The sequence below is a fragment of the Nothobranchius furzeri genome, chromosome 7 (assembly GCF_043380555.1).
Source record: "Nothobranchius furzeri strain GRZ-AD chromosome 7, NfurGRZ-RIMD1, whole genome shotgun sequence".
Classification (NCBI taxonomy): Eukaryota; Metazoa; Chordata; class Actinopteri; order Cyprinodontiformes; family Nothobranchiidae; genus Nothobranchius; species Nothobranchius furzeri.
The window spans coordinates 54,073,665-54,217,843 of NC_091747.1; the positions used below are offsets into that span (position 1 = coordinate 54,073,665).

The window sequence follows — 144,179 nt, forward strand, 5'->3', positions numbered from 1 at the left end:
CAACATGCAGCCACCCAGAGCAGCGCAGTTCCGGAAAAGCCGCCGTTTGAAGCTCAGCTCTGATGTGGCTCACTTCTAGTTCCTGAAAATGGTGCGCCGGTGTTTTCTTTCCCCAGAGTATGACACACGAGATGTTTATTCCTACTAGAGACTACTGCAAATGTATTGATTAAATGAGGAAAGGGAAGAGGAGAATGGGGAACTGCACTTGTAAAGTTACAATAATTAGTACACTTCCTGTAAATTCTTCTCAGAAGTACCAGGATGTGAACGTTTCCTGCATCATGTAGATCGAACTCAGTCCTTCAGTCTATGGCTTTTAAGATTAAGGATATTTCCGTCCTCTGGAAGACAAAAACTGTTACTACAGTCAATGTTAATAAAGCTAAACAAGACCATACTCATTATTACTTCCTGTATGTTCTTTCAAAATAAAACATAGCATAGTTTAGTCCAGATAATGAGAAAGCCAGAACATCTTCTCTTATTCAAACTACTTAACTACTAAAACTCAATAAATATATCTAATGTATCTGTGTTTAACCAGATGGAATCAATGAGCTAAAGCAGGAAATATTAGCAGCTAGCTGAACATTTCAGATCTCTGCTCCATCTAACTTCTACTTACTGAAACAGAAGAGCAAATGTTTTACTTTTTTCTTCACAGAAAACGACTCACAAGGATTTACACAAGAGCCACCATAACAAATGGGGGGAAATGTTCCTGGTATTGCAAGCTTGTTGTTTCGTTTTTGTCCGGTAGGTGGAGGTAGTCCAAGCTGATTTGTTTACTCCTAATAAAGACAACAAAGAAGAAGCTACGCCATATTGGTGCGACCTAAACCAGCTTTGTTTGTGTGACATTAGCCGATTAATGTTCTATAATTAAACGTCACGGTGACATAATTATACACTATAGTAGGCCAGCCGCTGTAGTTTGTACTGCCGTTCACCTCAATGTGGGTTTATTGACAATAATGGCGTATCTTCACCCTTTAAAAGCCTTGTTACACCGAAGTCTGCAACACACAGCGGCAGCGCAAACATGTCAGTTGCGACTGTTAGCTCACGCGCGCAGGACTTTGTCCACAACACCAGGACTGGTCCTTCTCGGGACAGATAGTCCTCTGTCTGCGCTGAGTTGTCTCCGTGTGGCTGTGAGACCGCTCCACTGTTCAGCCAGAAACAGGAGCAGGCCAGAGGACGAGAACAAAGCGGCGGTGTCCAGGTATCAGCGCGCAAGCCCCAAAGCTTCAGCTTCCCAGAAGAGTAAGCTAATGCTAACGCTATGTTGCTATGCAGCACGGTACAAAATGCTGTAGGTTAGGGTTAGTTTATGCCAATTACTGCATGCTGTTGTTTACTAAAGTCTCATTGTGGGTGTCTTCCAGTAAAAGAAGCTGGTAAAGACTTCACCTACCTGATAGTTGTGATCATCGGACTGGGAGTGACAGGTGAGAGTAGCCAGACTGCAGAAACAAACGTGTGATTAGCAGCATATTTAATTTGATCTTACCCGCTGCTGTCAAAATAAATAAAAATGTGTGCGTTTGTGTTTAGGTGGACTGCTGTATGTGGTTTTCCAGGAGCTGTTTTCGTCCAAAAGCCCAAATAAAGTCTACGCAAAAGCTTTTGATAAAGTCAGGTCACACCCAGAGGTGAGAATGACAAATGATTTACTCTTTTGGCTCTTTTCAGTATAAAGTTACATGCACGGTGCTGTTTTTGATTTGAAAGTGCAGGTAATCGGGGCATTTGGCGAGCCAATCAAGTGCTACGGTGAGACCACCCGCAGAGGAAGGAGGCAGCATCTCAGGTACAAACTAAACTAGGCATAAAACTGTGTTTATTTGGGATTATGCTGTTTTTTAATCTGTTTTTGTTTTCGCCTCAGTCATCTGGAGTATCTGAAGGATGGACTGAAGCACTTGAGACTGAAGTTTTACATTGAAGGCTCCGAGCCAGGCCTGAAAGGAACTGTTCATTCAGAGTCGAAGGAGGTGTGTAGGTTTCTGATCTGCTCACACAATATCCATTTTATAATAGCTGGTATCAAATACTAAGAGCTGAGAGGAAAACTGCATCCATTGTCTTTTGATTTGTTGTCTTTGGTTTCTTACTTCAGAACCCAGAAACGGGGAAATATGAATTTCGTTATATATTCGTGGATCTAGATACCTACCCCAAACGGAGCATCATCATAGAGGACAACAGATGAGAACCCCTGCTGTTCACAATCTGCATTATTTAAATAAACAAGGCACTGGTCACTGGATTACAATCTTGTCCTTTTTAATTTGAAACTAATGTGTTAAATGACTCAACAAAGTCCAGTTTGTGTCCCTGCTTTAGACCTTTTGACCCCTCTTTATTGCTGATCTGTCCTAAAGTGTCCTTCAGGGGGGCTTTCTTTTTAAATAAACGCGGACTCTTCTGCTTGACTAAATTAAAAATTTTGGGCATTTCTTTTTGCAACATTTATCTACTTTCAAAAAATAGATCCATCCATCCATTTTCATCCGCTTATCCGGAGTCGGGTCGCGGGGGCAGTAGCCTAAGGCGAGAGGCCCAGACTTCCCTCTCCCCAACCACTTTGGCCAGCTCCTCCGGGGGAATCCCAAGGCGTTCCCTGGCCAGGTGAGAGACATAGTCACTCCACCGTGTCCTGGGTCTACCTTTAGGTCTCCTCCCGGTTGTACGTGCCCGGAAAACCTCACCAGGGAGGCGTCCAGGAGGCATCCTGACCAGATACCCGAGCCACCTCAACTGGCTCCTCTCGATGTGGAGGAGCAGCGGGTCTACTTCGAGCCCCTCCCGAATGACCAAGCTTTGGCAGAGCTGCCTCAGCCAACACAGCCCCACAACATCCAGAGCCTTAAGGAACTCCGGGCGGATCTCATCCACCCCTGGAGCCTTGCCACAGAGGAGCTTTTTAACCACCTCAGTGACCTCAGCACCAGAGTTGAGAGGCCAACCCAAAGTCCCCAGACTCTGCATTCTCACTGGAAGACGTATCGGTGGGATTGAGGAGGTCTTTGAAGTATTCTGCCCACCAATCCACAACGTCCTGAGTATGTTTGAAAGTTTTTTTGATGGGCTGAATGTTTCACTAGTGACCACTAGATGGAGACAGTCTTACAAAATATTGATTATAGTGGATAAACTCATATAATCCCTGGCATTAACCTAAATACATGTTTTTGAATTTTGACTTCTTAGGAAATGTCCACTAAAACTGGGACTGAGCTGGTCTTATTGGACTCAGGTGTCTCCAGTTCTTTTTGCTGTGTTCTTGTCACCGAGGTTCTCTCTGCTTCTGGATATCCTAAAGTTATAGAGCTTTATTTCTGCATGCCGGCTGGGTGATATAACAACAAAGTGGGAGACATGGACTGAGGTCTACAAGTTCACCCTAGAACCCTGGTGCCTGGAGGACTTCAGGGAGATGTGTCAGTACCACCAGACTTCTTGTTCCATTTTCTTCTGCAAGTTCCTCTGCATGATCCTCAAACCAGATGGGAGGGTTACTGACATCGGCCACAGGCTGATCCACCTCCAGGTTTCCATCAGAAGCAACTAGAGGTTTGGTGGAAACCACAACCAGGGACCTTCAGGAGATTCCTGCAGTTTTCAAGGATTTGTTTGGGAATATACTTCCATCACTTCTAAAACCAAAGGATGAGTCCATCACCCCTCCACCAGTCACATACTGACCCTACTTCTTCCATTACAATGGGAATCATCTAGAACTTTAATGTTTGAAATGTTTTTACTTCCTGATTTTAACAATTTCCATACAGAACAGAATACAACAGAAAAGAGAAACGGTCACTTTGATTTAATAAATTATACATATGGTTTAAAGATGTACAATGGTCAGTTATTCACAACTGTCCAATTTCGTAAGACAAAGTCTGTGTTCAGAGTATTTACACATGTACAATTAATCAGGCAGCACTTAAAGCAAGGCATGAGCGACAATACGGACGATGGATTAAGATCAAACCTTTACTTTATCTGCCTACACCGTTTGGTTGAAATAGAACTGGGCCGTCCCGCCATCAGGACTGTATGAGTTTCCCATCCCGTCTTCAGTGGGTGTGAAAGAGACTGAACACAATCCATCAAATCTACTATGATCCACAGAAGATTTAGTAGGATTACTCTATGAGGACTGAGCTGAAATCTAAGGATTGAGCAGAGAAGATGCAAACATGTGGCACACGCTGGAGGTGAGAATTCACTCTGCGATGGGGTCGGAGGGCGGGACTGAGCTCGCTCGGCCGGATTTACGTTCGTAGTTGACGAGCCTCTGACCAACCAAATACCTGCGTGAACAGATGACGGAACATTAAGATGATTCAATAGCGTTTGATTTCTGGGAGGAAAAGAGGCAGAACAGATGCGTACTTGTCATTCTTGATGTGTTCATAAAGGCGTTTAAACTGTCTGATCTGAAAAGACAGAATCCCAACGAGTGACACGATCATCAGGAGGAATGGGTAGATCCTCCTCTGCATTAAAATCTCCATCTCAGCCGTAACTCCTGCACACAACAACCATATCATGTAATACAGTCATTAAAGCCAGTGTCTCACTGGGATGTTAGCTAGAGACGACGCTGCAGCAGCAGCTAAATGCTCCGCTGGATTCACACTGACCCACGGCGGGCACCACTCCGGCAGCGATCACGTACGGCACACACAGAGACAACAGCAGGACCGTGATGACAGGAGCTGCCAGCCTTCGGATAATAAACTGGAGATCAATGTTACGAATTCCATTTGCATAAACCTGAGGGGCAAAAATAAATAACTCAGTTCATTTGTGCGGCGCTAACTAGTCTATGTAATGTAATAATCTTAAATGCACCTGCTCAATAACGGCCTTCAGCCACCACTGAGGGCCCATGAGAGTGATGGCTGCAATTATTTTGGCATGAAGGACCCCGAGAGCCCAGTCCTGCAGAAGAAACGGAAGAATGAACATCTAGAAAGGGAAATGTGACCGAGTGACATCACGTGTGCACCCGATCCTACCTGCCAGGGATAAAACAGAGGCGTCTGGTCCAGTGGCACTCTGAGTGGAGCCACGATGACCAGTTCAAAGAGCAGGCCCAGTAGCAGGGGAATGACTCCAGCAACCAGCAAAGCCACAACAAGAGTCTTCAGGATCTACAATCACCAGGGAGAACAGAATGGGTTTAAAGCAGCGGTTTTACCAGTTTGAGCTTTTGCTTTTAAACTGGTTTCAGTTGTTCTTGAGCAACTTCACACTGAACAACACTCTGTAGCCCACTGCTAGCCAGAAACTGCACTTTACTGGTAATGGTAGGAACATTATAGAGGAAGGCCTCTACCCCCGTTACGGCTTTACCGGTTTACTGCACTGGTAGCTTATATAAAGGCTAGTAGTTGGTTTTAGCACGGCGCCCGTCGCTAAAAAGCAAAAAAAAACACATAATTTTGCTTTGTTGGCATCATGGCGGTGACTGGAAGTAAAAGTGAGAGAGTAATGTCCTTGAAAGTGAAGCAAAGCGCTAACACCAGAGTGAACATCAGCGCGGCCTACGAGCTAAAGGAGGATTGATGCTGACCTGGCTTTGTTGCTACTTCTTAGTTACATTTTTTGGTCCAGTAGTTTGGATCAATTTACGTTGTAGTTTATTCAGCATCAGCTAGGTTGTGTTAGCGCTAGCTACAGCAGGCTGCTCTAGGGTTGTTTTAACCAGTAGGAAGGAAAAGCAAATTAATATAAATGCCCTTTATCACCAGTCTAGTTTCTAAATACAGCATTAGCTGCAGTTACAAACACTGCTCACTCATTCGTACCATGAGTGTCCACTCCTGGACTTTGCGCATGATTACGATGCGTCCCTGTGGCATCCAGGCCAGCAGAACGGTGATGCCGCGCACAGAGAGCCAGCAGACGTACAGGCCGCATGCTGCTGTGTACAACTCGTGGATTTTAGAGCTTCCCGTCCAGAAGGACATCAGCCAGCGGCCTGTGAACACTGAAACACACACACACACACACACACACTTAAATCAGCGCCAACGCTGTAATTTTGGAGGGATATTACTCTTTAGTTGAAATAGTTTGGGTATCAGTCAGCTGTAAGCTGCAGCTACTTCCTTACCTGGAAGAGTTAAACAAACCAAACTGGCCAACAGCAGGGTGATGCACATGAATATGATCAATAGAACAATCTGTAGAAAATAGAACACACAGTCTAAGTGTTTTTGCAGCATTGTCAAGAAAAAAAACACTTTTCTTTAAATTTTGCTAGAAAAAAAAAGTCTTTATTTACAGAAACAAACAGAAAAACAGAGTTTTAAAGCAGTTTTAACACATTGGAGGAGTCCATGGATGCATTTTAAAGAACTGCCTCACCCTAAACGGGAAGCGGAGGGGACGGTGGTATGGCTGGAAACCCACAGGCCCCCCCTGCTGGAGGATGGCCTGGTGCGCTGCATGTAGCCCCTCCCCAACAGCTGGGGCCGGGTTGTTGTTGTTTTGATGAGCATTGGGGGGGTTGTTGTTGTTGTTCGCTGCTTGGTTGGCTTCGTTGTCTTCCTGCTCTCCGAGCAGGTAGGAATGAAGGTCTCTGCAAACAAAAACAAACAGGAAGGGGATTAAAAGAGAAAATGAGGGAAATAAAGAGCTAAAAGGTTTGACTCACAATAAGTAGCCAGCGCTGACGGTCCAGGCTCTGACCAGACCCTTCAGCCACTGACGGGTGTGTCCTTGTTCCAGGAGAGCAGGAAGCACAACCTGGAGCAGCAACAGCTCCAAAGACAACTCACTAACAGGTGCGTCGCTGAAGAGAAGGTAAAACCATGTTAAAGGACACGAAACATCCTCTTTAGACCCAAGCATTGTGCTCCAGAAGCCTGCAGCTGGTTGGTAAGTGCACCTGTAGAGCATCACGTTGTAGGGCAGGAACGTGGGCAGCATGACTTTAATCAGCCTGATGGGCAGCCACAACATGAGCAGCACGATGGAGCCGAAGACCACCACGGACAGGATGAACCGCCGCAGGTGTCTGTAGATGGGCAGGTGGATCATCTCCTGCACCGGGTTAAAATCCGGGTCGTTCAGGTTTCTCAAAAACCACAGCACTCCAGGTCGCAGCACCTGATGGAAAAATGAGGCGTTACAGCGAAACGCCCGCCCGAGGGGCGTCAGAGCGGTTCGTGTTCTCTGGTAATCATCAACTCTTACCTCTCTTAGGAGAAGAATGAACGATGCAAAGTAGAAGACATAAACCATTCCCACCAGCCAGTGCAGGAACATGGTGGTACCAGGAGCCGATTTAAAACTCAGCTCTCTGTCTTTCAGCGAGGCGTCAAACATTTCCTGTCAGACGGTCATGATTAAGAAAAGAACGTTAGCCCGGTCTAAGATGACGTTTGGCGCTTATTTACGACAGGCTGCATCCATTTATAGTCGATCCTTTCATTCCAGCACGATCAAATGATTCCTGGATGCTGGAATGAACTTTGACCTCTAGATTTTAACAAGAATAAATCAAAGAAAGAATCTCTAAGGCTGTCAAGCTGTTAGCAAAACAGATCTTTACACAACGCCACCACTCTACACGGCACCGGCAGCTACAGAGCCACAGGAAACGGGTTATCTTCCAACAAACGTGTGGAAAAACTGCAAAAGATCTAATTTAACGCAACAGTAATGATGATTATTTCAGTAACAGAAGCAGAAGAAGAGACTTACCAATGAGCAGATGTCAAGCCACCAGCCACAGATCAAAGGAAAAACACCAATCTCCACGACAACTAGCAAGGACACCTGGAGGAGGAGAGATGGTTTTAAGGAAAAACGTACTTATATTTATCCATATTTAAAGTCCCATTAGTCATCACACGCATCTGACCCATCCCTGTGGGGAGTGGTGAGCTGCAGCTGTGGCTGCGCTCAGGAACTATTTGGTGGTTTAACCCCCCCCCCCAATCCAACCCCTTAAAGCTGAGTATGAAGCAGGGAGGCATTGGGTCCTATTGTTAAAGTCTTTGGTACGACTCGACCGCTTTTGAACCCCGACCTCACGGCCCCAGGGCGGACGCTCTATCTCTAGGTCACTGAGAAGGTAGATAGATTTAGAGATAAACAGATAAACATAGATTGGCCAAATTCCAATACCAGCACACTTGCACCCTTCAATTACGCGATCCCAGCCAGGGCTACGAGTGCGTAGGCGTCCCCCGTCTCAGGTGTGGAAGTTGATCCCGCCCCTTTTGCACCCTTGATCTGCACTTCACCCAAATCTGCATCGATGCAGACTTGGGTGAAGGCTATTACCCACAATCCACTGCTGTGGGAGAAAAGGCGCAAGTGCCTTATCTGAAAATACGTATTTTCCAATGAAAGTAGTTCATTTTAGGACAATTAGTTAATGCTCTGAATGTTTTAGACAAAGCAGCAATGAATGTACATTTATTTCTGGCCACGCTCCTGGACAGACATTCCCCATCACGCGCTCTGCGCTCCTCTGACCAAGGCCTGCTCGTTGTTCCTCATTCTAGGTGTCATACTCGTGGGGACCGGGCTTTCTCGGTACTAGCACCGTCACTTTGGAACCAGTTGACACCCTCAGTTAGGCTGTCCCCATCTTTGCCAGTCTTCAAGAGCCGCCTAAAAACACACCTCCTCCGCTTGGCGTTCCCTGAACGTATTTGATTTAGGCCGTCATTTATGTTGATTTTATCTCACAGTCTTCATTGGTTCAATTTTTCCCTTGTTTTACACATTTGTATTCTACTAGAATGTTTCACTTTTTTGTAATGTGTAATCTGTAATTTGAATTGCTTTTATTTTCTGATTTATTCACTTTATTTGACTTTGTACTGTACCATGTCCAGCGCCTTGGGCTTCCTGACAGGGTTGCGGAAGGCGCTTTATAAATAAAGCTTTGATTGATTATTTCAAATAATTGTTTGTTTGAAAGTTGTTAATAAAGTTTTGTTTTTTTTTGTGAAAAAGAGCGACCAGCATCCTGGCAGTTGATGACGCCATGCTGCTGGTCCCAATTCAGGAATTATTTGCACACTTGTGTACCACACACTCGAAGCCTTACTGCACTTCCACCAAGTGCACTTCACAGAAGACCGTAGGGCGCAGCGTGAGTCATGGGATTGAGCCTTATATACACACAGACAACCAGATGTTAAATGCCTCCATCTGAATCCAGGTAAGAATTTTATTCATATGGAAACTAATGAGCTTTGAAAGAAAAGCGTCTGGACTTCTTTGAGTTGCTTGAAGACGTTTCACCAGACGCTTTTCTTTCAAAGCTCATTAGACTACAATGACCTGGATGACTGAGAACCTCCACAGACATTCATATGGAAACAAACATCTTTTATTCCTTCTCTATGTATAAAACCAGTTTTATATTTAGGCAGCAAAAAACACATCTCTGTCCTTCCATCAAGGTCGCAGTCGATACGAGCAACAGTCGGGCACAGACGCATTTATATGCGTTACCTTGACAACGATGTAGCAGACTCCGAGGAGACGTCTGGAGCGCTGGAACCTGACCAGAGCGGCGAGGCCCTGAAGGCAGCAGTTAAGGATCGATACGGTTAGAGCGAAGCGTGTCACTGCTGACAGTTTCACACTTTAAAGCCGAGTGGTGCTTAAGGATACGTGGCACAGGATGAGAGTCATGGCCAGCAGCACGTAGCCAACAATTGTTGTGATCAGACCTTCAAAGTGAGATGCTTGAACCTGAATAACAGAGTTGTAATCATTCTGCTTAATGTGAATAAACCAGGGATGGTGCATGATGGAGTGAGTTGATGTCGTCTTACGTATTCCTGAAAGCCGAGACCAACAACTGAGAAGTGCCCGATGTGGTAGGGACAAAAGGCTGCCAGGATGAAAAAAAAACATGTTTTCATTTCATTCCATGATTACTAAAAAGGACAGCGCGTTAAGCTCTAACTAGTGCCAGTCTACTCACCAAACACCAGTATGAAGAGCGTGTTCAGGGACACGACCCAAAACACATGCTCCTGCAAAACAAAGACCGCCATTTTTACTCCACTTAAGCATTTCTAAAGCGATTTTATGTCTCAGGATAAGTAGAGCACTTAGTAAGACATACCAAAAACACCAGAGACCCGTCCAGGCCGAGCATCTGAGAAGGAAGGAGGACACAATTCATGCACACATGTATCACATCTGATCGTTAGGCTGACAGATCCACAGTAACATCAGTTACCCTCTCCCAGGTGAGCTCCTCTGCTGCTCTGTCCCACTCCAAGGCATTCCAGTTCATGTCATCTGCAGCGACACACCACATCAGTCAGCTGTTTACGACATCATTAACCCACGAATCGGTTAAACGAAGACTAATCCTTTGCTAACCTTGTGCTCCGTTGTTGGGATCTGCATCTTCAGCGGCAGGTCCCTCCTCCTCCAATTCAGGATCATCAGCCTGGTCTGGGGGGGCATCAGGGGGTTCAGGTTCAGCGTCGTTCTGAGCTGGCGGATTGGCGGGGGCCGGCTGGGCTACGGGGGGCTCATCAGCGGCTCCCTGACCTGCAGCTTGGGCCTAGAGTTGAGAGGAGATGTTAATGGAACATTTAAGGATGTGTAGAAATGTTCTCGTCGGTGAGAACAATACGAAACATCTGTACCTCATTAGCTTGTCCAGCCACGTTTGGCGGCGGCTGCTGCTGCTGTTCCAGCCACTGAGGGGCGCCCCCGTGCACGATCTGTTCTCTGAGCCACACCAGGCTGATGAACGCACACAAGGTGCAGGTGACAACAAAGCAACCCTGTAGACAGTCTGCTAGGAGGTTGTCTCTGCAGGAACCCAATGCAAACGTGTAAACAAACGTCGGCACTGAAACAGGAACCGTCCAGCTGGAGGAGGCGGCTTTTACTTACGTAGAGAGCATGTCCAACGGCAGCGTCAGGAGAGAGCTCACAGAGCCTGTAAAGAGACACTTGTAGATGCGACCTGCAACAGAGAGACCACACAAATAAACAAATGGTTGTTAACGCCACACAACTCCTGCCAAACACGAGAGTACTAATATTAAACTAAAAAGACAAGAGGGATTAGCAAGAAACTGGAAACAACAATTATCACAACACCGGGAACCGATACGATATGATGTGATGCTAAAAGCAGTTAGCATCACTGAACTTAATTGGAAAACTCAGGCCAAACGCCACCAAGACACATCCGGTGTTGTCAGGAGATCGTGTCGTTGCACCAGAACGAGGGCGCTAAGAACGGCTGCCACCTAGCAGTCGGTATGAACTGCACCACACAACAGAAATACAGTAAATGTTTGTATGTAAATTCCCAATAAATAATCGATACACTGCTTGTAATTTTACACATAATATTGCGACATTTCAGTGTATCGATTTTCCTACATTCCTACTCCAAACTAAACTGAGAAGGGTTAGACTAGGGCTGCACAATAAATCGAAAAATTATCGTCATCGCGATAACAGGACGTGCGATAGGCCCATCGCAAAGCACGTCAAAAACAGCGATAAATGTTTGGTTCAAACATTTCCATCCGTGTCATACATCAGCTTTTTGTAAACCAGCTCTGTTTTTTTACGCCGAAGCATTATTTGACCAATCAAATGTAGTCCTTCTGATATGCGGCCAATCAGATGGTCCCATTCACGTAATACGCCCGCCCCCTACATAAACCCTTTTGGAAAGCAACACCCGAACAGAGTTTGCGGCGCCGTTCCCTTGTTCGTCATGCTGGCTCAGAGCAACGGACGCACTTTGTGCTGAGGTTTCTGGAATCAGCGCTGCTTTCAAACGTGAACGTGAGTCCGCTCGGTGTCGTTAATCATTTTTATCGGGCTGACTCCGACACGTGCCGGTGAACCAACCCACCTTCATGTCGCTAGTGTTAGCCCCAGGCTTCGGTTAGCTTCCAGCTAAAAGGCTACAGCACTCTCCTCCCAGTCCCACCCTGCTAAAGAGGGCCTGGAAAAGTTCCCCCACACATCAAACTGATTTTTCATTTATGAGCTTTTATAACCTTGTTTGTCAGGATAGTTGATTTGCTGCTGCTCATAAACTGTCAGTCAGAAGCTCTGCTAGCCGGTTATCTTAGTTCAATTTTTTAGCTTGTTATCAGAATCATAGTTGCAGTTTCATCATCTGAGCTGCTTTTTAAGATCTAGGTAAACTTGTTCAATTTGGGGTTAAAAACAAACGTTTTCACATATTTTCCATGTAGTTTTTTTGCCAGTTCCTCTTCTGAAAGGTAGACAATTGTTTTTCTCTTTCCTTCAAAAAATCTTAATATTCTCCTAGTTTGGCCCAGCACAGATCACTTCCCAATTGCAGCAACAGCCTTATATCATAACCACATAAGTGGAGAAAATGTTCAGTAGCAATGAGAGAATTTGCTCTTTGATGTTAACTATTATTTAACATTTAAACTTACTTTCAGATTTTTTTTATTCATTCAAAAACCCTGGTAAGGGATGTTTTTCTGTATTTGGAGCAAAAGAAAAAGTTTTATGGTGGTGGTGGTGATGTTTTAAAGTCACTGAGAAACTGCATGCATGCAGTTTGTTGTTTTGCTGCTAATACAGAAGCAGGTGCAGCTGCATATTTTTTCAATAAAAATGTTATGTTGTAATGGAATTCATGCATTAGTTTTTGTTTGCTTTGAACCCAGAGCAGACGTCACACGCCAGACAACATCAACACTGCATACTTTAGTATTTGTTCATTTATCACGAGTAATATCGATATCGCAATATTAAGCACTGTTATCGAATATCGCAGGTTTTACTAATATCGTGCAGCCCTAGGTTAGACCATTTTGAAAATTAAATATGTCGCACAAATTTCTGAACATGTTTAAAATTCAAGCAACACGAGATCGAAGCGTTGACTAACAAGAGTAGAGAAGCCTCTTAGACCGGTTCACACGGCAAGGTAATCGTGCAAATTGTTGACCTAATCCTCCCCTCCCGACAATCTTAAGAAAGATCGCGACTACCATAGTGTCTCTTAAAATAATCTTATCAGATAATCCTGCTGTGTGTGGTCTGATCACAGTGCTCTAGGCTGCTTGGAAGGATGTCATGACTGCTCTGATCATAAAACGAGAACATTCAACATGTTGAATTTTCTAGGTCTCCTTTTCCAAGGTGTGTTACCTTTTAAATGTGGCAGGTAAGCCAATCAGAAAGCAAGGTCATGTCAGTTTACTGCAAAGTCCTATTTGATCAAGAGGTTTTGCGAGAGTTCCCATCTAATCTGGGAATGTCCTTGAGTGAAATTGGTTTGCGCATCGTTTTTTGTCACGTGGTGACAAACCACACACAGTTGGACCAAAACCTGTTACATCTGTGATTATTTTAATTTCCTCTCCCGTTTACTGAGCTTTAGCTGTTTCAAGGTTCAATGTGATCCTGGCTTTAGCTCCACCAGTGGTTCCAGTCATTTTCCACCTTGTCCCCTCTTATGGAGCATGCATCTTTTCTTATACTCACATGCAGTGAGGGGAACCACCCCGAGCCATGCGAAGGCAACCAGCGTGTAGTGAAACCAGTAGCGGATCGCTGTGCCCACACTGGTCAGCAGGCCAGCACAGATGTCCTGAATGGGCAGACGTGAGGGCATATCTGGGGAGTAAACTGAAGCGGACACACACAAGGTAGATTTGGATCCTTACTTACTGACAAACTGGGAAAAATGAGGCTGAATAACATTTTAGGTGATGGACTTACTTGGTGTGAAAGCAAATCGGTGCTTGCATAATTCACAGTACTCCTTCCTGCTGTGCTTCAGCCACTGGACCAAACTGTGAGGACATATTTAAAGAAAGAAGTGTTTTAAAAACAGGATGTGTCAGATATTTCTGTTTTCCATATTCCTGTTGGAACATAATCGTCAAGAGAAAAGATGTCCCACTCACGTAAAATAAGGGTTTATGATCTCAGAGAAAGAACAGGATTCAAACATCTCTACTCTACAGACTGCAGCTTGTTACTCATCTAAAGGTCAGTCTTCTTACGCACATCAAATATTTACACGTGAGAGAAAGAGTTGTGTTTTACAACAGTGCTAGAAACTGAAACACTTTAACCAGTAAGGGAGCAGAAACTCACCACTCCTGGTGGATAAACTTGATACTGCCAGTGCAGACACACGGGTGGTACAGGGGTTTGTCTGGGGTGCCCTCAGAGCGACACACGCGGCAAATATCAGCTGATCACACAAACAAACAAGCAACACGTGACTGATCAAAACAGACCATAGAAATTAACCTTTAAAATAGGAGTCATTCAACATCTAGATCTTCTGATAAAAATCATTCAATTTGTCACCCTGTGATATTTTTTACACTAATGAACGTCCAACAAATCTAGTATTTAGATAATTCCAATGGGTTTGAGTTACCTTTTTACTAATAAAAACCCGTTACCAACCCGTTACTAAAACAGTCATGGTGCCATAACTAAAGTCTTATTTCTAAATGTAAATCATTTGAATTATTAGCTCAGATCGTGTGGAAAAACGCGTGTGAAGGGCCTGGAGGTGCACTTTGATACAGAGACAGGGTGTGTGGTTACTTTACAACATAAAACAACAGGAAAAATAACAGATCAGTGACGACTTCACCCGTAACTTCTGGTCGTTTCCACGCACTCAGCTTCACTGCTGTTTGGTTTAAATGTGTACAAAGAAGACCAAACGTTTCAACGTCGATTCGTGTTTTCCTGTTATCTCACTACGATGGCTGGCGTTGCTGACGTTTAGGTCTTAGCGACATATATATATGTATATATCACCGACGCTAAAGACAACAAAAGGCTTACCTTCCTCGGCTGTGTCCATGGTGCTGGCTAAAGACCCGCTAGTTTGTTTTTCAAGAGAAACTTGTGCGGTGAACCCATCCGCGACACAGGTTAAATCGTCTGGCTAGCTATGCTAAGCTAGCGACACGACGGTGTATCCTTATGCATTATAAAACGGTCTCCCGACAGATTAAACACGCCAACTTCGTTGTGTACTTTCACACGCAGCTCTTCTTCGCCAATATTCAAATGACTTCTGCTTGATGATGTATTTTAAATGTATTTGATTACTTCAAAGGATTGTGCTGCTAAAAGGAGAGCTTAAACCATAGCGATAAATGGAAAGAAGCTAACCAAGTGACGCATGCGCAAATGTTACTGTCAGCTCTTATGACGGTTTGGCTTTACCACAGCGGATCGACTTTACGGCAGGAAAACTTCCACTGGAACAATCACGTGATTTCAGAAAGGCGAATGAAATTTACTATCAAATATTTTCCAGACTTCGTGTTAAGTATATTTTCGTCAGATATTTCGAGATAATAATTCTTTCAACCAAAGGTTTAAAACTACGGAGGGCAGAGTAACTTTAATGCAACAGACAACCGGCAATCATTTGTTTTTTGTGATAAAATTTCCTGTACTAGTATTGTGCTATGTACTGTACTATGTTTGTTTAATCGTCTGTTTGAGAACCGTTACAGTGTGATGTCATGTATAAAATATTTTCATCATAAACACATTTTATATCTGATTCATTGATTTCTTGTATTATTCGGGGCGGTGTTTCAGCGGCGCCGTGGCTTAGTTGGTTAAAGCGCCTGTCTAGTAAACAGGAGATCCTGGGTTCGAATCCCAGCGGTGCCTTTTGTACCTAGTGCAGTGGGTGGAGTTACTGGCCAAAGAAATTTTACTTTTATTATTGTACATTTGTAAAGTGAAAACAGTTGTTTGAAAATATTTACAGCTTTTGGAGGACATTCTGCCAAGCTGAAAGGTGTTGGAAATCAATTAGGTTCATTTTAGGTTGCATTTTGAGTAGTTTATAACATATTTGAATGAGATGGTGAAAAACTCCAGGCTCGGCTGCTTTCATCAAACAAAAATAACTAAAGTTTTGTTTGACACAATAAACCAGATTGTTTCACCTCACATGCCTGTATTCTCAAGGTCTGACAACTTTCTTGCATTCTTTGAGAACTCATAAAATCAGAAATATCAGGACAAGTTTTTCAGCACCATCCACTCCCCACCTTGTGATTTTATGACTTTATGATTTGTTTTCTTGATCTGTGTGAAGCACTTTGTGATTTTCTTTTGTGATAAGTGCTCTATAAATAAACTCTACATACTGCTTTCTGCAGAGCGGAAGTTGTTTCTGATGAACATTAAAGTGTCATAGTTCAGCAACGATCAATCAATCAATCATAGTCCCTTTTACCAGCTTAATGGAGACCCAAGGTACTGCACAGTACATAAAAACAAAGAAAGACATCACATTAGTAAAAAAGAGATAAAAATAGCATAAAAGCAATAAATAGAAAAACACTGATACAAACAATAATTATAATAGACTGGCAAAATATGAAAGTGATGTTGGGGGAATGCTAACAAGAAAAAAAACATAGTTTTTTTTCGAGCGAAGGGCCCTAGAGAGGACATGTGCAACAGTGCAGCTAGATATGGTGGAGCAGTGCCCTGAATACATAGAGGATCTTGAATCTTGCCCGATAGTACACCGGGAGCCAGTGCAGGGAATCTACCACTGGAGAAATGTGATTTCCTCCCTCTAATCTCAGTAAGAAATCTTGCAACAGAGTTTTGAACAAGTTGGAGCTGAGCAGTTGCAGTCTGACTCAGTCCAACATACAATGCATTACAGTCAAGGCAGGACATGATAAAAGCGCGTACCACTGTTTCCATATGGACTAGAGAGGCTTTATCTTAGAGAGGCATCTCAAATTAAGCATAACTGAACAACCATGTTTATTTGCGCATCAAATTTAAGGGCTGCATCGATTTTCACCCCTAAATTAGTGACCACATTTGTTTCATACCATGCCAAGGAAGCAAGATCCATCAACTCCTGCTCCAGCTCTTTCACTGGGGCTGAGTGCTATGACCTCAGATTTTGACTCATTTAAAAAGAGGAAGTTAGATGCCATCCACGCCTTAACTTCCCTTAAACAGTCCATCGATGCAGACACAGAGCCTCCTGCACCCGAGAGAGGAGCAAGTAAATCTGACAGTCATCTGCATAGAAATGGAAGTTAACACCATGTTGCTGCTGGAGGACTCCTAGGGGCAAGAGGTAGAGTGTAAACAGAAGGTGATCAAACACTAAGCCCTGAGGGACCCCTCCATCTGAATCTTTCCTAAGCTGAAGAAGCTTCACCCATCCACACAAAGAACTCCTGTCTTCAAGATAGGATCTCAGCCATTGGAGAGCCTGTAACTCCCACCCAAATCTGTAAACGATGCAGGATGATGTCATGGTCCACCGTATCAAATGCAGCAGTCCAATCCACTAACAAAAGGACAACAGCATCACTGTTATCACCAGCTAAAAAGATATGATTAAGAACCATTAAAAAGAGCTGTCTCTGTGCCATGTCCTGTTGTAAAACCAGACTGGAATGTCTCCAAAATGTTGTGGGAATTCAAGAAGTACACCAGTTGTAAATAAACAACCTTCTCCAAAAGCTGAAAGAGAAAGGGGAGTTTTGAAATTGGTCTATGATTAACCAACACTGGCATTATCCTGTTACACAATAACATCAATGCAATACTCTGTATGTGTCCAATACTGGATGTACATTAATATGTATGTGTCCCTTATGCTGCATAGTTTGTGAAATGCAAGTCTCCCTTTTTTGTTGTTGTTTTTGGTGGTTGAGGCTAGCCTAGTGAACTAGACTAAATTCTTATATTTATTTAGTCTGGCTTGCTAGGCTAGGTTAATAATAGCTTACTGCTGTTGTGTATTTAACTGTAATCTTGTTATTCTCTTCTTCCTTTTCTTCAAGTGTGTGTGCTGCTGCAGCAAGTGAATTTCCCTAGTGTAAGATTAATAAATAAAGTCTATTCCATTCTATTGAGCGTTTTTTTTTTAAGATTTTATTCTAAGATGAATGATTTTTGGATGGAATAATTAAGCAGTTTCAGTTTTTTTATTTTTATTTTTTTGCAGATAAACATTTGATAAAGTTTAATTTGATTTTGCGAAGATGCTTTTATTTTGAAAGTCTCCGCTGAAACGTTACAGAGCTTGTCGTCAGTCACGTGATCCACTATTTAGTTTGTCTTTCCATTTGTTCTGCTGGTCTGCTCCAGAGTGTTCCAGCCTTCCTCCTGACTTTCGCAGAGTCCCAGTGAAGAAACACACGGTCTGTATGTGATGTATGCTTTAATCTTATCTGCATTCTGAAGCATAAAGGCTATTATTCTCTACTGTTTGGATTGTTTGTTTGTTTTTTTAGATTTTTGTTGCAGAAACATGTTCTGCCAAAGTTTTGGAGCTACTTTTGCAAAAATGCTGAGTCATTCTATTATGTAACTCACTCACTTCACCCCACTGATTAAATGGGACTTTCCCCACAGATATATCCTGTTCTTCAGCCTAGGGCAACGTTTTAGAGGGAAAAGGGAAAACAAATAGCAGCAAATGTGTCATGCTTTTACCACTTTTTACTGGTTTAAATGTGCATTACCCCTATATGTTTGTGATGACGATCAGGGGCGTTTCCAATCATACAAGTCTACTGGGGCACAACTCTCTAATTGCATCCCTTTAAGTGGATGAAAAACTCAATAGAAAATAAACATTAAATTGTCTTCCTTGTTGAGAAAAAAATACATCAACTGATTTAACTCTCTTGCTGTCCATTCCAGTGACCCCTCCAGGACAGGGGTGGTTAATGGTTTATCCCTTGGGGTCGACGTGGCCGGGGTCAGGTGGTGCTCACTCCTCAAAACATGTTACGGGTGCATTATATAGAAACGAAGTAAAAATGACATCCTGTGAACAATTTTGGTTACTTCAACCACGTTAAACAACGCTGGAGCTTTTTGGCGTCAAATTACAATTGTCGGCCCTGCAGCATTAGCTCGCAGGAGACATGGCAACCCCACACTCACTGGTGATAAACAGTAGTTATGTCCCTCCTTCCTTTTGTTTTGAAAGGAGAAAAACTGAAATCCCTGTAGCCAGCGGGATATGAAATATGTTTCAGTAAAAACTTCCTTCCAAAATGACTGAAACATTAGACTCTTTTAGGGATTTTCTCACTGTTAAAACATTCACTATATTCTTACATACTGCACCTTTAAAAACACCTATTGGACCCCATTAGGAATGTCTATGAACTGATGCTATAAAAAAAGGGTCAGTGTTACTTTTGCAAAATGCTTTGTCATTCAGTTGCACAAGACGTCATTAACTTCCCCCCAATACAGCAGATAAACTGGTTGAGTTATCATTCTTAAAATAAACCAAAAAGTAGCTATTTAGAAACATAAAGGACACATTTATCCAAGTGTATGATTGAGTTAAGATGCCACAGATAAATGAAGAAGAAGAAGAAAGTATATTTTCTATAGCGCCTCTCAAGATAAAAATCACGAGGCGCTTCACAAAAACAAAAAATGTAAAAATATAAAAAAGCATTTAGAAAATGTTTAAAACTATATTTAAAATGAGCAAAAATAGACAATTGTGATTAAAATTTTTTAAAGAAAGACAGAGTGAATAGGAAAGAGGGAAATCAGTGGATCCTGAGGAAGGTGGAATAGGTGGGGAGAGCAGAATAAAGAGAGAGTGGTGAAGAAGGTTACACCAAAGCCAGCATGAACAAGTGAGTTTTCAGCTGCTTTTTAAAGGAGACCACTGAGTCCACTGATCTCAGGCTCAGGGGGAGAGAGTTCCAGAGTCTGGGGGCCACAGCAGCAAATGATCTGTCACCTTTGGTCTTTAGCCTGGTGCGCTGCACAACCAGTAGGCTTTGATCACTGGACCTCAGGGACCTGTTGGGGGTGTAGGGACTAAGAAGATCACCAATGTAAGATGGTGCTTGTCCATGTAAGGCCCTATAGACCAGAACCAGGATCTTGAAATGAACCCTGAAGTTGACTGGCAGCCAGTGAAGCTGGAGGAGAAGCGGGGTGATGTGGGTGTGTTTGGAGGACTTGGTCAGAAGCCGAACACAGGCATTCTGAACCACCTGTAGACGGTTCAGGGAGGTTCTGCTCAGACACGTGAAAAGAGAGTTACAGTAGTCTAAGCGTGAGGAGATGAAGGTGTGGATAACTGTCTCAAGTTCAGAGTGGGACAGAATGGGACTCAGCTTAGCAACGTTCCGAGATGGAAGAAGGAAGAGCGAACAAGTGAACTGACATGAGAATCCAGGGTGAGAGCTGGGTCAAAGGTCACGCCAAGATTCCTGACAGAAGGTTTGGTGACAAAATCTTCACAGTAGCAACAATTGACATTAGGGATGTTGGTGAAATTCTGCGATATGACATGTATCACGATACAGGGGAGACGATACGATATATCACAATATATTGCCATATCGAGATTTTCTTCCATCCCTAATTGAAATGATGTTCCCATTCATAATTTATGGGATTAGGCAATAGCATCATGTGATTCAGGAAGTTTTTCCATTTTTCCTTATTAGATGGCAAACGAGGCCAACCCTTGCCCGTGCGATATTGGTGATCGATCCGACTATGGGGGGCTCGGCCAGGAGGTCCAAATAGATCACATCAAGGCATACGTGGTAAAACCCTCTGCTCCATCAGATAAGGCCGTTATCGTCATCCATGACATCTTTGGTTGGGAGCTTCCCAACACTAGATACATGGCTGACATGCTGGCTGCCAATGGATACATGTATGTAGAGCTCAATTCCTTGTAAAAACACAACAATAAAGTGGATTTTACCATTTATATTAATGTTCTGCTGTTGCGTGTGCTCTGAGCAGAGCTGTCTGCCCAGACTTCTTTGTTGGGAAGGAAGCATGGAGCCCAACTAAAGACTGGGCCGAGTTCCAGGAGTGGCTGGAAGACAAAAAACCAACAAATATAAACAAGTAATCAAATTCACACGATGTTTCTTGTGTTGACGCAAGTTTGCCTTTGGCTTAAACATCTGACGTCCATCCCAGAGAGGTTGACGCAGTGCTGAAGTTCCTGAAGGAGCAGTGTGGGTCCAAACGCATTGGGACAGTGGGTTTTTGCTGGGGAGGAGTTGCCACACATTACTTGGCTCTGTTGTATCCAGAAATCAAGGCCGGAGTGTCTGTTTATGGTATTTCATCCCAGTCAACAACAATAATAAGTATTAGTTATTAGAGTGGTTTATTAGTTTTATTTCTCTGTGTGCAGGAATGGTACGAGAACGGGAGGACAAGTATGAGCTGAAGAGCCCAACACTTTTCATCTTTGCTGAAAACGATCAAGTAATCCCTCTAGATCAGGTTAGTACACGTCTGTAAACCGTGCCGAAGTTTGGTACCTAAAGAAAACGTAATAACCTTCATATTTCTATGTGTGAATTAGGTTAGTGCCCTGGAAGCAAATCTGAAGGAGAAATGCACCGTGGCCTTCCAGCTTAAAATATTTCCAGGACAGACTCACGGCTTCGTCCATCGGAAGAGGGAGGACATCGACCCTGCCGACAAGCCGCAAATCCTGGAGGCCAGAACAGACATGCTCAGTTGGCTCAACAAGCACATGTAACACGGAGCGGAAAGGAACGACTAACTGATGTGTGCTTTGAGCCGCTAATCCAGTCTCGGATCAATAATCGTGTCTGTGAAATAACTAGTGTAGTGATAATAGAGGGTAAATTGGGTTAAGTAAATTGCTTGAAAAGCTATTTATATTATTACCACTACTTGGGACCAATAGCTATGACTCTATATAAATATAGATTATCCCCTGCTTGGTCTTACGATGATTAATTAGAAGATCCTAGGATCATTTTAATTATTAAGGGATCATACACACTTCGCTTTGATTCAAGAAACAGTCAGGTTTATAAACAAAGCAAGAATTTATTTACAAACACTTTAAGACTTGACAAATTGTTTAAACTATTATTTACTGTGAGTGGATGCGAACTAAAGGATAGTCTGGAACCTATGTGTGAATAGAATGTATTCGGAATCTCCGTTGTCCGAGCTGAGTTCTGAATATAAAAGAATTTGGTTAGCGTTAAGCTACAAGTTGCTATTATCAAAACTACATGCAGACGCTATCTCGCTGTGCTCTACCTCACCCGTTTGGATCCGGGATGTCCAGGAGGCGACGACCCCACTGCACCTGGCTCGTAGAGAAACCTCGATGCGACCAAATCAGTCCTCAGATGTCTCCGGGTCACAACGATAGATGAATGAAACCAAGTGTCTTAAAAATAACTCTGAAGGAGTTTTGAGTCAGCTTTGTTCTGCAGGAAAACTATCTTGTTCTCAGCTTCGCAGGTTCAACAAAGGTTTAAGGTTTTGACAACGTGTCAAAATCCTTCTGGTTAAAGAGGTCTGCTAAAGATGGCCGGTCTAAAGCTTGCTCTCGAACTGGAGAGGAACCAGAGTGGACTGGTTTTACATATTGATGTTATCATTGAATAGCCGACCACAGGTTGACAAGTAGAGGATATTACCAAGCATCTCAGAACACACCCTGTGATGGAGAGACTCTGAATCTAGGCAAAAGGAAATTTATGTGTCATGCATTTACTTTACTTTACTTGTGAGTGCAAATCTCGTCAAGTAAACATACTAATCATGTCATTAAACACAAATCAATGAAACATTTCATTATTCATAATTAGCAATAACAAAAGTTCATTCAATGATTACTTTTAATTATAAAATCTTTTCTTCTTCATCTGGGAATAAAGGAGTTTATTTCTCTGTGATAGACCCTGGAGGAGAAAATTGTTATTATTTCTTTATTATCTCTGCAGTCCAGCTGGTGTGAGGAAGTAGCTCTGATTAAAGGGCCTACGTGTAGACTCCCAGACTCCTGTCAGGGGAAAATATACGTGGGATGTTTGATAGCCAGGGTAAGTTGACCTGGCTGTGCATTTGACCTGTGGATCTCAAAATCAGGCCATTTCGTGACGTTACACTAGAAATGTATAAAAGTGCTATTTGGTAGGTGAGGGTGGTTCGTGGTTATACGAATGAATTTCTCAGATTTTGCAAATGTTTTACTTTATAAAGACTAATAGAACTTTCTTCTTGATGGGGAGTTTTAGGCCACATTCAGATGTAGCTGGGTTTTTGTAAAATCGGATATCCTCCAATTAGGGACAAAACTCAGTAAAATCCAGTTCATTAAGCACATTCATAGGCATGGCAGTAGTTCCCCAAATCATCGACTTCTTTGCCAAAAGACATTGCAGACAGCCTTAATGTCGTCCTTCACCTGTGATCTACGTTGAGTAGTAATGCTTTTTAAAATGGAGTGTGTGCAGGTCGTACATGTGGCGTCTAAATATTTTTGTCGTGCTGAAAGTGAGAACCCCGGTTATTTACATCTACAAGCAAATTTCCATTTTGGTTGGCGTTTTTGAGAAAAATTAAAATTTTGGTGGCATTTGTGTGGAATTTTGCCAAACTGTAAAAAAATATCTTCGTTTCGTGTATATCCAGCTTGGTGTACGTGGCATTAATTATTGAATGTTTAACCAAGTAGATGCATGTTTGTTCAGATAAATGTTGATTCATACGTAATAATTACTGTGAAATAATTAAGTCCCAACACACATGATGTGGAATAAAAAGCATGTTCATCACAATTTAAATGAGATTTTGAAGTTTCAACAGACCAACCTTTTATTGGTGACTTTAGAACTAACACAGCTTGGGACATTTCTGTATCAAACGATAAATAGCAGTAAGCAGTGCGGCACTGGGCTTGAGGAGGTGCTAAAGACCTCTAGAGCAGCTCAGATTTTTACATTAAAGAGCAGATTTGGGTCTTCCTTCTTCAGGCGGGTCTTTAGTCCTCACTCTCCCCCGGGTTTCGGATGTCATCTATCTTTAGGATCATTTTGACCACCTGAGTGGCCAGCAGGATCTGCTGCTTCTTGCCGATCAGGGTCTCGATCACATGCTGCTGCTTCATGTCTGTACAGAAACCAACAAAGCCACTTCAGTTCTTTCTTTGACACCGCGTTGAAACTTAAGGATCTGATGGAATGAGGTTGACATTTAAGACTGAACCATCTCCAAGTTTCTTACCATTGGTGTTGTGATGCAAACAGTCAATTCCAAGGAAGGGGTTGCTCTCTTTGACGTGCCGGGCTCTGACCTCAGTCATGGTCTGGATGGGGTTCAGCCCGCTGTTTTCAGCCAGAGCCATTGGGATGACCTCGAGGGCATCAGCAAATGACCTCATGGCATACTGCTCCAATGATGGGCACTGACAAGAAAATAGAGCAGAGTTAATAAGCGAGCAATAAACAGATCAGTTCTTTATCAAAGAAAATGGTTTTCATTTGTCACCTTATCTGCAGCCTGGTTGACAGCCAGGGCACAGGCTATCTCTGAAGCTCCGCCCCCATACACAATACGGTTATCTTTCACCAAATTGCGGATTACACACAGAGCATCGTGGAGAGCACGCTTGGCTTCCTCAATGATCTAATGAAAAGGTTTTGACCATTAGACATGAATGTGATGAAAAAGGACAAAAACGATACAGCCTTGTGAGAGCGTACCATTTTGTTGCCGCCTCGGATGAAAATGGTTACAGCCCTGGTGTTTTTGCACTCCTGGATGACGAGCATGTGATCCTTGGTTGTGCCAAAGGAGATCTCCTTCACCAAGCCAGCGGTTCCGAGCTTCTCTGGTGTCAGCTCGCAGAACCTCGGCACAATACGGCCTCCGGTAGCTATAGCAATCAACTAACAAAACACCAAAGGGTGAGCTCGTAGCAAGGGTAGCTCATTCTGACCTTTCACATGCAAGACTTCTACCTCACCTCAATCTCAGGCCCTCCAACCCAGCGCACAGCAGGCAGCTCGCTTTGCAGCAGAAGATGGTTGGCCTCATCATCAAAGCCCCACTGGCAGATGGCCAAGTTAGCACCAGTGCTTTTGACCTAGAATTAAGGTGTTTTTATTCTTCCTTGATTTGCATGAACCACAAAAAGTCATTTTTGTAGCATCGGGATTTGTGAGAATTACTAACCTGCTGGATCATCTCCTCAAACTTCTCTTTTTCATAATTCTGGAGGGCTTTGTAGTCCTCAACGGAGGTCACATCCAACTTGTGTTTGGTCTTGGGTTTAGGAGGCTCAAACGGGCAGGTTAGAATAGCGATTTTAACATCTTTGAGAAGCTAATTGAAAAGAGAATTTGTTAGCTCAGGCACGTTAAAGCATCACAAAAATGCAGCAATATTTACAACAAACATTTATATTTTAAATCATACCTTGGGCATCTGAGGGTGGCTGAACTCCTTATCCACTATGACTCCCTTAATGAGCTGTGTGTCCTCCAGCTTTCCTCCCACCTTGCCCTCCACCTTGATGAGCTCAAAGTCTACATCCTTCCTTTCCATGTCGGCCACAGTGAGGATGGCATTCACTGCAATTTCCGCCATCTGTCTGTGGCACCGGTTGATGCTAGATAACAACAATAGGATTAAAAGGTGATTTGTCAAATCTCAATAACTCACTTAAAAAGCAGCCAGGTCACAGGGGCACAGGAAAATGGCATCAACAACTACTAAAATAATAATTTAATTTACACTTTTGACCCCAGCGTTGTCATGGCAGTCTGAATGAGTGGTTCGGTGTTGTTGGGATCGAAGGGGAAAGTTTCTGCTATTTTGTCCAGCTGCTCTATGGCTATGCGTGCAGCTTGGTCGTAACCATCGGAGATCCTGATGGGGTGGATTCCTCGGTCCAGCAGCTGCTCGGCCTGCTCAAGCAGCGATCCAGCCAGCACTGAGGATGCAGGAAAATAGGTAAACAGAGTCAGAAATGCATTAGAAGAGCAGTAGGTAGTGGAGGTAGACCGTTATGGGGTTTTCTTTCCCCAATACCAACAAGTATGAGTCATTGCCGATACGAGTTGTCACTTTTTGGCCGATATCTAGACATTTTCTGATTCATTTGCATGCTAAAATGCCCCAATAGTAGCAGCACACAAATCACTTTTAGGAACTCATAATTTACCTGCCAAAACCTAATTTTATGCACTTTACCGAATTAAAACTATTTAACTAAAATAAAAATATCAATACTAACCAAGAATTCTATATAAAATTAATTAACACAGAACATATATCACATGTTCATCTACAAAAAGCATTCACACAATGTTCCTTCTGCACACGTTTACACACCAACAACTCCAGTGGTTCCATCACCAATCTCATCATCTTGGGATTTGGACAGTTCCACCATCAGCTTGGCAATCTGGTGGTCCACATCCATCATGCTGAGAATGGTGGCGCCATCATTAGTGACAGTTACTTCTCCATCCTTGTCAACCATCATCTTGTCAAGACCTAAACGGTGACATGACATGGTAAACCTGCTGTGTTTGTAACTAGATTAAATTAATAATCTAATGGTCACACAGACTCTCGACATCTCAGCAGTTATTCAAGTGAAATGACATCACTGCACTGGATCGTACCGTTTGGACCCAAAGATGTCTTAAGCGTTGATGCCACTGCCTTGGCTGCCATTATGTGAGACTGTAAAACAAAACAAGTGCATATCAAAACACATTTTACCTCTAAAAGTCACCCTCAAAAGGCATGTAAACAGCGTGTCGGCTGTATGGGTGATGTACATGACCATGCAGGGTACAGCCCTATGTAGCACCTCCTACTAGATGAACGCACAGGGAGCACATGGGCCTCTTCTTAGCATAGCTAACGAATTCATTTCATTTCCTAATCTAATTCAGCTTATTTTGCACAAACATCAGAATGTGTTGGACAAATTCACTCATGCAACACAAAGCCGTATGTATAAATTCGTGTTGTAACCAAATTAAATATCTAATAGCAGGTTTGCTTGTTAGGCCATCACGCTACATGTATGCTAGCTAGCTCATTGTACCTTCAGTGCATCAATGCCCGATAAGCGTGTCTTCTTGTCTTGGTCTTTAATGATGATGAAGGGCCTTCCATATTCATCAAAGGCTAATGTGCCCAAAGTGGACATGCTGATTTGGAGTTTAGAACACACAATCGGCGTTTATCTGACAGAATAACGCGTTTAATGATGTGATCCTGGAGTGTGGCTGAACTGCAAGCCGCACGGATCTGCCGGGGACTTCTGGAAGGCTCCACGGGTGGGGAGGGCGGAACCAAATTCAGTTCAGCGTGTTTTCTTCCATTCCTGTCACCTTTTTTATAAACGACAAAAGGCTTGAACAACTATATCATAAATTAGTCACAATCATACAAATTAATATCATTGCAACTGACAACAAATTTTAAACAAGGGGAACGTCTTTGTCGTAACTTGGTTTGTTCCGATCACGCGCAATCTCAGTTTGAGCTCAGATCTCGCGTGAATTCAGTAACAAGACTAATTACCGGTATGTTGGCAAGGAGTTGACGAGGTGAATTTTCATACAATTTAAAAAGGTAGAAATACTTTATTAACTTTAAACTGCTTGTATTTCCTGTGTATTTATTACGGACTAATGCCAGAAAACACGATTCTCTAAAGAAAGTGAGTCGAGTTTCTCGGAATTCCGAATTAGTTTACGGACCAAATATGAAATGTTATGTTCATAAAGTGTTCTTGAGTGAAAAACGTCCACGTGCGCTGTTTTGGTAACTAGTCAAAGTTTGACGCAACATCCTGGTACTGACGGTAATGGTGGCGTAGCGGTGTGTTAAACGTGTTTCTGTGGCAGCCTGCCTTTTATTTGTCCAAGTATGTTGGTAAGCTGAGATGTTTGTTAAAATGCAGCTGATAATTGATTAGTTAGTCTCACTATTTTACCTGTGGCGTTTTAGAATTGCCTAAATATTTATCTGTTTATCTGTTTCCCCCCAGCATGCCTTGTGAGGTGAAGCATCGATTTGTGGTGCTGTTTGGGTCCCAGAAGGGCCAAGCTCAGGCTATAGCTGAGGGGATAGCCGAGGAGGCTGAGGAGCACGGTCTGACTGCTGATCTCAGCTGCTTGGACCAAAATGAGAAGGTAGATGTTAATAAATTTACGTGAAACAGACTCAGTAGCCGCAGGAATTTGCCAGGGGCCTCGTGTATTAGGACGAGTCTAGCAGGTCAGACTACTCATGTATTAACACTAAATCATCGTAGCATGCACCCTTTTCCCACACCTATTTCACGGCTGGCTTATGTGCTTTTCTACCTTTACCTGCGTGTTTGGTGACACTTAATAGTGGGCTTGCAGGGAAACAGTGAAAATAAATATTGTTAACACCAGATGCACAAAAAATAAATAATAACTTCACGTGTTGCAATTACATTGTTGGATAATAAAGCATGCATATTATGTGTCCAGTGTTCACTTATGCTCAATATCACCTTTGATGGATCATATGAAGGAATTGTGCGTAAATCCGTACATACATCTGGATTAACTTTTGCATACAGTTTATTCAAGCCTAAGTCATCTTCTTGTAAGAAATCCACAGAGATCTTTCAACATGAGGTCCCTGAGGTAGCGGGTTTTAACTGAATGCATTTTCACTTGGATTACATAAACCCAAGTAACTAATCATGTAACTGATTCCAGTACAATTTGGAGACGGAGCATGCCCCAGTGATCTTTGTTACGTCCACCACTGGAGACGGAGAACCACCAGACAATGCCCTCAAATTTGTAAGGCGGATCAAGAAGAACACTCTTTCCTCTGACCACTATAAACACCTTTGCTTTGCACTTTTAGGTAAATCTCAAAAGCAGGTCAAAGGTCATTTTTTTGTGGTGTACAAATAGGGGCTAACATTTGCAAAAGAGGTTTTAGTAAATTATTACAACACTCTTCTGCACGCTGGTGAACATTCTGAACGTTTGCTGGTGAATAATCTGTTTTTCCTCTCTGCCTCAGCTTTAGGAGACACCAATTATGCAAATTTCTGCAACTGCGGGAAGACAATTGAGCGTCGGCTGCAGGACCTTGGAGCCAAGCAGTTTTATCCGACAGGATATGCGGATGATGGTGTAGGGTAGGTCCTACAGGGAGATGAAATGTAGCAATCTAACGCTGGCTCTGGTTTCCACGTCTCTCATAGAGTCTTCTCGCTGACTTTGTTTCATCCAGGTTGGAGGTGGTTATTGACCCTTGGATCAGAGGACTGTGGGATGCCATCAAAGAGGCTTTATCAAAAATGGCTTCTGGTAGGACTGCTCTCTTGAAAGAGAACGATGATTCCGCAAAAGAGATTCCAGACATCCAGCTCAACATTTTAAGCATTGCTGATGAGAAGCGCTGTGAGCCAGTCGGTTCCTCTCTGAGCATGGACAAACATGCATCTTCTCCCGCCGTTACTGATCTCAAGCCAGCTGCTTCTGCAGGTAGCTCTGGGCTTCCATCTTTGTCCTCCAGTATCTCCACACCAACCACCTGTAATGACACGGTTCCTAGCGTAAAATTGGCTCCATCGCTGACATGCTCCCTACCGCCGCTGTCTACGTCCTCGCTTAATGTTCCTGCTCTGCCTCCCCCCTACTTGGATGTTACATTTCAGAAGGTGGACACTATGGAACAGGTGATGAACGTTGGAGTTTTTAAAAAGCCACATTTCTGCCTTACTTTACTCCTCTGCTCATAAAGGTTTCCTTTCAGATGGCTGGACCGTTGAACAAGGAGACTCTTCATGAGGTGCCTATATCCAAAGCAGTTCAGCTGAGCAGAGACGATTCAGTCAAGACGGCTCTGCTGCTGGAGCTGGACATCTCTGTGAGCGTCACAAAAATAAACAAACAAAAAGCCAACGTTTAAATCAAATGTTGATGTTTTTGTTTATTTTTATCTTCCTCCAGGCTTATCCTACAATGATTTATCAGCCTGGAGATTCGTTTGACGTGTTCTGCCCCAACACAGAGGAAGAGGTGGACAAAATGCTCTGCAGGCTGAACCTTCAGGACCAAAAAACCCATCGTGTTCATGTTACTCTGCAACAGGAGACGAAGAAAAAAGGCAAGACTTATCTGTGGCGAATGGAAAAAAATGTTTTATTTTGAAAAACATCACACAGTCTTAAGAAAATAAAAGCCAGCCTACACAAATTTCTTTCTTCTCCTTCTTTAAAGGTGCCCAGCTGCCACCCCACGTCCCCCAGAATGTTTCTCTGCTGTTCCTGTTCACGTGGTGCCTAGAGATCAGAAGTGTTCCTAAAAAGGTACAGCATGTCCAAATGTAGACCTGATCTGCGACAACACAATCCTTTATTAGCATAAAACATGCCCCGTTCCCGCTAGCTGAAGCACACAGCTTTTATTTGCTTTGTCAGAGTTTGAGGAAGCTGTGTTATTATTCGTGTGGAGGAGTAATTAAAGGTAGCTGTTTCAACATTGATTTTCTTACTGAACAAGCCCGCCAGAGCTTCAACATTCTGTATTAACATCCTGGAAGGTTTGCCGGAGGTTGAAGGTTTGGTTTGATAAGTGGAGGAAGTCTGGGGCTTAGGCTGAGATAGTCATTAAACTTTCCTGCTTCCCTCTGGCAGTGTTAGTCATGTTTGATGTGCGAAAATGTCAGAATGGTGGCAGTCCAGCCGTATGTTTTTAATGTCTGAGCTTGCCTTTTAAACTGACGTATAGTTTTAACACAACAAATTCATTGTTTTTATTATTTACTATTTGGTAAAATCATTGAAAATGTTGTGTTTAGTGCAGCATCAGCAGTTTGTTATGAATTACACATTCAACCATGAACAGAGAGAGATCGATTGTTTTCGTCTTCCTGCAGCTTACGTGTTATTTACTTTTATTTTTTATTTCACCAGTCACGGTTAAGCCAAGTTCACAATGTGAGTCTTTCAACTGTAGCAATTCAGCCAAACTGCATAAAAGACACGCCAGCGTCACGAGCATAGGTGGCCAAAAAGCATTCGCCACTAAAAGCCGACAGATATCGAAGACTCCAAACTGAACTCCAGAAAAAGAGTGGTCCACATGTTCTTGCATGTAGTCTCCATTGTTGCTAATGTTCAAGTTCAAGTTCATTTTATTTGTAAAGCCCCTTCCTACCCCCAATCAAGAGGGCCCAAGATGCTGAACGTAGTGCAAAGAAGCAGCACAATAAAACAGCTCTATAATAAAATTCAGAGATAAAAACATTTAAAAGCAATAAAAGAGCTACAAACAATATAAGAGTAGTGATCAAAAACATTGAAATGGGAATAGAAACAACTAAGAAACAGATCTAAAATACAGCTTAAGCCTTGCTTTAAAAGTAGGCAGCGATGTGGACTGTTTGATTTCTTATGTTTATGTATTTAGCAGACGCTTTTGTCCAAAGCGACTTACAAGTGGTAATCGGCATGTTGCCCTTGAGGCTAACAACAACAATAACAACAACTTGACATCAATCATGGAGAGGAGGGAACAAAGGAGTGGACGGTAGAGATGGGGACGGGTGCAGGGAGGGTGCTAGTTTAGAAGATGCTCTTTGAAGAGCAGGATCTTCAGGAGTTTCTTGAAAACTGAAAAGGAAGCTCCTGTTCTGGTAGTGCTTGGAAGGTCATTCCACATTTGTGGAACGATGCATGAGAAGAGTCTGGATTGTCCTGAGCGTGGTGTAGGCACTGCTAGGCGACGATCCTGTGATGACTGGAGCGGCCGGGCCGAGACGTAAGGCTCTGCAAGAGGATTCAGGTAGATGGGAGCCGTACCATCTCGGACTTTGTATGCTAGTGTTAGCAATTTGAATTTGATGCGTGCAGCTAGCGGTAGCCAGTGGAGCTCAGTGAAAAGAGGGGTGACGTGTGCTCTTTTTGGCTGATTGAAGACCAAACGCGCTGCTGCGTTCTGGACCATTTGAAGAGGTCTCACAGTACAGCCTGGAAGACCAGTTCTTGTGGGAGTTTGTTCCTAAGCTGAGGACCCAGAACTGCAAAGGCACGATCACCCCTAGACTTAGGCTTTGATCGCGGTGCCACCAAAAGTTCACTCTGACCTGAACTTAGCGATCTTGCAGGGCCGTAACGGGTCAGCAGGGGGGCTAAATATGGTGGCGCTGATCCAGACAGGGATTGAAAAACAAGGACCAGGATTTTGAACAAGATTAAACTCTTCACCGGTAGCCAGTCCAAAGCTGTCAGGACGGGAGTGACATGCTCCCACTTACGTGCTCCACACAGAAATCTGGCAACAGCGTTTTGGACCAGCTGGAGCCGAGTCATTAGGGACTGGCTCAAGCCAGCGTAGAGGGAGTTGCAGTACTCTAGCCTAGAGATGGTAAAAGCATTGGCTACAGTTTTCAACTCCTGTTTTGTTAAGATCGACTTAATATTAGATAAGCGCTTAACTGATAGAAACATGAACGAACAACAGAGTCGTTCTGATGCTACACTCACGTCTTGCATCACTCCCTGGGTGTATTTTCATTGGTCGATTACAGAATGGTTTCATAGTTTTTCTGACACTGCTTGTAGATTATTGGAGGCTAGATTTAGTTGTGGGGGTGCTCAATAAGTTGTCAGTGGACCGATCGAGCTGCACAGCTACAAGTCTGCAAATGACGCTCATGTTCACCATTTTTCTTCACGACTCCTTTCACAACGAAAGATTTTCCACGACGACCGAAAATCAGTCTGTACGTGGCTTTAAAGCAGGCCAGAGCGCTGCTGGTAGTTGCCATCACAGTCTCCAGTTTAAAACACTGGATTAAAGTCCTCATCTGAACAATGTCGACCCTAAACCACCAGCTGGTGTTTTGGACAACGTTATGATGATGCGTGTAGGGCTGCAGCTATCAAATACTTTAGTATTCGAGTATTCTATCCAATCTTCCATCGATTAATCGAGGATTCTATTTGATGACGTTTCAAGTGAAACGAGATCATGGTCTGCTGCTAAAAATATGAAAATAAAAAGCAAAATGATAAAAAGCTCAATAATATATATTAAATTGGTGTTGTCTAGTTCCTTCTTTCCCAGCTGATATTTATAGCTAATATAGATTTTATGGAACAATATTTAACTTACAGTTCAGTCACAATTTAGTTTTGTATTGACCTCATCCTAGTCAAAATAACATATCTCAAAATATTCACATATAATGAGTAGTATTTAAGTATTTCATTAACATGTTCAGTGGTAAGCTACTAGAAATGCTAACATTTAATTTCTACTTGTAACAATGTACTTGTGGTATACTTATTTTATTATGTACGGGTTGGCAACATAATCTAGTCTAAATAGTATTGAAATATAAAAGTGTTAGTAAATTATATGCTACAACGGCTTGCCACAGTTCAGCGGCGGACGGATAGCAACAACCAGACGGTAGCAGCAGCGGCTCTGCCCCACGCTGCTACAGAGATCCACAAATAAACGGGATGGTGGGGATTTTTCTTCAGCTTGTGGAGTTTAGTCGTTCACAACCATCACGTTTTTTTTAACCACACTTGCTCGTGAGAATGCTACCCGCTAGCTTAGCATTAGCAATTCTGCTCTTAGTTTAACTCTTGATCCCAAACTTTGGACCGTTTCTGCCTTTTACAGTGATTTCTGTCTTTTGCGGGTTTCTCTATTTTCCTCCACAGCGCCTAGATCGCCGCGTAGTGCGCCGGTAAAATGTGTTCAGACTGCGGAGCGCACATTTAACAAAGCTTCGAATCGGTAAAAAAATGAATCGAACCATTCAAATCATCCGATGATTCGTTTCAGCTCTAGATGCGTGTAACGACTAATCTAGAATAAACTGGTGACATTTAAACTTCTGTTTGCAGGTGAGAAAAAAACTAAATCCTGTGATTTGTGTTGACCAACTTTCTCCCTGCACTGTGATCCTCCACCTTGCTAACAGGATTAGCGTTTTCCTCAAAAACCTATTTCATCTCATGTCTTGTGCCACCCGGTGGAGAATTAAAATACTACACATGCTTTAGTTTTTAAAGTTCAGATTGTTTTTGTTAAAGTTCAAGATTTGATTGAAATGCCGGTGATGTAGCTGATCTCGGATCGTTCTTCTGGTAGAAGGTTGTCTCTAGTTTCTACAGAACACGCTCACGCACCATCTGAGTCAAATGATTTTTAAGTAACTAAAGAGGAATATTTTATCCATCATCTCAATAATTGTCTGATTATGAACACAAGCAGTCATTTATTCAATGCTAAACTTAACAGATTTTGTTGTTTCATTAATGGGTGGCGATAAATTAAAGCGTTTCTGTCTCTCCTCTCATCCTGACACGTATTTTTGTACTTAATGGCAGTTTTTATGGTAGCAGAAGCTGCGTTGGGCATAATAAAACAGAGGGATTGTATAACCAGGCGTTAGTCAAGGTCTTCTTCTGTAGGTTTTGTTGAGTGAAAAGCCTTTTATTTAAAAAAGAAAAGAAAAACTTGTGTTTTTTTTTTAAGTTTGTCTTCATCTGCTGCTCTGATGGAAATCGAGAACACCTTCCAGAGGTTTCACCAGATGTTCTCATGTCTGTGCAGGCTTTGCTTCGAGCGCTGGTGGAACACACCGCAGACGGCGCTCACAGGAGGAGACTGCAGGAGCTCTGCAGTAAACAAGGCGCTGCAGACTACAACCTGTACGTACGAGATCCAAGCCTCAGCGTTCTGGAGCTCCTCACAGCCTTCCCATCCTGCTCACCTCCTCTCAGCCTCCTCATAGGTCAGACCTCCTGCTGTTCACCCTTCCCTCACTCAGAATAGCAACACTGCTTTCTTTTTCTCACGTTTTTACCTGAAAGTTTACAAAACACCAGATTAAAAATCACATTTCTGTTCAGATTATGATGAACAAAAGCATTTAGATGTTTTTTATTTAGTTTTTATTTATATTAGAATACAATAAGGCCTGGTAAAAATGGGAAGATTCAGCGACTGACAGCAGCTTTACAAAAGATTTAAATTTATTTCTTAAACTCTAGTTATATAACTTAAAAAAGAAAAAAGTTTCAGCTTAAATCTTAAGTTTTTCAAAATAATTTGGGAACGTTTGCCAGTCTTTGTAGTGTTCAGTCACAAGGGGTCACTGTAGCCTCACAAAGGGAGCTTTATGAAGCAGTGCTGTGGACTTTGTCACATTTATTAAAACACAGAAGAGTCCCAAAACAACACACACAGATTATATCCACACAGCTTCTTTATTACTTTTGTGTCATGATTTCTGATTTTTCCAAACATTTCTGCTCCAAGTCCACACAAATGTTTCTAGTTTTATTGTTTTTTGTCCTCCTAGCAGATTATTTAATCACTTTTCTTATTTTTATGGCATCAGCTGTTGGTAGAGAGCTAACGTTTTCACACTGCTCATTAAGGCAGTTGGCTGGTCATTCAGTATAGATCCTAACAGGCTTTGACCGAAACTTACCCGACAGTGAAATTAGTTGGCTTCAGCTTCACGTACAAGTTGAGTTGTCCTCTAAAAACAGCTGTGTCACAGCTCGTGGCCTTCCCCAATGTCAGTTATTTTAGGCCTACTTGCCAACTACAGCAACTTTTTTTTTTTTTTTAACCCAGTGGTGAACTGATGCAGAAATTCGGTAGAGGTGCAGTTGTGCCCTCGTGAAAAATGTGGCCCCGCAGGGTAACAGCTGTTAGCCGTTTTAGCGGTTAGCCTTGGAGCTGTGCAAGGACACAACCTGGTGCTCAGAGGTTAATGGTCAAATCTGACTCAGTGTGTCACTGTTAAAGTGCACCGCTGCATTTTTTTGGTGCAGTTCTTACTGACGGGGAGGTGTTTGCAGATTGGCGCTACGCTAACTGTAAATAACAAGGAGAGATGTGTGTGTGTAGCTTTCTGCAGGCTGAGTTTATGACTTAATGTCTGGTGTAAACTGAGAAAGATGTCCACTTCGTTCTGCTTCCTGGAGTCATTGCTCTTGTTATATGGTCAATTGTTTCATAAGGTGTCATATAGAAACTTTGGGGTCACGGCCGCTCAGAAATGAATGTTCTCCATGAGCTTCCTGGTGCAGTTGGCTGCAGGGTTCAGATAAAACTGAGCAGTTTCATTCTTGTTTATAATATATTTAACTTGTTTGTGACTTGTGACACAAAGTAAGTTATGGTAACATGCTGGTGAAGGTTCTCAGTCATCCAAAATAGGAAAGTCGTGCTTATAAACCGTAGCTGTCTGTTGTTGCTTAAAGTGACAATGTGTAGTTTTTACCGTTAATCTCTGGGAATATCCATTGAAACTATGTTGTAAATGAAATAAAAGATATCCAGTTGTTGAAAAATACTGGCGGTTTCATAACATATATCCATAAATATCAGGTCTAAAATACATGGGAGTGGGCCAAAGTCTCTAAGCGACGCCATATTGGATGCCATGTTTCCTTCTACGGAAGCCCGTGAGGACAGAATGCATTTACTGATTTGTAACAAATGGTTACAAAACTTTCAGATGAATAAACGTTGTTCTTTTACACATTTACCTCTTCACTCATTGCATTTGATGAAAAGGAATCTGATGTTCTTGTTATTTTGCTGGAGGTTGCACTCCCAAGGACCCTAATGGCCTCCAGTGGTAAGGTCTTACTTGAACACAAAATTAATGCTTGCTCGCAATGATTTAGGTATCTACTGCCCCCTATCTCCAGGGAAAATACACACCGTCACATTAACGAGCTGAAACTACATATGAATACCCCATCCTCCCTACCCCCCAATAAGTCATTGGTCCTATTGTGTTGGAATGGTTTTTCTGATTTCAACACATAAGGACATAATGACATAAACTACTCCTCGAGGGGGAGGCATTCATAGGTAGTTTCTGCTCGTTAAGCATCAGCAGACAGCTACAGTTTATTGACTTGACTCTCCCATATTCCAGTAAGAAATGACAAAGCTCCTTGGATGAGAAGCGAAATATCTTCAAGAAACCAAAGAAGTCCAGTTGCCTTCATTTGAACCTTTGGATGAGTCGTGGTAAAGTAACGCGAGCGTGTCTTTATCCCGTGAGAACAGCACGTCTTGGAGAAAAGTGTGAACTTATCTTCCCAGTAAGAGGAAAAAGCCCAGAAAATGTATTAATTCCTAATGCAATAAAATTCCTCTGGTCTTGTGCAGCCAAAGAAACGACCCATGAATCCTAAAATGTTTTTAACGCTCATTCACGTCTCCTTTTTTCATCCAGTAGAAATAGTGCCAGTGTGTGTTAATTGTAGCACAGACCCAGTTTTGATCTGAAACTGATATTTTTTGTAAATAATCATCCCTGAATACATAACAAGGATCCTGCGATTAAATCTGAGACTTTATTTTCAAATGCATCATTTGAACCAAATACCAACAAAATAAAACTTTTGTGCACAGAAAGTTGTAAAAGAAAAGCCTCCCTTGATCTGGCTGCAGTATCAGGTCGTCACGGCGATGGGACATGATGGATTGACTTAGCTTTGCATCAGACACGTGCTGTCACTCTGTGATAGAAAGGCAGAAACCGGAGCGGTGCGCAGGTGCACGGGATCGTGTTAACGTTCACCATACGCCTTCTGATGGAGAGGTGTACGCTCTCACAGATGGATGAGCTTGGCAGAAACACGGTAGGGACGGTGGAGAGACTTTAGACTATTCGTTAAGAAAATGTTTTCAGTTTGATCCGTTCTGGTTTTGGACTAATTATTTCTGAAGATCTAATAGAAAAATTATTTGCTTTGAGTTGGATCTTCAGCACAAACATCGATTACTTGGAAAGCCAATAATCTCAGCTCTCCACGTGAGTCACTGATACGTTTCAAAGTCCAAACAATCGATCTTTTTCAGAACAAAAGCAGCCTTCGCTGAAGTGTTTATTTCCATATTCCATTCATCTGGCCTGTCAAAGACACTTTTTATCAATAACTTGGCTTTTAAATACACCAAAAATCTCAAACCATCTATATTTCATTGAGACGCTACAATTCAGGGAATTTCTGTTTCACCTGTTAAATATTTAGAAGTTTCAATAGAAAGTAGTAAAATCTCAAATATCTCCTCTTCTCACAAGTAACAGTTTTATGTTATCAGCCCAGGCTATATTTTATCGTTGTCACATTTTCTTTGGCTTTTAAGTTTGACTTCCTTACGTTTAATGTTTTTGCCTGTGTGTGTGTGTTTTCATTTATCTGTATTTTTAGTGAAATATCTGTTGGAGCACTAGACAGATTTTAATAAAACTCAGAGAAAGTAGTTATTAGATGGATGTCTATGACTCATAAACATTTGGAGCTGATCTCAAGTAAGCCGCTACAGCTGATTAACATCAGCCAACACACACACATGCTGTAACTTCAAGTGACAGCATTAATAGATCTAGTGATAAATCCATCATTAATATAAGATGCTTAAAACTATGGTCTGAAAGGTGTTGGGCTAAGTGCAAGCCATCCTATAAATGTAAATATATGGTTTGGCTCAGAGCTGTAGAAAGACAGAGTTGCGACACGCTTTGAACTCGCCGACTCGCGGTCACGTGGTTCATGGAGCTCTCAATAGTTCCAAACGTCCCAACGTCGTAAGTCAGTTTGAACGGCGTATGGTGGGACAAATCACAAAAATTGAATATAATCACATTTCCCCTTGGCGATTTTTGGTAATTATTGAATAATATTATATATTATATTATATATTATGTCCTAATTCCTTCTCAAAGTAGCCTATTTATTTATTTTCCGAGCATTTGTAGGAAGACAAACACCCGTGACTGTTCTACGTTACAGGAATACGACAGTCCTAACACACTGTAGAACACATTTAGACCACATACATTACTATAATATATTATAGCAGTAAATGTGATGTAGTAATGCAACACACTGCTCTAACATAAGCATTTAATAACTTTAAGTCCTACAAGAAGCCCTAAACTCGAGTTGTAATATCCATTTTACAGTGTTTATTGAAAGCTAGAATTCTGCTCCAGCTTATCTTGAAGAAAATATGTAGCTGTTTATGCTTTGAATGATGACCTATTATGTTCAGTAGAATACATTTTACAATCATTACTTTATATTTTTTGTGAAGACAGTCCTTGCATCTATAAACCAGTTTATCTGGCCTCTATAGCCTGACTAATAGCAACTAATTAAAAAGAAAATGTCAATAAAACTGTATGGTCAAACACAGTAGATAAAAAAGTGTTATTTGTGAAAAAATGAATACAAACTTGTACAACATGTATAATAGCATTTTTAATAAAGCATTTTACCAACATTATGTTTAGTCATTACATATGTGCAACTAAGCTGAATCATTAATTATGAGCAATGTACTCAAGACCAAATGACAATTTTTTTGAATAACTTTATTTTGATTTTTATTAAAATAAAATGTGTTATTGGGTTAAAATTTGAAATTACAAATTTTAGGGTTGGATAAAAGTTTAAAATATAATTTTACATCTCTATATTTTTGGTTTAGTTCAATATTTCTATATGTACAAAAATAGTATTTTAATAATCCCTTTATAGGTTCATTATCTTACCTTGGTTGGCTGCGCTGCATATGGATGTAGCAATCGGTCTGAGGAAGGAATCAGAATTATGGCTTCCCCAAAAACGCAGAGAGAAGAAAATGGTTGGCTCAAGTCAGCAGGAGCAACCTCACCATGACCAGAGATCACAATAACAAAAAGCTGTGTGCAGTGAGTTTAATGTGCACTCTCCAATGTTTTCTATCAAGGCTCTATATGTTTTGCTCTCAACTGCACAAGGTTGCAATAAAACTGTTAAATGTGGCAGGAAATAAACTAATACACGACTCTACAGGCACATTTTGAGGAGGAACAGTTTACTAAGCTTAGGCAAGGCAAGGTGAGACTCGGGGCTGATGCTGCACCAACCCTGTTTGTTCATCGCCCTGAACCAAGGAGGAGGAAGGATCCTGCAGTGAGACGTACAGCAGATCCACTGCTTATTGATCCACTGACCAGTGACCACACATATTGTACTCAAGTAAACTGTGGTGCGAATTTTTAGAAATATTAGACATTTGTATTTATTTTATTTAAAAGTTATCCTTTATTCTAACAGTGCCATTATAATTTCAGAGAATGAGGAAAGCAGCAGCAGCAGTGAGGCAAATGAGGGAAAGTGAGGGGGGACATGAGATGGTATCAGGAGAGAGGGACATCCCAGGAAGCCATGAGGAGCCGGCGTCAGGGCCAGGAGGAGAAAGGAACAGGCTATGCAACCAGGGAACCCAGCTGGACAACCTAAGGGAGGAAAAACACAAGAGGCATTAAATGGAGTAAACAGACAATCAAAAAGGCCGTACAACTCGGTTTTTCAGTGGGTTCAACAGGCTACAGGTTTCTTCAGGACACGAGTATCCCTCTGCCGGATGTTAGAACCCTGCACAGACAAATGCAGCCCATTAAGCTGGAACCAGGTGTGTTAGGAGAGGTGTGTGACATGCTCAGTTTGAAGGTTAAAAATCTGACATAGATGGAAAGAGAGTGTGTGTTTACTGTGGATGAGATGGCAGTCACTCCAGGCGTGCATCACTCCATCACAGACCCAACCGGGGTTTGCCACCACTGTTGTTTCTGGTCAGCTCTCTGCTCAGCCACTATGAAACCATGAAGATGAACACACAACACAGTTTAACCTTTAATGGTTACTTAAGATTTTTGTTGTAGTTACTCTTTGACATTTATTTATTGATAGTTATATTATTGTCTAGGTTAGCTTCTGCCGTGTGAAGACACACGGCAGAAGCTTCTCCAGGCTTGTTATTTGTACAGATAAAACATCCACATCCCCGAGCAAACAGTCAGTGGAAGTCGCATTGCTTTTATTTTATCAGAGGCTCGATGTCTAAATATCAGGAAGTAAGGCTTCAAATCCTCTCGTTTGAAGCACAGCTCTGATGTTGTAGACTGGTCCTGCTGGGCCAGGGGTTTGTGGGCTTTTTAGAGCCCTGAGTTCTGCCTGCAAGGCATTCATTCCTACTAGAATCCATTGCTAATGTATTGATCCACACCTTTAAAGAAAAGCCACATTTGACATTATGTGAATTTTTGTGCATTTTCAATTAAAAACATTGTCCTACTCTTCTAAATGAAAAATCATTTGATCTCCTGTCATATTTTTTGTAAATTTTAGTTGTTCTCATTTGAAAAAGACGTCTTGAAGAGATAAATTGGATTTCAGATTGCAGAAGTTTCTGTCTGACAGCCTGAGCTGCTCAGATTTCAGAGAAATCTTGAGAGTGCATTTAGTCCAGCTGTGTCTTTCTGAGCAATTTAGCAGCAGAATGTGTTGTTGTAGCACCTCCGCAGGTACATATGGCACAACTTTACTCACTTAAGCTTCATTAATCATGAAAACAGAAATAAGTCTGAAGAAATGCACATCAAGCCCGGTGCATGAGTCTCTACCTTCTCTCAGGTCTAATGAGCAGCGCAGGTCACTGAGTAGAAAATGTCCTGTTGCCACAGGGTGAGAAGTTATCTCACACTTTTCCTGATTCCTCTGACACCTCCTCACACGTATTACCTTAAAGAGGGCACCTTCATGCCTGGCATTGGAATAAGCTCTGCATAAGCAATCTTGTTTCCTACTGGCTCCACATCTGGACACATGGGATTCGATAACCCTGAGTTTGTAATTTCATAAATATAGAAGTGTGTCCCAGAAACAAGACTGTAACCTGGGTGGGGGTTACAGAGGAGATAGATTGGTAGAGAGGCTGTCTCAGCAGACCACGATGACTTTCACACGTTTTTTTTTCTTTTCTTTTATAGATATATTTTCGTCTTCTCCGCTCTGTCAAAGGTGTAACCAGATCTTAGCGAGACAACAAGATGATTGACATTTGTGCTTGCCTTTTCAGAGCATTTGCCGAAACTGCAGCCCCGGCCTTATTCAGCAGCCAGGTAAGGTGACAGAATTATACTTCACTTTCTGCTCTGTTTGTGTGCAGCAGTGTCCTCTGACAACAGTACTAATCTGGAATATCTGTCATTAAATCTTATTGTATTACAGATAATTGTTAAAGGAGTAATATGTACGAATTCTACAGTGAAATGATCACAAAACAGTCTGATGGCTGCATCTTGTTGGAAGGAGGTTTACATTGAAACATATTTCATTCTCAGCGCCTGGGGGTTCATCAGTTTTTCTCCTTAAAAACAAAACAAAGGGGGACATAGTTACTGTTTACAATCAGCTTAGTTTGCACAGAGCTAACACTGCAGATTCGGCGTTTGTAATTGGACACCAGCAGGCAAAAAGCTCCAGAGTTTTTTAAAGAACCATAGCCAGGAAACAGGATTCAATTTAATTCAATTCAAGTTTATTTATATAGCGCCAAATCACGACAAGAGTCGTCTGAAGGCACTTCACACAGTAAACACTAATACAGTTCAGTTCATTAAGCCAATCAGTAAAAAGTTTCCTATATAAGGAACCCAGCAGATTGCGTCAAACGACCCAGAAGTTATTTCTTGTGCCCCTAAGAAGCCACAACATATTTTTGTTTTGCCTCTAAGATCGATTGAAGCTGGCAAGAGGCTAACGTTGTGCTAACCATGCTAATGGTGAATGAGAAGCAAATAGTCAGCCACAAAAACATCTCAAGCTACTTTTTGAATTGCCAACAATTCGATATTACAGTGAAATGTGTGTGATGTGAATAGAGTCAATTGTAGCTTTTTACTTACCTTAATGAGTCGTTCAGAGCTATAACAGCAAGCTAACACTAGGACAGCAAGCAACCACACTTCCTCTAATGCCATGGACATACTACCGTAATAAGTGTAGTAAGTGCTCCCTACCCCAAAACACCCACGAGTGCTAACACCAGATATAAAAATGTATTTATCTACTTATCAACTTACTGTATATGACTTGGCTTTGCTTGTTATCTAGAATTTTCCGGCACTGATCCGTAACTGGCAACAGCCATAAAACTAATGGAATGGCAGTTAGAAAGTCTATGTATTTATTTATTTATTTAGAAAAGTAGATTGAAGTAACCAAATTTGACCACAGGATGTCATTGTCACTTCATTCTTACATGTTGCACCTTTAAAATTACTCTTTTTATTTGTTTATTTTCTCTGAAGAAATTTTTAGTTTCAAAATAATTGAGACCTTTTTAAAGCATCTGTAACAATTTATAGAGTGAAATCAAATGACCCGACACTTTAGTCATTTTGAAAGTTGTGAATGCTTTATTAGTCCATGTCCAGCTGGATATTTAGAAGTAAAAACAACATAAATGTAATTTAAATAATGTTTTCTGAATGAGAGAGGCTTGTTATGTGTTTAAATCTGTTAGACTAAATTAGCTCTGTATGTTGGAGTCCATGTGTTATCTGTGCTTTGGCTTTCTCCTCCCCACTGAAGACATGATGATGGAAGGAAACAACACAAATGAGTAGACTGTAAATATTGTATAGCCTTTAGACAATTGTGCTTAGCTTAAATAGTCCAAGCGTTCCTTCCTTTAGCCTCACTTAGCTAGTCATTGATTTGCTTGTCCTTTTAAGCTAGTCCCTATTGGATTTGCTTTAAAGCTCGTGTGCAACAGCAGCATCTAACGCAATGTCAGAACTTCTCAGCTGCTCTCATTAGTCCCTCACTTAGCTGCTTATTTGTGTGTGCACACGAGTGTGTGTGCAGAGAGGTGGGGAACGGACAGAAGGGAGGCTGGATGTAGTTTATCAGATGCTGCAGAGACATTAGAGACCTGCATTATTGATGCTGTGGTCAATAGAGGTCTCCAGTGGCCCACAGGAAGTGGAAAGTGAAGGATGAGAGAGCATGAGAGTGCTTTAGCCAGCCGTGAAGATGGGACCAGTGAGGAGGGAGACGAACAGAAACTTTTATCTATATGAACACATCTGTAGGTGCCAGAGCGTCATTTAGTGGGAGAAAATAGTGTTTTTCAAGTCAGTTAGGAGTAAGTCCTTTTATATTTATGTTCGTTGTGTCAAAGTGTGATTGTGTGTATTTTAAATGTGGGGGGAGGGGTCACATAGAAGGTATGTTTGAGGATCAACAGATTACCTTAAACACCAAAAAATGGGAAAAATAAAAAATAATAAACTTTTCCAAATCCAAGGTCCCTGCTCCTCATTCACTGTGAACATTAGGTTTAAGGTTAAAAAAAAAACCTTTAAATTAGTAATACAAACCCAGATGTACTTGATTTAATCCACAAAAGAAAAAAAATTCACTCATTTAGGAAAGTTCTCACATTGCTTTGGTTGTTCCTTCAGCTCAGAGCGACCTGGTGGACTGATATTTATTTACCTTTTTTTTTATTTATGGTTCTACGCTGAAACGAGTATCCAGCACAAATATTCAGATAGGAAGGCTCAAGTCTCTCTCTCAGAAATGAGGTTTAAAGTTTACACAGAAGAATGATCAGTTAACAGCAAAAAAAAAAAAATTAAATAAAGATTTTTTAACAGTTTCAGCTGGGTTTTTATTTAGCTTTATACAGTTTTTAAAAATATATTTTTTTCTGTCAGATTTTTTTATTTTTACTCTGAAATTGTATTTACTTTTATTTAAATGTATATTTATGTTCCTGAAAAAGATCTGCTCAATAAATGCTACAAAACAGTATTTTCTACTGACGTTTCTTTTTATTTACCAGTTTTGTACCTTTTTTACTTGTTCAGTTTATTCATTTATTTGATTAACTTTGGTAGAATATTTGATTTTAATACTGAACGGTGCACAAACTGAAGATTCAAGAGTTGGGTAAAGTCTGGGCCCAAAGACTGATTCAGGGTCAGAAACGGCGTTCACTGTTGTTATTACGATAATTTTAACTTGCAAATAAGGCGTAATATCGACATATCAGTCATCAACTGGTGGTGGTGATGTTGAACATTCTGCTCAGTTTTATGGCTTTTTGTCAGACTCTGAACCAGGAAATGGTTTCAGAACACTCTGGAACAACCAGTGACTCCCCCCTAGCCAATCAGCAGCCAACAGTCGTGATGCTGGGCTGAGTTGGTGCGCTAGGAAGCACAGTGAAGCAGGAAATGTAAAGTAGAGGGAGAGAAGTGGGATAATACTGAACCGGGCTGTTGGAAAAGGCGGCCAGACCGAACCGCACCCACCTGAGTCACGCTAAGTAATGCCTTTGGAAAAGGAACGAGTCACCATGACTCAACGTAAAGTTTGGAGCAAAAAAGTTAGTAATAAAAACGTAAAATTATGTCTCCACCGTGCTTCCCCTAGAGATTTTTCCAGCCATGGTGCTAGTCGTGCAGCATTTGAGGGTGGTGGAATTTCAGCCGTGTAAAGCCTACGGAAGGGAAACAATGCTCCAGAATCAAAGACGTTATATTCTAAAACCAATCCTTGCTGTAGCATTCTGTTCTCGTTCTTTCTTTGAATTTTGACTCTTTTGAAGTTTTCTCCCCGTGACTTTCTGTATGTATGTCCTGCACACACTCATGTTTCCACTTCTTTTTTCCCTTTCCCTTTGTGGGACTGAAGCTCCTGTCTTAAGCACCCAGGAAAGCTATGTTTTGTCTTCAACTTGGTGGAGTTGCCAGCATGCTGTGGGAGGCCTGCAGGCCGCCGAGGCTTGTGTACCGGCTGGCTGTTTGACCGTATCAGTCCCGGCCTGGTTGTCCCCGGGAAGGCCGAGTCTTCCAGCATCCCGTCTCTGCCAAAGGTAAACGAGAGTAGAAAAAAGCAGATTTTGTTCTTTTGCAGAGTCCTTCCTAACAGCTCATATCTGAAACAGGGTATCCGCGGAGTCTTGAAAAGTACTAAAAGGTGATAAATCAATTTTAGTAAAAGTAAGACCCTTAAAGTGACAGTGTGTATTTTTCCTGGCAATAGGGGGCAGTAGATGCTTAAATCGTTGCAAGCAAGCAGTATTTTTGTGTTGGAGTAAGACGTCCCAATGGATGCCCATTAGGGTCAAAAAGCCCTGGGGAGTGCAAACTTCAGCAAAATAACGAGCACATCAGGCTCCCTTTCATCACTGGCAACAAATACAGAGGTGAATGTGTGAAACAACAATGTTTAAGAGTAGCACAAGTTTTGTAACCATTTGTTACAAATAAATAAATGCATTTTGTCCTCATGGGCTCCAGTAGAAGGGAACATGGCATCTAATATGGTATCGTCCAGAGACAGATGTATTTTAGACCAGATTTTTATGGTTATATGTTACAAAGCTGCCAATTTCAACAACTGGGTGCCATTTCATTCATTTTCAACAACATTTTGATAAATATTTCCTGAAATTAATGGTAAAAACTACACATTGTCCCTTTTAAAAGTATTAAAAAGTCTTATCACAGCTTTATGAAGTCTTAAATTTTGAAATTATTTTTTCTGAATTAACCGTCCAACAGTTTGAATCCCTAAAACATCGTAAAAGTATGTGCATTTAGTCATTTTTATCTTAAAAATGAACAGGGTATTGTGCGTGCGTTAGTAATTTTCCTCTCAGAGCACTAGGGCGGGCGGGGCGAAAGTTCAAAACCACAATGTACGCTCTGGTGTTCCCGGTGCGTATTACAAATGCATCGAAATGTTAAAAGTATCGCTGATAACTGTTAAATGGTTACACCTTGAAATGGCGGTGAGGTATTAAAAAATATTGAGAAGGTCTTCAAAAAGTCTTGAAAAGGTATTAAATTTAACTTCAAGATTCCTGCATATACCCTGCTGAAAACAGCAGATAATGCTTTATAAATCCCTCTCTTACTCTACTTGTGTGTATTGATTTTGATCAGATGGGTAATAAACAGCATGTTTCTGCCATTTTTATATTTTCAAGATGCCCGTAAAGAAAATTCCCTCAGTAGCTTAATGTGATAAACTGGTGCTGTGTTGGTCACTAAAGGTATAAACAATGTTTACTCCATGTGCTGCTCTAAACTAACATATCAGACAGTAAACAACTATTAGTTTAAGGACAATTGTTTGTGTTGCTAATTAAAATAATTAGATATTTTCCACCACCGACTTTATGTTGTCCAGCTGAAGCTCACACAGTTCCCCATTAGTGCATCTTAGATTAATTATTATTATTGCAAGCCCGCGATTGCTTCTGGCCAAAATTAATCTTAATATTTAATGTTTTCTTTCTGATCTTAGATTCATGTGAGTTTGAGACCCAACTGCTCCTTTCGACCTCCTCCACATCCGTCAGTGCCCTTCATAATGGTCGGACCTGGCACTGGAGTTGCTCCTTTCATAGGCTTCCTCCAGCAAAGGTATGATGCATCAATGAGTGGTTAAATATTTTTAATTAGGGATGTTTGTAAAAAATAAATAAATCTAAGAAATCACATTGTGTGATTAAAAAAAAAAGAATTTATTTGTATACAGTGATCCCTGGCTACTTCGCGGTTCGTTTATCGCAGATTCACGACTTCGTGGATTTTTTCTTTGTAGCCTTATTCAAGGGAAATTCGCTGTATTTTTCACCGATTCGCGGTATTTTTCTATGCGAAATACCAAGAAATTCCTGGGTTTTTTTTTCATCAATTTCATCATCAAATGCACTTTTTGTAATAAAACTGTAAAAAAAACCAAGTACTTTTTTTTTCTTGAGTTTTACCCACAAAAAGAGAATGTGATCATACGATAATTCAATATAGTACTGTATGTCAGACTGGTCGGCTGGATTCGGGAGTTGAGCTTGTAGGGAGCGTGGTTTCACAGACGCGGAAGTGAGCGTCGGTGAAACGCCAGCTCACGATTTAATCTAGGAAACCCCCGAGCGTTCGAGCGTCAACGAAGTGACACGGAAATGCCGGGCTTTCCAGAAGTAAGTAAGATAACTTACTATGAGCTGATAGTTCGTGGGATGGCTCGGTAGGTTGGAAACTCTGATCATGAATCTGAAGAAACGATGACTGAGTGGTGAGCTGGAAAGGCGACTTCCGTTTATAGCCGCGGTTTGTGACGTAGGTGCGACGTGGAGGGAATCCCCGCGAGGGGCATGCTGGGAGTTGTGGTCCATAGTGGAGGCCGGCTAGCTGGAAGAGGCTGGCCTGGGAACTTGGGTTCTGACACTGTACTGTAAATATGGTGTCCCTACTTCGCAGATTTTCACCTATCGCGGCCAGGTCTGGAACGCATCTACCGCGATAAACGAGGGATCACTGTAATAGTGCAGAAAAAAGTAAATACAACAAAAGTTCACCTCCTTACTCTAACGTAACTTTGGTTGGCAATAGCAGAGCTCAAGTGTCTTCACCAGGTTTGTACACACTGTAGCGGGTATTTTGGCACATTCTCCCATGCAGATCTTCTCTAGAGCTGTGATGATTTGGGACTGTCGCTGAGCAACACAGACTTTAAACTCTGTCCACAGATTCTCTATTGGATGGAGCCAGTCTAGACACTAGCTAGGCCCCTCCAGAACCATGAAATGCTTTGTGTTTGGGATCCAGCTGGTCGACCCAGCTTCAAACTTTTGCCCCAAACCTCACGATACATGGCCCCACTCAAGCTTTCCTTAATGCGGTTCAGTCGCCCTGTCCCCTTTGCAGAATGAAGCCTAAACCCCCCCCCCATGCTTGACAGTGCATTTGGTGTTCATGGGATGCAACTCAGCTTTCTTCTTCCTCCAAACATGGAGAGTGGCGTTTATACCAAAGAGTTCTATTTTGGTCTCATCTGACCACATGACCTTCTCCTGATTATCTTCAAGGTCATCCAGATGGTCTCTGGTTAACTTTAGACGAGTCTAGACGTGCGGGGGGACCCTTCGAGCACTGCAGGATTTTAATCTATGACAACCAATGTGTGTTATAATAGTAACCTTTGTTCCTGTGGCTTAGCTCTCCTCAGGTCATTGACCAGTGCCTCCCGTGTAGTTTCACCTCTGTCAGCGTACCCCAGGGCAGCTGTGGCTACATTGTAGCTCATCACCATGTGTGTGTGAATGGATGAATGATACACTGTAATGCAAAGCGCTTTGGAGTCCTTACTCTGAGAGGCGCTATACAAGTGTGGGTCATTTATCATTTCCTCCTCATTCTCAAGATCATGCATGGAGCCCCAGGTCGAGGGAGATTGTCAGTAATCTTGTTTCTAATAATTGCTACAACAGTTGATCTCTCCTCACCAATCTGCTTGCCTGTTGTAGATTGGCGCATCCCAGTCTTGTTCAGGTTTATAATCGTGCCCCAGGTGTCCTTAGACAGCTCTCTGGGTTTGGCCATGGTGGAGGTTAGAGTGTGACTGTTTGAAGATGTGGACAGGTGTCTTTTATGCTGCCGAACACTTTTTTGCCCCACCGTATGAGTTCACAGTTGCAGAAATTTAAAGTGGGAGATTTTCATTCTTTTGCATGCCTCTTCCAGAGAACAATGTGCCAAAAATTGTTGTTTTTTTAAAAATGTCACTGTCAAGTCTCAAAGTTAGCAACTGCTGTAAGCCAGTAAAATGTTCACGTCAAACATCATATGTCTGCTAAGAGTGGCACAAAATAATCCCTCTCAACTCGAGCTCCCTCTAATGAATATTCACGATGCTGCAGTAGACTTAAGAGCACATCTTCTTGCATATTTTTAAGTAATCAGCTGAAGTGTTAAATGTGACCTGGCAGGAAGCTGATAAAAGTCCCCGTCATGTACATCGCATAAGGTGAAATAAATCCAGCAGCGAGGGCTGTGATCACGTTAGAGATTATTTCAAACGCTGTCCTCATCTCGCTGGGAATAAATCAGACCTTCTCAGGTGCACGCGTTTATGACTTCTGTAATAAAGAGGCAGGATTCAAAGCAGCATTCGGGGCTTTATTGATTCAGGAATAAAGCGGACCAGAAGGTGGTGGCCATGTTATTGGAGTAAATCATTGCTTGTAATAGCCAACGAGGTGGTGTGAGGACATCGACTGTTAGCTAAGTAAGTAGGCTCTTTCCAGCTAGTTAAACAGTCACCGTAGGTGTCTGTTTGAAGAGCGCTGTAGTTTAACGGGAATGTGACATTTGTTTAATTTTCCCAGCTTCAGGATTGATGGGTGAATCAAGATTACATGAAGATGACCTGTCAGGAGGATTTAATGTGACTGATGCTTCTTCATTCAGGCTGGTGTTCATGAGTTTAGCAACAATCACAGACAATATGAGTCCTCAGACAGCAGAGTAAGCCTTTCTTTTATGTCAGACTGACATGGCTAACTCGTGGGTGGCTCTGTATAAATGAGGTTGTGCCCCAGTCAAGTCCAATTGTCTGTAAATCCTTGCGATGCGGTGTGGTGTTGGTTGGTATCATTGTGTGACGGCTCTGAGAGGTGACAGCTCCGGCTGGAGTGATAGCAGGAGTTTGATGAATTGTCTGCAGCAGAGAGGAGCTGAACGGATGAGTGGTCATCTGGACTAGGGTGGGATGAAAAGACACAAAACTGATTTTGTTTCACCTCTTGCTGACGGGCTCAGTTTCTTACTTAATGGGCTAGCGTTCCTCTACTTGTTGGCCAGGATAGAGAGCAGCAATTCATCACTATCACAACAAAAACAAATATAGCAGATATCTCGTACTCTGACTTGTGCTACATGTACATGAGTTTACGTTTGAGCATTGCCATTGCAATGAATAATAGTCACACGGCAGGTCCTGTCAGAGGCAAACAAACTCAACGTGTTGTCATGTAATGTTAAGGGTACCTAACAGTGATCCACCAATCACAGTCATTCCTAATCACTTTGCAGAAGCAGACCACAAGGTGTTGGGTTTTGTGATGTGCGATATGAGGTTTTTAAAATTTTAAAATGCATCAGTCCACAATATGCAGCTTCACAGATGGTTTGCGCTGCAAACGTCAAAATAGATCTTCTACAAGTCTGTTGTTGAGAGTGTAATCTCTTCAGCCATCGTCTGTTGGGGTAGCAGCATCAGAAGCAGGGACCTGAAAAGTCTCAACAGCCTAATAAAAAAAACTGGTTCTGTTCTGGGGACGACTGTGGAACCACTGGAGGAGATTATGCAAAGAAGGATTCTCCAGAGAATCAAGAAAATGATGGACAACCCTGAGCATTCTCTTCACAAGACTGTCCGACAACGGAAGAGTGTCTTCAGTCAGAGGCTTCTTCAGTTTGGCTGCAACACTGACCGCTACTGGAGATCCTTCCTGCCAACAGCCATTGTAATATACAATAACTCTTTGATGACTTGATTATTATTATTATTCTGAGCTACTACAGCAATCAATTTCCCTCTGGGATTAATAAAGTATTTTTGAATTTAATTAAATTTAATTGAATAGGGAGAGGGACTTTTGACTTGTCAGCCGAACAACATTGCATCAGGTAAGATGTCCATCAAAATTCATACGCCAGGTTCAGTGCTGTAAAACTTTGAAGCTAACATGAGGATGTTATGACGGAAGTTAGGATGAAAACGTAGTGAGGCAAAATGCATCTGACCTATCTTTGTCAACTTTTCCTTTTCTTCCATTTGGCTCTTTTTCTGCCTTTGATCCATTAGATAGTCCATTTGCCTTTCCCGCTGAAAGTGAACCGTACCAGGGTTTACTTTCACGGGAACTGATACCAGTCTTTTCAGAGTTCATTTGTCTGGTTCGCACCAGCGTTTGGATTAGCTTTCACACCGGCAGCAGTAACATAACTGCTTTTGGCAAACAACAGAAATGAAACCACAGAGCTTTTGAATTTCAGGCTGCTGCATTTTCTCTCTCTTACCGTGCAAATTGGCGAAATTACAGGTAAACTTGCAATTCTCCCGTAATAACCTGCTCTTGTGGGACCTGCTGCTTTGAACACATTCATTGGTGTTGCTCATCTGAAACACTTCCAGAGGGAAGGGACGCACCGCTAAAGCCTGGTTTATGCTTCTCCGTCAGCTCCACAAGGGACAGACACGCACGGATTGACGGAAGCGTTTTGCTCTTTTACTTCTCCGTCTCCTGGAGAGCGTTGCAAAGCAATTGCCCGGCAGGACAACGGAGGGCGTAGTGCTGTTCTGTGGTATCATGTCATGTATCGGTCCAAGATAGTGCGTTTATATTGTGTTTTTGTGTATATAAGAGACTTTTAACACGGGCATATTTGTCTCTCATTCTCCCACCGCTTCATGCGCTCCCCACCTCTAAACCCACGTTTCCTGTCATTTCCGTCCACAAATAAAACGCTTGCTGCGCATCTTTTCACTCCTCCAGTCACGGGAGGATAAACGTTCACATTTTTAGAGTTTTTTCGCGAGGTATTCTTCAAGCTTCTCCGTGTCTGCCGCTAGTTAAACTCGGCTCTCTTTGCAATGGCGGCGCTGTAAACAACAGCGGCGTCCTGACCAATCACAAGCTTGCGTAATCCGTCTCATTCGACGGATGTTTAAAAAAGTGGGCTCAACTCCTTACGTACTTGCGTGCCTGCTGGATCCCTACGCAAGGACAGATAATGGCGTTGCGTGTCTCCGCACTGACGCAGATGGAGAAGCATAAATCAGGCTTGAGGTTGCAGGTAAATGTTGGCATTTGACGTTGTGCACCGAACACACGTCTGGTGGAAAACCCGGGCAACAGTTATAACTAGGGCTGCTCGATTATGGCAAAAATAATAATCACGATTATGGTGACTGAAATTGAGATCACGATTATTTAGGACGATTTTTCAATTTATGTTGATTTTATTTGTTTTTATTCAGTCATAAATTGCTCAGGGCACAATCAGGACAAAAATAAGAAACAAGATGATCACTAAAAGAACTCCTGATTCCCAGTATAAAAAGACCAATATACTTATAGCTCATAGTTTATGACCCAAGGGTTTGGTTTAACTCATTTAAGTCTAACTAGTACAGACCCAAATAGCAATATCTTGCAAATACTGTCAGCAAGAATTATACAGTGGCATTTATAACAAATAAATGCAAATTAATTGATGTTCACAAAATGTTGCATAATACGTATTTAGTCGTGTCAAGGTGCTGTAGGAGTGCACTAACACTGTGTCCTCAGAGAGATTAGTTATTATTTATCAGCGTGAGGAACTTATTTCTACCTTATTTATAAACTATTTATTTACAGGTCCATCAGTTAATGTAATAATTGTCCCAACCACAGCTGCACCCCCCACCCCCCAAACCGGTCTCACAGCAATCGGGGCAAGCTGCACGTGTGTTTAGCACGCCGCACGCGCACATTTAGCCATTTTTAGCGGCTCAGGAGTCCGCAGGTGCGGTGTGTGTGTCACTCACTCTGGTTAATCCAACAAGGAGCCGGCTCCGAGAGCTGTTTCTTTAGCGACTGACACATCACTACATCATTCCCTTTCCTAATGTCCTGAAGAACGGTCCGGAGCGCAGGCGGAGTGTTTAGCTAACCTGCAGGAAACGTCGACGACAGTTATCCAGAAAGTAGCTAAGGGTTACCAGAGATGTTTCTCAGGTGTTCGCTAGGTACTTTTAAGTTAAAAAGTCAAGAAGGGGGTCTGAAACGCTGCTAGAAATAGCGTCACAGTCACTAAGTTGTCAACACTGTGGGAGGAGCGCTTCATTTGCAACTCAGGGCAGCACAAGCGGGAGGAGCAAATAATCGGCTTGTTTTGTTTTTTATAATCGTTCAAAACTCAGATCGTAATCGTGATTAAAATTCGATTAATTGAGCAGCCCTAGTTATAACTCTTTAGGTCATAATTAACTATTTTGATGGTTTATATGGTGCAATGTTTTAATATAACACAGTTTGAGCTACTGTCGTGGTACTCTGTTGCCTAATCTTGTACCTACTTTTGTGTTTTCTTAGGCCTTGCAGCTTTGGTAGCCATCTTTTATTAGGTTTTCCCAAAAGTTAATCTTCAACAATTAATGACAAACTCTTGTCCCTCATTGTTTAGCAGTCAGCGTTTGTGTTGTGACACTAAACTTTAGGTCCGTAATTGTACGTTTAAGAGTTTTAACCATTTTTGTGTTGATTGGCCTGTGGTGGCCATCTTGAATTTCCAAAGGTTAACTGGTTGCAAAGGTGCTTTTAATGATTACTTTAAGAAACTTTTATTAGCAACAATCCTTTGGTTTATGAGGTATTTTAAAGGGAAACTAGGCAGTTTAGGCTTGCTTTTAGCACCCCCTAGTGTCCGTTTGCAGAACCGAAAACAAAACGTATCTCCTTGCTGTGCGGTCATCTTTTTAACACCTTCTTCTAACTGCTGAAATGTCTCCCCAGCCTTCCTTAGTGTCTGCAGGAGTGATTAATCACTAAATTAGATTAATCAGCTGTGTTCATGATCTAAAACAGGCTGGAACCAGACTGCTGAGCCAGGTATGTCAGCTCCATGTTTCCCAACAGAGTGGCCCGCCAGGCTGAAGTTGCAAATGCGGTATTCTGGCCACAGGAGGTGATAGGGCTGGGTTACCTTTCATTAACCCAGCACATACTGGCTCAAGAAAATGACTTAAAAAATATGAAAAAGTTGCAAAGTGTTCCTTTAAAAAGATTCAGCTGCAGGCGATAACAGCAGAGGTTCATCCAGAGATGCAGCGTTGTTTCATTTGACAAACACATCAGTGTTGCTTCCTATTTCCTACAGCAGAGCCCAAATGTTGCTCTGTGAAATGTTAGACAAACACATGTAAGTGCTTGATTAAAGCTGAATGCTTTCCCATCAGTTGATTGTGGAGAGCTTTGTTTCATAACACAGCACACATATTCTTTCATCAAATACTTCAAGTCCAGCGTTTATTTAGAAAAATATCCTTTATTGATTTTTTTCTTTATTTTAAGAAGCTCTTCACCGTAACAACATAAAGTCACGTGAATCGATCCATCATCTCCCCTCTTCCTGTCTCAGCCTCTCTCCTGCCAGCTGCGTTTTGTTCCGGAGGATTATATGAACCTGTCATAGCGTGACGTTATGTACGATCTAACTGGAGGCTCCAGGGGTGCCCAGTCCTGGTCCTGGAGGGCCGGTATCCTGCATGTTTTAGTTTGAACTCCGTTTCAACGCACCTGATTTCAATCAGCAGCTAATTAACAGGCTTCTGCAGAGCCTGATGAGCTGCTCACAGGTGTTTCAACCACTGAATCAAGTCTGTTGGTGCAGAAAAACCACAAAACCTGCTGGATACCGGCCCTCCAGGACCAGGATTGGGCACCCCTAAACAAAGACTCGCTGGCTGACGCTGCAGTCCTGACGGGAGATAACAATCGCACGGTTTGTCGACGGGATGCTGCGTCCGCCTCGGGGCATGAGACTGTTTGGCAACAAAACATTACGAGGACACTTCGATCTTTCAACCTCTCCCATTTCCACCCCCCAGTGTTAATCAATGGCCTGTTTTCAAAAGTACTTTGTACAAGTTTAGAGCACTGGTAACAAGTGAGAGAAGAGTCTAAAGGTCAGAGGCTCACTTGGTGGGACCAGGAGATTATAATAAGGCTCTCCAGTCGTCTGGTATCGATCGCTGTTGTTTGCAATTTTATGGAAAATGTAATTTTCTGGGTCTTTCTGCTTTGCTCGAAGCAGTAACAGCAAAACAAATAATGTGCTTTAAATGAGAGGTTAGCCTTAATCTTCTTAGCAGGAATTAAAAGCCTCGTCTTCCAGGAGACAAAAAACATCAGATTAGAGTAATACCTGCCAGTAGCTGTGCTGGACACATTCATTATGACAATTTCTGTGAAAGTTAATGTGAGCAAATATTTAGCTACTATTAATCAGCCTTAAACAGCTGATTATAAAACCTAGACGGGTGTTTGTTGTATTTGCACAGCGCCGTTTCTGTCTTTAAGCCTCCAGTTATTGTTGCTTTTTAGTTTGTTTGTTCTAAATGAACACCGAGCTCTACTCTCAAGGAGCTGCAAAGATAAAGATGAAAGATCTGATCATTTTGATGTAGACTAAGTCTTAACTTCGGCCTGGCTCGCCGTATTCCCCCTGCTGCAGATCATCGGAACGGCGCAGAAAGGCAAGTGCTTCTGATTTAGACCCCAAATGGAGTGCTACCTTTCCCCCCTGGGATTGTGTTGCCGGCTGCTCTAGCGTGGTTATGTGACGTGATGTGATTTGTATTCAGGGAAAGGCGCCGGTGTGGTCGACTCGGAATGGAACCCTGCTTTTTCTTATTGGTATTGATCCCTTTAGGGCAGGCGGCGAGAGGAGGGAGACGAGCCCACTAAAATGAGTTTACTCGAGGCTGTTTTGCAGATCAGAAGAATCTGGTCCAGGATGCTAATGGACTGGATCTGAGCATTCAGATCCAGTCTACCAGACAGCTTCGTTACAGAGCCTCACGAACCAAGTTCAAACTAAAGTGTATGTAGTTAACGTTGTACCTCATTAATAGGAGCGGTGCTTTGTTTTTAGTATTCACGATCATCCTTTTGCATTGATTTGGTTTCTATCTGAGGCTAATTTCTGTTGAGCTGCAACTAACAATGGATTCATCCATTCATTATTTTAAAAAGTGCGATGAATCCAGTTGTGAGCAAATGTCAGGAGGGAAGAAAACATGTCCAGAGGCCAAAATGTGCAGAAGATTTTTCGTTTATCATCACAAATAATTGTTTAATTGTTCTGACAAAAGAATAAATACAACGTTTTATCCTATTTCTTGTTTCAAAGAAAAAGAAAGTCATGTCTTTGATTAGTTTCAAAGCCATTTTAAAATGAAATTAATCAAAAACAGCAACTTTGTGATGATCTGATTGAAACAAAGAAAACATACAAGTTTACTGCTTCGTTTTTTCGTCTCCACTTTAGTTTTATGTTTGACTTCAAAGAGACAAAATGTACAAAATGAGTATTATTTTTACTTCATGTAGTGTATTGCCTAACTTTGAAGTGATGGTGTGTATTTTCCCTGGCAACAGGGGGCAGTACACACCTAAATCATTGCAAACAAGCAATATTTTTGTGTTTGAGTAAGACCTTACCAGCAGATGGCCATTAGGGTCAAAAATCCCCAAGAGCCCAACACAAGACGAGCACATCAGGCTCCCTTTATCACTGAAGGTGAAGAGGTAAATGTGTGAAACGTTTATGAATGGTGAAAGTTTTGTAACCTTGTTACAAATCAGTAAATGAATTTTGTCCACACAGACCCACGTAGAAGGAAACATTGCATCCAATATGGCGTCGCTGAGAGACTCCGAACCGCTCCCATTCATTTTATACCTGATTTTTATGGTTATGTTACAAAGCCGTCAATATTTTTCCAACAACTGGGCATCGTTTAATTCATTTTCAACAACATTTCGACGGATATTTCCAGAGACTAAAGGTAAAAACGACACATTGTCTCTTTAAATCCTGTCATGTATTACGGGTCCAAACTACGGCTGTTATTATTGTTTCAGTGCAGATTGTTATATTTGGGAAAGTACTAAAAACCTCAGATAAAGGTTGTAGCTTACATGATTGTATTTTAAATTGCGTTATTACCCAGATTTAGCATTTTTGCAATATGATGTTGGCAGCCATGTCTGCTTATGACTAAATGGAAAACAAAGCAGACTTCATTTACTTTTTTTAAAGTAGAGGTAAGAGGATGTGCAAGCTTTATATGTAGAGCACCAGCCCAGCAGAGAGGTCTCAGGCCTTTTTCATAATTGGTCATTTATGAACAAGGGTAATAGAGGAATCCGGGTTTTTTGGACTTCCAGACGACTGATAGCGTCATCAAAGGGTGGTGGTCTTCTGTCGTTATCTGAAAGAGAGCTGTCACCTTGGCAGCAGGTGTGTGGCACAGATAACCACATCCTCGTGGACATTCTGGGTTTCCTGCGAGGGAAAGTTGGTGGCATGCCAAACTCCAAAGATTCATTTTTGGGGGCCCTTCTTTTATATACTGTACACAGTCAAACAGTCAAAAAAACACACACACACACACACACACACACACACACAGTTTCATTTCCAGCAGCAGCTCATAGTGATGGGATCTATTCTGTTTGGGTGCAATTTAATAACACATGCAGTATAATGTCCTCGCTTCTGCTCGCATGGTCATTTCTGCACTTTAAGCAAACGTGGCACTCGGTTTGCCGTTACTACAGACGGTTCATAATCACGCCACTTCTCTTCTTTCACCTCTGCAGCGAGGAAGGACTCGCTCTCCTCCGTCTGCTCTGCTTGTCTGTTTTGTATTGATTGACTGCTCACCTCCGTTGTTTGACTTTCAGAGAGGAGGAGAGGAAGGAGAACCCCGAGGCCGCGTTCGGTGAGACCTGGCTCTTCTTTGGTTGTCGCCATAGAGACAAAGACTACCTGTTCAGGTAACCTGTGTGCCCTGTTTTAGTTAAGTTCTCATGCAAATCTGTTGTTTTAAATCTGTGTCCAAACTGAGGGGATGCATCAATCCAAATTCACATTTTAAGCCTGATTACATCACAGCAAAGCAACAAACACTGTCCGACTTCAAAGGGTACTCAAATGCTTCCCACAAAGCCGTCCACGTTTTCCCCGATGTTCGAGGACACGACGGGCTTATCCTTATTGTCGAAGGCAAGGATTCATTGCGGGCTGATTAAGAAAATTTTCTTATTATAATAGCGGATGAAGCAGTAAAGGATTTCAGTTTTAAACGTAAGTATATTAATATCTTGTGGTACAAAAATTAAAAGCTTAAAGCGGTTGTGTTGTTAAGCTTTTTACGTTTGCAAATTTGTTTAACTCGTTTACTGCTGTTGACGACTAAAGTCGTGATTTGCATCTTTTTACTGTGTGGGCATTGGAACGAATTTAGACAAAGCCAAATTTTTACATAGAGTGGGAGTGACTTTAAACCTGTACCTAAACTGGCCACCAGGGGATGCTCATCCTTTCTTTTCTATGGTCAACACAGTTGCTCAAATACTATGTGCACTAATGGGTAGCAATTAGGGCCCGACTGATATGCTTTTTTTGGGACCGATGCTGATATAAAAGTTTTAACAAAGGCCGATAGCCGATATAATGGCCGATAAATCTCCCTCACAAAAAAAGAAATAAAAATTTTCTTAAGCTTAAACCCTTTCTGCCTTTTTGATGCAAACTTATTTCTCTATTACACACCAAAGAACTGTCTCAGTAACTCACTAGGGTTTCCAAGTAATGCAAATAAGATTTATTTAGCAGATCTTAAAAACAACAGAACACACAAACTCAGTCACAGCATAAATCTAACATTCTAGTTTTTTCTTATAAACTGTGGTTTCCACAAATACATTTTAACTTAAAGGAATATTCCACCACTCAGTAAAGTTGGGTCTTGTTAAGATTCCCCAGAGTTAGACAAGTCAGAAAAAGCATTTTAAAACCAGCCCAATATGATCTGGCAGCAGTTGGTTTTCTTAGTTTAGCATAAAACAATGTAAGTGAATTCACATAGATTATAGTGTTTTCTTATGTGGGTGAATGCAAGCCTTCCCTTCCAATGCTTTATGCTGAAACAACTGATTACAACATGTTGTTTCTGACTTAGCTAACTCTGGGGAATCTAACAACACACACAAGTTTAGGGGCGGAAGATCCCTATAAGAATATTAAAATAATAAAAATGCAGCAATAAATAAAACGTAATACTTGTGCTTTGTAACAAAGTAACACTCTGTGGAAGTTAACTTGGTGAACTCATTCACAAACCTAATTCATAAAGCTGGCGCCATCTGCTGGATAGGTAGCGCAATATCGGCCATATCGACTGTCTTTTTGACCGACAGTGACCCCAGTATCGGCCGATAATATCGGCCGGCCGATATATCGTTCGGGCCCTAGTAGCAATAGCATTGATATTATCTACACACCAAAATACAAAGAAAGAACATGATGTGCCTGGTGAAACATTCTCCCCAAACAAATACAACTCTTTAGAAATGTTTCCGGTTATGTCAGAGATGTAAACTGATCATCTGGTGTTGGTAAATAATGGAATTGCAGATATTTTGGGTGAAATCTTGATGACTCTGATTAGTTGCTTGACATGTGTAAACGTGTTTGGGTTAAAGCCATTCTGAAGTTTTGCTTAATTGTGGCGGCCATCTTGAATTAGCCTTAATGTACCTCGAATGATGACTTTCTTAGATATTTATTGAAAAGTCCAAAGATTCATGCAATATTTCACTAACAGTCAAATGTGCACAGGCTAAAACAGTTGATTCTGCCTTTCACCGTGCCCTACCTGCACCACACTTGTGAACAACACAATTAGCAACTAACTGGTGGTGTAGCATTTCTTATTTTCTTCCGACGCTGAGCATGGCCCAACCGAGTAAAAAGTAGAGATGGTATTGGGCTTTAATTTGTTATCTGGACACAAGCCTGACTCTGGATGAATACCAATGTAACTCCACATCTGCTGCTCGTGTAACCAGGCAACTGACTTTAGGTGCCAACATGGTTTATAGCTTGTTCTGCTGTTGTTGATACTTAAAGTGATTAAAGATGTGCTAACGGTTTCAGATTTAAAGAAGCTGGACTTAATCACGACCCTGGTGATCACTGACAGGAAAGTTCTGGCTTTAATTCATTACTTTAACAAGAGGTTGGACTCTAGTTTGGAGTCTGACTTGGGAGTGTTTTTTTAAACGACTTCCGTGCTAACGAGTAGCGTTCTCCTATCAAATATATGTCCACCTGCACAACATCAGAGGTCAATTTTTCAAAGCTCGCTACTTCCTTCCTGACTTCATACTAATTGGTCGGCTTTTCCCGGTATCACCACTGAGCGCGTTCTCAACGCCAGCGTGCCGATGGAGTTCTTTTGAAGGATTAAAATTGTGCGAATGGATTAGCATCCTTAATGGCACAAAAATAGATCACAGAGGATGTTGTTTGTTCCCTTCTGCTTCTTCCACCCCACACTTAAAACCCGAGCTCACAGCCAGCTAGTAGGCAGTGTTTGTTCACAGTGTAGGGTCCTCTGATGAATCCCCCCACGGTGTTGACCAAAGTGATTAGTCCGTGTTTTATGAGACCCCCGTGAAGAGTTGTACTTAATTTAAGTGGGTTTGCACAATGAGAGCAACATGCCATCAGTTGAATTAGCCGCCTGCATTCATCTCTGTGGGATTTTTTTAAAGTGCAATTTAATGTCTGGCGTGTCTGCATCGGTCTTCAGAATCCTGCTCAACATAGTTTTTTTTCTCTGTGTTTACGACATTTTAAGAAGGATTCAGCAGCAGTAAGAAAGAGTTACGATTGTGAAAAGGGACTGTGGCGAAGTCGCAGAACGAGACCGAGGTTTGTGATGCACCACGATGTTGCACAGCTCTTAGCATCGCCCTGAGAGGCTGATGGCCATTTCCTCTCTGCCACACTTTAGTTTCACCCCTCCTGCTGCGTTTGCAGCCTCTTTACAGCCTGTGATTTTATGCTGTAGAGGAGAGGATCCTGCTTTGCTTATGTTTGGGTCCAGGAAACAGCCACAGGTCCTTCAACACACCAGGGATGCTGACATGTTAAGGCTTTTCTTTCAAAATTCCCATCAGTTGTCCACCGCTCTTTGTCTTCTGCCAATTTCAGCTCCAACCATCTTTCATGATTTATATTCAGACGTCAAACAAAAACACTCTTTTCTGTTACTGGCTTTCTATTAAGGCTTAAGAAAGTATTTGGCAATTTTGGAATGTTTTTCTATGGATAAGCTTTAAAAATTTCTATTTAATTATTGTAGATAGCTTTGTGAAGAGCCTCTGTTCAGAGAAGTAGAGTTCCCACAAGACTGATAAGCTAACAGTTCGTCTGAGCCTAGCTAAAACTGCTGCACTTTCCTAAATTTCACAGTGGTTCATGTGGCATTATTTTATAAATGTTACCACAAGTTTCACATTGCATGCATATTCATCTGAAATTATGGTAATATACATGCATAAATATAAATCAATCAATCAAAATTTATTTATGAAACGCTTTTCGTACAAATGCAGCTCAAAGTGCTTTACAGTATTAAAAACAACCAGACAGCAGTCAGTTTCCCACCCCTCCCACACAGATTCACATAAGAGATCCCCTTTGTATCTCCCTCCTCCCACCCTCAATCCCATCCCAAGCAGATGCAAACTCGCGCGCGCGTACACACACACACACACGTAATAGAGAAAGGGCAGCTGGCTGAGTGCAGATGTGGTAGGTACAAAGAAGATGAAAACGCCATCGAAGGAGCCAACTGCACCGGGAGCACCAAGATTGGCAGCAATAGCCTTGGCAAGAGTAGGCATGGGAAGCACCCCGGCCACCACAGTCCACCGCTGCCCCTGGGGCAGCCGGCCCCCACAGAGGAAACACTAGTTTACTAATGAGACTAAGATAACAAGTTAAGAAACAAATTAAACATAAACAGCTGATAAATAAAAAACTAAATAAAACACAGTGATAAAATACAACCAAGTAGAAAACATACAATTAAATTAATAAAATATTGTACAACAAAGTCTTAAGACTGGTTAAAACTAATAATTATTACTATTAATATTATAAGTTAAAATAAATATGTAGGAACATATTTGTTATTTAATTAAAAAGAGTAAGTAATAAAACACTGATAGAATATATAAAAGATGGTAAAAACATGCTAAAATAGATCAAAATCACTTAAAAGCTATACTAAAAAGGTGAGTCTTGAGCCTGGCCTTAAAAACAAGAACACTCTACGGCCCTGAGGTCCTCTGGCAGACTGTTTCAGAGGTGAGGGCCATAAAACTGGAAGGATGCCTCGCCTTGGTAGTGTGTCCTGACTTTTGGAATGACGAGGAGACGGCTGCCAGGGGAGCGCAGGGCCTGCGAAGGCTCGTATTTATGAAGCAGTTCTGAGAGATAAGAAGGCCCAAGACCATTAAGACATTTAAGAACCATTAAAAGAAAGTTCAAATCAATCCTGAAACGTACAGGAAGCCAATGCAGCTCATTTAAGACAGGTGTAATGTGCTCCTGCCTCCTGGTCTTAGTCAGGACACGAGCTGCTGAGTTTTGTAGGAGTTGTAAAGCTGAGGTAATCTTTTTGGGAAGACCAGAAAGCAGGGCATTACAGTAATCACTTCTACTGGTGATAAAAGCGTGCATCAGCGTTTCGGTATCGGCCAGAGAGAGAAAGGGGCGGACTCTGGCGATGTTTTTCAGGTGATAAAAAACAATTTTTGTAATATTCTTAATGTGGTCAATAAAAGTTAGCTCAGAGTCAAAAATAACACCCAGGTTCTTCACTTGAGAAGACGAATTAATAGTTAGTGACTGCATGGGCGTTGCACCCGTGGGAGATGTGGGGTATTCAACACCCACACTTTTCTTATTGACATCATTCAACACCCACACTTTTCCAGCCGTTTTGCTCACCTCCACACCTGTCTGGTTTCTCTACGTCGCACTCACTCTGTTTGCCTCATCTCCTTCTTCCCCTCCCTCTTCTGTTTCTCCTTGAAACCCGACAGCCGATGTCGGGTTTCAAGGAGAAACGGGAGAGGGAGGGAGGGAAGAGCTCGACTGAATTCATAATTTTACATCTTGACATTAGCTGTACAAACTCTCAGTTTGATAAAGTGAAAAACAACAATTTGCAGAGGTTTATAACAGGCGCGGCACCAGGTTTTCATTTTTGGGTGGGCCACGGTAATTTTGGATGGACCTTAATAAGCAGTGACTTAAGTGAAGCAGGCAGGTCGTGCTAGAAAATTTCGTTTAAAAAGACGTCATAAATGTGTTCCCCGTCATTTTTATTTCTAAATTATGAAGTAAAAACTCCCAATTTAATTTTCATTCATTTTTCATTTATAGGCACCAGAACCTGCACCTCTAATATTTACCTCTCAACATAGGACTCTTTCATAAGGGTACATGCACACCAGTAGTTTTTACGGTTATTCATGGGGCAAAATCTGCGACATTTAAAATAAAAAAAAAAATCCATCTTCCAGTAAAAGCAAAGCATCCATCTCACCTCTCCAAATGCGTAAAATGTGCGTCACGGTCGCTAGGCGCGCCGCGCGCTCCATCAGCTACGTCAGCCAGGACAAGAGCAGAGCAAATAGAATAGAGGATAATTCTGTCTGGATGTGGATGGAGATTACATTTTACAGCAGCCTGATCATTTAAATACGTAAACCATCACCTGTCTTCTAGTCCACGCTATTAGCATTATTGTAATTGGTGTGTGTGTGTGTGTGTGTGTGTGTGTGTGTGTGTGTGTGTGTGTGTGTGTGTGTGTGTGTGTGTTTTCCTCTTCAAACACTGGTTTAACCAACCAGACCAGCGTGTCCAGTAACATATTAATGTTACAATTAAACAATTTCCCTCCATGTAGGCTAGGAACATTTCACCTGCTGTGACCCGACCGCTTCTGCTCCACATAAACTTTGTGCGTGATTAAATGTCTCTTCATGTGCTTTCTGAGCTGAAAAGGCTATTCTGCCTCAGACTGGATGCATCATGCATCTCCATATTAGAGACAGGAACAAGCGCTGTTCAGCCAAAGTTTCATAATCAGTGAACATTTTTCCAAGTGACACATCTCTCAGAGAGACCGGGTTTCCAGACCGCTTCAGTGGGAGGAAATCTTACCGCATGCGCCGTGGTTCTGCGCTGCGCTGCGAACCCCTCAGATCTTCAGCTCACTGTCCACCGTGTGCGCTCCGAGCCGCGCTGAGCACAGTGTCCAGTATAAAGCTCTGATGTTCTGATGGGAATCATTTCTTAATTGATTTAGTTACCTCTGCGATGTGTGTTAACGATTAAAATGTCAGCTCATCTGTGTGCGCATCAGTGTGCGTCGGGGTAATTCTTTCAAAACAACCAGCATCCTTGAGTTTATCCGTCAAAATAAACAGTCATATGGAAATATCTGTAACCTGCCATTTAACTGTTTTACCTTCCTGTGAAGATTGTTGCAAAGAGAAACAACTAAACTTGATTAACCCCAGAGCCATGCGCACTGCGCTGTACTTCTGAGGGGGAAATGATTTAATCGGATCCTTTTCTTTTCAACATGGTTTAATGTGAAGTTTCATTCAGTACAAACTTTAGTTACACCAATCTAACGAGACAGAGCCTGGATTTGTATTCTGAACTGTTTAAACATGTTTAAAACGGAGACATGCGTGACACGTCTGAAATTCGCACCTGCTCTGCTATTATGGAAATAAAACTAACAAGATGAATAACATCAAATTATTTTAGGCACAGACAACATCCCCCACACTTTAAAAAATCTTGCAACGCGCCTGAGTCATTGTAGCTTTGGAAAAAGTTTCTCTCTCTGGGTCTCAGGACCGATGACTAAAACTTCGGTTTTGTCCCTGTTAAGCTGGAGAAAGTTTTCTGACATCCAGGATTCAATATCCGAAATACAATTAAAAGGGGCATCCATTGGTCTTGCGTCATCGGGAGACACAGAGATGTACAACTGTGTATCATCTGCATAACTGTGAAATTGCACTCTGTGTCACCCGATGACGCCACCAAGTGGAAGCATATACAGATTAAAAAGCACTGGGCCTAAAATCAAACCCTGGGGCACACCACAAGTAATCTCACAGGTCTTAGAACAGAAGGTATCTAGACTTACCATAAAAGTCCTGTCTGTGAGATACGAAGTAAACCATTTATGGACAGCGCCGAAGTGTTTTAACCGGTTTAAAAGAATGTTGTGATCCACTGTGTCAAAGGCAGCGCTTAAATCCAGTAGAACCAGAACCGTCACTTTCTGTGCATCATAATTTATTCTCACGTCATAATATCACTAGCAGAAGGGAACCTCTGGTGCAGGTCCAGCAGGAATATTCTAACAGTTGTAAAATGTTGGAGTTTTGAGCTATTTTAAGATGGCTGACAGCAGCAAGACACTTTTGTCTTACAACCCACATGTGGTGATAAAAAAATAATCATGGATACACTATTTTTGTTATCACTGTTTGTAGTGTCCTGCAACACGACATAAACTATGCATGCACGTTCACTCATAGACTTTATCCAGTCAGACAGGAAATCTTGCAAGATCAAGAGTGATTTCAGAGTAAAAAAACATGGCGGAGGAGGAGCGTGCAGCGCTCTTGTGTCACTATGTTTATGTTTATTCATTTAGCTGATGCTTTTTATCCAAAGCGACTTACAATTTTTAAGCATGTTGTGATCTGTGGGGGAAACCGGAGTACCCGGAGGAAACCCACGCATGCATGGGGAGAACACGCAACTCCACGCAGAAAGGCCGCAGCCGAGCCGAGTTTCGAAACTGCAACCTTCGTGCTGGGAGGCAACAGTGCTAACCACTGCGCCACCATCCAGTCACTCCTTTTTGATTGGCTAAACTTTACATTGAACAGGCCGCACATTTGTTTGTCCTCATAAATGTGTCTAAGACAATCCAACATGTTTGAAAGCCTGACTTATGGTCTGAGCAGTCCTGACGTGCTTCAGAACAAACCCAAGCGCTCTTAACACACCACACACGTCAGGTATATCTGATAAGATAATCTTTACAGCTGTTACAGTAATTAATCACATCCTCAGGCTTGTCAGGAGAGGATTGGCTTAAAATTGGCACAGTTATCCACCGTGTGATCCAGGCTTTTGTCCTGGTTGATGTAAAAGGCTTTTCTCTTAACTGAGCCTGTTCAGGAATCAGGAACAAACGTATTTGTAATTCATTTCAACTTTAACACAGAAACACACCTATAAAGTCCTTTAAATATCAAAGTACTGGTCAAAACATGAGATTTCTTTTTTTGATAGAAACAGAAAACTTCACAATAAACCTGCTTCACATAAAACACAGAAAACAAGACCGGTCTTGTTAGTTCACAGACAAAAAATTCTGTGTTGTCAAAAAACAGGAAAGTCTTATTTTAGTCTGGGGGTTACGTTGAGACATAGACTCCCTGAGGCGAAGACCTTCACCCATGATCTCAGAGCTGCATCTCTCCCGCACACACTCACTATCTGTGTGTGTGTGTGTGTGTGTGTGTGTGTGTGTGTGTGTGTGTGTGTGTGTGTGTGTGTGTGCGCGCTCTTTTTCTCCACTGCTTAGTCTTAAACAAGATGTTCTGAGCCACAGTAAAGCTCATTCCCTCACCAGCCTCCACTTCCAATGGCACCCCAGGCTCTATTAAAACACTGAGGTGGAGGAAGACATTGGCAGGCTGAATACTGACAGGGAGCAAGGTTGCTAACAGCTGGGAGGATTGATTAATTAAAAAAAGATGCTCATAACAGTGCCTCGACCTTGCTGATGAGATCTAACTTTTTAATGTTTCTCTTGTTAAACAGGAACAATTGATTCTTTGATCAGACCTCTCTTTTTTAATTCCTCAGTGTTTCAACAAGCTTGCTTGGCGTTTTTAGCTGGAGGCAGAGTTCAGAGGGGGTCACTTTTACCTCTTTATTGCATCCTGATAAGTTTATAATGTCACAACGGCATCCTTCTCAGTATCAGCACCAAAGAAGGAGCAACTGTGTCAGATGTGACCTCACTAACACAGATACCATTTATCTTGTTGCAGAGAGGATCTGGAGAACTTGGTGTCCAGTGGCACCCTGACCCACCTCAAAGTGTGCTTCTCCAGGGACCATCAAGAGGATGAGGATGCCGTCGCCCCGGCAACACAACCCAGATACGTCCAACACAACCTGCTGCTCAACTCCCAGAAAGTTACGGACGTCCTGTTCAGACAGAACGGCTCTATCTACGTCTGCGGGTATTTGTTTCTTGATCTCCTTTCCTCTTTTGTCTTTAGATTTCTTTTTCGCCATCTTTCTTTTTTTAGGGGGTGCAGATCAAATTTTCCTCACCAAGCACAGTATCGACCCGACCATGAACTTGGATGCATCTTGTATTTAAAGTCACATTAATCAAAGGATTTGTTCATAAAAATCAGCTTTTAAATAATCGATCCACAGGCCGTGCACACAGCCGACACAGTGACATTAAAAAATAAATCAATACACACGTGTCCGATCAGCTCCGTTTCTGAGGGGAATTAAAGAAACAGTTGTAGTCTACGTGAAATATTGTGTTTTGAGTGTAGCTTCTGATCATATGTTTTCCAAACCTGCTAACAGAATCGATCCTTTGTGTATTTTTCTGTATCCTGATGTAATCCCTGACTGACTGCATGATGCTGAGAGTCGGTGCTCTGCTGTAACCTCGCCATCTGCTCTTCTCCATAAATATGCATTTCTTAGTGACTCTGGCTCTATCCATACATACAACAATAAATGAACACTTTATATCTGCGTTTAAGTTTCAACGAAAATACTCACAATAAACCTAACTCTGTCCACATTTAACTTCATTAGAACTCGGTCCTCATCAGGATTAAGGATTTTTTGTGTCACACCAGTAAATTAAACTATCTGCGTAGACATTTATAACTCGTAGTGGCTGGCTGTTTAAAGCCCTGCCCCTTCATGGTAACAAAGAGGACATTTTCCTGATAGAAAAATTACAAATCAGATATTAGTGGTAGAGTGTCCGCCCTGGGACTGGGAGATCGGGGTTCAAAACCGGTCGGGTCATACCAAAGACCTTAAAAATGGGACTCAGTGCCTCCCTGCTAAGGGGCTGGATTGGGGGGATTAAACCACCAAATAGTTCCCGAGCGCAGCCCCAGCTGCAGCTCACCACTCCCCACGGGGATGGGTCAAATGTGGAGATGTAGGGCTGCACAATATATCGTAAAATTATCGTCATCGCGATAACAGGACGTGTGATAGGCCCATCGCAAAACACGGCAAAAACAGCGATAAATGTTTGGTTCAAACATTTCCATCCGTGTCATACATCAGCTTTTTGTAAACCAGCTCTGTTTTTTACGCGGAAGTATTATTTGACCAATCAAATGTAGCCCTTCTGATATGCGGCCAATCAGATGGGTCCGTTCACGTAATACGCCCGCCCCCTACATAGACCCTTTTGGAAAGGAACATCCGAACAGATTTTGCGGCGCTGTTCCCTTGTTCGTCATGCTGGCTCAGAGCAACGGACGCACTTTGGGCTGAGGTTTCTGGAATCAGCGCTGCTTTCAAACGTGAACGTGAGTCCGCTCGGTGTCGTTAAGCATTTTTACCGGGCTGACTCCGACATGTGCCGGTGAACCAACCCACCTTCATGTCGCTAGTGTTAGCCCCAGGCTCCGGTTAGCTTCCAGCTAAAAGGCTACAGCTCTCTTCTCCCAGTCCCACCCTGCTAAAGAGGGCCTGGAAAAGTTCCCCCACACATCAGTGATTTTTCATTTCAGAGCTTTTATAACCTTGTTTGTCAGTATAGTTGATTTGCTGCTGCACATAAACTGTCAGTCAGAAGCTCTGCTAGCCGGTTATCTTAGTTCAATTAGTTAGCTTGTTATCAGAATCATAGTTGCAGTTTCATCATCTGAGCTGCTTTCTAAGATCTAGGTAAACTTGTTCAATTTGGGGTTAAAAACAAACGTTTTCACATATTTTCCATGTAGTTTTTTTTTGCCAGTTCCTCTTCTGAAAGGTAGACAATTGTTTTTCTCTTTCCCTCAAAAAATCTTAATATTCTCCTAGTTTGGCCCAGCACAGATCACTTCCCAATAGCAGCAACAGCCTTATATCATAACCACATAAGTGGAGAAAATGTTCAGTAGCAATGAGAGAATTAGCTGTTGCATTTAAGTGATGTTAACTTTTATTTAACATTTAAAGTAATTTTCTGATTCTCGTCTCGTCTCGTCTTCCTCCGCTTATCCGGGTCCGGGTCGCGGGGGCAGCATCCCAACTAGGGAGCTCCAGGCCGTCCTCTCCCCGGCCTTGTCCACCAGCTCCTCCGGCAGGACCCCAAGGCGTTCCCGGACCAGATTGGAGATGTAACTTCTCCAACGTGTCCTGGGTCGACCCGGGGGCCTTCTGCCGGCAGGACATGCCCGAAACACCTCCCCAGGGAGGCGTCCAGGAGGCATCCTGACCAGATGCCCAAACCACCTCAACTGGCTCCTTTCGATCCGGAGGAGCAGCGGTTCTACTCCGAGTCCTTCCCGAATGTCCGAGCTCCTCACCCTATCTCTAAGGCTGAGCCCGGCCACCCTACGGAGGAAACTCATTTCGGCCGCTTGTATCCGCGATCTCGTTCTTTCGGTCATTACCCAAAGCTCATGACCATAGGTGAGGATTGGGACGTAGATCGACCGGTAAATCGAGAGCCTGGCTTTCTGGCTCAGCTCCCTCTTCCCCACGACAGATCGGCTCAGCGTCCGCATCACTGCAGACGCCGAACCAATCCGCCTGTCGATCTCCCGATCCCTCCTACCCTCACTCGTGAACACGACCCCGAGATACTTAAACTCCTCCACTTGAGGTAGGACCTCTCCCCCGACCCGGAGGTGGCAAGCCACCCTTTTCCGGTCGAGAACCATGGTCTCAGATTTGGAGGTGCTGATCCTCATCCCAGCCGCTTCACATTCGGCCGCGAACCTACCCAGCAAGAGCTGAAGGTCAGAGCTGGATGAAGCTAGGAGGACCACATCATCCGCAAAAAGCAGAGACGAGATTCTCCTGCCACCAAACTCGACACACTCCACACCACGGCTGCGTCTAGAAATTCTGTCCATAAAAGTGATGAACAGAACCGGTGACAAAGGGCAGCCCTGGCGGAGTCCAGCCCTCACTGGGAACAGGTCCGACTTACTACCGGCTATGCGGACCAAACTCACGCTCCTCTGGTAAAGGGACTGAATGGCCCTTAACAGAAAGCCACCCACCCCATACTCCTGGAGCGTCCCCCACAGGGTGCCCCTGGGGACACGGTCATAAGCCTTCTCCAAATCCACAAAGCACATGTGGATTGGTTGGGCAAACTCCCATGCCCCCTCCATCACCCTTGCAAGGGTATAGAGCTGGTCCACAGTTCCACGGCCAGGACGAAAACCACATTGCTCCTCCTCTATCTGAGATTCAACTATCGATCGGACCCTCCTCTCCAGTACCTTGGAGTAGACCTTTCCAGGGAGGCTGAGGAGTGTGATCCCCCTATAGTTGGAACACACCCTCAGGTCACCCTTCTTAAAGATGGGGACCACCACCCCGGTCTGCCACTCCCTAGGAACTGCCCCCGATGACCACGCAATGTTGTAGAGACGTGTCAACCACAACAGCCCTACAACATCCATAGCCTTGAGATACCCAGGACGAACCTCATCCGCCCCCGGGGCTCCGCCGCTGTGTAGTTGTTTGACTACCTCAGCAACTTCTGCCCTCGAGATCGGACAGTCCATCCCCAGGCCTCCCAGCTCTGGTTTCTGATTTTTTTATTTATTCAAAAACCCTGGTAAGGGATGTTTTTCTGTATTTGGAGCATCAGAAAAAGTTTTATGGTGGTGGTGGTGATGTTTTAAAGTCACTGAGAAACTGCATGCATGCAGTTTGTTGTTTTGCTGCTAATACAGAAGCAGATGCAGCTGCATATTTTTTCAATAAAAATGTTATGTTGTAATGGAATTCATGCATTAGTTTTTGTTTGATTTGAACCCAGAGCAGACGTCACACGCCAGACGACATCAACATGGCATACTTTAGTATTTGTCCATTTATCACGAGTAATATCGATATCGCAATATTAAGCACTGTTATCGAATATCGCAGGTTTTCCTAATATCGTGCAGCCCTATGGAGATGTAATTTCACCAGTGTGTGATGATGACTAATGGGACTTTACCAATCCATACCACTTTATTTATATAGCACATTTATAAAATAAGACAGAAAAATCAATGAAAGTAAAACCATCAATGCAAAACAGTCAAATCAAATAGAAGCAATAAAAACAAAAAAACAAAACAATAAATGAGTCACTGGCTAAAGGCCAAGCCATAAAAGTACGTTTGAGAGATATCTTATTTGTTTCCAGTGTTTGACTACTTTTGATTCACCGAAGTCTTGTCAAGTCCATGTTGCTGTAAATACATGTATTCATGTTTCTAATATGTTTAGCTGTAATTAGATACTTGATGCTTAAAAACACCCTGTAGGAGCGTTGCTCTGGGGCCCCATCTATCAAGCTTGCTTACGCACAAAGCTGAAAAATGTGCACAACTTTAAGTTGACTAAGGACCTGGCTTACGCACATATTGGACATGGAGAGCACCTGCAGTGCTGCTGCTGAGAAGGATAAAATTATGAAATCCTGCAGCATTATCACTTTTACTGCTTCGTTTTCACACAGAACAAGACCCCCCACATACGCACACACACGCGCGCGTGCGCACACACAGCCTGAAGCGCAGAATACGGAATGCAGAATATCAGCAGGGGGACAGATTAAGACAGAATGTCATGCGTCTGTGACAGTGTGTGTCCTGTCACTGTGACCCGATTGATCATGTGCCCTGGCTACTTGGACAAGGGAGATCCCCATTTGGCTGACTGGTTAGTGCGCGTGACTTTCACCCGGGAGTCTGGGGATCGAATCCTGATCGGATCATTTTTTTATATCTGCCACAGATCTCTCTGAAGAATTCACAACATTGACGGTGTAGAGAATTAAACTACAGACTAGAATCAGCACTGTTTGCTATCAGTTGTTAGATTCTGAAAGATGACCAATGAGATTAACCTATGAGGCTTAGATCATGTATAAATATCCTGGATACTTATATATCGATCTAAGTTCATACACCAACCTGTTTGGTCTAATTTTAATCCAAAGATTAATGTTTAATTTAGATAATTAAATTTAATAGCAAAAGTTATTTTGAATCAGAAGCTAGGAATCTTTGCTTTCAAATAACCAGAAATATTGTACCTTTTCTGTGTTTCGTTTCAATAATGAGACAAGTTTAAAAATGAAGGAATTTATCACTAACAATTTTAAACTTAAATATTTGAAACGATAATTATAAACGACAATTCATGGATGACAACTTAATGGCAATTTTTAACAACTTTGATATTAAACTTGTTTTAAAAGCAAACCTGTGGCTGGATGGAAGCTAAATTGAGAATACGAGTTTGGATGTGTGAATGGAATTATCAGGAGGTTTCTTTCAGAGAGAGAAGAAGCATTCTGGATGTAAATGATGTTTTGTGGCTAACTCAGTTATTTAGAGAGAACAGCATCAAATGTCATCTGTCGATTAGTGTCTACCTCACCCAGTTTCCGGAGACCCCCTTTCGGATCCGAGATATCAGGTGGAGATGATTTCCTCCGGGCACGAGGATGGTAGAAGGACCTCTATGCGACCAAATCAGTCCTGGGTTGTCTCCGTGGGTCACACGACTGATGAACTATTGGCGTCTCAAAGTCTGTAACTCTGAAGGAGTTTTTCGTCTTAACTTAACTCAGAAATCAACAACTCTGGGTAGAGTCTTCGTTAGCTGGTTACAGTTTCGTTTATTCTTAGCTTTTCTTGTCGGCTTGACAGAAACAGCAGGTGGAGGTTTAGGGACGGCCGTTCCCTTCCTCCGTGATGTTGGTTCAAGAACTGACTTGAAGCTGGTGATGGTTACAGTTTTACCAAGCTCTCAGAACACACCCACTCCCTCAGGAAGAAAGCTTTGATCATGCGTCAAAAACATGTGTTGCAGTTATCGTTTATCTGGACTCTGTTAGATGATAAGGTGAACTGACCTTTACTGAACACCTCTTTTACTGTCATCAACCATAATCATAATTAATCATTATTATCCCCAAAGCATAATAATTCATTTCATGTAATTAAAATACCATTATATTGAACCAAGTGATCATTTATGATGATTATATTAAACAGTAATAAAATCAATGAGTTTTATTAATTATTATCTAATTATTATCATCGTGACTTGGTGTCCTCCTCCTGGGATGGAACAGCAGCGGATATGGATATGATTTTGAGCAGACATCGTGGCTCCTGGTTAATCTGTGGATTTAAAAGTACTGTTTCACCCAGCTTGACCCAGCTGGGTAGATGTGACATTTGCCACAAATTAGAGAACCTTCATCACGTTACAACGGCTTCAGCAACACTGTGCCACTCCGTGGATTTTCTCTTTGTTTTGCAAAAGCACTTCCTTTCATTTCTCCACCTCACCCACAAGTACCTGAATTTCTGCTTGTGAAGTAGCGCTTCCTTGATCTGTGGTCGTGGTCGTGATCAAAATGCTGCAACAAGCCTGCTTATGTATATGCATGAGGTCCACAAGGCACTTTGCATCGACCATTTATGGCAGAAAGTGGGCGTGGTGAGGGCGGGATGTGACTAAAAAGCAGCTGAGAAACTTTCTAGTTAATTTCTGATTTATGAAGTGGAGATTGCGTGCAGCTGTGCGTACTCCATGTTTGATAGATCACAAACCTACTTGGCGTAAGTAAAAAAAATGTTTGCTGAGCTTAAGTACGGTGTTACAACCCGGCTCAGCCAGGGAAAAAGAGAAGTAACATTTAATAAAATAACCAGATGTAAAAGGTAATAGATTTATTTAGTGCAGAGCGTTTTCTTCTAAGTTTCACAGAATCCACGGCCCATATACCAAAACAAGAGTCTAACACTAACAGAAAATGGGCTTAAATGAACAAGAATGTAAATTAAGACAGAGTAACTCAGTTTGGGACTCCCTACTAACAAACCCAGAAGAAAACATAACCAAAAAGAGAACAATAAATATCCACACTGCAATTTCTCAGCAGGAGCTAGAGGCAACGGATTGTATTTAACTACAATTCCAAAACTGAACACAAGGGAATAAACACTTGATTAAAGCTTAGTTCCTTCTAGAAAAGGCTCCACTACTGGGAACAAACACAACAGAGCAGAAACTCTCAAGTCAAACCACACAGCTGCCAACGTCCATTGATGAGCTGGGATCTTAAATAAGGCTGGATCCCTTGATTGGATGGGTCGTTATCCCTCTGTTCAATGACTGGCTGGAGCGTTATTGTAGAAGAGCCCAAGAATTGGTGGATTTGGCGGAGCCAGCTGGAAAAATGCTGTAACTGCAACACAACCTGAAAAGCACGGAACATGAACCCAACCAAGGTAAAATACTCTAGGCCATTGGCCGTAACATACGGTTTTAGTAAGGATTCTACGCATTATTTGATAAATGAGACCCCTGGTCGTTAGATAACAGCGAGATTCCAGGGATTGATTAGCCAAATCCAACACCATGGTCTTACAACCGATTTACTCCTGTAGGTGGTGGGTCCACAGGTTAACCAGGCTATGTGTTTGGTTCATGCTAGGCCCGACCAGGCCAATGGACAAAAGCCATTCTGCCAGGCACTCACACACAGGGTCCAAACCTAGGCTTGTCCCCAGGGTGGGATGCCGGGTACTCTGATGTTGAACTTGGTCGTGAAAGTTCTTATGGACCATAGACCCAACTAGGTCTAAAATGCCCCGGACATAATAGCTCCTTGGATAGTTAGGGTACCAAACTCCTTCATCACGGTAAGGTCCCAGCTCCCCTGGGAGGCGTTTTTGGGCATGTCCTGCCTGCAAGAGGTCTCCAGGTCAACTCTGGACACGTTGGAGCCATGCTTGCCAAGGGAATGTCTTGTTATCTGGATTTTATAAAAGTAGTTTTATAACTATAATCTTGGTAACCTCACAACCTCAACACACACAATTGTGGAGGCCCCCCTGCAACCTTTTGGGGACCACTGCTCTAAATGAGGCACCAACCATATGGGAGTCTTCTTGTAAGCCAGGACTTTGATCTGTCCAGAATTCATTTGAAAATTATCGGCAGCCATGCTACACCACATCAGCAACTATCTCTGTGTTTTTATAGTTGAGACTAAAAGGTAGTCTGACATTTATCAGGCTTTTCTAAAGTTTAATCAGCAGTTCTGTGCTAATGAGCCTGTAAGCTTTTTGGATTGTACTTTGGTACTTTCATGACTTGAAAAAAAAATTCTGTTCTAACTCATTATATATAAACAAATGCAGAAGTGTCTTGGTGATAACACAAATCCGACTTATTCTTAAAAAGAAATCCAAACACAAGTCACATAATAACTTCTCAGATACCTCCCTGCCCACTGCTATGGTTGCTCTGATGTTGCGTTGTCTTCTGTTTAGAGCTTATACACCCTCCTCCCACCTTCATCTTAGAGCACTTTGTGTTTGTCTGTCAGTACAAATCGTCTCTGTCAGTACAAAGACAACATCAAACACACACTGGGTATAAATCACGCCAAACCCTGTCAGCGTTGTAAAACTAGTACTGTACATATCACCATTTTCCCCCACTCTCAGGCTTCTTCTCCTCGGCTCTCAGTAAATTACTCTTGAAACATCAAAACCGTGTGAAATATCTTAGAGGCGGAACAATTCTCCATCTTGCTACTGAATCTCTGCAGCAGCCTGATTTGAAGCATTTCCTTCCTGCTAATGCTTCTTTTATAAATATCACAATGTACTTTTAGATTATTTAAAATGCACATGTTTTAGGGATGGTGGACTTTGAGAGGTAATGGCAAAATTTTCAACCAAGATCTGATGCAATCAGAGTAGTTGACTCTTAGCGATGTTGACACCAAAGTAGGGCTGGGCGAAAGGGACCAAAACTTGTTATATTTTAGCTGAATTTGGATTTTCAATATTTTTTCTACTGTAAAGTATTTACAAGTTAACTCCCTTCAAGCTGTCTTTAGTAACTGTTATAGAAATTTTATATTTCATTACTTTAGTCCTATTAACAAACCTATTAACTGAATGTCCTGAAAGCATTCACACACACACACACACACACACACACACACACACACACACACACACACACACACACACACACACACACACACACACACACACTCTTGTCTCCTTGTAACCTCCCGTACACACACACACACACACACACACATTCTTGTCCTCCCATACACACACACACACACACACACACACTCTCACGCATGATCCACTCCCTTTCCTTACTTATGTTTTTGTATAAATAAACTCTGTGACCAGATGTTCGGCGCATTGGCCTGTCGGGGCATTGGCCTGTGCACTTGCCACAAATCATGATTTGGTTGTATGTCTGCCTTATCGTCTCTTGTCCCTCTCTCTAGCTGCAGGAAACGGGTTTATTGATAAACATATTGAAAAAATCCCTAACAGTAACTGCATACATGAACTCATCAGCAGATTAAATATATAAAAATTAGTGATGCACCGATATGACATTTTTGGGCAGATACCGATATGAAGATCACTGTAATGGCGGACAACCGATATTTGCCGATACCGATATACCGACATTAACTCATTCACTGACAATGACGACTAAATTCATCATTTGCTTTTTTTTACTGTGTGGGCATCGGAACGAGTCCCCGCACAGTGAGAACAAACATCACAGCTCTAAAGCCAATCTTCATCTGCTTACGTCACATGTCACGTGACCAGCAGAAAATCCATGTGTTAGGAGATCATTTTGGGCCGCTGCTGTAAAATAAGTGAGGCGCGAACCGGAAAAGCTTCTGCCGATCACATTTTGACAACGGATTATGAAAGAACGGATAACGCTTGAAACGCGCAGATTCTTCCTGATGTAAGAGGTGAATCCCCGCTTTGTTTTGGTAGCTTTGGCGTCGACATCATCCTAGCGAGCAATGGTCTGTGACTCTTAAAAAACTGTAAAAACGCTGAAAAACGCAGGCAAGTGAAGGGCTTTTCTGATCAGCTGGCAGTGAATGAGTTAAGGCTTCTAAAATCAGCAGATTTTGTATAGAATGAAAATTATTAAAGCTGAATTTACATCATTATGTACACACAACACACACATGTAGCGACATGAATGGCCTCATTTGTGACCCAAAGGTCACACTTCCTCAGCTGGATCAAGCTGTCCTGGCTGTACTTCTGTCTACAGATTATCCATCACAGGAGACGCGAAATCTGCTGTAAACCATCTTTAATCTGACTGCCTTTATCTGACTGCTGTTCCATCCGCAAGATGAAGGACACTTCAAGATTTTAAAGAATCATTTTTAATAAACTCTTTTCACTGTCTATTACAATGTTCATAAATAATCATCAAGGTTTATTATAAATGTATTTAATTGCTGAAATGAATTATTATTCTTTGGTTAATAATAATTATTATTTATGATAATCAGTAATGTTTAACAGTGACAAGAAGATCATGTGCACTTATACACACCATGCAGGACACAGTAATCAGGTTAAAGGCAACTGCAGTCACATGTCTTTGTTCCACAACACCAGAGCTTTCTATCTTGAGAGGGCGTGTTCCAAGGTATGTTAAAGCTACATGTCAAAATCTAATTCGTTAGAATAAGATTACCGGCCGTCTCTTAAAACCAAAACTCCTCAGTTCAAGTTCAGTTCTTGAGCTCACCAAAATTCTCTCCGTGGCACGAGAGTCCAGAGGATCGAGTCGGCCGTTCGAAACCTCTACTAAAGCTTTTCTGTTACGCCGATGGAATTGCTTCAACAGAAACACCATCTGCAGCAAAGCTGATTCAGAACTCCTTCAGAGTTATTGATTTTTGAGACGCAACCAGTTTCATCAGTCGTTGTGATACGGAGACATCTCAGGACCGATTTGGTCACACCACGGTTCTTCTACCCACCTCGTGCTAGGGGTCATCATCTCCTCCGGATATCTCGGTTCCAAAGGGCGGTCTCCTAACTGGGTGAGGTAGACACTTCCGACAGATTGCATCTGAATGCCTCTTTTATTAAGAAATAATTTAGCTTAACTGCAAACCAAATTCTTTCACCCAGAACGTGTTTTTCTCTTAAGATAAAAACCTTCTGAGCACCTACATTCACACATCCAAACACACACACACTTCATTTTTAGTTTCATCCAGACACAGATTGCTTTAATACCAAAGCTTTTATAAATTGTCTTTTAAATTGTCATCGTTAAATTGTTAGTAATAAATTCTTAACTTTCTAAACCTGACTCTTCTTTGAAATAAAACACAGAGTGGTGTATATTGATCACTGAACGAGCAAAGATCTCTTTAGATCTTCTGAATTAATAAACTTTTGCTATCAATTTTAATCTCTTAAATTAAATATTAATCTTTTGATTAAATATAGACCAAGCCAGGTGGTGTACGAACTTCTATCGATTATATAAATATCTATATAAGTTTCATTGCCAATTTGTTTGATCTTTCTCAGGATTTAGCAAAGCTGAATAGTAACAGCGTAAAATTCTAGTTATGTAGAATAACAACACTACACACATTTACACTTCTGAGATGATTACAATCACTCACATGACTAAACAAACACACATCACCCCCCTCATCCTCTGAAAGAGGCAATTGAATGGAGACAAGATGGAAAAAATATCAGTTGTTAATATCAGCCTGGTTTTATTTATCAGGCCGATACCGATATGTTAAAAATGACTAACATCGGCCGATACCGATATTGATGCCGATATATTGTCCATCCCTAATAAAAATGTATTTATTCTTGTCCAACATCAACTTAAGTCTATCAGTCTAAGCTTTGGAAACATTGGTACCTGTCTGTGAACACATGTAGGTTTATATTGTGTTTTACCTGGTTCATTTTTATACTGTATTTATAACTGCTTTTAGTGTAAACTGGACATTGAGTCCGTAATAAAATATCTGTCTGTCTGTCTGTCTGTCTGTCCGTCCGTCTGTCTATCTATCATCTGTCTATCTGCCTGTCTGTCTGTGTCGTTAAGAGTTAAAGGTACATGTCTTAAACATCACACAGTCACTTTTATTTATTATATATTTATAACTAATGTAAAATAATTTCAATTCCATCTAGAGGTGGCTCATATCCAATCATTCACAATTTTACCAGCAATTATTTCTTGTTCAGAAAAAAAATCGAAGCTAAATACATGATGTGTTGCATCCACTACCAGATGATTAAACTCCTGGTATTTTGGCCCTTTTCGTACCTGGGAGGAGGGGGTTGGCCCATCTCTCCACACAAGTATAAGCAAAACTCCCTCAGGAGCTACGGTGAAGAGGTTCTCTGAAAAACACACGAACGTCCCCAAATAATTAAAAACCACAACGCCAAATGCAAAGTTTAGAGCAGAACATTGACCCAGAGGTTTTCTGATCGAGCAGACATGTATTGAACCCTTCGAGACGGAGCAAGCTAGCAGCTTGAATAGTTATACTGATATGAATGTAATGGAGTTATCTTGTTTCTTGTTTAAAATTATATAGATATTTTTTTTAATATTGAGTTATCACCTACACGAAAGTTTAGCTTAGCACCTGTAAACCAGCTGACTTAAGTGTCTAAACTGGCTAAAACCAGATTGATTTGGACAGTTAGTGTTTGAACAAAGATCTCCGGGCAACTTCAGTGCAATGCTTCCTCTTAATTAGACACGTAAGAAAATATCGATACAATGAAATATCGCTATATTTTGTGTTATGAGACTGAATCGATATTTTAAAGCAATGTATCCATATGATGTACTTTACACATTTATTGTATTTCTTTTGTGTGGTGCAATTCAAGCTCCTGCAATATCACTGGATGTGTCTTGGAAGCATCTCATCTGAGTTTCAAATTAAATTCGGTCTTAAAAATTTCCTGTCTGGCCTTTCATATCGCAATATGTCGTGTAGTCTCCCCGCCGATATGATATGAATCGATATTTTCATGCCAATACATGCTCCTAACCTGTATTTTAATTCCTCAGGGACGCTAAGAACATGGCTAAAGACATTAACGAGACCCTGGTGGAGATCATTAAAGCAGAGCTGCATGTGGACCAACTGGAGGCCATGAAGAAGCTGGCAGAGCTCAGAGAGGAGAAGCGCTACTTACAGGACATCTGGGGCTGACCGAATGAAGGGATGAAGGCATTTTTACAGCATCTGCTCTACTCTTAACATTTTCAAATAAAAAAAATAAATGGAGAAAGACAAATCAGCCCGCTCAGCTGTAACCTCTGGAACTATTAAACCGTCTGTGCTGAAGCCTGGTGTAGTTTACACCACCCAATGTCACGAAGATGGAGTGACCCGTGGATATGGGTTCAGTCCACCTTCTTTGCCTTTGCTGTTTGGACAGAGCTGACCTTGGTCCGGGCAGCGGGGCAGGAGATTAGTTCTGCAGAGCTAAACAGGCTTTTAGTGCAGACAGCACTCCTCCGTTTGTCCTTTCTGATGAAAAGGCGTTTATTACTGTCGGCCATAATGGAGTGACTTTGTTGAGACTGAGAACGCTCCAACCCGGATGGAAACAACGCATCAATCTGTCGTTCTTAAACAACACACACACACAACACAATGATTGTGATCATTTAGAGAAGCAAAATGTTGTTTTTCCTTCAGGTATTTTTACTTTGTGGGTGTCAAGACACCATTTCTGGGTGAATGTACCACAGTTTGCTTTTATTAAGACTTCTGACTGACTTATCATTCAATATTTCTTGGTGTTTAAGGAAATAAATCCCAAATCCAACCCCTAAAGTCCTGTTTTTCATATGTCGACATGAATCGTTTTGTCGTGAAATAAATCCTAAATAATCTAAAGTTTCACATTTAATCTTTTGAAAAAGTATCTAAGAGATTTTTGTAAAGAGAAAAGGTTGGAAGGTGTTTCCTTTTGCAATTTGGACCATCATAAAGAGTTGTGTTCATTTAGAGCTGTTTATTTTTTTCTCTTGACTAAAACTAAAAGGCTTAAAACAATCACAATCTTTCTAAAATGGTCTCTCTTAGCTGTGTTTCTTTAAGGATTGATGTAATTATGTTCAGCGCAAAGCAACCATGACAATGTGTTTTAAGGTTTTTAGGTAAAAAAAGAAAAAAAATTGTCTCAGTCGGTTCAGGAGCAGAGTCTGCTGTGGGGAAAAATAACCTTTCCGTGTGAAATGTGGACTTTGAAAGAAAGCTTTAACAAAAAATGAAAGTGAAAATCCCCCCAAAAGAAAAATATTCACTGTGTATTACATAGTTTCCATCCAAAAAACCAAGATGAGTAACACTTTTAAGTCATTCATCATTACAGGGTGTTGAAAATCTCAAATAGAACATGCAAATCTCAGTGATAATGAGCAGCCAGACCAAAGCAATCCATCTAACTGACTTTGTTTGTGTCTGTCTGCCCCCACATCCCCAGCAGACCTCCAGCATCGAGAAAATAAATGCTAATTCTATTCAACTCTGGGAAATTTGGCCTTCATCTTTTTAACTGTGGGTAAAACAAACTTTGTGCTTTGTGTGAATTTTATTAAAGGAGAATCCAATTATAATAAATAATTTCAATAAAATCATGTATTCTGTTGATTTTGTTATACACCTAAGTGTCATCATCACTGATGATCAACTGGTGGTGCCAGGGCCTTGTATTACCAGTGAAATGATCCCATCTGGTCTCTGAAGTGATGCATTATGGGTCTGTTACATACATTCTGATGCAGGAGCAAAGTGAGTAAATGATGGAAGTCTAAGTTCTGAGAACTTGAGTTTTCTCAGTTCTGGGTCAGAAAAAGTGATTAAAAGGTTGGAGGTCCAAACCAACTCTTACCTCTAAATCCAACATGGCTGCCTTGTTCCAGTAAATTGTGATAGTTTTTTTTTTTTCACATTTGATACTTTTGACCTCATTAAATCAAGCACGCGCAGGGCTGCCAACTCTCACCCTTTGAGTGTGAGACACACGCATTTAATCGCATTTAAAAAATGGTGAAATGGCAATGCTTCAACGCAAGTAATGCGTGGCAGCCATTTTAAACACGCATTTGCATCATTAAACAGCAAGTATATCACGGCCCAGGCCAGGTTCATTTGTTTTTTTCCAACACATTACAGTGGTCTCTAGTATGAACGGATGCCTTGAGAGCCAGTCTCTGTAGGAAAAATGCTCTGGCGCTCCTGTTTCAGGAAGTGGAAGTGAGCCAGAGGAGTAAGGAGCAGAACATGGCAGGATTTGGAGTCCTACTCATTTCACCTCTGGTTGGCTAACAGCAGTAAGACTACCACTGAATCCATTTGCCTTGTGACGCTGATATTTTATCTTCCCTAATAAGAAGCCTGAAGGAATTCTGCTTTGTGTGGTGGATTTGCTAATGCTAACAGTTAGCTTCTAGCCGACACATGCTCTGGTCTCTTCTGGATCAACTACAGCATTCCCCATCACGAGCCAAGATGGCTTGGCTTTTCTAATCCGAGAGTTTCCCCGTCTATTGTCTATCAGTGGCTAATGCAGGAAACGGGTTGAAGATTGTTTTCACGTTTAGTCTGCATGTTGAGCTCAGAGTGACAATAAAGTTTAATTTTTACTAGGGCCGGGACTTTAACGCGTTAATTGCGATTAATTAATTAGAGAAAAATAACGCGTTAAAAAAACTAAAGCATTTAATCGCAGCTTGCATTTCAAGCACGGCGGAACCTTTGTCATTGCACGATTTCCTCGTAGACTGAATATCACTGACGCACACAACAATGCACAGTGCTAATGGCTACAAAAACTGAATAAAAACAGAAAGAAGTTGCCTTGCTTGGACTGATGCAGGATTTAGGAAACACGTCCGCCTCTTTTCTTAATTTGGAAAAAAAAAATTTCCAGACAACAACGGAGTCCGTGTCGCGGACATTTTTCAGAGATCGTCTCTGCTGCGGCTGCCCGGTGGCAACGGGAACTTTACAAAAGTTGTGGTAAGCTATTTTTTTAACATTTACGTAACATCTGTGCAGCGCTGAAAGCACCAGACAGAATAATTCTGTGCCCTAACAATTTATGAAAGTAGTCAGACAAACGAGAGGCACCTGGCTGCCGCTGGGAGAACGCTCCGTGTTCTCACTACTCTGTAAACAATCACAGACAACGTGTCTTAAAGTTGAAAACAGAAGTTTAAGTTAAAACAGAAACTCTCTGAAACTTTTCTGATGATTTTCTAAACAATTCTGTCAGGGAATTATATGTTTCTGAGACGAGTCTCTGTCTAAACATCACATGCATTACTATCATTAAGCAGCGAGGTGTGTTGAAGCTGTTGTCAGCTAAGGGGCGGATGCTTAAGTGCATCAGGGGCAGCGAGGAACGAGGAAGTTGTGATCAGGCTGGAGATCACACCAGATTCGCTGCAGCAGGCGTGAATCTGCGGGTCTGCAGCATCCCCGTATTAACGTGACAGCAGGACTTCCCATGTAAGGAAGGTCCGCTCACCTGTTCGTCAGATCATTATTTCCTCGCCATGATCTTTTATCATCCCATCAACCTCCAATCATCCAACTGGAACCAGTTAGTGTTCCTGATCATTCTCAGAATATGTCACGCCTGCTCTGGTGTTAAAAGTTAGTACATTTAAGTCCTAGATCATATTTGTGCCTGTTCTACTGTTATTTTGAAGGATTATTATATATGTGTTTTTACTACATTATGAGTAGAAATGCTAATAAAAATTCCCAATTATACAAACAAGTGAAACTGGAAAAATTAGAATCTGGTGCAAAGTCAAATTTATTTCAGTCATTCAACTAGACAGAGAGACTTTTTAAGGGCTCAGGAACCCTTTGCAGGTGTTTTCTATTTGTAATTATAAATTTTAGTTGATTTGGGTTTTGTTTCATATCACACAGTGACATTTGAATAATTAAAATGCATTTTTTTATTAAAAGCTTTAGTTTACAGTAATAACCATGTCTAATGTTTGATTCTCTGTCTCATAATTTTAATTAAAAGTTTTACTTTGAGAGCACATTTTCCTGAACGATTAAAATGCGATTAATTTAGATTAATTAATTACAAAGCCTGTAATTAATTAGATTAAAAAATTTTAATCAAGTCCCAGCCCTAGTTTTTACTGTTAATCTCTGCAAATATCCGACAAGTACAGCGCCAGGAATCTTCAGTCGGCATCACATTCTCTCATTGGAATAAACTAAAGGACCATCAAAGTCTGAGGAGACACACTGAGGTCACTTGCATTCTGCTCCACAGATAACATTGGCCGTAATGTTTTTTTAAACTAGCGACAGTCACACCGATGTGGTGTAAAACTATCCTGAAATGTATGTACTGCCCCCTAGTGCCAGGAAACTGCACACTGCCATATAGTAAGTAAAAAACAGTTTCTCAAAAGTTGGCCTTTAAAAGCAAAAGGCTGACACGCCAAACACCGCATGTCAGGCTCAAGGCTAATCAAAGTCTGAACCTTCATCGGATTCTGGTTTGAGTTTCAGCAGATGTTCTTGCAACCCTTGACCCACCTGGTATTTTAAGTATGTGGGAATAGATGAGCTCAGAGAGAAGGATGATTTCAGCCTTTCTTGGCATGTTTAAGAAGAAGCACTGGGAATTATTGTGAAGCTAATGAACTCTGATTGATCAGGAGCGATTGTTTTTATTTAAATTTAGAGATAATTTGATTCTACAAGGTGACTTTGGTGGGAAGACGAAGGCACACTCTGCTAATTGAAGACTTTTCGCAGTGGGCCTCTTAAGTGCATCCCCCAGAGAGACGCATCTCAGTACGAAGTCTTCTAACAACGGCCCTTTTATTTATCCTCTGTGGGAGTGAAGAGGGAAAACATGTTTACATTTTCTCCTGTCTGGGCCGCAGATGACACACAGTTCAGTGGGATTTTTAGCCACTCAAACAAAACATTCAGAATAAAATCACCCTCTGATGGTGAGTACCTGGTTTTCTGTAAGAGGTAGAGCCATCTGCCCCTTCTCACCCTCGTCTCTCAGTGTCCTTCTGCTTCCACTAGTCACAAAATGAGGACAAAATGAAAATAATGATGCTAGATGCACCTAATAGCATCACCAATCATATTGCACACATGATGCATAACCACCATGAGAGCCAATATACTTTAATTTGCTGTTGGACAAATTGCAAAACATCACAAATATACATTAAAAACAAAGTTTAATGAAAGTGACACGGCAGTTATCACAATAAAGTTAAGAAGCATGAAGTACACTTTGAGCCAGACTGCCCTTATTTACCTACACTAATAGCATGCCCTCGTCTCCATTTAAAAAATGACCGCGGCGAAGACGGAGAGCCTGTCGGCGGCTCGCGTCGCCCCCGTCCAGGGAACACCTACGACTGATGAAGTTTTAAATTAAGTCTTCATAATTAAAAAGGTTCTCTGTGGCAGTTTTGTCCCGCAGCGAGAGTGAAAGGCAGAGCTGTGGACATGGTCAGGCATAAATCAGAGCCCGCTGGAGGTCATTGCGACCACGGCAAGAGTAGCTCCTCTGTGATAGATGCCCCCCTGCTAAGAATGCCTTAAATGAAGCAGAAAGATGTGTGCTGAAGATAATGACTGTTATTATGGAAGTGTGGGCTGAGCTAAGTTGGGAGTTGCACTTCGTGTCAATGAGCTCTGAGAATTAGAAAAAGACCTGAAAAACATTTGGCTCCTTGAGGCAGAAAGTACAATTAAAGGCCTCGCACCCCTCGAAGGACTGTATGCTGCCTTTTGTGCAAGAGTTTTAAACTGGGATCATCTTATGTTGGGAAGTGATAGTCATAGCCTTTTTGATGAAATCTAGAAGAAAAAAAATGCCATTCACAATAGTGCAAGATCTCCTGAGTGTGTGCTGACTCCTAGTTAGAGCGGCATCAAATTTTAGCTCAGTATCTCTGGAAATTGCTTTTTTGCTGCTAAAGTTTACTTCCAAAGTTATTTGTAGATGCACATCCGATGATTATTTTCTGAAAGTTTAATTAAAATCTGGATAATAGTTGTGTTTTTTTTTTTTATATTTTGCTAACAGACAATAACGGTGGACTCAAACAGGCAAGGGCATGGTTTTAAGTGCTCAGAGTCGTTTACTTTTAGCAATGTCACCACCAAGGTGCAAACCTGTAGAACCAACTGGGTTAAAGTGTTTAAACCAAACAGACTGAAACCATATTGACTCCAGCAGGCCACATGGGTCCCCCTAAGCCTGCCAGCCTGATTGGTTGGTGCCTCTCCTTGCGCAGTTCTTGGAGCACATGGGCGAAGCACCAATGCTGGACTCCAGTTAATGTTTGAACAAAGATCTCAAGTAGCTGCTGCACAACTCTTCCTCTTAATTACGGATGTGAGAAAATATTATTTGCAGAAAAATTGCAATAGTCATTTTTTATTGACAATTTTCATGCAAACATTTACTGTATTTCTTTTGTGTCGTGCAATGCAAACTCCGACTGCTAGGTGGCAGCAGTTTTTAACGTCTTCATTCTGAAGGAACAACATCATCTTGCGATGACATTGAATGTGTCGTGGAAGTGTTTGGCCTAAGTTTTTCAATTAAATTCGGTCTCTAAAATTCCAAATATTGCCAGGATTTTAGTATCGCAATTAGGGGTAGACCTATCGGTCTATTGGTCAGTAGATCGAGCCAATATTTACCATTTTCTATATATCAGTATCAGCCGACATACTTCCTTAGTAAAATCTATTTAAAGTCAGGCACATCCCCGGTCGACTTGGTGCTGTTGCAGAATTTTATTTAAAGGGACATCAGTAGTTTATGAGATAGAGCGGGTTGTTCAGTTATCAGAAGGTTGTAGGTTTGATCCCAGCTCCTGCCAGAGAATGATTTAGTTTTCAAGTTTTGTATTTAAAAGTCTGTGACCAGATGTTCGGGGCATTTTTCCTTGTGCATATGCCACAGTTATAACTGGTTGACTTGTCTCATCGTCTCCTTGTCTCGCTGACTACAGGAAATGGGTTATTGATAAACATATTGATAAAATCCCTAACAAAAGGTCTTATCTAGAAGAAAATAGAGTGACGATACCCTCTAAAATGTTTCAAATCAGCTTCCTCGTTAACCTTACTTCATCCTACATTTACACATTTTGGTACACTTGTACATCTCCCCAAGGCCCATAAAAAACTCTTGTACCCATTCTTAACATCAGACAGAATGTCGGCCATTTTGAATTTAAGCTATGGTTTTAAGCCTGTTTTGGCCATTCGTAGGGTCCGCATTTGATCAAACTCCTTCTAGAGATTAAATTTGTTTAATTAACTCAGAAAGAAGAAATCCTCGTCCTCACGTCCTGACAGCTCCTTAGCCATGTTTTATCACTAAAAAAGAGACACATCCGCCATGTCTCAGCTGTTCTCCGTCTGCCGCCGTGACCCAAGAATGTCAGCTCAGCTCTTTGATGTGACAGCCCTGCAAGTGCACGTGCACGTGCACGGGCTCCAAGACAGAGATATGCAGTGGGAGCTGCTCTCCAGTGTCCCAGCTATGTGCAAACACTTTACTTTCACCATCTGTCAAAGGTGCAGCAGGAAGAATCTGTTTTTCCTAAATGGCTGTGTTGCTTCCATCGAGTCTTCTGTTTGTATGATCAGATACTTCTGTTGTTCTGGTCTCTGTTTATTGATGTCAGGAAAAACATTCCTGCTTTATATTCAGTCGGAACAAGCATTTGTTGTAATTGATGCTGGTGGTCGGAAAAAAGGTTCAAAGAGTATTTCCACGATGGACTCAGCTGATCAAAGAGTGTTTGAAAAATGAAGGAATAACTCAGATATATCATGGCAGACGCTAACAAGTGACCAACATATGAAAAATCATTCCTCCTTGCAGTCAGGCACTGCATGTCCACATGAATAAAGCAGAAAGTGCTTACCTCATCAAATGTATTTATGATGTGTCAGCGTTGGGCGCGAGTTCCTTCTCCCATTTGTCAAAAGAAATGTAAAAATTGGTTGGGCAATTTTTTAAACTTCAAACGACAGATGAACACTTAGAAGAATTTATAGCCTCCTTCAGTCCTGACAGTCATAATGACTTATGCAAATTGGAGGTTAAGTGCTGAGATGGAGCTGTTCGTTGGAAACAAAGATGGGCACAGGATGGGTGGAAAGTGGAGGGAAAACGGCAGATAGGGATAAAGTGCAAGTACTTGACATTTGTCACTGTTTGGTGCGTGGGAGAAGCTGAACTTGTGCAACACGTCCTCTTCTGGTTTCAAAATGTACAAGATGGAAATATTTTGAAAAGGAAACAGTTTCTCCATCTGTTATAGAGCACATCTACAACAGGTGGAATCATAAATATGAGTCGAAAAGATTTAGAGACTTTTGATGGGAGCCGATGCACAAACAAGCTTGACCAAAAAATCTGAGGCTTGATTCAAACAGCAGGGTAATTGTGCCACATTTTGACACAATTCTCCCAATTTAACGATCTTAAGGTTGTGCATGATTAGCGTCTGTTTCTAAAAATGATTTTATCAGATATTCCTACCGTGTGTTAAGAGCACGCTGGTCTGTTGGGACCGCTCAGATGTTGGATTGTCTTGGTCTGATTTTATGTGCACCCAATCAAAAAACGCACCGCTTTGTTTATTTATTTAGAAGCCACGGCTATTTTTCAATTCCCAATGACGCAAGTACATCTTTGTGTACTTGACAAGTATGTTCTTAGCAAGTACAGCAGAAAGTCTGTTCTACTGAGTACAGGAGTACGAGGACGGCATTTGGAACAGAACCAACTCTGTTATGTTATGGCAACAAGCGCTGCTTCATACTACAGACATGAAATAAAAATAAAAGGCAATGCTGGATATATTTTGATAGTGGGTTGGCTAATTAGCATTTTCCAGTATCTTGAGAAATCCCAAAAATGAACCAATGCATAGCTAATTTTACAGGTTACACACAATCATCTACAATAATAGAAAACTTTATATTTATTTAAACTTAAGTATTTGTATTTTCAATATGAAAACACAACAGTTATGAGCTTTCTCTGCCATTTTTCATTCTGGGTATAGCGGTTTGTAACACAATCCATTATGAGATACGTTCTCTCTTCTGAGTTCTACTAAAATTCACTAATAAGGACACTAATTGCATAAAAAATTCTAAATTTGATGAAGTTTGCATATGATTTAATTAGGGGTGGTATTTTAATCCGTTAATTACAATTAATCACTTAGAAAAAAATAACTCGTAAAAAAAAATTGAGCCAGAGCACCCCCTGATCGGAGAGGGGAAAAGTCTAGCATCATAGTTTACACCCTAGATACCAATAAATATCATCAAGCTGCACCTCTAACAAAACTTGCCAATCCTGGGCTACAAGACCATATAACCACCTTTTTTACATGTTTCAAACAACTAAAACTAAAATTAATCATAAGAAAAAGAAAAAAAAATCTACTTTTTTACCGTTATATTTAGTTTGTAGAAAGCAGGCAGGCAGTAATGTTACCTATACGAACGTTATTACAGCAGGAGGGACACGCATACACGCATCATTCATCTTTAAACCCTCAGCAGTACTTCCCCTGAACTCTACACCACACCTCTATTTAGATTAGCAGTGCTCTGCTGCCACCTAGTGTTCAGTTTAGAACACATTTACAATGTTTAATGTACATTATTTTTAATTAAAAAAATGGCTTGGGCACATATTGTCTCGAATAATTAAAATGTGATTAATCAAGATTAATTAATTACAAAGCTTCTAATTAATTATATTAATTTTCCCACCCCAAAATTTAATGTATAAAGAAATAAATCATGATACAGCACTAAAAGGGCTTTGATAAATAAAAAGAATATAATTACGGAAGTATAATGGTTCTTTGAGGTGAATAAAAGGAATTATTTTATTTTTTTTGCCAAGTGAAGAGGTTTCTAGTGTTTATTGATGATTCTCATCTTCTCTTTGCCCTTTCGCTGAAACTCCACAGTGACTGTCCTAATCTCACCCAACGCCTGATAAGCAGCCACAACCCGACTGATGAGCAGGGCTCATCAGCTGCAGATTAATGTCCAGCTGAACTCTTCACACTGTGCTGTGAAAGTGATGAACAAAGGAGGCAGAGACAACCATAAAGGCATCGCAAGGTTAGGGAAAATTGGGTAAAATACAGGGAAAGCAGAAACCACGAGGATTTAAACGAATCCATCAGAGAGGGATAAACAGAGGCATTTGCTGGGTAGAAAAACAGTGAGACTTGTGTAACGGGTGAAATGTGGGAGAACCATGACCCCTAATTTATTACAGCATGCTCAGTGCAGTAGGTGGTGGTGGAGGTTGAGCAAAACATCACCTGACCCTTCCACAGATTTGTCTTCTGGCAAAATAGACTCAGAACACGTAGACATTTTGCACAAAATATCAAAAAAGAAGGAAAACACTCCAAGTTGTCGGTGTATCAAGGATGCAACAGCTTTTAAACCACTTCCTGGCTTCGTCAGATTATATTGTTGAGGATGAAGTGACACAAAGTCCCCCGAGGTGTGAGAATTCCTTGAGAAAGTGTTTAAAATGAGCAGCTGTTTGCGTGATGAATTACCATCCTGCAAAATAACAGCACATGCGTGCATAATGGGGCTACAGGGATTTTACTCAGTAATTACTGTTTTATTGAAAAATCTATAAGTACAAAGAACAATTGTAAAGGTTACTGCATAAACTGTACCATAGTGGTTCAGTGTTCACAGGCGTATCATGCATCACTTTGGGAACTGTGTTATTTGCTCATTTGAGAAATTGCGTATTAAATGAATAACAAGTGGAGATTAAAAAACTTGCAAAAGAATCTGTCCTTAAAAAAAAAAAAAGCAGACTCAAAAATCTAAACTTTTAAGCATTTGCATGTCTGAAAGTTTATCATCTCCACCAAAGGTCACACCAGGTTAGGCACACTTCAGACTTCTCTAAATTGTTTATTGGACCAGGTCTGGCTTCCTCATTATCCGTGACGGCACAAATAGTTTTTAACATTAACTCAGATAAGCGTTTGTCCTTCGGCGGATGAATGCAAACCAGGTGCACATACCTGCAGTGCACAAAGCAGTCAGGCACAGCTGAATTCAGAAAATGGAAAATCTGCTGAAAGGAATGCCGATATTAATCCGTAACTCACAATTCAAAGAGCTGAAACTAGTGCTGCGCCTGTCCACCTATTTCCTCCTACACTGAGATATAAAATATAAGTAAACACAATAAGTAAGTCAGTGAATGCAGACTAATCCATTGCTGACGTATTAATAAAATACAAAGAGACTATTGATTGTGTCTGTGAAGCAAAATAATTCATATTTATGTAACTGTGTACTTTTGGTTTAAGTGGAGCATTATTGTAAACAGGCAGCAGACAACTCAAACTCTCATACTCATCTTATTCTCATCATGGGAACAGGCTCTAGCAAGGAAGGTCCAAACTATCCGGTCTCCACCAATATTCACTAGGATCCCATCATTTGCAAAAAGCAGACGAGATCCTCCAGCCTCCAAACTCTGACACTCTTTGCCTTTTTATGTCCGTGAAAGTAATGAACAGAATCAGTGGCAATGGGCTTCAGATTTCCAGTCTTTACATCAGAATTGTGTTATTTCATTTGGCTGAGGTACTGTTTTTAAGATTACATGATTCTAAGACTTTTACATCTCTGCTTTATTTGCGCAAAACATTCACCTTCATATAAATATTTCTGTACCAGATTTCTGTTTTGTTCCACTTACATTTTACTACCACAATTTCACCTTCTAAGAGTTTAAAAGTGTCCGAGAAATATGTGTTTTTACAATTGGAAAAGATTTGTTGAGCCCCTGTACAGAATATGAAACTTTGTTGGGACTCACAATGGCCCAGGAGCCCTGATAACACAACCCTGTAATAAAGCTCTACAGTGGAAAGACTGGTTTGCCCCGCCCATTCAGTCAGAACATGAATATTAACCCTTTGATGTATGAATTATGAAATCTTCAACCATGCTTTTTTTAACAATTTTTTTCATTCATCTTTAGGTGTGAATGAAACAAATTTCAACAAATATTTTTTGTAAAATTTTATAATTTACAAATTATTTATTACATGTACATCTCAGTGGACAGTGTGCATTCTGAGCATGAAATATGTTGGCTTGGCTTACTGAAGTACAAATGGAGGGGCTCACATGCAATAAAGTCTTCAACAGCCGTGCTTAATAGCAAAAACAAATAAATAACAATTTTGAGTACCTGTCCACTGTAGTGACCGTTATGCATCAAAGGGTTAAATAACTTTTGTGTCTATGGCTCTAGGATGCTGCCTGGATCCAGTAACTGTGTTCCCAGTATATAGGGAGCCTATGTCTCCTCCCTTTCCATTTATATGTTGCTGATGCTGAAGTACTTGGGACACGCAAATTTAAGGTTGTGTGTCCAGGTTTATAAGGTGTTAAACTAGTTTTTCTCAGAACAAACCATTCGTCTTTGACCATTACAACATAACTAATTTACATAGTGAAGTAGGTTGGAGAAGGCACAGAGTTTTTGTTATGCCACATTAGACACACCAAGCTTCAACAACAACAAGGTAAATGTGGGTTTAAATATGCTTTAAATCACAGGGTTGGGGACGCAAATTAATATTTGTTTCGAATAAAGAAAGAAGAGATGAGTAGCTCTGCAAAATAAGATTTTATTGCTACCCTCATGAGAAAGTGTTATTAGAGATTCGCTCGTGTGTAAATCAGACGAATGAACACTTAACTTGTCTGTTAATGTGAACTGAATTACAGACAACAGTGGAAGCAAAGGAAAATCTGGTCAGGAATATGTTTCAACCAATAACCTAATTAAAAGAGACACAATTAAATAATAGGGTTAACCCTAAAAGATGTCAATAATGCCTTAAAGGAGTTATTCTCATGTTTTAGCTTCTGATCCCGATTTTTGATAGATGCAGGTCATACAATACCTGTGTGTTTTGCCTTTGTTCTGCCATCTTGCATGGAAAAATGCATGAGAAAAAATGTGCATCAATCTTTGTAAATTATATATATATATATATATATATATATATATATATATATATATATATATATATATATATATGTATTTTTTTTTCATCATTTGGAGCCAAACCCTGTTTTTTTATTATTATATGTTTTTTTGCACAGCCTTATTTTTTGTATCTTTGTGCACCATTTTTAAAAAGCTGCAAAAAATACTCCAAAATGTAGTTTTATAAATGTAAAATTTATCACTATACTTTGTCACTTCAAAAAGTAAATAAAATTAGATTTTTGTAAGTAATTTGCTCGAGTCTTCTAAAAGAACATTCATGATAAACGTGATGATGTATAGTTCCAATTGATGGCAAACACAAGATGCAACATTCAGGCAATCTAGAAGATTGATCGCTTTGGCCAACTTTTTTTTGAAGCAACAGTGACTGTGCACAAACTTAATGCTTGTTTTGTGACTGGAGTTCTGTGCTTTAGCAGCGCAGGCACAATCTATTGTGACAAGCTGTTTCCTCCTTCACCCTGTCCAATCCAGAGCTTTGCTATCCTGGTTATTTGCCCACAGCTCCTCTGATTTCTCTCCCACCTGCTCGTCAATTACAGTTAATTATGATCACCTGGGTTTCCAGGTGTAAATCAGCCTCTGATTGGATGGCTTGAATTAAAATTAGCTGTGGGCTTTTGAAGACCAAGAACCAAGGTCACTGCTCCAGTCATGTCCCTGCTTCTCATCACTGTACTGAATATCAAAACTAATAAATTGAAAGGGGGCTGCCAAGAATTCCCACCGTCCCCCAAAAAAAAGTAATCACAATAATGAAAAGTCATCTGCTGTATGAGTGTGCAATATATTTCCCTCGAGGGTTAAACCACATGCTTATGTATGCATGTTTCTCTGCTATTAACACACACACACACACACACTGACACAACTGCTGAAGCTTAAATTGTGCTTGTTATCTGCCGACTGACGGTGGTTCTATGATAAGTCACCGACGCTCTGACAGATATCTCAGGGTTTCTTGCAAGCTCATGAACCTGACCCTGAGAAAAGGAACGAGTGAGACATTCAAGTGCAGCGAATATTCTCTGTAAACCTCAGAGGAGGTTGGGCTAAAATCAGAAACAGGAAGAAGAGATTTTCTCCTAAACTGAGTTGCTGAAGGGTTTAGTTCGAGGATAGAAAACAAATATCTACACTGCAAAAAAATTATTTTCAAGAAAGTTTAAAAAAAGCCATTTTTTAGATGTTTTATTTATTTTTCTGACAAGAAAAAAAATCTCATCAACAAAAACAGCGCTAGTTCAAATAAGGTAAATATTCCTAAATATGATAAAAAAAACATTTTGAGTTAAAAAGATCTGCCAATGGGAAAAGCTAAAGTTGTGTTGCTAGAATTCTCATAGGTCTTATTCACTCAATATTCAAAAAAAGCACTGTGGAGTTTAGTATAAATGAAGCTTTTGTGTGTCGTTTTGTGTAGAAAAAAAGCTCTAATGCCCCTGTTTCAGGAAGTAGAAGTTTGCCGAGGAGTAAAGAGAAGATTTGGAGTCTTAAGTCTAGTTTATTCTTCTGCGTCAACTCAGGAGAGACGGACACACACTGACAGAGACGTTTTGCTGCCAGACTTCTCCGTCTCCCGGGGAGTGTTGCAAAGCAATTCCCCTCCAGGACCACAGAGGGTGTAGCGCTGTTTTGCAGTATCCTGTCACGTATCCAGTCCAAGACGGTGCATGTACTTTTGCGGGTTAGGGTTAGTTTTCAACATGGATAAAATTTGTCCCTCATTCTCCTCCACGTCTTCACACGCTCGATACCTCTAAACCCAAGTTTCCCATCATTTCCATCCACGGATAAAACGCGTCCTGTGTATCTTTGCACTCGTTCAGTCTCGGTGAATAAAACGTTCATATTTTCACAGTTTTTCCGCGAGGTATTCTTCCAACTGCTCTGTGTCTGCCACTAGATATCAGCTTTCTATATGTGTTTGAGGGGTCAATGGCGGCGCTGTTGATGACAGCGGCGTCCTGGCCAATCACAAGCTTGTGTTCTCCATCTCATTGGACAGATGTTTAGAAAAGTGGGCTCAACTCCGTCCGTCCTTGCGAGCCTGCTGGAGAGACTTCACAAGGACGGATAATGGCGTTGTGTCTCCGTACCAACGCAGAAGCATAAACTAGGCTTTACTCATTATCACAGGTCCTTCTAAAAAAATGATCATATTGTGATAAAGTTCATTATTTTCTGTAATGTACTGATAAACATTAGACTTTCATATATATTAGATTCATTACACACAACTGAAGTAGTTTATTGTTTCTGATATTGATGATTTTGGCATACAGCTCATGAAAACCCAAAATTCTTATCTAAAAAAATTAGCATATCACGAAAAGGTTCTCTAAACGAGTTATTAACCTAATCATCTGAATCAACTAATTAACTCTAAACAAATATTGAGTGCATAACTGAACATAATTATTTGAAGGTAGACTTTTTTGTATTAAAAACACTTTTCTTTTATTGGTCGGATGAAATATGCTGATTATTTGAGATAGGAATTTTGGGTTTTCATGAGCTGTATGTCAAAATCATCAATATTAGAAACAATAAAAGGCTTGAACTACTTCAGTTGTGTGTAATGAATCTAATATTTTTCAATTCAATTCTTCGTCTTTGTCTTCGTCTTCGTCTTCCTCCGCTTATCCGGGTCCGGGTCGCGGGGGCAGCATCCCAACTAGGGAGCTCCAGGCCGTCCTCTCCCCGGCCTTGTCCACCAGCTCCTCCGGCAGGACCCCAAGGCGTTCCCGGACCAGATTGGAGATGTAACCTCTCCAATGTGTCCTGGGTCGACCCGGGGGCCTTCTGCCGGCAGGACATGCCCGAAACACCTCCCCGGGGAGGCGTCCAGGAGGCATCCTGACCAGATGCCCAAACCACCTCAACTGGCTCCTTTCGATCCGGAGGAGCAGCGGTTCTACTCCGAGTCCCTCCCGAATGTCCGAGCTCCTCACCCTATCTCTAAGGCTGAGCCCGGCCACCCTACGGAGGAAACTCATTTCGGCCGCTTGTATCCGCGATCTCGTTCTTTCGGTCATTACCCAAAGCTCATGACCATAGGTGAGGATTGGGACATAGATCGACCGGTAAATCGAGAGCCTGGCTTTCTGGCTCAGCTCCCTCTTCCCCACGACAGATCGGCTCAGCGTCCGCATCACTGCAGACGCCGAACCAATCCGCCTGTCGATCTCCCGATCCCTCCTACCCTCACTCGTGAACAAGACCCCGAGATACTTAAACTCCTCCACTTGAGGTAGGACCTCTCCCCCGACCCGGAGGTGGCAAGCCACCCTTTTCCGGTCGAGAACCATGGTCTCAGATTTGGAGGTGCTGATCCTCATCCCAGCCGCTTCACATTCGGCCGCGAACCTACCCAGCAAGAGCTGAAGGTCAGAGCTGGATGAAGCTAGGAGGACCACATCATCCGCAAAAAGCAGAGACGAGATTCTCCTGCCACCAAACTCGACACACTCCACACCACGGCTGCGTCTAGAAATTCTGTCCATAAAAGTGATGAACAGAACCGGTGACAAAGGGCAGCCCTGGCGGAGTCCAACCCTCACTGGGAACAGGTCCGACTTACTACCGGCTATGCGGACCAAACTCACGCTCCTCTGGTAAAGGGACTGAATGGCCCTTAACAGAAAGCCACCCACCCCATACTCCTGGAGCGTCCCCCACAGGGTGCCCCTGGGGACACGGTCATAAGCCTTCTCCAAATCCACAAAGCACATGTGGATTGGTTGGGCAAACTCCCATGCCCCCTCCATCACCCTTGCAAGGGTATAGAGCTGGTCCACAGTTCCACGGCCAGGACGAAAACCACATTGCTCCTCCTCTATCTGAGATTCAACTATCGATCGGACCCTCCTCTCCAGTACCTTGGCGTAGACCTTTCCAGGGAGGCTGAGGAGTGTGATCCCCCTATAGTTGGAACACACCCTCAGGTCACCCTTCTTAAAGATGGGGACCACCACCCCGGTCTGCCACTCCCTAGGAACTGCCCCCGATGACCACGCAATGTTGTAGAGACGTGTCAACCATGACAGCCCTACAACATCCATAGCCTTGAGATACCCAGGACGAACCTCATCCGCCCCCGGGGCTCCGCCGCTGTGTAGTTGTTTGACTACCTCAGCAACTTCTGCCCCCGAGATCGGACAGTCCATCCCCAGGCCTCCCAGCTCTGGTTCCTCCTCGGAATGCGCATTGGTGGGATTGAGGAGCTCCTCAAAGTATTCCTTCCACCGTCCGACTATAGCCTCAGTTGACGTCAGCAGCTCCCCATCCCCACTGTAAACAGTGTGAGCGAGTTGCTGCCTTCCTCTCCTGAGGCGCCGGACAGTTTGCCAGAACCTCTTTGGAGCCGATCGATAGTCTTTCTCCATGGCCTCACCAAACTCCTCCCACGCCCGAGATTTTGCCTCGGCAACTGCCACTGCTGCACCCCGCTTGGCTATCCGGTACCTGTCTGCTGCCTCCGGAGACCCACAGACCAGCCACGCCCTGTAGGCCTCCTTCTTCAGCCTGGCGGCTCCCCGAACCTCTGGTTTCCACCAGCGGGTACGGGGGTTGCCACCACGACTGGCACCGGCCACCTTACGACCACAGCTAGCAACAGCCGCCTCGACAATCGCAGAGTGGAACAAGGCCCACTCGGACTCAATGCCCCCCACTGCTCTCGGGACGTGGTCAAAGCTCTGCCGGAGGTGGGAGTTGAAGACCGTCTTGACAGGTTCTTCTGCCAGGCGTTCCCAGCAGACCCTCACTATGCGTTTGGGTCTGCCAGGTCTACGCGGCATGTTCCCTTGCCATCTGATCCAACTCACCACCAGGTGGTGATCAGTTGACAGCTCCGCCCCTCTCTTCACTCGGGTGTCCAAAACATACGGCCGCAGGTCAGATGATACGACTACAAAATCTATCATCGACCTGTGACCTAGGCTGCCCTGGTACCAAGTGTACCGGTGGGCATCCTTATGTTCGAACATGGTGTTCGTTATGGCCAAACTGCGGCTTGCACAGAAGTCCAATAACAAAACACCGCTCGAGTTCAGATTAGGTGGGCCGTTCCTCCCAATCACACCCCTCCAGGTCAAGCTGTCATTGCCCACGTGAGCATTGAAGTCCCCCAGCAGGACAATGGAGTCCCCTGATGGAGCACTATCTAGCACTCGTCCCAGGGACTCCAAAAAGGGTGGGTACTCTGAACTGATATTTGGCCCATAAGCACAAACAACAGTCAGGACCCGTTCCCCGACCCGAAGGCGCAAGGAAGCTACCCTCTTGTCCCCCGGGGTGAACCCCAACACACAGGCAGAGAGTCTCGGGGCTAACAAAAAGCCAACCCCAGCCCTCCGCCTCTCACCCGGAGCAACTCCAGCAAAGTAGAGTGTCCAACCCCTCTCCAGGTCTCGGGTTCCAGAGCCAATGCAATGTGTCGAGGTGAGTCCGACTATATTTAGCCGGTACCGCTCAACCTCTGCCACAAGCTCCGGCTCCTTCCCCGCCAGCGAGGTGACGTTCCATGTCCCAAAAACTAGTTTTCTTGTCCGGGGATTGGACCGCCAAGGCTCCCGCCTTGGTCTGCCACCCGATTCGCATTGCACCGGACCCTTCATGTTCCTCCTGCGGGTGGTGGGTCCACAGTTGGACGAGCCCATGTATCCGGTTCGGGCTGGGCCCGGCCGGGCCCCATGGGCGAAAGCCCGGCCACCAGGCGCTCGCTCACGGGCCCCAACCCCAGGCCTGGCTCCAGGGTGGGACCCCGGTAACCCTCCGGGCCGGGTACTCCGACTCTTCGTTTTAACCGCCATGAAAGATCCTTCAATTCAATTCAATTCTACTTTATTATCGGACTCAAGGTCCACATTACAAAGAAACAATAAAAACACGTAAAAACGATACAAAAGATTATAAAAGACATGCATACCAGAGTCTCCACGTGGATGACTGGTAACGCACTGCACTAAAATGGGGATCTACCACCATCTGCACAAGTCTGTTCTTAGAGTTCTTCAATCGCAGGATAAACCTGTACATCAAACTCCTCATTATGGCTTGGAAGGTCCTGACATGAGCATTACAAAATAAAAGACTTGCACTACAGGCCTGAGGCTTCCCTAGCAGAGTCCTAAATGCACCGTTGTGCGCTACTTTACGCTTATGCAAGCTGGCTTTCCTATACTTACACCACAAAGGTGCAGTATACAAAGGTGTGCAGTAGGTTCTAAAAAGGTGGATTTTCATCTTATCAGAACACGTGTGGAATTTCCTGACCAAAATATTGGCTTGGGCATGCAACATTGCCGGTAAATGTCATCGTCACAGAGCTGATCTGTGATGATGTGACCCAAATATTTAGCTTTGTCACTGACACTTATCTTCTTGACGACCAAGTAGAAGTCTGGGAAACAAAGATCCTTATCCCCTTTGGTTCGACAAATCAGCACAACACTCTTTTTTGCATTAAACTGCACATCGTACTTCAGCCCATAATCAGAACATGTGTTAGCAGCTGCTGAAAACCACCACTGCTGGGCGAAATGATGGCCAAGTCATCAGCATACTTGAGATGATTAATCAGATTGTTACCAATCATACATCCAGTTTTACATTTCGTGAGTTGATTTAACAAATCATCCATGTAGAGGTTGAACAGAGCAGGTGACAGTAGCCCTCCCTGACGCACCCCACTGTTAACACCAAAGGGGGCTGATGTGGTAATGTCCCATTTAACTCACATTGTCTGATCAGAATACCAGTGTGCCAAAATCCTCACAATGCTATCAGGGACACCTCTTTCACTTAATATATATGAAAGTCTAATGTTTATCAGTACATTACAAACAATAATGTACTTTATCACAATATGCAAATTTTTTGAGAAGGACCTATATTTCCTGATATTCTGACATCTCGCCTCCGATTGGCTTACAGCAATGCAACTATTCCAATGCCTTTGTTTGCTCTGCAAAGTTTAGGTTTTATCTCCACAAATAATACAAGCCTGAAGGAGTTCTGCCATGTTGTGGAGTTGCTAATGCTAATGGTTAGCTTCTACTCCACTAGCATGTGCTCTGCTCTCTCCTGGACACCAAACCAACCAAACCCATCGTGAGCCAAGATGGGTGAGTCCAGGAATGCTATTTTACAGTATGACGTAGATCTGTGTGGCTTTTTCTGACCACTAGAACTTTAAGAGGCATGAAAAAAATTTTTAAGCTAGCCTTTTCTGTAGATTTGCAATTAAGATTATTTACCTTATTGCTGTTTTTTTTTTCAGATGAAAACTGTTTTTACACCAAAAATAAGATTAACGTTTTCTAGTTTTGGTTATTTGCTAATTATTATTTTTTTTTTTAGAATTAATTCATTAACTACTGTTTTACTGTCTTGTATTTAACCTTCTTGTTGCACTGGGCATGTTCATGACAATAAAATTTGTTCTCATCTTTTTTATCTTATTTTAAAAACAAGGCAGTTTTACTTAGGTGAAAAACAGTTTTTACAGTGTAACAAAAATAAAAGCTATGAATTAAAATCTAAAGTGTGTTTGGGAAGTAATTCCCAGTGAAAGACTTCATCTAAAAGTTTTTATGATTCTGACTGAAGTCTTAAATACCAGAGGTAATTCATCGGTGCTGCTATGTAAATATTTCTACAATGATTTTAAAACTTTTACCACCCTGCAGGAGTTATTTTATAAAAAATACAAAGTCCTGCTCTTGAAATCTCTATAAGCCGAAGACAAAGAACAGGCTGTATCAAGGTTGTATAGCTCTGTTTTAATCAGAGATTACTTCTATCGTCTGCTCCCTGGTGTTCACAAAAGCAGCCCTCTGGTATTCTTCGTTCATTTTAATAACACAATATATTGTAATTATAATAATAAAATATTGTAATGCAAAGAAATGAGCCTTGTGGGGGAAAAATATCAGTGTTCTTTCCTCAGCATCCTCTGGCTAACTCGTTCCTCTGTTTTGCATCATAGCGCCACGTATTCCTGGGTTTGTCTATCGAGTGGTTAACGATGGACCTGGAAAAAAGTGTTACTTTTATAACGCTGTTTTGCCAAATAGCTCACCTGCATCCAGGTATAATAATTTGGTTTCTCAAAGAAGAGGAGTGGGAAAAAATAATCTTGAAATGACACATTAAAAATAAGCAGCGAGGGAAATCACTCCACCTGACTCTGCGTGACAGCACCCAGCAGCACGTCTCATTTGTTGATTTGACTTGCGTGCACCTGGAAGTTTGATCCGTCTTCTGCCTCCCCGCTGCTGACAAGCGTCCCGCTTTCATCCACATTTTTTCATGTTTTAGTCTTTTTATGCAGCGACGGGAAGAGAACACGAGCCGTTCAGGTAAGCATCTAAATAGAAACATTCAAAAACAGAACGTACAGCTGCATAACAAGCCAGTCTTTGAATCAACTTTTCATGTAACTCAACAGGAAAGTGCAGGACTGATTCTCTGAGTTGCTGGCCAGCTCTGGTAGCAGTAACCTCGGGCTCAGACCTGGCCTGAACAGATAATCCAGCTAATTGTGTATTCCATCGAGCATCAAGGAGGGTGAGACTGATAAATATACAATAAAATCCAAATCAGTTAAATACCTGAGGCTTACACAGCCCGTTTGGCTGGAGCATGACAAAAGTTTTAGTAATTTTTTTAAAGTACTAAAATAACCACATCCTCAATTTTAGCTAATTGCTTTGTAAGGACTTCAACAATTACCTTAAAATTATTTTTGCTGTTATGGGAGTTATGCTTAATGGCTGCATGAAGCTTGTTCGTGTGGATCTCTATTGTGTTGCTCTGTTTATATGACTCCATCCCACAGAACCAGAATGCCATTACTGTTAATGGAACTGCTTTCTGGACATTCTGGAACATTTGTGGACAATTCAATCCGGTTTTTAACCGGAACTGTGTTTTCAGACACACCACTTTTGTACCGGAACTTGTCATTTCGGCTGCGTTCGGCCCCTCCCCCTTGTCCGGAACTCTACCTCGTCAGTCTGAAGCAGCCACCCTGTCCGTAACAAGTCCGGACCTGTTACTAGGGGCTTCGTCCGGTTAAATTCCGGAACACGTCATCCGGATGTTTGCATTCAGACACAAAGGTCTTACGGACAGAGTCCGGAACATTTCCGTTTTTCATGGCCTGTAGTCTTTAAGGGACAGATAATTAAAGGCATAGAAACAACTCGAGTTGCACTTGTGACGTAACATTTTTTACCTCATGAGTGACCAACAAAAGTAAAAAATAACCCTGTACCACTTCTGCTTTTGTTGTAAAACGGGGAAGAAGAAGGATGGGAGGGCTCGGATTCGGCACGATGGAGGCAAAAACGAGTGAATGACACCCAGAGGCTATATTAACTGAGGGAATAATGGCAGACAGGACGCAGGTGATGATCCACATATAGAGGCCTGGTTTGCAGCAAGACAAGCTGAGACAACCAAGGAGTAAATGGGTGAATAAACAAAAACAGATGTAAAAGTCTAGCATTTCTTTAACGCGGTGCTTCTCAATTAGTGGGGCGCGCTCCCCTGGGAGGATGCGAGGGGGAGATAGGGGGTGCTCGAGAGGCAGGAGGATTCATCATGGGTGCTAGACCAGCCACTAGGTGGCAGCAGTGCTCATGCTAATCAACAAGCCGGCGGACCAAACGAACAGAGGAAACGGCCGGGGCGCGGGAGCTTGATGGTAGCCAATGATTGTAAATATTAGATGAAGAAACCCACGGGTGTTTGAAGAGCTGAACTGAAGCCCAACAGGCGACTCCCACCTCCGCCATTGTGAAGATATCACGGGTCGTGTCACTCCTGGAAAATACAAAAGTGGAGCCGAGAGCTGACATTACTTGTAACTTGACTCACAAAAATATCTCCTCAAAAATGGTTGCTTAAAGAAGGAGAAAGAAAAACCATCCTACATCCCATACCTCCTAGCACACTTTGTAGTGTTCACAGACTAAAATGGGTAAACGTGTAACTCTGGCTGACTTCAGTCAGGCTCAACCTTGGGGTGGCCCTTAGACGGATATTAACTGGGGCCAGTGTTGGAGACATGGCAGCTAATGAGGCAAGTCACCAATTAGCCACGAGTGTCACCGGCCTTTCAACTTTCACTAACCGAGTGTGGGAGTGTGTGATGGAAGGAGAGGAGACCTGCTGTAGCCATTATTCACTTAAATCCTTAGTTTAAAACAAACAGCCTGGTTTACGAGCCTGTAAAAGTTGTTTACAATCAGCAATCGTATTAAATAATTCATTATCCCAGAGGGTTAAGCCTCGAGTTTCTAAAAATAAGTTTAATGATCAATGAATTTAAAAACTAAGTGTTATCTAAATACTTAATGGCTGTAAGGATTTTAGTAAACATGACCATCTCTCCTCTGCAGAGGATTTATTTCAGAGATAAGAAATATTTATGGAGCTCAGCAAGAAAAGGTGTTAGACAAAAATAATCCCACTCCAACTCTCTTTTCTGAAGTATTGCAGGGAGCAGATCAGTGATTCATGCTGTCAGGTGGTTAGGATCAGTGACACATGCTGTCACCCCTCAGTGGGGACTACTTATGGCTCTGAAGGTGTTCTCCGGGGAGCCTTTCAGGCCCACGGACCGTGTCCTCCTTAAGACCGAGTAGACAGTTCTATACCGCTCACCAAATCGGGCAGTCGGGAGGCCGAGCCATCTCTCTGATCTCCTGGTTTTTTAAACTAACTGCACATTTGGGTAAAGTTGAAACAGTCTGTGATTAAACCAGAAAGAGTAAATAGACCTCTTTCAGGTCTGGGATGGAGCCCGTCACACACCAGTTATGTAATGGTGCCGATTTGCAAAGGGGATAAAGAAATGGATTTTCTCTCCACAACTGCTTTTCCAGAGGGTGATGAGACGTCACTGTAATTTCTGCCTAACAGAAAACTGGAATTAGCTCAGCAAATTGCTTCTTTTTTCAACAATCTCATTGTTGTTTAGAAAAGTTCAAGGCCTGATTCACACCGATGAGGTCCGGTTCCCGTACCACTTCCGGGTGGACTGCTATTCACCTTGACTAAGCTACATTTAAAGATAAACTTGTAAATTTAGCATGAACTATCACACACTGTGGACTAACATCCCTGTCATTAGCCAAAAGAAAATGCACCACTGTTGGTATTTTGAAATATAGCGGTTGCACCTCATCTCGTTTGCTGTCCAGCTCAATTAATTTCCATAACTTCATAACGTTAAACAGGTTAGCTTGTGGAGATTAAAAAATAAATGAAGTTGTTGTCGTCTTAATACCTTAGCCGGCTCAGTCCGAAACCAACTATCCAACTGATCTGCATTTACCTGGGTTCTCTATTTATTATGCACTATTTTGAGACAGAACACCACTGTTGTGAGACGTTCTCCACTCTATATTACCAGAGAAGGAGAAACAGCCGGCTGCTACCACTTCAACTTTAGGGCAAACTACCAGAGTTCCAAAAAGAAAAACACCATTTGAAGTCACGGACAACAAAAGTCGTCTGGACCTATAACAGCGACTGGTGTTTGGCACCCTCTCATTTACCGGGGAATTGTGCGTTCCGGTATCAGGCGGACTTGGCCTAGGGATGATAGCCGACTGGAGGGGTGAGTGTTCTGTGGACGTGTTTGAGTTAAAAGCAAGCTTGTTTTGCAGATTTGTCACTGCAGCTTTAAAAGTAAATGTATATAACTCTTTACGTTTAAAGTTAAAGTCCCATTAGTCATCACACACTGGCGAGATTCAAATCAATTCAATTCAAAAATACTTTATTAATCCCAGAGGGAAATTGATTAAATTCATACCAATTCATGATAAATTCATCTCTGCATTTGACTATCCCCATGGGGAGCTGCTTCTGTGGCCGCGCTCAGGATCTATTTGGTGGCTTTGGGACGTGATGGATGTAGAAATGATGGTAAAACACCGCTAACGTGACAGACGTAGCGACAATGTAAAAAAAAAGCCGTAAAAAAGAGGCAGATGCCGATGCGTTAAATATAGAAGTCAAGTGTGCCACATAATCATAAAAAATAAAATATAAAATTTTAAAAGAGATTTATGTATTTATATATAATTTAAAACTTCCAAATATAATAAATGTATAAATAATGTAAAAATACGAAGGAACATCTGTTGGTCAGGCTGAAAAGTTTGGGAACCACTGCTCTAAGTGATAAGTGAATTTTGTTTTTTAAATATATTTTATGTGCAGTTTTTTAGGGTTTTTGTGTTTTCTGTAAAGATTGGTATGCTAAAAATCATTTAATGTTTTGCATAAAGCATGAGATTTTGGTTAGTAATTGACTGGGAGAATAACAAATGACTGAATTAAACAGTGGGGCGCCTCTGTCAGTGTGCCCCAGGGCAGCTGTGGCTACATCGTAGCTCATCAACATCAGTGTGTGAATGTGTGTGAATGGATGAATGATACACTGTAGTGTAAAGCGCTTTGGAGTCCTTACTCTGAGAGGCGCTATACAAGTGCGGATCATTTATCATTTAGTGTTGATCAGGCAGAGCTTTGTTGCCAGCGTTCCACTGCATAATGGCTTCAAACACGTATATAAATGTTAGTTTTTACGTAAACCATTAGATGAAATTACACAAACTGACTGAGCTCTAGTTAAGGCGCTTGCAATAGTTTGTGTGTGTGTGTGTGTGTGTGTGTGTGTGTGTGTGTGTGTGTGTGTGTGTGTGCGTGCGTGCGTTTGGGGGAGGGTACATTGGAACTTTGTCCCCCCCAGTTTGAAAATCCTATCTGCGCCCCTGGTTTACCCCACTGACCTGATCGAGGAGTACCAGGTAGAGTCTGTAATGGCGTTTGCGTTAAAAATTTTCGTTCCCTTATGTTGAGACAAGGAAAGCCCAAAAATCTTTGAAAGACATTTTTTACTCCACAATTTCCTGATCAGAAATATCTTCCAACAATGTTAAATTGTTGTATAGTGAAGGAATTATGTCACCTTTATGTTGTCATCTACTGTGAAGAAGTGAATACAAAGGAAGTCTAAGACAGTGTAGGTCAGGATCTGAAGGTGCAAAGCCTCGACTAAATTCATGCTTTGCAAAGTTTGGTCTAGGAACACTCCACTGGAACCTCCACAGCCCCTAGCAGCATTCTGGCTGGCCAATCACAGCTTTCTATAGGGGTTTCAATCCTATGGAGCGTTGTGATTGGTCCACAATCGTGTGCCAATCACAGCGCTCTATCTGCTTTGTGGGCCAATCAGGTCCCTCTATTCGTCTGGTGGGCGGGATAATGCAACAGAGTCGAACAAGATGGCGACAGCTAGTTTGAAACGGCTCTTACATCTATTTTTGACTATTTATTAGAACCACGAGCAGATAGGTGTGTTTACGTATTTTTTTTTAGAAAAAAGGATGTATGTTCGCCTTTTTCAATTGCCTCGTTTAAAAACATCCATTGCGGTGAGTACATCATGTTGTTCATTGTCCAGTAGCATGTGGAGGTCGTTTGAAAGACAACGGTAGAACCGGCCCCACAACCGAGAGCCGTCAATGGAGCGTTGCCAGACTAGCAGCAGTAGCTCAGGTGGTTGAGCGGGTTGTCTCATGATCGGAGGGCCATGGGTTCGATTCCAGCTCCCGCCAGGGGTATCCTGCTGTTGTGTCCTTGGGCAAGACACTTCACTCAACTTGCTTGTGTTAGTGGTGGTCAGAGGGGCCGACGGCGCCAAATGGCAGCCTCGCCTCTGTCAGACCTCCCCAGGGCGGCTGTGGCTACAAGTAGCTTACCATCACTAGCAGTGTGTGAATGTGAGAGTGTGTGAAAGTGTCTTTGGGTGTCTAGAAAAGCGCTATATAAGTTCAATGCATTATTATCATTATTATTATAAATCATATATTTATTTGGTCTGGCTTGCCAGGCTAGCAAAGCCTTGACGTCCTCCATCATCCACTATATATGGGCAGGTCAACCATTCACAGAGGAATTTCAGAATTGTTTTATTTTTGGGGAGAGCATGCAAACACAGCTTAAAGGGCCTCAGTCAGGGGTGTTGAACCTGGAACCATGTTGATGCAAGATAATGAAGCCAAACCATTGCACCACCATGTTAGCCTAGTGAACTAGACCAAATTCTTGCTTTGCAAGTCTGGCTTGCCAGACTACCACCATGTGGCTTGAGTAAAATATGTTTCTTTATTAAATTATTGTCAAAGTGAGTGTTTCCCTCTTCTTTTTAGAGTTGAAGACTGCACTCTGGGCACTTTTCTATTCAAAGGCAAAATATATTTTGCACCAGACCAGAACCCAACCATTGGTGAAGTGCCCCAGGCTGCACCAGAAATGCTGCAGCTAGCTGCTGGCTTTGATATTTGTGCTAAGCCATTGAATTCCATGTAAACAACAATGAGTAGTGATGCATAGCCATAAAAAAGCACTTTATGCTGAGAATCATGGTACAATTATTCACTCTCCCTTTTTATGTGTGCACCACAGTAGTTATGTTTAATCCTGGACCTTGAGGCGTTTTGTCCTTTGTGCTCTCGATGTCTTCCTTCTGCAGAAAACATGTAAAGCTCATGTTGTCGATTTAAATCTAAATAATACTCAGGTCAAAGCGGCAGGGAGCAATTTCAGAGGGGAAGAAAAGCACATGGATCCTCAAAAACACCAATAATGCTAACAACTTTCAATACAACGTGATTGTTTGTTTTTCTTGCAGTTTTTCGGGTACTGTTGACGATATGGCAGCATGCATATAATTACAAAACCCATCCAGGCATCTCTGTTCCAACATTCTTGAGGTGATCTAGATCCAGAGTTTATATGCTTTTATCACCCCCCCCCCCCCCCCCCCCCCCACACACACACACATCTTGCAGCATGAGCTTAGTGACTGTCCATCCCAGATTCCTCAGGCTCTGATTGATGTGAACAGACTCGCAGCTCTTCTACCTCTGCATCTGCTCTCTCCGCCTGACGCGGTTGTAAATTTAGCGTTGCGTGAGCGATGCTGAATACTAAACGCACCAAAAAGGTCAGTCAATACCTAATTGCTTTTGTTAACTCAGTCTTTATCCATAACTTTAAATATTTACAGCCGTCATTAAATATTTAGATGCAGGAAATCACAGGGTGGCGTCAGGAAGGAGCTCGTTAAGCTTTTCATAATGAATGACATCTTTTTAGGGCGGGTTATAAGACACTTAGCATGGACACTCACACCTCCTGGTGCTTTCACCTTGTCTCTAGTGTGTGTGATGTAAAACTAAAGAAATGAAACTTTTTTTATCTTATCACCAGGAGGACAGATAAGAAACCCTTCGGCTGCAATTCAACTGGAAAACGCGATAATGTGTTTATTTGATGAGATTCGAGTCGTAAAAAAAGATTCACCGCGCTCCTTATCTGACTCGCTACATGAAGCATTTGTCTCAATAGCAGCAGAGCTGGAACACTTCCTTCCTCTGCTCCCAGTGATGATGGATCCACTTCATTTTTAAAGCGCTCTGTTTCTCCAGTCTGCTCTGAAGGGGAGGAAAGACGTCGCTGATGCGGTCCAGAAGAATCCACGAGCTGAGATGAAACCGAACGATTCTGAAGAACGAACTTCCGTCGAGCCGGATTAACACGCACGAGGAGCTGGGAAGCAATTACTTGTGTTAACACTGATATCCACTGTAATGTCCCCTGACACGTGTGTGTGTGTGTGTGTGTGTGTGTGTGTGTGTGTGTGTGTGTGTGTGTGTGTGTGTGTGTGTGTGTGTGTGTGTGTGTGTGTGTGTGTGTGTGTGTAAGATTGAGATAAAGAACTTCCTTTTCCTTCTTGTCTAACATAGAGTCTATATATCCCACAGAGGCTTGAGTGAGGTAAAAACAAACAGTAATGAGGTGACTCGGGGTGTGTGTGTGTGTGTGTGTGTGTGTGTGTTCATTTTAAGCTCAACTATACCTTAAAAAGCTCTAAATCTCCTTTCAATTAAAATAGAGCTCCAGCAAAACACAGAATCCTCCCGCAAACCAACCGATAATTGGTGTTTGGTGATTTTTATTTTATTTTACGGCTTTTGTACACAAAAAAGATGGCCGCCATTCTTCAAAACCCTTTTTTAAATTTTATTCTGACAAATTCTTGAAAGCCCAAAGAGTTTTTGAAAAAGGTCGTGGCGCTGCAATGAAAGCGCTCACATGACAGCTTCATCTTCATTTGTGTGGGGCGAGAGTATTTATAGTCACGGGCTTTACATTCAGGAGATGTGACTAGAGGTTTGTGTGTTTTCGTTCCTCAAACTTTTTCAGGTTGGGGGAACAGATTCTCAACTTCTTTTTGTCTCGCAGTTCTTTTTCAGTTGAGTCGCTTGGATGTTGCAGACGAGCAGCAAAGTCACCTCCGTAACTGCAATCGCAACCACAGACTTTGTCCTGGTCTGCACACGTTGTGATCACTGTCTGCATGCATGCCCTAACGGACCTAATTAGGTATTTAATTTAGGTAAAGTCTAAAACTGAAAGATGATGTAAAAAGTTTGCATTTAATAGACAGAATAAGGAAGTTGAAGTGTGCAAAGTGAGCCAGGGAGGAGTGTGTGTGTCTGATAAAGCCTGCATCTTTATGTGTTTGTGCTGAATTTAAAGGCTGGAGTAAAGAGTCAAGAGAGGGCATCTTCGGAGGAGAGTGAGGTGAGGGTGGTCACTGGTGAAGTAGCCGGCGTAGAACTGCAGGGCCAGAGAGCCATTAAACACTACACAGCCTCTTAATCAGCCTGCACCTCCAGGGGACAAAACATACAACCCACATCACCTGTTGAAGCCCTTGTCACTGAAACACACGCACACACACACACCTGCACCCGCGGACTAGTTGAAAAACTAATTTCTATGAAAAGCCAGTGAGCTGCATCGAGGTTAGGGCTGAGAGATCAGAAAGCTGAGGAGGATGAGACTTTTTCCTTTTATTACCCTCCTAAGAGCTGTGAGGCCAGGCGGCTGGCATTTACAAAATATTACTTAAAGGCATCACACACTCATTATTTCAATTCATTTTTGGAGTTCTCTATTATGATTGGATGATCAGTGAGTCGTTTTCTGTGGAAAAAACGCTCCTGTTTCAGGCAAGAGGGAAACTCCGGCTGCCAAAAGTGACGTAAATTGCAGTTCCCTCCTCATCCACTAGGGGTTGAATCCAGAAAGGAGCAAGTTCCCATTGAGTCCCATGTTAAAAATGCCAACTTCACAGCAGAAATAAATATATTTTCAGCCTGGTTGAAAAAAACATTTTAGGTTTAGTAGCTCAAGTTTATTAACAAATCTGAATGATCAGTGTAGTGCCTTTTTGATTGACAGGTAGCAGATGAGCCATCAGCGCTAGCTTGCTCCAGGGAAGGCCTCATCCTCTTGTCACGTTAAAAGTGTTACAGGCAGAGTTGCCCTACTTTTTTCTAGCTAAAAGTGCATGGCTACCTCCATTACTTTCTTGACATGCCCAAGATGGTGGATCGTGGGAACCGCCCACTGGGCTTCAGTTCAGTTCTTCAGAAACCTGAAGGTGAAGGCGCGGAGGGTTTGTCCATTTTATACGTACAGTCAATGGTTTCAGGAAGTAGAAATGAGTTGGAGGAGTGGATGGGTTGCACAATGGGAGGATTTCGGGGCTTAATTGTTATTATTTACGATATGCTGACATCTCATCACTGATTGGCTAACAGCAACATGACTCTTCCACTGCCCCCGTTCACTCTAAAACACTGATGTGTTTTCTCCAAAAACAACACAAACCTGAGTGAGATGCTAATGCTAACGGTTAGCTTCTACTAGGTGAGATGCATCTCCTGGATGCTAAATCAACAACAGCCCCAGGGGCGGCGTTAGGCCCGGCTACTTGGGCTGAAGCCCCGGATGTTTCACGTTAAGCCCCGGATCTAAATCGCGGAAGTAACATGCAGTACCAAAGTCCAACAGAGAGGGCGCTGCTGGCAGTAGTTTGTATACAGCCTGCCTGAGCCTCCACCACTGAAGAAGAAGCCCTTCAGCAGCTGGCTTCTTCTACACTCTCTGCCTGAAATGCATGAGTGAAGATAGACATAAGGGCATTTTTTAGACCAAAAGTACAACAACAGAACCCCAGCTTTGATGAGACTGGTGTTGACTCAGGTTTGTGAGTCTTATTTGAAAATATTTGTGGTGCTGCTGGTTTTGCCTAAAGTTAGCTTACTATCAGGTAACGTTGTTGGAGAAAGAAAGGGAATATTTACTATCATCTCACACTAAACACTAACAGGAACAATACTCTGCCCTGAATATGCTTAATATGTAGCTTCAGATTCAAAATTATGTGGTACAAGACATATATATATGATGTTGACTAGTGCGTGTCACGTGTGTGTGCGCGTGCGCGCGTGTGCGTGTGCGCGCGCGTGTGTGTGTGTGTTAAGCCCCGGATCTTCTTCAGTCCTAAATCCGCCCCTGAACAGCCTTCTGAGTTTCTCAGTGATCCTCCTTTTTAAACAAATTATTACATTTGTAGATATGTTGAAAGATTTCCTAGCGTGAAGGTCTTTTTCTTAGCTTACAGTTGTGCTTAAATGTAGCCTGCTGCTGGTTTTGATCGATTGCATAGCTGGATTATGTGGGATGCGTTAGTGATGGGAATTTTGGCTTCCAAGTGGCTCCTAAGATATTTTTTGCACAAACTAATGAATTATAACGTAACAAATAGAAACTGTTTATTTTTATTGATCATTATATTCAACATAGATCAAATGACTAGAAAATAATACAAAATGACAAAAGCCCATCTCAGTTTGATGGTGTTGCTTCTATAGTAGCTGCTCTCTCTCTCTCCGACTGTGCTCTGTTTGCACGCCCCGCCCCTAGCTTCTCCACACACCATAAGCACACATTTTTCACATTTTATTTCCACATTTCTCAATTTTTCTAAGTCATGAAAACTAACTTGAGACGGGTTTGAGATGGAGACCAGAAGCCTGCAACAATGCTGTGACTATTTTGAGAGAAATAGTCTTCAGAAAACACACTCTTCTGTAAATGATATCTGCAAACGGCCCAACCCAGTAAGAAACTGGCTTCAAGGTTAAATTTAGTTTAACATTTAGTTTTCTCACATTACAAAGCAGCAGTTTGTGAAGAATCGGGGCTGATATTGATCTTGTGGTTCAGAAATGTTGAAAACGTTTAAAAAATGTTAGAATATTTCTGTTGTGGCATCTGAGCTTCTCTGCTTTTGCATTCCATTGATTTTTAAAATATTTCTACTTTTCGTGTTGCTGTTTCTCCTCCCAGACTTCATGTTCTATTTAACTTGTTGTCTTTGTTTGTTTGAAAAGCTGCTTCAGGAGCACCTTCTCATCCCCAGCACATAGCCACTGAGCTCCATGATCGATTGTCATTATCAGCTAACAAAAAGGCTGAAACGGTTTAATTTGAAGGGGGAAAAAAAAGCTCTGCATTGCCATTTTCATCTAAAATCCAATGGAGTTTTTAAAAATATTGATTTGCGTCAACTTTTAAATAGTTTCTCGTTCACATATTGATAAAACGTTGAGGTGCAGACGCTCTCAAGGTTCTCTAAAAAAGTTCCTGATATATCTGCAGACAGCTTTATCAAAAATAAAAGTTTATTGAATACTTTAGAAAACTTTGTGTGAATGGACAGAAATCCCCCAGACTGATCCCGCCACAGGAGGGAGGTTCGTTATCAACTTTTCGGAATAAAGGAACCTCAAAAGAAACTAACTTTATGGCCTTTCCCCCCAAAACTCAAAGAACTTATTTTTCTTCCTGAACACCAGAGCCCATCTGTGCTCTCCTCAGATAGTTGCAGCTCCATATTGATCGCTCAAAGCTGGAAACTGTCCTTCTTCTGCCCCTACATTTATTCATGTCTGAGCTTGGACGTCTTTCTTTAATATCGACAAGTTGAGCTGAAGACACGTATAGACACGGCGGACATGAGCTCAGGAGATCCAGCGGTGGCTCTGGCTCACTTCAGAGCGGGGCTCCTTTAATTGAGATGTCGGTGGAGGAAACGCCTCCTCAAAACTGGACTCAGACAAGAGAAATCATCAGGAAAATTTAAGACCTTGCTTGAGGAGTCTTGGAGACCGAGCTCTTTCCTTCTCTCCAGCTGGAAACAATCTTCCTGTCAGAGATTATTAGATAAGGATGTTCTTCCTGTTCTGGTCCCATTATTTCCTAATGATGAATCCCTGCTAATGGCGAGCATCTCCTGAGCGGCTCTGCGGCGCTCACTATGGGCTTCTTGTTAATTGGCCCTTTGACGGAGATGCCCACCCACCAGCGGCCAACTGGGGTTTGATAAATGAGGTGCTCGCATTGCTCGCACTCCCTCCACGCTGTATGTTGTGAGAGTTGAGTGAAGTGGGCGTTTGTTTTCTGTAGCACTTTCGACCACTCGGAAAATCCACAAGACGAATGACGCTTGTTTACTCGTGTATGTGTGTGTGTGTGCTTGAGTGTGTGTGTGCTTTGCACGGTGTGTTTTGCCTTTGCGTTTCTCAGCCTCCTTCACTATTCGGTGTCATATTAATCTTATGTGGTCAGATGTAAACACCAGTGGGTAATCAAAGCAGGATATTACTTTTCCTCTGCAGAATCCCTCCCTGTTCTATACCATCACTGGTAAATGTCAGGTACCGTTTCGTGGCTTAGTGCTTAGCTCCTTCATTCAGCAAAGAAGTCCCTCACTAAAAAGGGCAAAGATAAAAATTTCCATCAGCCGTGCAATGCTGTAAAAAAGGACTTCAGATTATGTCTGTTTAAGGTTTTAGCTCGCTAATGTTTCAGATAGGGATGGTTGATATTATCGGCCAGACTTTGATTGGCTGATGTTGGCACGGGTTGGCACTGACATGTCATTTCTACAATGTTCAGTATTGGGTTTTACTCTTATCTATCCACCTTCTAAGTACCAAGTATATACGATATATTAAACTCTTTAGCCACTTCTGCCAACCCTAATCCCAAACCCTAACCCTAGCACTACTGCTCCCATTCAAAATGTCAAGAGATGACAGATTCAAGATATAGTCTGAGATATTTGCGTTTCTTTGGAATAAGGGAGCTAAATTTAAATTGAAGTACCATAAATTTTCTGTACTTATCTTGTACACAGAGTAGCAAAGTTTCTGTTTTTTACCTTGTTTGCTGACAGTTTCAGCGTCGCACATTTGCCATCATCAGAGCTTTGCTTGTTGAAGTCACTTCGCGATGATCAGCACGATCGGATGATCAGTGTGGGGGTCGGCAGGGAAGGCACAGGCAGTAGAGGGCGACATTGTACCTTACTGCCCACAGATAAACACATGCAACGCTGCGATGACGGCTACTGTGTTGCTGAAACTGTCAGCAAATAAAGTAAAAAACAGATCTTAGCTACTCTGTGTACAAGATAAGTACAGAAAAGCTATGGAACTAGAAGAAAAACAAAAATCATAACAAAGAGTTTTAAATTGAAGTAGTTGTCATGTGGGGAGTGAACACGCTCCCACTCCATATACGGCAGGTCACGTTGCTTAACCGCTTTAAATCTGCACTGCTATCCTTTAGCTTTTGGTCGGTGATCCGGTCTTTCTATTGTTTAAAAGCATACTTTGCAACTTTTTCATATTTTTAAATAATTTTCTTGAGCAAGTTTGTGCTAAAATGACCCATTACAGCAGGGATATAGGGAGCCTAAGGCTCCTCGCCTTCCGGTCGGCTCATGGGTCCCCGGAAGAATGAAAAAATGAATGCAAGTCAACGCGGCTAAAACCGCAATTTTCTAATCCGCTTTGCCTTACACCTTGGATCACACATATGTTGTACTGCAATTTAAATGAAAAGTAATGATGGGTGTTTTGACCACGCCTGTCATGTACTTTGAGATTTATCAGCTTGTAAAAGTTCGTAATTAGCATGACTACAAACAAGACATCAGCACGTCACATATATGACGTCACAACAGAATCCCCTTTCCCCTAGCCTAGCTGCTGCTCACCACATGGCCAGATTTATGGTGGTTCTTTCCTCCTGTGGAAAGGATTTGAAGTTTGCTGAACTTACAGCCCATTTCCCTCTGTTTTTCTCTGTGTCTGGTTTGATGACATCACTTTCGTGAAGCGCATTTGTAGTCCTGGACTTATTTTCGCACAAAACCTAAAATAACGTTTCCCCCATGCGAAAATAACCACGTAAAATTGCTTCTTTAAAATTCACGAACATCATATGTGAAATCCATGTACATAACATGCAGAATTAGAAAATAGCGTTTTTAGTCCCATTGACTTGCATTCATTTTTAGGCTTCCTATTCAATTCCGTACCCAGAGTCAAAACCAAAACATGCTGGATAGCAGTGTCACTCTGGCCTTCTGTGGCCACTGGCCAGAATTTCGCACTTGCAACTTCAGAGCTGTGGGCCGACACCTAGTAGAGGGAGCTTTGGAGTGGAGTGGAGCTGACATGGTGGAGCTAGAATCTGCTTCCAGCAAGTTTCCTGCATGTTTTAGATCATGAACACACCTAAAATCATCTAGTTTCTGTCTCTTTATGAGGGCGTAAACCCCGCCTATATTGGTATCAGTTTATATCGGTAACGTAAATTAAGAGTTAGATTATATATCAGACATTCTTAGAATTAGATTTTGTATTAATTTATTTTCAGAATTTTTATTTTTAGGGATTTTATTTATTAAGGATGTTCACGAACGGAAGTCGTTCTGGTCCTAAGGCAGCCACAGACCATCATGCTGCCACCACCATGCTTGGCTGTTGGGAAGACGGTTACTTTGTGATGCTGCAGATTAGTTCATTAGTGTCAAAATGTGTGATAAAAATGTCCTTACACATCATCTGTGAGTGTTCCTAATGAAGTCAAAAAATGTTCAGTTTCTTAGAGAATTATTGATTTACTACTTAAAAAAACACGAATATCTTAGATGTTATGAAGTTGACATCATTACTTCACATGCGTGTGAGTTCTGTCCAACAAATGAGCAAACTAATTAGAGCATTAGATTTACTAGCTGTGGCGACTAACCTCTAGGGGGCACTGAACTACCAAATTAACCTCAGGTCAATATAATTTATGAGATGATGTGCACAGACTCCCGAAGAAACTCTCCCGTCGCTTGAGAGCTCGGCACGCCAAGGTTGAAGCATTTTATATTTTCTGCTCCACACCGACAGAAACCTCCACCCTCATTCTGTGTCCTTGCATGATAAGAAATAGTTTTAAAATGTTTACTTGCACAACTTGGAGAAATGTAGCAGAGAGCAGGACAAAAACAGTTTCCTCTAAGTTTTATTTTGGCTGGTTCTTTAAAAAGCGTCGTCTGTTTTGTCTCATAAGGTTATTTCCTTCATTGTTCCCTCCTCCCCTCCAGAGCGCCCGTCTCCTTCACTTTACTTTTAATTCCTTCTTGTTCTTCACTTTTCTTTGTGCACTGTGTTTATTTCCTCACTCGTGCTGCGTCTAAGCCTTTTAGTGGATTAATCTAAAGTGCTCTCCCGGTGCTTCGCAGCAGCTTGTTGTTCTTTATTGCTGCCGAGTCTTGGCCGAAAGGTGACGCGGTTTCGTCTCGTGTCCCTGCCGTGTGGAAACAGCTGATGCCCTTGATGTGATGGCCCCGTTGCACTCGAGATTCATTAGTAGGCAGATGTGAATTGTCACTACGTATCACAGCATCGGGATCCGGTGGAGGACTTTTTGGCCAAGGCGTGAATTATGTATTAAATTTTGTTTACAGGCTTCTTCTTCTTCCTCCTCAGATATTATGTAGTCGACTCCAGTCCTCTGCTATCTGCCTCCGCTCAAACCTCAGAGCCGCTTCGCCCGAGGACAAATAAGACTCCTACTGTTTTCTATCACCTTGCACTGAAGACTTCAGGAACCTAACTAAGTGGCAGAGACGCTGTCCTCTGGAAGACATGCAGGGGTTTGAACTTACAGGAAACTATCTTGAAGGACAAAAAAAAAAAGAAGCACATGTCCTTTATCCTCCGTCCAATCTGGAAACTGATTAGATCATCCTTATGTGAAAAGGCCAAATCAGATCATGTTTGCTGCTCACAGTTTGATTAGAGATTAATTGGAAAAGGTGCCAACCCCCAAGGGAGTCAAGGTGCAAAAAAACAAGGGTCATTGTCACAGTTCACCCCGTTCTTTGGTTTTACCTCACGGCTTGTTCTTGAATGCATGATTTGTCATTTAATATTTGAGTTTTGATTTTAAAACATGCACATCTGCTTATAATATGGCATCTCCAGTCCATTGTTTCGTTGTTGTTTCTACAAGAAAAGATGTTTTAATTGAACTAAATGAGCAGTTAAGGCTTAGCCACCCCATAGTTATTCTTGCATCCACAGGGGAGCGAAGCCTTCTGCACTCAAGCAACACATAATGCACTTAATGAAAACAGGGCCAGACTTGCTTTTCTAATGATGTTAGTGTCTTTGAAGCATATGGTCCTTGATTTCAGCTGCAGACAAAAGCAGGACTCTCATTTCGAACTATCCGCCTCTCTGACACATTTTATCAGTTACAGCTGGCGTGCTAATGAGACTAATAATAGTCTGATTGTAGGGACTGATCTGTCTTTGGCTAGCGCTTTCACCAGCACCCTTACACCACTGCTCAAAGATTAAAATGAACTCAGCTACAGCCTTATGGGGCCATACTGCTGGACGCCATTTGTTGTTAAGAAAAATAAATGTGACTTTTTAGGGGAAAGTGCATCTTATCTGATCTTTCATTACCAATTTTTCTAGTTTTTAAGATAATTAAAGATCTTACAAGACTGTGTAAAGTCTGCAGGTCCTTAATAGACACATTTTACCTGTGATTTTTATTCCCGACAGGAGCGTTCCAGATGCGAAAGCGGGTCCCCGGAGGTCACAAAATTATGAGCATTGCAAAATCAGGCATGATTTAGGCATTTCACGTGATAAGCAAAAGGAAAGACAGCAGCATGTATCCATACTTCGGCTACGGAGGTTTAACAGGCGACATTTTTTACTGGTTAAATCTGCAAAACAAGCTAGCTTTTAAACACAAACACAGTCACGTAACTCTCACCCCTCCCATCGGTTATCATCCACAAGCCATGTCCGCCGGATACCGGAACCCACTATTCCTCGAGTAACCGAGAGAGCACTAAACACCAGTCGCTGTTTTCTACATCCACACGTCTTTAGTTGTCCGCAACTTCAAATGCTGTTTTTCTTGTTGGGACTCAGGTAGTTAGTCTTAAAGTTGAAGTGGTAGCAGTCGGCTGTTTCTCCGTCTCTGATATTATTGAGTGGTGAACCTCTCACACCACTGATGTTCTGCTGCTAAATACGTGAGTGTGTTATGAATGGTGTGTGGTGGTCTGGTGAGACCAACAACTTTTGTCTGAAACATGTTATTGGCAGAGGATTTTAGACAACCATTTAATTAACTCGTGTTTTTTTATCTCAACAATACATTTGCAATGTTAGAACATTGTTAGTAAGCATGATAAAATGTTTTAAGCTAGCTTGTTTTGCAGCGGTACCATTGTAGCTTTAAGTAACTGGAAATCTGTTTGTGACTTTTATTTTGATAGTTTCCGGATGTTTTATGCTTCTCTGTGTTTGACTTCCTTTGCCTTTGGTCTTTTTTTAACGTGCTTCCAGACCCTGACCTGGTTCTGGAATTGCCACAAAAGACAAGAAGACGGCCTTCTTGTGTATTGTGACTAGAAGCATTTTTAAGTAGAAATCCACAATCCTTGTCTGCAGTGGAAATTGTGTTTTGGTGAAATCAAATCAAAGCTTTATTTATAAAGCGCCTTCCACGACCCTGTCGGGAAGCCCAAGGCGCTGAACACGGTACATGAGAAATGTGAAACACGATGAATATATCGATAATAAAAGCAATTCAAATAGTGCAAAAAAAAAAAAAAGGTAAAACATTAAAGTAGAAAACAAATGGGTAAAACAAGAGATAAAGAGACCAATGAAAGCAGGGAAATAAAATCAACATAAATGAAGGCCTAACTCAAACACGTTCAGGGAATGCCAAGCGGAGGAGGTGGGTTTTTAGGCGACTCTTAAACACTGGCAGAGATGGGGACAGCCTGACTGAGGGTGGCAACTGGTTCCAGAGTAACGGAGCTAGAACTGAGAAAGCCCGGTCACCACGAGTACGACACCTAGAACGAGGGACTGCGAGCAGGCCTTGGTCAGAGGAGCGCAGAGTGCGTGATGGGGAATGTCTGCTCAGGAGTGTGGCCAGATAGGGGGGAGCACTACCCTGGAAGAAATTGTAAACAAAGACGAGGAGTTTAAAGTGTGAACGATAACAGACCGGAAGCCAGTGCAGGGAGGCCAGAACCGGACTGATGTGGTCCTGTTTCCTGGTTATAGTCAGAAACCTGGCTGCGCTGTTCTGCACAACCTGTAGGCGGCGCAGTGATGACTGACCCAGTCCGGCATATAGAGAGTTGCAGTAATCAAGCCTAGAAATTACAAAAGCATGGAGTACCTGCTCCAGGTGGGCTGTCGACAGCGTAGGCTTGATTTTTGCAAGGCGTCTCAGGTGAAAGAAACTGGACCGGATCACAGAGTTGATGTGAGCATCAAATTTAAGTCCAGTGTCAATTTTCACCCCCAGACTGGTGACAACTGGTTTTGAGTAGGGAGAAAGAGGGCCAAGATCAAAAAAATGACCCACAGCCCTGCTGTTGGGGTGAAAAACAATGAACTGTGTCTTTCCTTCATTTAGATGCAGATAGTTGGCCATTAGCCAAGACTTCACTTCGTTAAGACAGGACACAAAGGACTGGATATAGACCTTTCTTCTGACACAATGGAGAGTAAATATGGCAATCGTCAGCATAGAGATGGAACGCTGGGCCATGCTTACGGAAGATCGACCCCAGAGGAAGCAGAAATGGCAAACAAGAGAGAACCAAGGATCGATCCCTGCGGGACCCCCCAGCGGAGCCCCTCCCAAGAAGAAAAAACATCATCCAGTTTAACACAGAATGTCCTGTTGTGGAGATACGATCTAAACCAATCCAGAGCAGATCCTTTGATCCCAACCCATCGTTCCAAGCGATCAAGCAGAATCACGTGGTCAACCGTGTCAAAAGCTGCCGTCAGATCTAACAACAGATCAGGCAGGTAACAATGTTTCCAAGAACAGTTTTTCCAACACATTGATGATTGGACTTGATAATGTCAAATTAGATTTTCAAAACTTGATAAAAATATTTGTGAAAAGCATAAATTTTAATGCTTCTGTTCTTTTTTTGTTAAAAGATTTTCATAATTCCACTCAACCCGTATGATTAGCATGCAACTCCCATCTTTGTGTTTGGAAAGAGGTTTGATCAGCAGCCACAGGACCTGAGCACCTTGCAGTCACTGAGCCAACCATGAACTCCTCCGTGTACCAAACTATTACAAAGTCAAATGTGAGGCCATCTGTCTTGGCTCAAACTGGGTTTTGTAATGGGATAGTGATTCTAAAACAGCAGCAAATCCACGGCAAAGCCACAAAAAAGAGAATCATGGACGTGTTGCAATTGCCCAAAGATCTTGAGCCGATTCAAAAGCTGCAGGACTTTGGAAACATTCATGACATAAAACTAACAAAAAGAAAAGTTATGCTACGACAATAGGAGAGGTTGAAAAACTCAAACTGAAGATAATCCCTGTAAATATTATATTGTTCAGAACTTTTCTCCATTTGGGCCCAATTTTTTGTAATAAACTCTGTCACAATGCACTATTTTTCAGGTTTACATGATTTTAAGTTCTCATTAACTCGTTTTTAAACACTGTTGCTGTGTACCTTTAGCCTGGCGTATGTGCAAATATAATCTGGCCACGACCTATAGAGAGCTCAGCCGTGGGGCGGGATCTACGTTGTCTTTCATATTGTCTCCACATGCTATTGGAAAGCGAACAATGTGACATACTCACCACATCGGTTGTCAGGCAATGCGGCAGTCACCACTGAAGAAGATGCAAATTCATCCTTTTTCTAAGTAAACTTTAATCTGTTCTTGACTCAAAGAGAAGCCCAAGTCAAAATACTCCAAAATCGATGCCAAAGCCATTTTTAACGAGTTTCTGCCATCTTTGTTGTTTCTCCCAGTCATAGTAAAATCCCGCCCATCAAAACCGATTGAGCACTGTGATTGGCATAACACAATACTGCTTAGGCCAATGATAGACTTGCTGAGGCTCCTATGGAACATGACTAGACCAACATGCAGAGCAAAATCATTTAGCTGTGGCTACTGTCTGTCTAGTTTTCTAGGCTACTTGACACATTCATTGCTCCGGTCTTCAGTCGACGGGCAGTCCGCCATACACCAATGAAGAAGTAGAAGAAGTACATACATTTGTCAAAATAACCCTTCCACTGTCCTATTGGGTGACCCACCAGGAAAGTCGACCCTTGAGCAGGATTGATGGTTTATCCCTTGAGGTCCACGTGGCAGGGGTGAGGAGTGAGCACTGTCCTGGCGGGTCACCCAATAGGACAGTGGAAGGGATAATGGACCCAATTACCTCTAACTGCACTTGATTCTGCTCATGCTCCAATAGAGCGTGGCTAGACCGACAGGCTATGGTCTGTCTAGGCTAGTGGTCTCTAGTATAATTTTTGTTTTTTTATTTCATTCAAAATTTATTAAATAAAGACAAACAAATACAATACATAAACATAATGAGAAAAAAACATTTGAATGAAAAGGAGCAGATAGAAGAAAAATCTTATAATTTTTGCCACTTTTTACAAAAGAAAATTATCTGTAAAACACACACAATATAACCTCAGTCCCTTTCTACTTTTTATATATAATTATTGACATTTTAATTTACCTTTTCATTATTACTTAATACATTTGATTTTATACATTTTTTAAATAGAACAAGTGAGTTTGATTCTTTAATTTCTCTGTTAAGGGCGTTCCACAATCTTACACCACTTACAGAAATATTACATTCCTTCATTTTGGTTCTGAATTTAGGTTTTTTAAAGACATTAGTCCCTTTTAACATGTACCCACTTACTCGCTTAAGATTAGTTGGTAAATTATTCGTATTCACTCTGTACATTATTTGCAAAATTTTCCAGATGAGTCGATTGAGAACTCACTCTCATTTACAACGACGATCTGGCCAAGAGGCAGCAGCAACAGACATATAGTTAGCTTCACATCAAAGAAAAACAGGTAAGATAAAACATACAAGATCAAAATAAGATAAAACAGTTTGACAGAAAGACAAAGGACTGTTCTCGTATACAATATAAAAACAGACCTAAAACAGTCTTTAATTAATCAGAAGCAGGCACATTCATTGGAAACTCAGAGTCACTGATTGTATTAAAAAAATAACGAGTAAAAACAATTTCTCAGTGAACTTGGTCTTAAAAGAACACTTTTCTTACATCCTGTGATATTTAAAACCTGACATTCTTTACTGTAATAAATGATTAAATGAAAAGGCGAGATTATTGATCAAAAACATGTAAATACAAATGCAAAACCCAAATCAATACAAAAGTAAAACACTGGCATCAACACGTCTGCTGGCTGGTTTTTCCTCTGCATTTTCCTTCCTGATTTTCAGATGTTTGAAATCACTTTTCTCTTTGGTTGCCTCCCTGAGCTTCAGGCAAAGATTCAGGCCAGCCTGAAGCTCACAAAGTTTCCTTCTTCACTCTGCATCACACTTTCTCTTTTCTGATTACCTCGTAGCTTTAGGAGACGTGTTTTTGATAATTGGATATCTGATTCTGTTCTCTTTTGGTGTCGCGTTGCAAAATAGAACCAGAAACAATCAGCAGTGAGTAAAGTCATTATGCATTGGTTAATTCAGGTCAGATAAACTCTGAAGTCTCATGTGGCTTTTTCTAAGAGTTTGTTCAGTTGTAATAGTGGTTCCCATGAAAATGTTTCAATGTTTGGATCTTCTCTACGAACGCTGTACAATCTGTTTCAGTCCAAATGTGAAGAAAATGATCTTTTATATCACTAATATAAAAGTTTTATTATTTCAGTGCTTCAAATGTTGCCTTGTAAGTCTAAATCCATCCATTCATGTTCAGACGTAGCTGAACAGTGTCAAAAGAAATAAATGTGAAAAATCCTCAAAAGCCTTTGAAAAGTGAATGACTGAAGTTACACTGGCTGCCCGTTTGGATCTTTCAGTACACTTTTTTGTCAAATGTATTACAGAGTTTAAGCTTATTCTGTTAAAAATGTGAAATAAGAAGCAAATATTCTTGTACTTTGTAAAATAAAGCGATGTGAAAGAGAAGGTTTCACATAAATAGGCACTATATGTGACTCCAGCACAAAAATACATTGATCCCTCGTTTATCGCGGTAGATGCGTTCCAGACCTGGCCGCAATAGGTGAAAATCCGCGAAGTAGGGACACCATATTTACAGTATTTATTTAACAGGTACGTATTCAGTATTCAGACTTTTAAAACCCTCCCTTTACATAGTACTGTATTTTTACTTGTTTTCTTATAGTTTTATTACAAAAAGTGCATTTTATGATGAAATTGATGGAAAAAAACAGGAATTTCTTGATATTTCGCATAGAAAAATACCACGAATCGGTGAAAAATACCACGAATCGGCGAATTTCCCTTGAATAAGGCTCCAAAGAAAAAATCCGCGAAGTCGTGAATCCGCGATAAACGAACCGCGAAGTAGCGAGGGGTCACTGTATGTCAAACATGCATCTGAGTTGGGAGTGTCTATGACATGTGGAGGCAAGGAAGACATTTTGACATCAAAAGTGGAGGACAGGAATCAGCTATCCAATCTTTACACTCATTTTTTGATTGTATGGTCAATAGACCTAATTTACATGAAGATCCAGCTCATTTAATTAATAAGAAATCATGATTGGATAAAACTGCATCATGATAAAGTGGAGTGGAGTTGGGTGGGAGGCACGTTCACCCAAAATAAAAACATCCTGAATAGAACAAATGAGCAAGAAGGTCTAATCTCACCAAATGTCTAAAATGAGATTTCTACATATTCGAACATTTTTATGCGATCACAGTTTAAAGTGACAGTATTTTCCTTGGCGATAGAAGGCAGCACATACCGAAATCATTGTGTAGCGTATGACTACATACTAGAATCAACACTGTTTGCTGTCAGTTGTTAATTCTGAGAATGATTTAGCACATTAGCATATTGTATAAATATCTAAGATACTTATATAATCGATGGAAGTTCATACACCAACCTACCTGGTCTATTTTTAATCCAAAGATTAATGTTTAATTTAAGATAAATTTAATAGCAAAAGTTTATTTTTTAATTAGAAGTTAGGAATCTTTGCTTTTTCAATAACCAGAAATATTTCTACCTTTCTGTGTTTCATTTCAAAGAATGAGGCAAAGTTTAAAAATGAAGAATTTATTACTAACAATTTTAAACTTGACGATTTGAAACGACCATTTGTGATAATTAAAAATGACAATTAAAATTGACAATTCATGGATGACAACTTACCAGCTTTGATGTTAAAACTTGTTTAAAAAGCTTTACCTGTGTCTGGATGGAAAGCTAAAATGAAATGAGAGCTTGGATGCGTGAATGAATTCTCAGAAAGTTTCTTTCAGAGAGAGAAGCGCGTTCTGGGTTGGAAATGATGGTTTTGCAGCTAACTGAGTCGTTTACTTAGAGAGAACAGCATCAAACAATCTGTCAGAATGTCTACCTCACCCAGTATAGACGACCCCCTTTTTGGATCCGAAGTGTCAGGTGGAGATGGCTTCCTCCAGGCACGAGGTTGGTAGAAGGACCTCTGGTGCGACCAAATCGGTCCTGAGATGTCTCCTTGGGTCACTCGACTGGTGGAACTATTTGCATCTCAAAGTCAATAACTCTGAAGGAGTTTTTTCGTCAGCTGGTTACAGGTGCGTTTATTCAAAGCTATTCTATCAGCGTGACAGAACAGCAGGTGGAGGTAAGGGCGGACGTTCCCTTATCCTCCTGTGATGGTGGTTGGCTCACGAACTGAAGTTTTGCTGCTGGAAAGTTAAGTTTTAACAAACTCCTCAGAACACGCCCACTCTCAGAGCAAGAAAGCTTTGGTCATGAGAGGAAGACATGTGATGGCAGATTACCTTTAATCTGGATAAACTCTGTGTTAGATGGATAAAGTGGAAGTTGACCTTCTGGTTACTGAACACCATAACCGATTATCAACCATAATCATAATTATACGCAAAGCATAATAATTTATTTCAGTAATTAAAAGTACATTTACTGAACCATGTGATTATTTATGATGATTATAATAACAGTAATAAAGTCAAAGAGTTTATTAAAATTATTATTTAAATGATTTTTGTGAAACTTGAAGTGTCCTTCTTCTGGGACGGAACAGCAGCAGACAAGGGTGATATATTCAGCAGCCATCATGACTCCTGGATTAATCTGCCGAACCAAAAGTCACAGTCTGACCCAGCTTGACCTAGCTGGGAAAATGTGACCTTTGTCACAAATTAGAGGCCCTTCATGATGCTACAATTGCAAGCAAGCAGTATTTTTGTGCTTGAGTAAGACCTTAACAACAGCTAGCCATTAGGGTCAAAAATCCCTGGGAGCGTAATATTGGTACGAGTACTTCGTCAGAAAAACAACAAGCACTTCAGACTCCCTTTCATCACTGGCAACGAGAGAAGACGTAAATGTGTAAAACAACAACATTTATGAATGGCGAATTGTTTGTTAGGGCTGGGATGATGATCAATAAATCAATTAATCATATGATAGCCATGAATTCAAGGATTTTTCCAACCTCGATATATCGGTCCTTGTTAGCGCCATTTTAGGAGTATGACTCGCATTGCTAGGCTGAAGTTGAAGCAGAACAAGATTCAAAAGCATGGATAAAAACACAAGGACAAACATCTCTTACAGGGATAAAATTGTGAAGGAGGCTAGAGATTGGTTAGTTGTTTTTTTTAATGTATTTATTTAGAAGTTCTGGTTCTGGACATTCCAATGTTAAATAAACGTTTACTTGTTGTATTTTAAAGGGTGTACTTGCATTATTATGACATATTAACATTACATAAGTGGTTATTTTGGTCTCGATAATGCCATCAATAATATTGTTTATTGTCAGTAATTGTTGGGCAATACATCGTCCAGCAAAAATTGTTATCATTCCAGGCCTACCGTTTGTGACAAATGTGTAAAAGTGTTTTGTCCTCACGGGCTCCTGTAGAAGGAAACGTGGTGTCTAATATGGTGTTGCCCAGAGACTTAGAAACCTTCCCATGCATTTTATACCCCATTTTTATGGTTGTATGCTACGAAGCCACCAGCGAACAGCCAGCGGAGGTGGGCGTGACCGACCAGGCAGATCTCACAGATCCGGGTTGGTCGCGCCCACCAGAAGAACAGCTGATAAAGACGCGTCACACTAACACCTGTGACAATTCTGATGAAGACCGCAGGCGACGGTCGAAACATGTAAAGGTAACTCGGAACACCTTCATGTCCGAAGCTAAAAGAACCTCGTTTAACTTTTTTTCACTGTTAGATGGTGCTCTCTGAGCAAATTTATCTGATTTAAAGGTGCAGCATGTAAGAATATAGTGAAAATTTTACAGTGAGAAAATCCCAAAAGGGACGTTACTACTGTTTACCATCAGTGAGAGTGGGGTTATCGTGTCTCCTGCGAGCTAATACTGCAGCGCCGACACTTGTAATTTGATGATGGCCGGAAAAGCGCCAGAGTTGTTTAAAGTGGTTGCAGTAACCAAATTTTACCACAGGATGTCATTTTACTTCATTTGTACATAATGCACCTTTAAGCATTTTTGAAAAATAATACAAAATGTAACAAACAAATAAAAAAGCGCTATTAGGGTAAATCTTTTAGAACTGAGTACCTGTACAGGTTAACACTCTGTTCATATTTACATTGCACATATGCATAGGTTTATGAGACATTGGCTTGTTTAACATACATTTTACAAGTACGTATATATTTTTCCTTGTTATATTTTGTTATATTTTGTGTTCTGTGATGTGAAGGAAAATTTGTGAAAAATAAAATCTTACATGTCTTCTTAATAAAACTAAGACACGCTACATTAACTACCTTAATAATAATATCATTAGTTTATATTATTCCCTCTATTCTCCAAATAATTGCAAAAAGAAACAGTTTCATTGCTTCCTTGACGATGTGAACATTAAATGGGTAATAACTTCTAACAGCACTACAAAAACACATTTAATAATAAAATAAATCCCATGTAAAAATGAGTTTTTGAACCTCTTGTGCACATTTATTAAACAGCGGTTGGTATAAGAGCCCTTGGATGTTGGCTGAGTAAGCGGACACCTCTTGCACCTCTTCTTCCCTCAGCAGGGGTGAGATTGGTAATGTATTACTCAGAGGGAGCTTCCTTATGCTCAGCCATTGTAAAGAGCTTTATTGCTGTCAAGCCATTTATCACTAGCTCGATATTCGTCAGCGTTCCTCCATAAATATCTCTCGCTCACACTCTTCTGGTCCTCTTCTCCCGTTTCTTCACTCCGATGGAAACCACAGGCCAGAAACATTCAAACCAACCAGAGTTTTAGTCACGGCTCATAAAGCTACCCTGGTTGTGGGAAAGCAGCAGGAGGGAATTGTTACTCCAGGTTTGGATGTGTAACACCTGCCGATCAGCCCCCAAGATGTTACATGAAGTGAATCTGACCAACCAGCATTAATGTGGGCAATGAAGCACAGAATCGGATCGCTTCAACAATAGATAATTTATTAAAAATAATTGCAAAAGCTAAAAGTCCATATAAAAGCTCAGTCTGTGCAGGTTGTGCCTACAAAACAGGGCAGGGAGACGAGTTAAAATCCAGGTGAAAGTTGAGTTGTCTTCACCAAACCAACATGTATGAAGCCAGGTAGTGACAGTGACTTGAGCTTCCCCCAATCGGCCCAGTGCCTCCAGCCGTCTGACAGTGCTGGACAGGTGTTTGGTCCTTCTGAGCAGTGACTCCTGGTCTCCCCTGTTTGGCACACCTGTGAGCTTCTGCAAAGAGTTCAGCACAGCCGCATTAGATGCAGAGCTATGTGTGCCTTCCCCTTAAGTAGAGCAGTGCCTGATTTCTAATTGAAATCACCTGTGTTGCTGCACGCACGCACACACACACACGAGTGTGATACAGCTCTACCAGGTTACAGATGTGAGAGAACAGACAGCCTGATGAGCTCCAAATCAAACAAACAGTTTGGGTTCTTCAGTGCGCGGAGATGCCAAATGTGTATTTGAAATTTGGTTTGCGAAGACAAATTTGGTTTTCATTGCCCCATTTGTTGAAGTAGCGCTGCACGCTTGATGACTTTTAAAATGAGCACAACCTTTTCTGACTTGTCGTGTTTGAGCGAATCTAAGTTTGTGCCTTTTCTTTAAATCTGATCATTTTACTCCCTCAGAGAGACGTTTTCTTCAGAGAAATGTTTAAATTCTCAACAATACCACGTGGAATTCTCAATTGTGCTGTTGCTTGTATAAAAATGCATCTTTCTGTTTGCAGGGTTTTTCCTGCGTTCAAGTTTGCGTGGCGGCCGCCTCCAGCTATTTTTGTGCCGCCCCAGCCGGTGTCGGTACAAGATCTGCTCGGGTGCAAGATCGGCTTGGGGTCCTTCGACTGCCGATGACGTCAAAGTACGGCAAACCCACTCGGACAAAATACACTACACATCTATATACTGTTGGAAAGAATTTAGCAGTTTCGTTATTAAAATAATGTTTCTTACGACATAAGTTTGTGTTTATAATGGTATTTGTAAAATAAAACACTATATTGTATTCATAATGTTGAACTCCTCTTTGAGCACATCCCTTGAAGGATCATAGGTATTAGCAACACCTGTGAAACTGTATTTGCAGGAAAGAAGTGTATCCCGTTTATTGAAGTATTTTGTGTTTAGAGTTTTTGACGTCTTGTCCATGCGTAGTTCAGTTACGCTCATAGCTGCTAGCCAAAACTCTGGAGTTTAAAGTTTTCTGGCTTTACTAAAATACCTGTCTGTGCTTATTTGATTGATGGTGGTTTTACTTTCTACAAATGTAATCATTTGGCATGTTTCTAATTCATAATTTGTAATAATGTAATCGGCGATATTAGCATTAGCATTTCTATGGGGTTTTCCATGTATGTTGGTAAATGGTAAATGGCCTGTATTTGATATAGTGCCTTCTAGTGTCATGGAACCCCTCAAGGCGCTTTACAACACAATCAGTCATTCACCCATTCACACACACATTCACACGCTGGTGGGGATGAGCTACGATGTAGCCACAGCTGCCCTGGGGCGCACTGACAGAGGCGAGGCTGCTGATCACTGGTGCCACTGGTCCCTCCGAACACCACCAGCAGGCAACGTGGGTTAAGTGTCTTGCCCAAGGACACAACGACCGCAAAAGACTGAGCGAGGCTCGAACCTGCAACCTTCCGATTACGGGGTGAGCACTTAGCTCCTGTGCCACTGCCGCCCACATATTAGCATTGCGCTAACCACTCGCTGTCAAATTGCAGCCTTTGCGATTAGAAAATCTCATTGCACATGAAATTAATCGTTCAGCCCTAATATACATGCAGCTCTATGCTGAAAGTGTATTTTCAAAGAGGTAATGATGGATTTCTTTATAAAAGTTGTCCATCGTTCCAACAGAAAAATTTGCCTGGACCAACATAATGTGATAACAATGTAACGTGATAACGTCACTTCCGTAAGGTTCATGTTCAGCCAATCAACTACTTTGACGTCATCAGCAGTTGAAGGACCCCAAGCCAATCTTGCACCCAGGCAGATCCTGTAACAACACCGGATTTCATTCTGCCCTCAGCTATATGGATGTTATTTTAACTGCAGTTGCAGCGTTGCACCACTAGAGGGGCGCTGTATCAGCTGCGGTGCACCTAAAAGTGCTGAAACCGCTGCAGACAAAGAAGATCAAAATTTGCTTTTCTCGCTAGTTGGTGCATATCTGTGGTCGGTGCTATTGATGTCCTGATTTCCCCCATGCTCTTCCATATCGGAGCAGGGCTGTACAGTGCAATGATAAAAACTGTCCATGTGTGTCCGTCTGGTGCAATATCTTTGAATTACTATTTTCCCCAGAACTTTATTGAACAAAAGCAGTGGCGTGTCCAGATCTTTTAAAATGGGGTGGCCCAGGTGAGGCACAACTTTGTGCATGGGTGGCACCAATGGTTATGCTTTTTTTTTTTGTTTTACCCCCAAGCCTTTTGTGGACAATGAAAAGCCTATTTAAAGGTAAATTAGTGTGGTGGCACCTGGGGTGGCCAATCAGATTCCAAGGATGGCATGTGCTACCCCAGGCCACTCCCTGGACACGCCCCTGAACAAAAGTAAGTTACACGTAAGAAAAATTCTTTTTACTGGCCCACAGTGTGGTAATCTGGATGCAGTGGAGGAAAATAAAGGAACCAGCAAAGACAGAACCGGTTCAAAGTTTAGGATCAAAAGTGCAGCTACACGCAGATTGGCTAATGCTAAAGCTAACGGGTAGCAGTCTCATGATCAAGTGGCGCACAGAAAAAAATGATGATCGTAAAACTAAGAAAGACTAAACTCTACGAGCGGATGAAAAGTCCCCACCATCCTGTTTATTCCGCATCCTGCAGCGCTATGAATCAGAACCGCTGCAGATATGAGTCACATTACTGCTACAAGTCTGCTCCACACACAGGAGCAGGAAGTACGGCAAGCTGTTGTAGTATATAATTCACAAACGCTTCTATCTTTGAACGTAATTTAAACTGGATTACTGCCAACCCGTACATAATAGACATGCCACCATTACATTGTTAGCAGCAGAAATTAAATGTTATTACCATTTCCAATACAAATGCCTGTTATTGAAATGCATTATATTTTACTGGATATATTTATGTTATTTTAACTAAGATGAGTGTTATTAATACAAACCTGAAATGTTACTGAAATGTAGGTCTGCTATTTAAAAATATTTTAACTATAAATATCAGATGGGAAAAAGGGAACTAAACACCAATCTAATGCATATTATTGAGCTTTTATAATAATCTGTTATTTCAGTCTGATAACTTTGTTGTTTTATTTCATATTTTTTAGCAGCAAACCAGTTTTGTTTCACTTAAAACGTTGTCAAATGGAATATTCTATTAATCAACAGAAGCTTAGATCAGAACACTTAACGAAAAAAATATTTTGCCTTTAAAAAAGTGAGGCAATTGAATGCACAGAGTATGCGTGTGCTGGCGCATGGTCAGGATGGTACCACCTCTGCCTCAGTTTGAGCCAGGAAAAACCCTGTGTATGTAACAGTGTACTTGAGGTTTCTATGTGTGTCAGCGCATGTTTTCTTTCTCTCAAGGAGCGGTCTCATCCGTCTCCTGTGCTGCATAATGGGGACTCAGAGTAGCTTACGCTCGGCCCTCTGATCCGTCCTCATTTGGTTGGCATTTCGTTACACTCGACACAGAGAGGAACCCAGACTACCTTCTTCTACTGTGCCATTTCTCTCCTTTTTCTTTGTCCTTTTGCATTTCTCAATTTGTCTGACAAAAACAAACACACACTTGGAGTCACACACATTTTTTTACCTCTATCTCAGCTTTCATGCCACTCCAGTAGGCAGAGGCATAAAAATGAGGACAAATTGATATGAATCCTGAGGAACGAAGCCATAGAGGTTAAAAAAAAATGAATAAAACCAACAGAAAGAAGATGAAGAAGAAGAAGCACTACAAGGTGCCACACTACAAGGCAACCGTAAGCATAAATCCAGTGATATACTGCTGTGGTATTCACTCTGTAAGTGCATCCATTCCTCACTATGATGCTCATAACACAACTAGAACATGTAGGACAGCCCAATGTCGCCACTGCAACTTACTTTTATGATCACGCTTTCTTCTGTAAATGTTGAAATTATAGCTGTTTAAGTTCCTCTAAACTCTGAATGATTTTTCTTTAGTGGGTTTAAAAAGGGTAGAAAAGGATCAAGCACACAGGTTGCTTTCTGTAATCTTTAGCGAATACAATGTGTCTTTAAACTGTGGCTAGCAGCAATATGAGACAAAAATCATGTCTGTTAAAAGTAATTCCCCTTCCAGTGTGGCTCTCTAAGCCGGAGGTCCCAGAACAAGGAAAGTCAACCTACTCGTGTGGATAAGGTCTGCCGGGAAGGTTTGGAAAAGAAAGATGCTGGGAAATGACTCCTCAGTGGATGCCTGTGCATGAATCAGGCCAGCATTAAATTTAAAGTGAGTGAATAATAATGCTTAAAGCAACACTAAGTTTCCCGCCTCTCCCTCCTACTGGTTGAAAGTAGAACTACAACTGTTGTAATTCACCCTGCTGCAGCCTGCTGTAGCTAGTGCTAACATTGAGCTAATGCTAACATAAGTCAGATGATATTAAATAAGCCACAAAGTAATAAAGATCCACACTGTTAGACAAAATAAATATTACTTATGACAAAATAAATATTACTTACAAGTCCAGTAACAACAAAGCCAGGTCACTATCAGTCTGTGATTTTTGTAGCATCCTTTAGCTCCCTCAAACTAGCATATGCCACGCCGACGTTTACTCTGATTTTAGCGATTTGCGTTTCTTCCAAAGACATTACTCTTATTTTTACTTCCAGGTTTCACCATGATGCTAACAAATGAAGCAAAATTCTTCTTGTGCCTTTTATTGACAAGTGAAGGAAGTTAAGTGATAGCCTTTATATTCTCTACTGGCATCGTAAACAGCTGTTGCTGTGAAGCAGAAAAAGACCTCCCACTAGTTTACCTTCTCGAACCACAAAACTGTTAAATTTCTGGTCAGCACAGGGCAGCAGAGTGCTGTCAAATGTGAAGTTACTCCGGTTTCTGACTCAAGAACCACTGAAACCAGTTAAAAAGCAATAGCGTAACGTGTTAAAAACCATTAGTGTTGCTTTAAATCCGTGATCCCCAACTCCCTTCCCCAAGGGTCAGTATCCAGCACGTTTTACTGTTTTCCCTGCTTCAGCACACCAGGGTTTGTTTTAACCCTGAACTTCTCCTTAGCTGCATCTATTCAAGTGATTTTGTTTCTATGCAGCATTTAAACTTTACAGGTAAATTAACACAAGCTCAAAGAAAAAAACGTTTACACTTTTTGCTCATCTTTTCCAGAGCATAGACTTACGGAGACAAAACTCCATTGTGTCTGCATGCGCAGCGAGGTGGGCTCTTAAGTCTAGTCAGCACAACATGGCATCTCCAAGCTGCTGGAAAGCCCAACTGCTGAGCGCTGCAAGTACATTACATCTCATTTTGTTCTGGGAAGGATCAAATTCTACCAGCTTGCAAATCTCACCAAACAGCCAGCAAAGCACAGGATGAATAAACCAGAGAACTGTAGGAAATATAAGAGAGCCGACTTTAAACCACCAGTGTCAAATCCAAGCCAGGATTTACGTATCAATAAAAACTATCTGTGTGGAGTCCAGTCAAGCTTTATGTGAAGGGATTCAATGAGATCCGGGATAATTACAGACTGCACATAATATGAAATTGCATTTATTTGTTCTTCAGGAGACCGAAAGACTTCTGCACTTTTGCTTCAGGAGAGAATAATACCAAAACATCATGTCCGACCCCCCAAGGATCATCAAGGTCTGATAAATAATAATAACCTTCTGAGTGATGTTGTTAATCGTTAGTTCAGAGGGATCCTCACATCGAGAAGGCCTGTCTTTAAAGGTCTGGAGAAGGTTGAAGAGCGGAGGTTAAAAAAAGGACAGCTCGGCCCTAATTACCATCATCACTCACTCTGTCCCTTAATTTATCTGATCTTCTTCCGGAAATGAAAAACCTCATTTTTAGCTTTAATAGCAAAAGCAGAGGTGGAACTGTACCGAGCTCACTGGTTTCCAGCTGAAATCTGACTTTACTTCGTCTTCAAGGTGGTCCAAGGTTTCATTAATGCTCTGGAGTTCACAGTGTAGGGTGTTATAAAGACAACAGCAAGAGGAGATAATAAAAGTGAAGCAATTTTTTTTATTTGTTTAGGATCTAAACTATCCAGTTCTGTTGAATCTATGCATGAAAAATGCTGTTTTGCCGTAAACAGGACAGGAAGTGGGTTGGGGGGTGTGATCCTCCAATTAGATTTTTACTCATATTAATTATGTGTTAAATTTATAACATATTCTTTAATAAAATATTGTAATTTTTGTTCAGTGTCAGAACACCAAATTATTGCCATAGTCTGACTAAATCCAGACGTTTGACTCACTTGTTAACATCTTAGTCCGACTCAAGTTGAACCGAACTGGCCTACTCCTAATCGAACTAAGGTACCCAGATAATTTGGTTGGAAAACCAAATTTCTCAGCATGTTAACAACACCCCAGCTGAGGCAAGCCATGAACGACCTGGTTGCTCCCCCTTTCAGAAGTGACAAATCTTCAAATAATATCTTCACCACGACGTAACCTGTGTAACACCAAACAGAAGAGTACGTACCAAATGCACGGTCAACGCATTTACATGGCCACGCACACAGACCAACATCTAAGTTGATACAGGTCGATCTTATGGTAATAAACTGGGAATACTTATCGTAGTTTACACTCACAGAAATCTGACTTATCAAATGAAGTTTGTTCCACTCCAGTACAGTAGGTGGCGACATGTGCCCTTTCTTGTCTGCAGTTTATGCAGCTTATGGCAACACAAATAACAAACAAACAAATGCTGGCGGGAGTAAAGCAGATGGAATTGAAGCAGGATATTTTTGTTTTATTTCACTTTTATTTAGATAGGAAGAAAGTCTCACTGAGTTAAAAAACCTCTTTCTCAAAGGAGACCTGGTCAAGATGGGCAGCGGTAAGCATCACATAAAGATGCACAGTGGCTGAAGGAATGGACAGCAGTGCTGCAGCACAGCTTATCTGGTACATACAGTTCTTCTTGATGGTGTTACACATGCTACTTTGTGGCAAAGAGATAATCAGGAGTCCGCTTCTGCGGAATTGTCACTTCCAGAACGCGAGCGTCCAGCCAGTTCAGTTTGGCGGACCCGTTTACATGCTAAATGAATTCGGATTGCTATCGCATTTTCTGAGTGCTTCAGCACGATTAGAACCAGTTAGAACCAGTTTGCCTTCTGCTTGACTAAAGTCTTTACATGCGTTAAAAAAAACAACGTGTCTATTTAAGGCAACACTTTGGTTTTCTGAACTCTACACGAGTGCTGCAGCGTTGTTGGCGATCTCTTCAGCTATTTAGCATTTCCTACTTTTATCTACTTCACTCTCGCTGGAGTTTGTTTACTTTTTGTGTGTTGCTATAAGCTAGCTGGAACAATGCCAACATGACCTGAACAATGCCATGCTGCTGGATTATTCCTCTCTTGCCCACGACAGATCCTTGCAACTTGTCTGATCTTGGAACACTGACCCCTGCTTTGATTCCCGATGACCCATTCTCAGTATTTGATCTCCTGCCATACTGTCTGTCACCCATTCCTGTTAACTGACCATGCTTTTGGACCGTGGAGTTCCATGTGGAGTGTTTTAATGTCTGTGACGCCCACTGAGAATCCACTCAGACTGAAGAGAACTGAAGAGCAGCTAGTTCCCATGTCCTGAACCATATCCAACCATCATCATTACTGAATGAGAATTCCACACTATGTTGAATAGATGAAGGATCCATTGTTTGGTTTTCTGAGTAAATATGGTGGAAATAAAAGAACAACTTAAACATGCTGGATACTGGCCTTCACTATGTCTAAAAAATCCAGAGAAAACATGAAAGCGTAGTGTTCCAAAAATTCTTGGTAAAAAAAAGGATGTTATTAAATCTACTGCTGTATTTTTTTTTAAATATTTTATGATGTTTTTATGGCAAGCCAAATGAGCATTTATTCTGATATCAGGATATCAGCCAGAATTGTCATGAACATGTAAGCCATTTCTGTCCACTAGTTAACTAGTTAGACATGTTTGTGTCAACTAGTTAAATATCGAGGGTGAAAATGTGCCCACTAGTTAACTAGTGACAGCAGAAATGCGCACTAGTTAACTAGTGAACACATTTAGGCTTCAGTAGTTAACTAGTTGACACAAAAACTGCTCACTAGTTAACTAGTAAAAGCAGAAATGCATAGCAGTCAGCTACTTGAAGGTATTTGTCTCACTAGTTAACTAGTGAGGGTCAAAATGTGCACACTAGTTAACTTGTGGTAGAGATAAATGCGCACTAGTTAACTAGTGAACATATTTTGGCTTCACTAGTTAACTAGTTGACACATAAATGGCTCACTAGTTAACTAGTAAAGACCAAAATGCATACCAGTCAGCTAGTTGAAGGTTTTTGTGTCTCACTAGTTAACTAGTGATGGCCAAAATGTGCACACTAGTTAACTTGTGGTAGACATAAATGTGCACTAGTTAACTAGTGAACACATTTTGGCTTCACTAGTTAACTAGTTGTCACATAAATGGCTCACTAGTTAACTAGTAAAGGCCAAAGTGCATACCAGTCAGCTAGTTGAAGGTTTTTTGTGTCTCACTAGTTAACTATTGATGGCCAAAATGTGCACACTAGTTAACTAGTGAAGGCTTAACTCCTAACTAGTTAACTAGTTGGAGTAGGTCAGTGCCACTAGTTAACTAGTGAACCATTAATGGCTCACTAGCTAGCTAGTTGATGGCAGCAGGCTCACTAGTTACCTAGTTGATGCATCCATTGTCCAAACTAGTTAACTAGTGAGGACATAAATGTATACTAGTAAACTAGTTCAAGTCTACATTCACACTAGCTAGCTAGTTGCGCAGAATTTTAATGAGGAGGCGGAGAATTTCTCAAATTAAGACTCTCTATTGGCTCCCTGTGTCAAAATAAAATATGACAACCAATCACAGTGCGGAATTTCGTAAAATCCCACCCCAAACATTTGCATGCGGCACACAAGTTAACATGCTGGCCAGAGGAACCTCAGCTAGTGAACTAGTAGTGGCTTCAGTGTGACACTTACATGTAAACTTGTGAAGGCAGAACTGCTCACTAGTTAACTAGAGAGGGTACAAATGTCCACTAGTTAACTAGTGAGGTGCAAAATAAGTGTCACTAGTTCACTAGTGGGCCCCAAATCGCCCACAAGTTAACTAGTAAGGTGCGGATATGCTCACTAGTTAACTAGTGAGGTGCAGATTTGCTCACTAGTTAACTAGTGCGCCCTAAAGCGCCCACTAGTTAACTAGTAAGGTGCAAAAAAGCATCACTAGTTAACTTGTAAAGTGCAGATATGCTCACTAGTTAACTAGTGGGCCCCAAAATGTCAACATGTTAACTAGTAGGGTGCGGATTTGCTCACTAGTTAACTAGTGAGGCACAGATATGCTCACTAGTTAACTAGTGATGTGCGGATTTGCTCACTAGTTAACTAGTGAGGTGCAGATTTGCTCACTAGTTAACTAGTGTGCCCTAAAGCACCCACTAGTTAACTAGTAAGGTGCAAAAAAGCATCACTAGTTAACTTGTAAAGTGCAGATATGCTCACTAGTTAACTAGTGGGCCCCAAAACGCCAACTAGTTAACTAGTAGGGTGCGGATTTGCTCACTAGTTAATTAGTGAGGCACAGATATGCTCACTAGTTAACTAGTGAAGTGCGGATTTGCTTACTAGCTAACTAGTGAGGCGCGGATTTGCTCACTAGTTAACTAGTGAAGTGCGGATTTGCTCACTAGTTAACTAGTGAGGTGCGGATTTGCTCACTAGTTAACTAGTGAGGTGCGGATTTGCTCACTAGTTAACTAGTGAGGTGCGGATTTGCTCACTAGTTAACTAGTGAGGTGCAGATATGCTCACTAGTTAACTAGTGAGGTGCAGATATGCTCACTAGTTAACTAGTGCGCACAAGACGCACACTAGTTGCTGTTTTTGGAGCAATCTAGTTTACTTGTTATGTAAAAATGTGTTCTTACTAGTTAACTAGTGACAAATTTACCTTCACTAGTTAACTAGTTGACATATTTGGCCTTTCTAGTTCACTTGTAATGGGACAGGAAGCACTCACTAGTTAACTAGTGAGCATATCTGCATTATAATTTTTTCTCACTAGCTTATAGAGGGCAAAGTGAGCCTTACATGTTAAGTAGTGAACACAAAACACTGTCACTAGTTAACTAGCTGCAGAAAAATGCCCCTAAAACTAGTAAATTTGTGGAATTTGAATAAATACACACTTGGCTGGCATTCTGTGTAACATGTTAACTAGTTCGACCGCTGTACTGCTCACTAGTTAGCTAGTGAGCAAATCCGGCCTTTACATGCAAATGAAGAAATGCAGAACAGCTATGTGATTGGTCCATGTAGGACTGAGAAACAGAGAAAGTATGGCGGACTCTGTTCAGGCTGTTCTAAGAGAAAATTTGATAAACTAAGATCGTTTGAGCACATAAATATGTTTTGACGATATTTGTAGCGAGAAAGTTGTGGTGTATTGCTGTAATCTTTGTTCAGTTAACGTGTGCAGTCTTTAGTTTTCAGTTATTAGTCTGAAAAAGCCTGGAGGCGGAAGGCAGCGGCAGACAGCATGTCTGTTTCTGTTGACAGGAAAGTGCAGAAACTCCGCAGAAATCTCCGTCAGATATATTGTTTCACATTTGTACGGAAGCGACAAGTTTATAATAATAAAAAAGGCTCTATTTTACATACGTTGCTGTAAAGCCTCCAGCACTCATAGTGTTTTAAAGGTATGAATTTGCGAGGAGATGTAGCACCTAGTGCCGGTGGTCTAGTGACTAACGCGTTCGCCTGCAATGGTGAAGGTCGCGGGTTCGATACTGGATCATACACTTTAGTTGTGTACATTATTTCACTTCTTTTCTTTTGCATAATTTTTGTATTTATGTCAACAAGAAACAAAATACGTAACGGATTAGTGGGCAGAGTTACACACACACACACACACACACACACACACACACACACACACACACACACACACACACACACACACACACACACACACACACACACACACACACACACACACACACACACACACAAAACATGTTAACAAGTATTTTATGAGTATGAATCTGATTATTGCCGACAGTCGATATTTAAGCATGTGTGTCCCCCTTCCTCAATCCATCCTCGCAAAATAAAATCATCGGCACAGCACAGCAGGCTTTCTCTTGATCCAGAACTAGCACTTCGAAATTGATCATGTCCGCGGCCATCTGCTGCACAATCAGCTGCTCGCATCGCGGGAAACATTGAAAACAGCTTCATGAACTGAGACACAACAGGGTTAACATCGACAAAAAAATCCACAAATAAATCTAAATAATTAATGCCATTTCCGTCTTTTTCGTTGAAATATACAAATAGCAGATCATAAATCTAGAGCAGAAAAAGCTGCTGCAGGAAGCAGGGTTTGTAGTTATTCATGCACCAATTCATCAATGTGATTATTGATCAAGATCAGGTAAACTGATATTAATGTTGCAACATTTCATTTGATCATCTGAATGATACCACACAACTGAATGACCTGTTGAGTCTCTGCATATTCAGGTATTTACTACGGAAAACAAACAACAGCAGGCAGCAGCAGGACTCCCCATGTTATTTCTCGGGTCGCTGGCCCGCGGTCGTCGGGGCCGCTGCGGTCAGCTCTTAGCCGGGAAGCCCTCGTTCGGCTGCGTGGGCTGCTTCACCGTGGACCAGCTCCCAGCAGCCGCTGGTCGGGCAAAACGCTCTGGCTGCAGCTCCGATCAGACCCTACCAACACCTCGCCACAGACAGCCTACCAACACCTCGCCACAGACAGCACCGCATTAAAAGCCCACAATTACGACCCGCTCCCCAAAGTTACAGTTCTCAAGCACTGATGAACACATAAATAACCCACAACAGCTATGAAATGTGTGTTATTTACGGCAAAAAGGAGATATTTTTCAAGCCGACGTGCCAATGTTAACCGCAGTTGGCTTGGAAATGTGCTGATTTTATTATTTTTGTCAATTAAAATCCCCCTTGTTTGCTCTTACGTTTTACGAAAACGCAATATTAATTAAAGCACGCTTTAGTGATCAGCATGTAAAGCAAAGAAGAAATGTGAACATTTCAACCCATTTCGAACCAACCAGTAATATCATTTCTTAATACGGTGCAGCGGCAACATTTAAAAACCAAAATATAGTTTTTACTCTCCAAAAAAAGGAGAAGACAGTCACGGTGCAGCAACCCATTTTAGTCCATTAATCTCCACAATAAATATCCAGACAGAGAATTTCTACGGCCTCGCTGTAAACTCCAATGTCACCCAGGACCAGTCTTAAAGAGACAACGCGCTTAAAGGGAAAGTGTGTAGATTTCTGGCAATAGGGGGTAGTAAATACCAAAGTCACTGCAAACAAGCTGTATTTTTTGTTCAAGTGAGGACCTTACTAACTAATGCTCATAAAGCCAACAAAACTCTCTGGACTCTAGCTGTAACTCTCAAATTAGGATATGAGATTAATGACTCAGGTTCACGCTCCAATACATTAATTGTTTGAGAAATGCATCTTTTTATGTTGAGTGCCATCCGCCAAATAACACACGAGAAAAGGAAGAAGAAGAGTGTTGTTGCACAGTTTTCAAAGGAGTCAAAAACCACCAGCAAAACCATAAATACAGCTAAATAAACATAGAATCCAACATGGCGTCCTCCAGAGAGTCGGACCCTCGCCTGTGTATTTTATTACTATGAAGGGTACATGAACTGATTAGGAACACAATGTAATAGGGTCAAAGGTCAAGGTTGTGTGAGGTCATATATATATCAAAAATTGCCTGAACGGGTTGAATGATTTTGACCAAATCAGAGGTGATAGCTCCCTATCAAAGGTAGATAAACTGATCAGGTCACAACCTCATAGGGTCAAAGGTAAAGGTCGTGTGAGGCCGTATATATGAAAAATTGGTTTTTGTGTGCAATATCTTCTGAACAGGTTGAAATACTTTGACCAAATCGCAGGTGAGAACTCCCTATCTAAGGTAAATAAACTCATGAGGTACAAAACCTCATAGGGTCAAAGGTCAAGGTTGTGTGAGGCCGTATATATGAAAATTTGGCTTTTGTGTGCAATATCTCCTGAACGGGTTGAAGGATTTTGACAAAATCAGAGGTCATAACTCCCTATCAAAGGTAAATAAACTCATCACATACACAAGTTCATAGGGTCAGAGGTCAGTGTCATGAGAGGTAATATATATGACCAGTCAGGCATATCCCGCGACGCTCTGCATCGATTTCCAGGGCTTTCTTGTTTCTACAGAGTTTATGTAGGGTGCTGCTGGTTTGGGGTGTTATGTCAGCAGGCAGAGTTTAGGAGTCTGACAGCTGTGGGGAAGAAACTGTTTCGGGACCTGGTAGTCTTAGTCCATAGGCTCCTGTAGCGCTTCCCAGAGGGCAGGAGGGTGAAGAGTCCATTCGATGGGTGACTGGAGTCTGATAGTTTTCCCTGCCCTTTTCAGACACCAAGAAAAAAGGAGAGTAACTTTATTTTGTTTGTGTGATTTTATTTTGTTGTGTGACTACTGGTTGCAGTTCCCTGTTCAATTGATTGCTGTTCCCTGTTAAATTTAAAAAAGAAAAAAGTCTAAAGTTTTGTTTTGACTGGAGAGAACTAAAAAAGGTTACACTGTCTTCTGGTACTAGCTCAAAATAACAAGTGGTGCTTGCTGCAGAACCACAAAGGCGGAGCTGCACCAGAAGGTGGAGCTGCACCAGAGTCAGCGCCGCCCATTCCAGAATCAGCCCCGCCCATTCCATTAGAGTCAGTCTAATTCCTTCCAGTTGTCAGACTTGATAGCATTCTGGAACCAAAGAGGGTGTTGTAGCTAAAAAATGCGAGATTGAGGACGGAGTTGAGAAGTTAATTGAACAGTTTTTGTAAAGGTTCCATATAATTAAAAATCTAACTTTTGGAACTTTTAATCATGTTATATTGTCATTTCCTCATAAGAAACACGCCAAAGCCATTTTTAGCCTCATTCATGCATTTTCCTCCCATCTCAGCTTCAATTTGGTCTCCTCCCCCGAAGCGGGTCCGGCTTTTGGTTCTCAAATCTGGATATTCTGTGAATTTTCTGACAAATTATTTCTGAAATGACTTCTACTGAGACACCGCCAATAAACCATACATCCCATCTCAGAGACACACTGGGCAGCACAATTACATGTAACGCCACTTGATTTATAACAGATGTGGTGGTGTAGTGGTTATGGAGTCAGGTTGACATGCTGTTTCGCCTCCCAGTAGTGTAAGTTTTAGGTAGTTTACAACCTCTTTTCTTCATTTCTAGCTACACTTGCCAGTACTATGTTTACAACAATTTACTGGTATACCGTTTAACATATAATGTGTTTATTTATTTATTTATTCGTTTATTTAGCCAGTGTGAGTCCATTTGTGAGCAGAGTTTCAACTAAAATGCTGTTTAGGAACGACCAAATTCAAAGAACTTTTAGCGACATAAATATTTTGCTGAAAAGAAACATTACAACTAAAATATAAACAAATTGAATGTGGCTAAATAGACTGCTGATGACCCCACCGAGAATCGAACCAGCATCAGCTGAGGGGAAAGCAAAAATCAACTCAGACGATTTTACCACTAGACTACCAGAGGCCATTCAATAGACTGAAGTGCTGTTGTACACCACTTTTATTAGACCAGCTGTAGGCAGATATTCGTTAAAAGAAACCTTTTCATTTCGAGATATATTCAGTCTTTGTCATGTAGCAAGTTATATTTATCTTGTTTAATTGGAGTATAGAACATAGCATTAACGACTGTAAACTAGTAACAGCCGTAATTCATGTGGGTCAGGTCAGTTTGCGATAAAGTTGAAAACAAAAACGGAAGTCAGTGGGCTAGGCTGAGTTTGCGTGAATGGGCGGGGTGCAGCTCCGCCTTTGTGGTTTTGCAGCCAGCACCCTCTCCAAAATAACCACAGTTTTTTCCCTCAGTGTCATTTGATCTATTTCTTGGGAAGATGGATGGATGGATGGATGGAGATATATATATATATATATATATATATATATATATATATATATATATATATATATATATCAATAATTATTTTTAATATAGCCTTTTTCAATACCAAACTTTCAATACCAAACAAAAATGAACTACAATAAAATTACTGGCACACTAAATTCAAATTCTCCTCAATGGGACTTGAACTCGCCAACTGATCTCCCTTACACGACACCAAACGAGGTGCTTTACTTGATTTGGGAGGGGGGAATAAAAGCAGTAAAACAATAAAACTTTGAACATTACAACACAAAGAGAAAATAAATAATGTTACAGCAATTGCGGAATGCCATCTGCGGGATTCGAACCCGCCGCAACGACCAACCAGTAGGTGTCAAACCATGACTAATGAGTGCAAGCCTTGGCGCTCAGGGACACCCATCAGATTGTGAGGCCACAGCACATACGTTTTAGACTGGGTGGGATTCTTATACCCAACAGGAGTCTTCTGCCCGCCTTCTCATTAGAATATGCATAATTTGTGTTTCAGGCACTAGTTAACTAGTGAGCTG

At 41.7% G+C, this 144,179-nt stretch overlaps 5 protein-coding genes, 1 long non-coding RNA gene and 1 other non-coding gene across 13 annotated transcripts; 4 read left to right on the forward strand and 3 right to left on the reverse strand.

The window, feature by feature from the left end:
• The first annotated feature begins 788 nt into the window (after positions 1-788).
• Positions 789-2,281, forward strand: timm21 (translocase of inner mitochondrial membrane 21). Its single transcript, XM_015955313.3, has 6 exons — positions 789-1,269; positions 1,392-1,454; positions 1,561-1,658; positions 1,743-1,816; positions 1,895-2,000; positions 2,126-2,281. Exons 1-6 carry the CDS (start codon positions 978-980, stop codon positions 2,216-2,218), a joined length of 726 nt encoding a protein of 241 aa, XP_015810799.3. The 5' UTR covers positions 789-977; the 3' UTR covers positions 2,219-2,281.
• Positions 2,282-3,823: 1,542 nt separating this feature from the next.
• Positions 3,824-15,436, reverse strand: marchf6 (E3 ubiquitin-protein ligase MARCHF6). Its single transcript, XM_015955302.3, has 25 exons — positions 14,845-15,436; positions 14,134-14,233; positions 13,753-13,826; positions 13,516-13,659; positions 10,915-10,987; positions 10,662-10,830; positions 10,390-10,576; positions 10,244-10,305; positions 10,127-10,159; positions 9,983-10,034; positions 9,831-9,889; positions 9,667-9,747; positions 9,505-9,573; positions 7,735-7,809; positions 7,225-7,359; positions 6,917-7,137; positions 6,683-6,820; positions 6,394-6,607; positions 6,140-6,209; positions 5,832-6,013; positions 5,040-5,174; positions 4,873-4,962; positions 4,662-4,794; positions 4,411-4,546; positions 3,824-4,328 (listed from the first exon to the last, which is right to left on the reverse strand). Exons 1-25 carry the CDS (start codon positions 14,861-14,863, stop codon positions 4,241-4,243), a joined length of 2,739 nt encoding a protein of 912 aa, XP_015810788.3. The 5' UTR covers positions 14,864-15,436; the 3' UTR covers positions 3,824-4,240.
• A 180-nt stretch (positions 15,437-15,616) lies between these two features.
• On the forward strand, positions 15,617-15,690 carry trnat-agu (transfer RNA threonine (anticodon AGU)). Its single transcript has one exon. It is a non-coding gene; the product is annotated as a tRNA-Thr (tRNA).
• A 2,413-nt stretch (positions 15,691-18,103) lies between these two features.
• cmbl (carboxymethylenebutenolidase homolog (Pseudomonas)) lies at positions 18,104-22,272 on the forward strand. 3 transcript variants are annotated; one of them, XM_015955312.3, is made up of 6 exons: positions 18,104-18,209; positions 20,502-20,716; positions 20,809-20,916; positions 20,992-21,134; positions 21,212-21,303; positions 21,386-22,272. In XM_015955312.3, exons 2-6 carry the CDS (start codon positions 20,502-20,504, stop codon positions 21,563-21,565), a joined length of 738 nt encoding a protein of 245 aa, XP_015810798.1. In that variant the 5' UTR covers positions 18,104-18,209; the 3' UTR covers positions 21,566-22,272. The 3 variants fall into 3 exon arrangements, with proteins under 3 accessions (XP_015810798.1, XP_054607091.1, XP_054607092.1); XM_054751116.2 differs by having other exon boundaries at positions 18,138-18,213; XM_054751117.2 differs by having other exon boundaries at positions 18,146-18,222.
• A 1,364-nt stretch (positions 22,273-23,636) lies between these two features.
• cct5 (chaperonin containing TCP1, subunit 5 (epsilon)) lies at positions 23,637-27,173 on the reverse strand. Its single transcript, XM_015955310.3, has 11 exons — positions 26,915-27,173; positions 26,484-26,544; positions 26,188-26,352; positions 25,588-25,786; positions 25,270-25,462; positions 25,027-25,176; positions 24,818-24,937; positions 24,555-24,740; positions 24,340-24,477; positions 24,076-24,256; positions 23,637-23,961 (listed from the first exon to the last, which is right to left on the reverse strand). Exons 1-11 carry the CDS (start codon positions 27,017-27,019, stop codon positions 23,834-23,836), a joined length of 1,626 nt encoding a protein of 541 aa, XP_015810796.1. The 5' UTR covers positions 27,020-27,173; the 3' UTR covers positions 23,637-23,833.
• Positions 27,174-27,337: 164 nt separating this feature from the next.
• mtrr (5-methyltetrahydrofolate-homocysteine methyltransferase reductase) lies at positions 27,338-80,722 on the forward strand. 5 transcript variants are annotated; one of them, XM_015955305.3, is made up of 15 exons: positions 27,338-27,422; positions 27,866-28,010; positions 28,572-28,725; positions 28,888-29,005; positions 29,101-29,548; positions 29,626-29,739; positions 29,823-29,979; positions 30,093-30,181; positions 34,449-34,629; positions 41,781-41,823; positions 45,410-45,590; positions 47,030-47,148; positions 58,026-58,118; positions 67,305-67,499; positions 80,428-80,722. In XM_015955305.3, exons 2-15 carry the CDS (start codon positions 27,867-27,869, stop codon positions 80,570-80,572), a joined length of 2,181 nt encoding a protein of 726 aa, XP_015810791.3. In that variant the 5' UTR covers positions 27,338-27,422; position 27,866; the 3' UTR covers positions 80,573-80,722. The 5 variants fall into 5 exon arrangements, with proteins under 5 accessions (XP_015810791.3, XP_015810789.3, XP_070409316.1 ...); XM_015955303.3 differs by having other exon boundaries at positions 27,339-27,447; XM_070553215.1 differs by having other exon boundaries at positions 27,376-27,398.
• On the reverse strand, positions 34,308-35,621 carry LOC107382949 (uncharacterized). The gene is made up of 2 exons (XR_001572683.3): positions 35,332-35,621; positions 34,308-34,701 (listed from the first exon to the last, which is right to left on the reverse strand). It is a non-coding gene; the product is annotated as an uncharacterized lncRNA (long non-coding RNA).
• Positions 80,723-144,179: the final 63,457 nt, after the last annotated feature.

Excerpts from the sequence above, each read along its gene's own strand:
- mtrr (XM_015955305.3), top strand. The coding sequence starts at position 27,867 with ATGCCTTGTGAGGTGAAGCATCGATTTGTGGTGCTGTTTGGGTCCCAG. Across the intron at positions 28,726-28,887 it reads CCTTTGCTTTGCACTTTTAG|CTTTAGGAGACACCAATTAT; the intron begins GTAAATCTCAAA and ends TCTCTGCCTCAG. Across the intron at positions 30,182-34,448 it reads TCAGAAGTGTTCCTAAAAAG|GCTTTGCTTCGAGCGCTGGT; the intron begins GTACAGCATGTC and ends ATGTCTGTGCAG.
- cmbl (XM_015955312.3), top strand. The coding sequence starts at position 20,502 with ATGGCAAACGAGGCCAACCCTTGCCCGTGCGATATTGGTGATCGATCC. Across the intron at positions 20,917-20,991 it reads AAACCAACAAATATAAACAA|AGAGGTTGACGCAGTGCTGA; the intron begins GTAATCAAATTC and ends CGTCCATCCCAG. Across the intron at positions 21,135-21,211 it reads GGCCGGAGTGTCTGTTTATG|GAATGGTACGAGAACGGGAG; the intron begins GTATTTCATCCC and ends CTCTGTGTGCAG.
- marchf6 (XM_015955302.3), bottom strand. Across the intron at positions 13,827-14,133 it reads AAGTTTATCCACCAGGAGTG|TTTGGTCCAGTGGCTGAAGC; the intron begins GTGAGTTTCTGC and ends ATGTCCTCACAG. Across the intron at positions 7,810-9,504 it reads TCTGCTACATCGTTGTCAAG|GTGTCCTTGCTAGTTGTCGT; the intron begins GTAACGCATATA and ends CTCCTCCTCCAG.
- cct5 (XM_015955310.3), bottom strand. The coding sequence starts at position 27,019 with ATGTCCACTTTGGGCACATTAGCCTTTGATGAATATGGAAGGCCCTTC. Across the intron at positions 26,353-26,483 it reads GACATCTTTGGGTCCAAACG|GTCTTGACAAGATGATGGTT; the intron begins GTACGATCCAGT and ends GTCACCGTTTAG. Across the intron at positions 24,741-24,817 it reads TTGGAGGGCCTGAGATTGAG|TTGATTGCTATAGCTACCGG; the intron begins GTGAGGTAGAAG and ends GTGTTTTGTTAG.
- timm21 (XM_015955313.3), top strand. The coding sequence starts at position 978 with ATGGCGTATCTTCACCCTTTAAAAGCCTTGTTACACCGAAGTCTGCAA. Across the intron at positions 1,455-1,560 it reads CATCGGACTGGGAGTGACAG|GTGGACTGCTGTATGTGGTT; the intron begins GTGAGAGTAGCC and ends GTTTGTGTTTAG. Across the intron at positions 1,659-1,742 it reads AAGTCAGGTCACACCCAGAG|GTAATCGGGGCATTTGGCGA; the intron begins GTGAGAATGACA and ends TTGAAAGTGCAG.